The sequence below is a fragment of the Camelus bactrianus genome, chromosome 23 (genome assembly GCF_048773025.1).
Source record: "Camelus bactrianus isolate YW-2024 breed Bactrian camel chromosome 23, ASM4877302v1, whole genome shotgun sequence".
NCBI lineage: Eukaryota > Metazoa > Chordata > Mammalia > Artiodactyla > Camelidae > Camelus > Camelus bactrianus.
The window spans coordinates 41,628,360-41,772,538 of record NC_133561.1 but is presented as its reverse complement, the minus strand read 5'-3'; the positions used below and the strand labels follow the sequence as shown (position 1 = coordinate 41,772,538).

At 38.0% G+C, this 144,179-nt stretch overlaps 2 protein-coding genes and 2 long non-coding RNA genes across 5 annotated transcripts; 1 reads left to right on the top strand and 3 right to left on the bottom strand.

The window, feature by feature from the left end:
• Positions 1–45,722: 45,722 nt before the first annotated feature.
• LOC141574799 (uncharacterized) lies at positions 45,723–56,575 on the bottom strand. The gene is made up of 3 exons (XR_012501946.1): positions 54,161–56,575; positions 46,590–46,742; positions 45,723–45,832 (listed from the first exon to the last, which is right to left on the bottom strand). It is a non-coding gene; the product is annotated as an uncharacterized LOC141574799 (long non-coding RNA).
• A 7-nt stretch (positions 56,576–56,582) lies between these two features.
• Positions 56,583–105,010, top strand: LOC141574798 (uncharacterized). The gene is made up of 3 exons (XR_012501945.1): positions 56,583–57,473; positions 94,060–94,196; positions 101,613–105,010. It is a non-coding gene; the product is annotated as an uncharacterized LOC141574798 (long non-coding RNA).
• LOC141574726 (N-acetylated-alpha-linked acidic dipeptidase 2-like) lies at positions 58,739–77,244 on the bottom strand. The gene is made up of 9 exons (XM_074351446.1): positions 77,140–77,244; positions 75,774–75,839; positions 74,901–74,964; positions 73,468–73,535; positions 69,910–70,017; positions 67,930–68,044; positions 67,487–67,549; positions 65,181–65,265; positions 58,739–62,271 (listed from the first exon to the last, which is right to left on the bottom strand). The coding sequence occupies exons 1-5, from the start codon at positions 77,242–77,244 to the stop codon at positions 69,976–69,978; spliced, it is 345 nt and encodes a 114-aa protein (XP_074207547.1). The 3' UTR covers positions 58,739–62,271; positions 65,181–65,265; positions 67,487–67,549; positions 67,930–68,044; positions 69,910–69,975.
• LOC141574797 (uncharacterized) lies at positions 77,140–80,170 on the bottom strand. 2 transcript variants are annotated; one of them, XR_012501944.1, is made up of 3 exons: positions 79,291–80,094; positions 77,327–77,442; positions 77,140–77,221 (listed from the first exon to the last, which is right to left on the bottom strand). XR_012501944.1 is itself a non-coding variant. In XM_074352078.1 (2 exons), exons 1-2 carry the CDS (start codon positions 79,930–79,932, stop codon positions 77,804–77,806), a joined length of 651 nt encoding a protein of 216 aa, XP_074208179.1. In that variant the 5' UTR covers positions 79,933–80,170; the 3' UTR covers positions 77,449–77,803. The 2 variants fall into 2 exon arrangements, 1 of the variants encoding a protein (XP_074208179.1); XM_074352078.1 differs by lacking the exons at positions 77,140–77,221; positions 77,327–77,442 and adding an exon at positions 77,449–77,812 and having other exon boundaries at positions 79,291–80,170.
• Positions 105,011–144,179: the final 39,169 nt, after the last annotated feature.

Below are 144,179 nucleotides of genomic sequence, written 5' to 3'. Positions count from 1 at the left end.
CCAGTTTTCAGGGTAGCAGTGCAACCTACACTCACTCACTCCCATCTACACAGCAAGATAAATATCCACTCACCCAGTGCGTGGTCCACGACACTTGCCAAACAGTGATCTCTTATTTCCAAAGACAGAATGAGGCCTCAGAATACATGGAAGGGGGAGAAGTCAAATTAGAGAATGGAAATCAGTGCAGGACCTGATCTCTGTTAATGCACAAGCAAAGGTGAATCCCTGTTTTACTTTGAAGCACACTCTCAAGCGGACAGAATGCATGGGATTGAAAGCGATGTGCTGAGTGTTAGAAGAGTGCACAGCAGATGCTTGGCTGACAGAACTCAAAGAAATCAGCACAAAACATCGCTACAATTGATTCTGAGACCAAGATTGGTGCTGCCATATTTGGGCTCACAGTGGCTGCGAACAATGAGGGATAGGGCAATGGATGATGACACATGCTGAACCTCAGGGATCTGGAGTGTGTTGTGGATTGTGGTTCTCCCTATCCAGAATGGAAGCTGACTTGGGACACCAATGAGAAAGCTATAAACCTGGTGCATGAGGTTGAGTTTCTCGAAATGTCCCATGGCCACATACACTGCATCTGTAAGCCCAGGGACCAATTTGGTATTTTACCAATACAGCACATGTGGGGCTCAATCAGAGATGTCATGCATATGGTCTGAGTGATCCAGGGGGCCTTGTGGTTGAAATCATTTTCCAAAGGCTTAGGATCTGCTACATACATAGCGTGGACTGAGATTACGTTTGGTATGAGGCAGATTATGAGGGACAGTTCTGTGGTTGCATTCGTGGTCCCAAGCCACAAGGATGAGAAAACAAAGAACAGTGGACTAGGTACACAGCATGAGTAGATGAAGCATTTCCTTCATCATTATCTCCCAAATGCAGATGCTACATTTTGAATGGCACTGAAAGTTTATGGCACCGAGGACACCTAGCTGGGGCTGCCCAAAAATGGCAGCAGGCCCTGATGCATGACATCTTTATATATGTTTCCACAGATTTTTCTGTAGACAGAGAAGCTCTGGAAAGAACTCGTTACATTGGGAAATTCCCATGGAAATAGAAAGGACAAGCTCACTATCATGATGCTGTTTTTGAAACACACACACAAAAAATGACATTAAAGAGCCTGCAAAGCTCAAAACCTTTACATGCTTCATTTCCACAGGAGGAAGGGTCCTGTGCACTTTCAGAACAGTGATATAAGAGTAGTAAAAATGACATTATACTAAACGACAAGAGTATGTTGTGTTCATCACAACAAAGGCATCACCGGCAATTAGAGGTATACATGACAACACACACAGGAAAACGACATGGCATCAATGTGTAGGAAAAATTGTCCTCACACAAATATCATGGAATTGCGTACATCCAATGGTATAAAATTTTCACTTAACAAAACCCTATAAGTCTGCATTAGATACCTGAAAGTACTTGACCAGTAAAGATAAAGAAGTATAGTCAAAGAAACAGGAAGTACTATTTTAAGTACAAAAGAGTTTGAAGGCCCAAAATATAAGCTTTCAAACAACTAGATGGCAAAACGCTACCAGAGAATGTATTGAAAACTGAGGTGAGGAAAACACTGTAGAACAACAGTGTCTCAGAATCACAAAAGACAGAATACCAGAAAAGGGGAAGAGAACCTCTAAAGATGAGCGAAAGAATATCAGAAAACTCAATGGATGAGATAATACCAGGGCTAAAGTCATTCCCAAGCAGAATAGATAATGCAGAGGGACTCTTGAATGACTGTGATGACAGAGGAATAGAAATCCCTCGATTAGAAGATGACATAGAAAAGCAAGTGAAAATCAATGCAATCATCGCTGTTGAATCACAGGGTAATACAAAGCATGAAAGATTATGATTCATAAGTGTCCCAGATGAATTAGCAAGAGATAAAGAAGAAAAGTCTGAAATATATTTGCAGAAAAATCAGACAGAAACTTCCTTAAAGCCAAGAAGCAGTCATCTATACGAATTCAGGAAGTACAAGTGTCCAAAGGAGGTGGAATTAAAATAGACCTACAAGAAGCTGTATTATTCAAAGCAACAAAGTTCATGGTCAACCAAGTGATTCTTAATGCACGTAGAGGAAAGCAACTTAGTCACAACAGAATCTCCAGAGGGTTTTCAGCTGATATCTCGACACAAATAGTACAGGAGATGTAATAGTGCCAGGACATATACCAAATCTTGAATGAGTAAAAGCTGCAATCTAGGGTAGCCTATGCCACAAGACTACCATTTCTAATAATGGCAGAACTAGAGAATTTCACAGACCGACAATACTTAAAAGATTACAGCAGTTCGAAACTAATATTAAAAAAAGGATTGAGAATTCTAAACAGAATAGAAAAGTAGCAAGACGAAATGGATATAAGAATACCATTATTGGAAATGCAATTAGAGCAATGAGTTTCAAAGAATAAACAAGAAGAAGGCAAGGAGGACATCAAAATCCTAAAGATGGGAGAGGGAAGCAGGAAAACATAGGTGATTTTCAGCACTATACTAAGTTAATCAGCATATATGACTCTCTGAATCAAACGGAGAGATGCATGGCCTAATGAGTTTGCAAAACAAAGAATAAGCAAACAAACAATTGAACAAAGAAACAAACATCAAAAGAGTACGCTTGGCAGACATCTATCCAAAGGAACCATGATAAATTAAATAAAAATACTCAAAGTAATGTCAAGGATCATTCAGTACGCATTGACAAAGTTTCGAGGCATGCAAGTACTCAAAAGACTTGTATTCAGAAAACAGATGCGTGCATTAATATTCATAAATTTTGATTCATAATAGCACATTGTCTCCTAACCCAAATCTCTATTTTGATTAAAATGGATTCCTAGTCCGTGGTATAGATTTAGAAGTCTTTCAACATGATGAATGAATGGCATATTCTACCCTACATACAGAAGAAATGGCATAAGCCTAAAACAAAGGAAAGTAGCTCTGCAGAACTGTACTAAGAGCAAAAGAGTCAGTCAGTAAAGTGCACAATGGGATTGGTTTCATTTCTAGGAATTTCAGCCCCGATGGAACAAATGGATACATGTTCTTAGAGTGTGGGTGTTTCAGCAGAAAAGCAACAAACGGATATGTATTCTGGGTGAATGGATATTACACAAACATAAGATTCCTTTAGTGGGTCTTTTTGTACTGTTAACAGTTAGAAAGTTTAAAGACGTATGAAACCATAAACTAAAAATGGACACACTTCCCTCCGTTTGTACTGTGTATAGGGATGAGAACAAAAGGAAAGAAGGAAGAAAAAAAGGACCATGGGATGCTACCGGAGAGATTCACATTTACCTTAGGAACCTCTCATCTGATGCAGCCCCTCCCAAACACTGACAAGATGTAGCAACCATTCGGGATGGCAGGTACTGTTTGGATTCCAGGTGGAATTTTGGTGTGTACAGTGCAGCTTGTTGTGGCTGGTGGGCCCAAGGTAACTGGGCAGAGTTCCGTGGGTGGATCGGTGTGATGGAAGGGCTGCCACCCTCTGTGGAGCTTGTCTTAGGTCTTTAGTTCGGGAAGCTGGGTAAGTTCGAGATACTGCTTCTGCCCAAATACCTGAGTTCACGGGTCAGTTTCCAGAAACTGAAAGGGCTGACAGTGGAACATCTGCCAGTCATCAGCATACTGGTTACGTTCCGAGGATCTTTCAGACTTGCCCAGTCATGTAGAAGTCTAATTTATGGGAGATTTAAAGAGAAGCTGGAAGAAAACCTGGCTACATTGATTGAGGAGATATGAGAACACATTGATGAGAGTTGTCCTGCTACAACTGAGGACACAGGCATGGATACTTCTGTAGAGAATACCAGGCTCAAAAGACATTCATGAGACATATTGAGCCTCGTTGATACTGGCAGAAATTATGGAGTATCAACATGCACTTGAGGAAGTTACTCAGTTCTCTGCTCCAAGAATGGATCCAAGATTCTTGACGTCTAAAGAGAAGAGATGGCAGAGATGATAAAATCGCTCATGTTGGTGGAATAATTTCTGAGAATCCCCATGTCCCAAGGGGCATTTACAAACCATTCAGACCAAAATGCACCAAGCCCAGGTAAGCCTTTTCACAGGCTTGGGCCTTGCTATCAAGCACTTGCTCTTCCCTCCCCTCCACTCAGGCATCCATTTTAAAGGATCAGAACCTGAGCTGCAATGAAGCCAGTAGGAGAAGAGCAAGCCCCTCCTAGAATCAGAGTTCCTACAACTTCACACTCTGTGAACAACTGTGAAATCTTCAAAGGTCAAATACTCTCAACTAAAATAGCTAGGATTTGAATATTTAGCTAACACAAAGAAATGATGACCTTCCCCTAGATTCAGCAAATGCTCTGGTTATGTCTTTTTGGGGTGAAGGGAGTGTGGTAAGTGAGGAGAATCTTTGACTGAACTTGAATAGGTATTATGCCTCAGTATTTCAAGACAGTATAGGTAAATATTATGTCAGTTATTGAACTGAACTGTAAAAGTCGCCAAGGACATTAAAGGACATAATTTATGTGTACCGTCTTTTCCCTTCATTCAAGCACCGGGTGCACTATATCATGGGATGCAGACAATGTTATGTTAAATTACTTTACCAACATGATCAGACGATTAATCTTTGTCATCACTGATAAAAGAACACCTGATTCTCGATAGCCTCGCATAGCTACAGCAGGATTCTCATAGATATAATGCCTCTAGGTGCTTTTGAAATGAAGCCAAAATGTACATATTTTATTTGGTTTTTCTTGTGTTTTCCTCTAGAAGAATGATACCCCTTGAAATGAAAACATTGGCCAATATGTGCCATTGGGAAGAAACGGCAACACATTCACAATGGAATCCCAGGTTGGGGGTTATTTCTTGGTTCCAATAGTTAGTTCATCCTTTCTGTTAGTGTTGGAGGATTCAACATTAAAGGGTTGACATGCCCCGTCAAAATATTGGACTGCTATTTTATATTCTATCTGTCTATTTTTTCCTTAGAGCTGACAAAAGTAACAAAAATTGACAAGTCTTTCCTCTAGGCAGATTTAGTATGTTTTGAAAACTAACTTCATATTCATATAAATTTCAAACATGTAAATCAATTATTCTAACATTTTTAAAGACTGCAACTGAGTTATCAACACAATGTCAAAACTAATGTGTTCGGACAAACACTTCCACCATGGCTTTATAGAAAACAGAGCTAAGTAAACATCATATTTCTGCGAATTATATCTGGAAAGTGTTGATTTATCACTGCCCAGTTGGCAGGGAACAAGTGCATCATGTGCTCACTCGCTCCTATGTACACAGCAATTTAAACATCCACTCAACCAGCCCTTGGAAAAGGACATTGCTGAAGAGTGGTCTGTTAATTCCAAAGACAGGATGAGGCCTCAGAAACCTGGAAGGAGGAGAAGACAATGTAGAGAATGGAAACCACTACAGGATCTGACATCTGGTAATGAAGCAGCAAAGGTGAAACTCTGCTTTACTTGGATGCACACTCTCAAGCAGACAGCACACATGGGATTGAGGGTGATGAGTGGAGTGTTAGAAGAGTGCACAGCAGATGCTTGGCTGACAGGACTCAAAGAAATCAGCACCAAATATCCCCAGAATTTAATCTGAGACCAAGACCCGAGCTGCCAAATTTGTGCTGGCAGAGGCAGCAGAAAATGAGGGATAGGGCTACGGATGACGGCACACGCTTACTCTCAGGGATCTGGATTGCGTTGTGGGTTGTGGTAGGTCCTATCAAGGGAGCAAACTGACTTGTGACCCCAATGAGAAAGCAACCACACTAGCTTGCGAGTTTGAGTTTATCAATAAGTCCCATGGCCACATCCACTGCATCTGCAGGACCAGGGACCAATTTGGCATTTTGCCAAGAGAGCACATGTTGGGCTCAATCAGAGGTACTGTGCATCAGGTCTGGGGGAACCAGAGGCCTTGGGTTTGAAATCAGTATTAAAAGCATTAGGATCTGCTACATTCAATGTCTGGAGTGGGATTACATTTTGGTTTGAGGCAGAGGATGCAGAACAGCTGTTCTTCCCTTCGTGCACACATGACAAAAGGATGAGAGAACAACGAAGAGTGGTCAAATTCCGCAGTGTGAGAAGATGAAGAATTTCATTGAGCATTTTTCCAAATGCAGATGGTACATTTTCGATGGCACTGAAATTTTACTGAACCGAGAACACATACATCGGTCTGCAGGATCATTCCAGCAGGCCCTGTTGTATGACATCCATAGATAAGTTTCCACTGGTGTTTCTGTAGGCAGAGAAGCTCTGGGAAGATCTGGTAATATTGGGACATTCCCATGGCAATAGAAAGCACAAACTCACTGTCAGTTTCCTGTTTTGGAAACACTCCAAAATGACATACAGCAAAATGCAGAGCTGAAAATGTTTAGAAGCTTCATTTCCACAAGAGGAAGTATCCTGTGCACTACCAGAATTCTGAGATAAGCATAATAAAAATGAGGATATAATACTCGAAATATTATAGTGTGTTCACCACAACAAAGCAACACCAGCAATTACAGATATAACAGACAAAACACACAGCAACATGACTTGGCATCAAAGACTAGGAAAAATTGTCCTCACAGAAATATGGAATTGCGTACACCTAAGAGTCTATAATATTCAATTAACAAAGTCGTATAAGCCTACAAATAATACCTGATAGTACTTGAACAGTAGAGATAAAGAAGCATAGGAAAAGAAATAGGAAGTACAATTTTCTGATCCAAAGTGATTGAAGGCCCAAAAAATAAGCTTCCAAACAACTAGAATGCAAAACGCTATGAGAGCAAGTATTGAAAGAAGAGGTGAGGAAAACATGAAGTACAACATTGTCTCAGAATCACAAAAGGCAGTATACCTGGAAAGGGGAAGAGAAACTCTAAAAACGAGCCAAATAATATCAGAAAACCCAAGGATGAGACAACACCAGGGCTAAAGTCAGTACAAAGCAGACTTGATAATGCAGACGGACTCGTGAAAGACTGTGAACACAGGTGAACAGAAATTCCTCGATAAGAAGAAGACATAGAAAAAGAAGTGCAAAGCAATGCAAACATTGCTGTTGAAGCCTGGGGTAAGACAAAGAATGAAAGAGTATGATTCGTAAGAGTCCCAGATGGAAAAGCAAGATTAACACAAAAAAGCCTGAAAAGATAATTGTAGAAAAGTCAGACTGAAACTTGCTGAAAGACAAGAAAGAATCATCTATATGAATTCAGGAACTAAACAGCGTCCAAAGGAGGTGGAATCCCAATAGACTTACTTGAAGCTGTATAATTCAAATCAACAAAGTTCATGATCACCCCAGTGATTTAAAATGCATCTAGAGGAAAGTAATTTAGTCACAACAGAACCTCCAGAGGGGTTTCAGCTCATATCTCGGCAGAAAAATTGCAGAACAGGGAGGAGTGCAAGGACATAGGCCATATCCTGAATGAGAACAAGCTGTAATCATGGGTAGCCTATGCCAGATGACTGCCATTTCTAATAACGGCAGAGCTAGGGAAATTCACAGACCAGCAAAGCTTAAAAGAATTCAGCAGTTCAAAACTTATCCTAAAAGAAAGATTGAGAATTCTACCCTGAATAGAAAAGTAGCAAGATGAAATGGAAATAAGAAAAACCATTATTGGAAATGCAAGAAGAGCGTGAGTTACAAACAAGAAACAATAAGAAGGCAAGGAAGTCATCAAAGCCATAAGATGGGAGAGGGTAGCAGGAAATCATAGGTGATTTTAAGCACTATCTGAAGTGATTCATACATATGAATTTCTGATTGAAGCAAACGGAGTGATGCATGGCCTAATGTGTTTGCAAAACCAACAACAAGCAAACAAACAAACAATCAAACAAACAAACAGACACCAAAAGGGTACGGTTGGCTGACATATACCAAAGAAACCATGAGTATTCAAAACAACAGACTCAAAGTGATGTCAAGGATCATTCAGCACGCACCGAACCATTATCGCAGCTTAAATGTACTCAACAAACTTGTATTCAGAACACAGACGCGTGCCTTAATATTCATAAATATTGATTCAAAAGAGCATATCGTGACCTAACCCAAATGCCGATTTTGAATAAGATTTGGTCATAGTCCGTGATATAGATTTACAATTCTTCCAACAGCAAGAATGAATGCCATATTCTACCCTAAGTAGAGAAGAAACAGCATAAGCCTATAACAAAGAAAAGTAGCTCTGCAAAAGTGTACTAAGAGCAAACGAGCCAGATAGTAAAGTGCACATTGGGATTGGTTTCTTTTCTCGGAATTTCAGCCCCCATGAAGCAATTGGATCCGTTTACTGAGAGCGTGGGTGTTTCAGCAGAAAGCAACAGACGGATATGTATTCTGGGTGAATGGATATTACACAAACATGAGTTTCCTTTAGTGGGGTCTCTGTGTACTGTGAGATGTTAGAAAGATTCAAGACGTGTGAAACCATAAACTAAAAATGGACACATTTCCCTCCGTATGTACTGTATATACAGGTGTGAACCAAAGGAACGAGTGAAGATAACAGGACAGTGGCACGCTAGTGGATAGAATCACATTTAACTTAGGAACCCCTCGTTTCATGCAGCCCCTCCCCCAACACTGACAATATTCAGCAACATTTGGGGATGGCAGGTACCGGTTGGATTCTAGGTGGAAACTTGTTGTGTACCACGAGGCTTGTTTTGGCTGGTGGATCCAAGGTAACTGGGCAGAATTCTGTGGGTGGATCAGTGTGATGGAGGGGCTGCCGCCCTTTGTGGAGATTGGCTTAGGTCTTTTGTTCGGGACGCTGTGTAAGTTCGAGATAAAGTTGCTGCCCAAATACCTAAGTTCAAAGGTAAGTTTCCAGAACCTGAAAGGGCAGACAGTGGAAGATCTGCCTGTCATCAGCTTACTGGTGAGGCTCCGAGGTACTTTCAGACTTGCCCAGTCCTGTTGAAGTCGACTTTATGGGAGACATTAAGAGAAGCTGTCAGAAAAGGTGGCTGCACGGATTGAGGAGAGATGAAAACATATTGATGAGAGTTGTTCCGCTACAATGGAGAATACTGGCATAGAGACATCTCTAGAGAATACCAGGCTCGAAAATCATTCATGAGACCTACTGAACCTCTGTGATACTGGCAGAAACATTCAGAGTGTCAACGTGCACTTGAGAAAGTCACTCAATTCCCTGCTCCAAGTACGGCTCCAAGATATCTGACGTCTAAAAGAGAAGAGATGGCAGGGATGATAAAAGCGCTCATGTTCTTGGAAGAGGTCATGAGAATCCACACGTCCCAAGGGGCATTTACAAACCATTCAGACCAAAATGCACCAAGCCCAGCTAAGCCTTTTCCCAGGTTTGGGCCTTGCTATCAAGCACATGCTCTTCCCTTCCCACCACTCAGGCATCCATTTTAAAGGATCAGAACCTGAGCTGCAATGAAGACAGTAGGAGAAGAGCAAGCCCCTCCTAGAATCAGAATTCCTCCATCTTCACACTCTGTGAAGAACAGTGAAATCCTGAGCGGTCAAATAATATCGCCTAAAATAGTTGGGTATTGAATACTTAGCTCACACAAAGAAATGATGACCTTCCCCTAGATTCAGCAAATGCTGGGTTTATGTCTTGTCTGGGGTGAAGGGAGTGTGGTAAGTGAGAGGAATCTTTGACTGAACTTGAATATGTACTAAGCCTCAGTTTTTCAAGAAATTATAAGTAAATATTATGTCAGATAGTGACCTGATCTGTAAAAGTCGTGAAAGCCTTTAAAAACACAGGTTTGTGGACCGTCTTTCTCTTCAGCCAAGCACCGGGTGCACGATATATTGGGGGTGCAGACTTGGTTGTGTTAAATTGCTTTACCCAACATGATCGGATGATTAAGGCTTCTCATCACTGATAGAAGTACACCTGTTTTCAGTAGCCTAGCATAGCTGCAGCAGGGTTCTCATAGCTAAAATGCCTGTATGTGCCTTTGGAATCAAGCCTAAATATATATATTTTGTTTGGTTTTTCTTGTACTTTCCTAGAGAGGAATGTTACCCCTTGAAATGCCAACATTGGCCAGTATGTGTCATTGGCAATATAGGGCACCACATGCACAACGGAATCCCAGGTTCTCGGTTATTTCATGGTTTCAATAGGTACTTCATGGTTCCTGTTGGTATTGGAGGCTTCAACAGTAAAGGGTTGACATGTCTCCTTCAACATTTTGGACTGCGATTTTACTTTCTATCTGTCTACATTTTTTTTAGAGCTGACATAATGTTACAAAAATTGACAAGTCTTACTTCTAGGTAAATTTAGTATGTTTCAAACACTAACTTCATTTTCATATAAATCCCAAAACATGTAAATCAATTCTATTAACATTCTTAAAAACTGCAAATGTGTTATCAACACAATGTCAAAATTGGAGTCTTCGGACAATCACTCCAACCATGGCTTTATAGAAAACAGAGCTAAACAAACATCACATTTCTGTGAATTACATCTGGAAAGTGTTGATTTATCGATGCCTAGTTGGCAGAGAACCAGTGCACCCTGCGCTCACTCCCTCCCATGTACACAGCAATGTAAACTTCCACTCACCCAGCCCTTGGCACAGGACACATTCCGAAGAGTGGTCTGTTACTTCCAAAGTCAGGCTGAGGCCTCAGAAAATCTGGAAGCAGGAGAAGGCAAAGTAAAGAATGGAAATCTGTGCAGGATCTGACCTCTGCTGATGGAGCAGCAAAGGTGAAACTCTGTTTTACTTGGACGCACACTCTCAAGCGGACAGCACACATGCGACTGTAGGTAATGTGCTGAGTGTTAGAAGAGTGCACAGCAGATGCTTGGCTGACATAACTCATAGAAATCAGCACAAAATATCCCCACAATTGATTCTGAGACCAAGATCCGATCTGCCAAATTTGAGCTAGTAGAGGCAGCGGAAAATGAGTTATAGAGCTACAGATAATGGCACACGCTGAGTCTCAGGGATCTGGAGTGCATTGTGGGTTGTGGTGGGTTCTATCAAGAGAGCAAACCGACCTGTTACCCCAGTAAGAAAGCAACCACATTGGCGTGTGAGGTTGAGGTTTTCGATATGTGCCATGGCCACATCCACTGCATCTTGCAGGCCCATGATCAATTTGGCATTTTGCCAATAGAGCATGTGTGGGGCTCAACTAGAGAAGCCGTGATTCTGGTCTGAGGGATTCAGTGGCCCTTGGGTTTGAAATCAGTATCAAAAGCTTTAGGATCTGCTACAGTCATAACCAGGACAGGGATTACAGATTGGTTTGAGGAAGAGAATTCGGTACAGCTCTGTGGTTGCATTCGGGCACCCATGACCCAAGGATGAGGGATCAAGGGAGAGTGGTCAAAGTCCACAACGTGAGAAGTTGAAGCATTTCCTTCAGCATTATCTCCCAAAACAGATGCTATATTTTAGATGGTACTGACATGGTACTGCCCAGTGGACACAAAGATCGGTCTGCGGGATCATTCCTGCAGTCCCTGATGTATGACATCCATACATATGTTTCCACTGGTGTTTCGGTAGACAGAGAATCTCTGGGAAGAACTGGTAACATTGGGAAATTTCCATGGCAATAGAAAGCACAAGCACACTCTCAGCTTGCTGTTTTGTAAAGATTCCAAGATTACGTACAGAAGAATGCCGAGCTGAAAAGATTTAAGCTTCATTTCCAGAAGAGGAAGTGTACTCTGCACTTTCAGAATTGTGAGGTAAGTGCAATAAAACGAAGATTTTCTGATTGAAATAATATGGTGTGCTCATCACAAAAAAGGCAACACCAGCAATTAGAGAAATACCAGACAACACACAAAGGAACAGGACATGGCATCAATGCCTAGGGAAAATTGTCCTCACAGAAATATCATGGAACTTTGTACACCCAATGGTCTAAAATTTTCACTTAACAAAGCCCTATAAATCTATATTTGATACCTGATATTACTTGAAAAGTAGAGATAAAGAAGTATAGTAAAAGAAACAGGAAGTACAATTTTCAGTTCCAAAGAGCTTGAAGGCACAAAAAATAAGCTTTCAAACATCTAGACTGCAAAACGCTACCAGAGCAAGTATTGAAAACTGAGGTGAGGAAAACATGAAGTACAACAGTGTCTCAGAATCACAAAAGGCAGTATACCGGGAAAGGGGAAGAGAAACTCTAAAAACGAGCCAAATAATACCAGAAAACTCAAGGATGAGACAATACCAGGGCTAAAGTCAGTCCAAAGCAGACTTGATAATGCAGACGGACTCGTGAAAGCCTGTGAAGACAGGGGAACAGAAATACTTCGACCAGAAGAAGACATAGAAAAAGAAGTGCAAAGCAATGCAAACATTGCTGTTGAAGCCTGGGGTAAGACAAAGCATGAAAGAGTATGATTCGTAAGAGTCCCAGATGGAAAAGCAAGATTAACAAAAAAAAAGCCTGAAATGATAATTGTAGAAAAGTCAGACTGAAAATTGCTGAAATACAAGAAACAATGATCTATACGATTTCAAGAACTACACAGCATCCAAAGGAGGTGGAATCCCAATAGACATACTTGCAGCTGTTTAATTCAAATCAACAAAGTTCATGATCACCACAGTGATTTAAAATGCATCTGGAGGAAAGCAATTTAATCACAACAGAACCTCCAGAGGGGTTTCAGCTCATATCTCGGAAGAAATATTGCAGAACAGGGAGGAGTGCTAGGACATAGGTCATAACCTGAAAGAGAACAAGCTGTAATCATGGGTAGCCTATGCCACATGACTGCCATTTCTAATAACGGCAGAGCTAGGGAAATTCACAGACCAGCAAAGCTTAAAAGAATTCAGCAGTTCAAAACTTATCCTAAAAGAAAGATTGAGAATTCTACCCTGAATAGAAAAGTAGCAAGATGAAATGGAAATAAGAAAAACCATTATTGGAAATGCAAGAAGAGCGTGAGTTACAAACAAGAAACAAGAAGAAGGCAAGGAGGACATCAAAGCCATAAGATGGGAGAGGGTAGCAGGAAATCATAGGTGATTTTAAGCACTATCTGAAGTGATTCCCATATATGACTCTCTGATTGAAGCAAACGGAGTGATGCATGGACTAATGTGTTTGCAAAGCCAACAATAAGCAAACAAACAAACAATCAAACAAAAAAACAGACACCAAAAGGGTACGGTTGGCTGACATATACCAAAGAAACCATGAGTATTCAAAACAACAGACTCAAAGTGATGTCAAGGATCATTCAGCACGCACCGAACCATTATCGCAGCTTAAATGTACTCAACACACTTGTATTCAGAACACAGACGCGTGCCTCAATATTCATAAATATTGATTCAAAAGAGCATATCATGACCTAACCCAAATGCCGATTTTGAATAAGATTTGGTCATAGTCCGTGATATAGATTTACAATTCTTCCAAAAGCAAGAATGAATGCCATATTCTACCCTAAGTAGACAAGAAACAGCATAAGCCTATAACAAAGACAAGTAGCTCTGCAAAAGTGTACTAAGAGCAAACGAGCCAGATAGTAAAGTGCACATTGGGATTGGTTTCATTTCTCGGAATTTCAGCCCCATGAAGCAATTGGATCCGTTTACTGAGAGCGTGGGTGTTTCAGCAGAAAGCAACGGACGGATATGTATTCTGGGTGAATGGATATTACACAAACATGAGCTTCCTTTTGTGGAGTCTCTGTGTACTGTGAGATGTTAGAAAGATTCAAGACGTGTGAAACCATAAACTAAAAATGGACACATTTCCCTCCGTATATACTGTATATACAGATGTGACCAAAGGAACGAGTGAAGGTAAAAGGACAGTGGCACGCTAGTGGATAGAATCACATTTAACTTAGGAACCTCTCATTTGATGCAGCCCCTCCCTCAACACTGACAATATTCAGCAACCTTTGGGGATGGCAGGTACCGGTTGGATTCTAGGTGGAATCTTGTTGTGTACCACGAGGCTTGTTTTGGCTGGTGGATCCAAGGTAACTGGGCAGAATTCTGTGGGTGGATCAGTGTGATGGAGGGGCTGCCGCCCTTTGTGGAGATTGGCTTAGTTCTTTTGTTCGGGACGCTGTGTAAGTTCGAGATAAAGCTGCTGCCCAAATACCTAAGTTCAAAAGTAAGTTTCCAGAACCTGAAAGGGCAGACAGTGGAAGATCTGCCTGTCATCAGCTTACTGGTGAGGCTCCGAGGTACTTTCAGACTTGCCCAGTCCTGTTGAAGTCGACTTTATGGGAGACATTAAGAGAAGCTGTCAGAAAAGGTGGCTGCACGGATTGAGGAGAGATGCAAACATATTGATGAGAGTTGTTCCGCTACAATGGAGAATACTGGCATAGAGACATCTCTAGAGAATACCAGGCTCGAAAATCATTCATGAGACCTACTGAACCTCTGTGATACTGGCAGAAACATTCAGAGTGTCAACGTGCACTTGAGAAAGTCACTCAATTCCCTGCTCCAAGTACGGCTCCAAGATTTCTGACGTCTAAAAGAGAAGAGATGGCAGGGATGATAAAAGCGCTCATGTTCTTGGAAGAGGTCATGAGAATCCACACGTCCCAAGGGGCATTTACAAACCATTCAGACCAAAATGCACCAAGCCCAGGTAAGCCTTTTCCCAGGTTTGGGCCTTGCTATCAAGCACATGCTCTTCCCTTCCCTCCACTCAGGCATCCATTTTAAAGGATCAGAACCTGAGCTGCAATGAAGACAGTAGGAGAAGAGCAAGCCCCTCCTAGAATCAGAATTCCTCCATTTTCATTTTCTGTGAACAACAGTGAACTCCTGAAAGGTCAAATACTCTCGCCAAAAATAGTTGGGTATTGAATACTTAGCTCACACAAAGAAATGATGACCTTCCCCTAGATTCAGCAAATGCTGGGTTTATGTCTTGTCTGGGGTGAAGGGAGTGTGGTAAGTGAGAGGAATCTTTGACTGAACTTGAATATGTACTAGGCCTCAGTTTTTCAAGACAGTATAGGTAAATATTATGTCAGATAATGTCCTGAACATTAAAAGTCGTGAAAGCCTTTAAAGGCACAGTTTTGGTGGACCATCTTTCCCTTCATCCAAGCTCCGGGGGCACGATATATTGGGGGTGCAGACTTGGTTGTGTTAAATTGCTTTACCCAACATGATCGGATGATTAAGTGTTCTCATCACTGATAGAAGAACACCTGCTTTTTAGTAGCCTTGCATTGCTGCAGCAGGGTTCTCATAGCTAAAATGCCTGTATGTGCTTTTGGAATCAAGCCTAAATGTATATATTTTGTTTGGTTTTTCTTGTACTTTCCTAGAGAGGAATGTTACCCCTTGAAATGCCAACATTGGCCAGTATGTGTCATTGGCAATATAGGGCACCACATGAACAACGGAAACCCAGTATCACGGTTATTTCATGGTTTCAATAGGTACTTCATGGTTAATGTTGGTGTTGGAGGCTTCAACAGTAAAGAGTTGACATGTCACCTTCAAAATTTTGGACTGCGATTTTACTTTCTATCTGTCTACATTTTTCTTACAGCTGACATAATGTTACAAAAATTGACAAGTCTGACTTCTAGGTATATTTAATGCATTTCAAACACTAACATCATTTTCATATAAATCCCAAAACATGTAAATCAATTCTATTAACATTCTTAAAAACTACAACTGTGTTATCAACACAATGTCAAAATTGGAGTCTTCGGACAATCACTAAAACCATGGCTTTATAGAAAAGAGAGCTAAACAAACATCACATTTCTGTGAATTACATCTGGAAAGTGTTGATTTATCGATGACCAGTTGGCAGAGAACCAGTGCACCCTGCACTCACTCCCTCCCATTTACACAGCAATGTAAACTTCCACTCACCCAGCCCTTGGCACAGGACACTTTCCGAAGAGTGGTCTGTTACTTCCAAAGACAGGCTGAGGCCTCAGAAAATCTGGAAGCAGGAGTAGGTAAAGTAGAGAATGGAAATCTGTGCAGGATCTAACCTCTGCTGATGGAGCAGCAAAGGTGAAACTCTGTTTTACTTGGACGCACACTCTCAAGCGGACAGCACACATGGGACTGTAGGTAATGCGCTGAGTGTTAGAAGAGTGCACAGCAGATGCTTGGCTGACATAACTCATAGAAATCAGCACAAAATATCCCCACAATTGATTCTGAGACCAAGATACAATCTGCCAAACTTGAGCTAGCAGAGGCAGCGGAAAATTAGGAATAGTGCCACAGATAATGGCACACGCTGAGTCTCAGGGATCTGGAGTGCGTTGTGGGTTGTGGTGGGTTCTATCAAGAGAGCAAACCGACCTGTTACCCCAGTAAGAAATCAACCACATTGGCGTGTGTGGTTGAGGTTTTCGATATGTGACATGGCCACATCCACTTCATCTTGCAGGCCCAGGATCAATTTGGCATTTTGCCAATAGAGCACGTGTGGGGCTCAACTAGAGAAGCCGTGCATCTGGTCTGAGGGATTCAGTGGCCCTTTGGTTTGAAATCAGTATTCAAACTTTAGGATCTGCTACAGTCATAACCTGGACAGGGATTAAGGATTGGTTTGAGGAAGAGAATTCGGTACAGCTCTGTGGTTACATTCGTGAACCCATGCCCCCAGGATGAGGGATCAAGGGAGAGTGGTCAAAGTCCACAACGTGAGAAGTTGAAGCATTTCCTTCAGCATTATCTCCCAAATGCAGATGCTACATTTTGGATGGCACTGACATGCTACTGCCCAGAGGACACAAAGTTCGGTCTGCGGGATCATTCCAGCAGGCCCTGATGTATGACATCCATACATATGATTCCATTGGTGTTTCTGTAGACAGAGAAGCTCTGGGAAAAACTGGTATCATTGGGACATTCCCATGGCAATAGAAAGCACAAGCGCACTCTCAGTTTGCTGTGTTGGAAAGACTCGAATAAGACGTACAGCAGAATGCTGAGCTGAAATGCTTTAAGCTTCATTTCCAGAAGAGGAAGTGTACTCTGCATTTTCAGAATTGTGAGGCAAGTGCAATAAAATGAAGTTTTACTAATTGAAATAATATGGTGTGCTCATCACAACAAAGGCAACACCAGCAAATAGAGATGTACCAGACAACACACACAGGAAGAGGACATGGCATCAATTCCTAGGGAAAATTGTCCTCACAGAAATATCATGGAACTTTGTACACCAAATAGTCTAAAACTTTCACTTAAAAATCCGTATAAATCTATATTAGATACCTGATATTATTTGACCAGTAGAGATAAAGAATTATAGTAAAACAAACAGGAAGTACAATTTTCAGTTCCAAAGAGTTTGAAGGCCCAAAAAATAAGTTTTCAAACACCTAGACTGCAAAACGCTACCAGAGCAAGTTTTGAAATCTGAGGTGAGGAATACTGGTAGTACAACAGTGTCTCAGAATCACAAAAGACATTATACCGGGAAAGGGGAAGAGAAACTCTAAAAACGAGCCAAGTAATATCAGAAAACCCAAGGATGAGACAATACCAGGGCTAAAGTCAGTCCAAAGCAGACTTGATAATGCAGACGGACTCGTGAAAGACTGTGAAGGCAGGGGAACAGAAATCCCTCGATCAGAAGAAGACATAGAAAAAAAAGTGCAAAGCAATGCAAACATTGCTGTTGAAGCCTGGGGTAAGACAAAGCATGAAAGAGTATGATTCGTAAGAGTCCCAGATGGAAAACAAGATTAAAAAAAAAAAGCCTGAATAGATATTTGTAGAAAAGACAGACTGAAACTTGCTGAAAGACAAGAAAGAATCATCTATACGAATTCAGGAATGACACAGCGTCCAAAGGAGGTGGAATACAAATAGACCTACTTGCAGCTGTATAATTCAAATCAACAATGTTCATGATCACCACAGTGATTAAAAATGCATCTGGAGGAAAGCAATTTAGTCACAACAAAAACTCCAGAGGGATTTCAGCTCATATCTCGGCAGAAAAATTGCAGAACAGGGAGGAGTGCAAGGACATAGGACATATCCTGAATGAGAACAAGCTGTAATCATGGGTAGCCTATGCCACATGACTGCCATTTCTAATAACGGCAGAGCTAGGGAAATTCACAGACCAGCAAAGCTTAAAAGAATTCAGCAGTTCAAAACTTATCCTAAAAGAAAGATTGAGAATTCTACCCTGAATAGAAAATTAGCAACATGAAATTAAAAAAAGAAAAACCATTATTGGAAATGCAAGAAGAGTGTGAGTTACAAACAAGAAACAAGAAGAAGGCAAGGAGGACATCAAAGCCATAAGATGGGAGATGGTAGCAGGAAATCATAGGTGATTTTAAGCACTATCTGAAGTGATTCCCATATATGACTCTCTGATTGAAGCAAACGGAGTGATGCATGGCCTAATGTGTTTGCAAAACCAACAACAAGCAAACAAACAAACAATCAAACAAACAGACACCAAAAGGGTACGGTTGGTTGACATATACAAAAGAAACCATGAGTATTCAAAACAAAATACTCAAAGTGATGTGAAGGATCATTCAGCACGCACCGACCCAGTATTGCAGCTTAAATGTACTCAACACACTTGTATTCAGAACACAGATGCGTGCCTTAATATTCATAAATATTGATTCAAAAGAGCATATCGTGACCTAACCCAAATGCCGATTTTGAATAAGATTGGGTCATAGTCCGTGATATAGACTTACAATTCTTCCATCAGCAAGAATGAATGCCATATCCTACCCTAAGTAGAGAAGAAACGGCATAAGCCTATAACAAAGACAAGTAGCTCTGCAAAACTGTACTAAGAGCAAACGGGACAGACAGTAAAGTGCACATTGGGATTGGTTTAATTTCTCGGAATTTCAGCCCCCATGAAGCAATTGGATCCGTTTTCTGAGAGCGTGGGTGTTTCAGCAGAAAGCAACAGACGGATATGTATTCTGGGTGAATGGATATTACACAAACATGAGTTTCCTTTAGTGGGGTCTCTGTGTACTGTGAGCTGTTAGAAAGTTTCAAGACGTGTGAAACCATAAACTAAAAATGGACACATTTCCCTCCGTTTGTACTGTATATACAGATCTGAACCAAAGGAAAGAGGGAAGATAAAAGGACAGTGGCACCCTAGTGGATAGAATCACATTTACCTTAGGAACCTCTCGTTTGATGCAGCCCCTCCCCCAACAATGACAATATTCAGCAACCATTGGGGATGGCAGTTACCGGTTAAATTCTAGGTGGAATCTTGGTGTGTACAGCGAGGCTTGTTTTGGCTGGTGGATCCAAGGTAACTGGGCAGAATTCAGTGGGTGGATCAGTGTGATGGAGGGGCTGCCGCCATGTGGAGATTGGCTTAGGTCTTTTGTTCGGGACGCTGTGTAAGTTCGAGATAATGCTGCTGCCCAAAGACCTAATTTCACGGGTAAGTTTCCAGAACCTGAAAGGGCAGACAGTGGAAGATCTGCCTGTCATCAGCTTACTGGTGAGGCTCCGAGGTTCTTTAAGATTTGCATAGTCCTGTTGAAGTCGACGTTATGGGAGACACGAAGAGAAGCTGTCAGAAAAGCTGGCTGCACGGATTGAGGAGAGATGCGAACAAATTGATGAGAGTTGTTCCGCTACAATGGAGAATACCGGCATGGAGACTTCTCTATAGAATACCAGGCTCGAAAGACATTCATGAGACCTACTGAACCTCTGTGATTCTGGCAGAAACATTTGGAGTGTCAACGTGCACTTGAGAATGTCACTCAATTCTCTGATCCAAGAACGGCTCCAAGATTCCTGACGTCTAAAAGAGAAGAGATGGCAGAGATGATAAAAGCGCTCATGTTCTTGGAAGAGGTCATGAGAATCCACACGTCCCAAGGGGCATTTACAAACCATTCAGACCAAAATGCACCAAGCCCAGGTAAGCCTTTTCCCAGGTTTGGGCCTTGCTATCAAGCACATGCTGTTCCCTCCCCTCCACTCAGGCATCCATTTTAAAGGATCAGAACCTGAGCTGCAATGAAGCCAGTAGGAGAAGAGCAAGTCCCTCCTAGGATCAGAGTTCCTCCATCTTCACACTCTGTGAACAACAGTGAATTCTTGAAAGGTCAAATACTCTCGCCTAAAATATTTGGGAATTCAATACTTAGCTCACACAAAGAAATGATGACCTTCCCCTAGATTCAGCAAATGCTGGGTTTATGTCTTGTCTGGGGTGAAGGGAGTGTGGTAAGTGAGAGGAATCTTTGACTGAACTTAAATATGTACTAGGCCTCAGTTTTTCAAGATAGTATAGGTAAATATTATGTCAGATAATGACCTGAACTGTAAAAGTCGTGAAAGACTTTAAAGACACAGTTTTGGTGGACCGCCTTTCTCTTCAGCCAAGCACCGGGTGCACGATATATTGGGGGTGCAGACTTGGTTGTGTTAAATTGCTTTACCCAACATGATCGGATGATTAAGGGTTTTCATCACTGATTGAAGAACACCTGCTTTTCAGTAGCCTTGCATAGCTGCAGCAGGGTTCTCATAGCTAAAATGCCTGTATGTGCTTTTGGAATCAAGCCTAAATGTATATATTTTGTTTGGTTTTTCTTGTACTTTCCTAGAGAGGAATGTTACCCCTTGAAATGCCAACATTGGCCAGTATGTGTCATTGGCAATATAGGGCACCACATGAACAACGGAAACCCAGTATCACGGTTATTTCATGGTTTCAATAGGTACTTCATGGTTCCTGTTGGTGTTGGAGGCTTCAACAGTAAAGAGTTGATTTGTCCCCTTCAACATTTTGGACTGCGATTTTATTTTCTATCTGTCTAAATTTTTTTTAGGGCTGACGTAATGTTACAAAAATTGACAAGTCTGACTTCTAGGTAAATTTAGTACGTTCCAAACACTAACTTCATTTTCATATATATCCCAAAACATGTAAATCAATTCTATTAACCTTCATAAAAACTGCAACTCTGTTATCACCCAATGTCAAAATTGGGTCTTCGGACAATCCCTCCAACCATGGCTTTATAGAAAACAGAGCTAAACAAACATCACATTTCTGTGAATTACATCTGGAAAGTGTTGATTTATCGATGCCCAGTTGGCAGAGAACCAGTGCAACCTGCGCTCACTCCTTCCCATGTACACAGCAATGTAAACTTCCACTCCCGCAGCCCTTGGCACAGGACACTTCCCGAAGAGTGGTCTGTTACTTCCAAAGACAGGCTGAGGCCTCAGAAACTCTGGAAGCAGGAGAAGGCAAAGTAGAGAATGGAAATCTGTGCAGGATCTGACCTCTGCTGATGGAGCAGCAAAGTTGAAACTCTGTTTTACTTGGACGCACACTCTAAAGCAGACAGCACACATGGGACTGAAGGTAATGCGCTGAGTGTTAGAAGAGTGCACAGCAGATGCTTGGCTGACATAACTCATAGATCTCAGCACAAAATATCCCCACAATTGATTCTGAGCCCAAGATCCGATCTGCCAAATTTGAGCTAGCAGAGGCAGCGGAAAATGAGGTATAGAGCTACAGATACTGGCACACGCTGAGTCTCAGGGATCTGGAGTGTGTTGTGGGTTGTGGTGGGTTCTATCAAGAGAGCAAACCGACCTGTTACCCCAGTAAGAAAGCAACCACATTGGTGTGTGTGGTTGAGGTTTTCGATATGTGCCATGGCCACATCCACTGCATCTTGCAGGCCCAGGATCAATTTGGCATTTTGCCAATAGAGCACGTGTGGGGCTCAACTAGAGAAGCCGTGCATCTGGTCTGAGGGATTCAGTGGCCCATTGGTTTGAAATCAGTATTCAAAGTTTAGGATCTGCTACAGTCATAACCTGGACAGGGATTAAGAATTGGTTTGAGGAAGAGAATTCGGTACAACTCTGTGGTTACATTCGTGCACCCATGACCCCAGGATGAGGGATCAAGGGAGAGTGGTCAAAGTCCACAACGTGAGAAGTTAAAGCATTTTCTTCAGCATTATCTCCCAAATGCAAATGCTACATTTTGGATGGCACTGACATGCTACTGCCCAGAGGACACAAAGATCGGTCTGTGGGATCATTCCAGCAGTCCCTGATGTATGACATCCATACATATGTTTCCACTGGTGTTTCTGTAGACAGAGAAGCTCTGGGAAGAACTGGTATCATTGGGACATTCCCATGGCAATAGAAAGCACAAGTGCACTCTCAGTTTGCTGTTTTGGAAAGATTCCAAGATGACGTACAGCAGAATATCGAGCTGAAAAGCTTTAAGCTTCATTTCCAGAAGACGAAATGTACTCTGCACTTTCAGAATTGTGAGGTATGTGCAATAAAACGAAGTTTAACTGATAGAAATATTAAGGTGTGCTCATCACAACAAAGGCAACACCAGCAAATAAATATGTACCGGACAACACACACAGGAACAGGACATGGCATCAATGCCTAGGGAAAATTGTCCTCACAGAAATATCATGGAACTTTGTACACCCAATTGTCTAAAATTTTCACTTAACAAAGCCCTATAGATCTATATTAGATACCTGATATTACTTGACCAGTAGAGAAAAAGAAGTATAGTAAAAGAAACAGGAAGTACCATTTTCATTTCCAAAGAGTTTGAAGGCCCAAAAAATAAGCTTTCATACATCTAGACTGCAAAACGCTACCAGAGCATGTATTGAAAACTGAGGTGAGGAAAACATGAAGTACAACAGTGTCTCAGAATCACAAAAGGCAGTATACCGGGAAAGGAGAATAGATACACTAAAAACGAGCCAAATAATATCAGAAAACCCAAGGATGAGACAATACCAGGGCTAAAGCCAGTTCAAAGCAGACTTGTTAATGCAGACGGACTCGTGAAATACTGTGAAGACAGGGGAACAGAAATCCCTCGATCAGAAGAAGACATAGAAAAAGAAGTGCAAAGCAATGCAAACATTGCTGTTGAAGCCTGAGGTAAGACAAAGCATGAAAGAGTATGATTCGTAAGAGTCCCAGATGGAAAACCAAGATTAACAAAAAAAAGCCTGAAAAGATATTTGTAGAAAAGTCAGCACGAAACTTAATGAAAGACAAGAAAGTATCATCTGTATGAATTCAGGAATTACACAGCATCCAAAGGAGTTGGAATCCCAATAGACCTACTTGCACCTGTATAATTCAAATCAACATAGTTCATGACCACCCCAGTGATTTAAAATGCATCTAGAGGAAAGCAATTTAGTCACAACAGAAACTCCAGAGGGGTTTCAGCTCATATCTCGGCAGAAATATTGCAGAACAGGGAGGAGTGCAAGGACATAGGACATAACCTGAATGAGAACAAGCTGTAATCATGGGTAGCCTATGCCACATGACTGCCATTTCTAATAACGGCAGAGCTAGGGAAATTCACAGACCAGCAAAGCTTAAAAGAATTCAGCAGTTCAAAACTTATCCTAAAAGAAAGATTGAGAATTCTACCCTGAATAGAAAAGTAGCAAGATGAAATGGAAATAAGAAAAACCATTATTGGAAATGCAAGAAGAGCGTGAGTTACAAACAAGAAACAAGAAGAAGGCAAGGAGGACATCAAAGCCATAAATGGGAGAGGGTAGCAGGAAATCATATGTGAATTTAAGCACTATCTGAAGTGATTCCCATATATGACTCTCTGATTGAAGCAAACGGAGTGATGCATGGCCTAATGTGTTTGCAAAACCAACAACAAGCAAACAAACAAACAATCAAACAAACAAACAGACACCAAAAGGGTACGGTTGGCTGACATATACCAAAGAAACCATGAGTATTCAAAACAAAATACGCAAAGTGATGTGAAGGATCATTCAGCACGCACCGACCCAGTATCCCAGCTTAAATGTACCCAACACACTTGTATTCAGAACACAGACGCGTGCGTTAATATTCATAAATATTGATTCAAAAGAGCATATCGTGACCGAAACCAAACGACGATTTTGAATAAGATTTGGTCATAGTCCGTGATATAGAATTACAATTTTTCCAACAGCAAGAATGAATGCCATATTCTACCCTAAGTAGAGAAGAAACGGCATAAGCCTATAACAAAGACAAGTAGCTCTGCAAAACTGTACTAAGAGCAAACGAGACAGACAGTAAAGTGCACATTGGGATTGGTTTCATTTCTCGGAATTTCAGCCCCCATGAAGCAATTGGATCCGTTTTCTGAGAGCGTGGGTGTTTCAGCAGAAAGCAACAGACGGATATGTATTCTGGGTGAATGGATATTACACAAACATGGGTTTCCTTTAGTGGGGTCTCTGTGTACTGTGAGCTGTTAGAAAGTTTCAAGACGTGTGAAACCATAAACTAAAAATGGACACATTTCCCTCCGTTTGTACTGTATATACAGATCTGAACCAAAGGAAAGAGGGAAGATAAAAGGACAGTGGCACCCTAGTGGATAGAATCACATTTACCTTAGGAACCTCTCGTTTGATGCAGCCCCTCCCCCAACAATGACAATATTCAGCAACCATTGGGGATGGCAGTTACCGGTTAAATTCTAGGTGGAATCTTGGTGTGTACAGCGAGGCTTGTTTTGGCTGGTGGATCCAAGGTAACTGGGCAGAATTCAGTGGGTGGATCAGTGTGATGGAGGGGCTGCCGCCATGTGGAGATTGGCTTAGGTCTTTTGTTCGGGACGCTGTGTAAGTTCGAGATAATGCTGCTGCCCAAAGACCTAATTTCACGGGTAAGTTTCCAGAACCTGAAAGGGCAGACAGTGGAAGATCTGCCTGTCATCAGCTTACTGGTGAGGCTCCGAGGTTCTTTAAGATTTGCATAGTCCTGTTGAAGTCGACGTTATGGGAGACACGAAGAGAAGCTGTCAGAAAAGCTGGCTGCACGGATTGAGGAGAGATGCGAACAAATTGATGAGAGTTGTTCCGCTACAATGGAGAATACCGGCATGGAGACTTCTCTATAGAATACCAGGCTCGAAAGACATTCATGAGACCTACTGAACCTCTGTGATTCTGGCAGAAACATTTGGAGTGTCAACGTGCACTTGAGAATGTCACTCAATTCTCTGATCCAAGAACGGCTCCAAGATTCCTGACGTCTAAAAGAGAAGAGATGGCAGAGATGATAAAAGCGCTCATGTTCTTGGAAGAGGTCATGAGAATCCACACGTCCCAAGGGGCATTTACAAACCATTCAGACCAAAATGCACCAAGCCCAGGTAAGCCTTTTCCCAGGTTTGGGCCTTGCTATCAAGCACATGCTGTTCCCTCCCCTCCACTCAGGCATCCATTTTAAAGGATCAGAACCTGAGCTGCAATGAAGCCAGTAGGAGAAGAGCAAGTCCCTCCTAGGATCAGAGTTCCTCCATCTTCACACTCTGTGAACAACAGTGAATTCTTGAAAGGTCAAATACTCTCGCCTAAAATATTTGGGAATTCAATACTTAGCTCACACAAAGAAATGATGACCTTCCCCTAGATTCAGCAAATGCTGGGTTTATGTCTTGTCTGGGGTGAAGGGAGTGTGGTAAGTGAGAGGAATCTTTGACTGAACTTAAATATGTACTAGGCCTCAGTTTTTCAAGATAGTATAGGTAAATATTATGTCAGATAATGACCTGAACTGTAAAAGTCGTGAAAGACTTTAAAGACACAGTTTTGGTGGACCGCCTTTCTCTTCAGCCAAGCACCGGGTGCACGATATATTGGGGGTGCAGACTTGGTTGTGTTAAATTGCTTTACTCAACATGATCGGATGATTAAGGGTTTTCATCACTGATTGAAGAACACCTGCTTTTCAGTAGCCTTGCATAGCTGCAGCAGGGTTCTCATAGCTAAAATGCCTGTATGTGCTTTTGGAATCAAGCCTAAATGTATATATTTTGTTTGGTTTTTCTTGTACTTTCCTAGAGAGGAATGTTACCCCTTGAAATGCCAACATTGGCCAGTATGTGTCATTGGCAATATAGGGCACCACATGAACAACGGAAACCCAGTATCACGGTTATTTCATGGTTTCAATAGGTACTTCATGGTTCCTGTTGGTGTTGGAGGCTTCAACAGTAAAGAGTTGATTTGTCCCCTTCAACATTTTGGACTGCGATTTTATTTTCTATCTGTCTAAATTTTTTTTAGGGCTGACGTAATGTTACAAAAATTGACAAGTCTGACTTCTAGGTAAATTTAGTACGTTCCAAACACTAACTTCATTTTCATATATATCCCAAAACATGTAAATCAATTCTATTAACCTTCATAAAAACTGCAACTCTGTTATCACCCAATGTCAAAATTGGGTCTTCGGACAATCCCTCCAACCATGGCTTTATAGAAAACAGAGCTAAACAAACATCACATTTCTGTGAATTACATCTGGAAAGTGTTGATTTATCGATGCCCAGTTGGCAGAGAACCAGTGCAACCTGCGCTCACTCCTTCCCATGTACACAGCAATGTAAACTTCCACTCCCGCAGCCCTTGGCACAGGACACTTCCCGAAGAGTGGTCTGTTACTTCCAAAGACAGGCTGAGGCCTCAGAAACTCTGGAAGCAGGAGAAGGCAAAGTAGAGAATGGAAATCTGTGCAGGATCTGACCTCTGCTGATGGAGCAGCAAAGTTGAAACTCTGTTTTACTTGGACGCACACTCTAAAGCGGACAGCACACATGGGACTGAAGGTAATGCGCTGAGTGTTAGAAGAGTGCACAGCAGATGCTTGGCTGACATAACTCATAGATCTCAGCACAAAATATCCCCACAATTGATTCTGAGCCCAAGATCCGATCTGCCAAATTTGAGCTAGCAGAGGCAGCGGAAAATGAGGTATAGAGCTACAGATACTGGCACACGCTGAGTCTCAGGGATCTGGAGTGTGTTGTGGGTTGTGGTGGGTTCTATCAAGAGAGCAAACCGACCTGTTACCCCAGTAAGAAAGCAACCACATTGGTGTGTGTGGTTGAGGTTTTCGATATGTGCCATGGCCACATCCACTGCATCTTGCAGGCCCAGGATCAATTTGGCATTTTGCCAATAGAGCACGTGTGGGGCTCAACTAGAGAAGCCGTGCATCTGGTCTGAGGGATTCAGTGGCCCATTGGTTTGAAATCAGTATTCAAAGTTTAGGATCTGCTACAGTCATAACCTGGACAGGGATTAAGAATTGGTTTGAGGAAGAGAATTCGGTACAACTCTGTGGTTACATTCGTGCACCCATGACCCCAGGATGAGGGATCAAGGGAGAGTGGTCAAAGTCCACAACGTGAGAAGTTAAAGCATTTTCTTCAGCATTATCTCCCAAATGCAAATGCTACATTTTGGATGGCACTGACATGCTACTGCCCAGAGGACACAAAGATCGGTCTGTGGGATCATTCCAGCAGTCCCTGATGTATGACATCCATACATATGTTTCCACTGGTGTTTCTGTAGACAGAGAAGCTCTGGGAAGAACTGGTATCATTGGGACATTCCCATGGCAATAGAAAGCACAAGCGCACTCTCAGTTTGCTGTTTTGGAAAGATTCCAAGATGACGTACAGCAGAATATCGAGCTGAAAAGCTTTAAGCTTCATTTCCAGAAGACGAAATGTACTCTGCACTTTCAGAATTGTGAGGTATGTGCAATAAAACGAAGTTTAACTGATAGAAATATTAAGGTGTGCTCATCACAACAAAGGCAACACCAGCAAATAAATATGTACCGGACAACACACACAGGAACAGGACATGGCATCAATGCCTAGGGAAAATTGTCCTCACAGAAATATCATGGAACTTTGTACACCCAATTGTCTAAAATTTTCACTTAACAAAGCCCTATAAATCTATATTAGATACCTGATATTACTTGACCAGTAGAGAAAAAGAAGTATAGTAAAAGAAACAGGAAGTACCATTTTCATTTCCAAAGAGTTTGAAGGCCCAAAAAATAAGCTTTCATACATCTAGACTGCAAAACGCTACCAGAGCATGTATTGAAAACTGAGGTGAGGAAAACATGAAGTACAACAGTGTCTCAGAATCACAAAAGGCAGTATACCGGGAAAGGAGAATAGATACACTAAAAACGAGCCAAATAATATCAGAAAACCCAAGGATGAGACAATACCAGGGCTAAAGCCAGTTCAAAGCAGACTTGTTAATGCAGACGGACTCGTGAAATACTGTGAAGACAGGGGAACAGAAATCCCTCGATCAGAAGAAGACATAGAAAAAGAAGTGCAAAGCAATGCAAACATTGCTGTTGAAGCCTGAGGTAAGACAAAGCATGAAAGAGTATGATTCGTAAGAGTCCCAGATGGAAAACCAAGATTAACAAAAAAAAGCCTGAAAAGATATTTGTAGAAAAGTCAGCCCGAAACTTACTGAAAGACAAGAAAGTATCATCTGTATGAATTCTGGAACTACACAGCATCCAAAGGAGTTGGAATCCCAATAGACCTACTTGCACCTGTATAATTCAAATCAACAAAGTTCATGACCACCCCAGTGATTTAAAATGCATCTAGAGGAAAGCAATTTAGTCACAACAGAAACTCCAGAGGGGTTTCAGCTCATATCTCGGCAGAAATATTGCAGAACAGGGAGGAGTGCAAGGACATAGGACATAACCTGAATGAGAACAAGCTGTAATCATGGGTAGCCTATGCCACATGACTGCCATTTCTAATAACGGCAGAGCTAGGGAAATTCACAGACCAGCAAAGCTTAAAAGAATTCAGCAGTTCAAAACTTATCCTAAAAGAAAGATTGAGAATTCTACCCTGAATAGAAAAGTAGCAAGATGAAATGGAAATAAGAAAAACCATTATTGGAAATGCAAGAAGAGCGTGAGTTACAAACAAGAAACAAGAAGAAGGCAAGGAGGACATCAAAGCCATAAATGGGAGAGGGTAGCAGGAAATCATATGTGAATTTAAGCACTATCTGAAGTGATTCCCATATATGACTCTCTGATTGAAGCAAACGGAGTGATGCATGGCCTAATGTGTTTGCAAAACCAACAACAAGCAAACAAACAAACAATCAAACAAACAAACAGACACCAAAAGGGTACGGTTGGCTGACATATACCAAAGAAACCATGAGTATTCAAAACAAAATACGCAAAGTGATGTGAAGGATCATTCAGCACGCACCGACCCAGTATCCCAGCTTAAATGTACCCAACACACTTGTATTCAGAACACAGACGCGTGCGTTAATATTCATAAATATTGATTCAAAAGAGCATATCGTGACCGAAACCAAACGACGATTTTGAATAAGATTTGGTCATAGTCCGTGATATAGAATTACAATTTTTCCAACAGCAAGAATGAATGCCATATTCTACCCTAAGTAGAGAAGAAACGGCATAAGCCTATAACAAAGACAAGTAGCTCTGCAAAACTGTACTAAGAGCAAACGAGACAGACAGTAAAGTGCACATTGGGATTGGTTTCATTTCTCGGAATTTCAGCCCCCATGAAGCAATTGGATCCGTTTTCTGAGAGCGTGGGTGTTTCAGCAGAAAGCAACAGACGGATATGTATTCTGGGTGAATGGATATTACACAAACATGGGTTTCCTTTAGTGGGGTCTCTGTGTACTGTGAGCTGTTAGAAAGTTTCAAGACGTGTGAAACCATAAACTAAAAATGGACACATTTCCCTCCGTTTGTACTGTATATACAGATCTGAACCAAAGGAAAGAGGGAAGATAAAAGGACAGTGGCACCCTAGTGGATAGAATCACATTTACCTTAGGAACCTCTCGTTTGATGCAGCCCCTCCCCCAACAATGACAATATTCAGCAACCATTGGGGATGGCAGTTACCGGTTAAATTCTAGGTGGAATCTTGGTGTGTACAGCGAGGCTTGTTTTGGCTGGTGGATCCAAGGTAACTGGGCAGAATTCTGTGGGTGGATCAGTGTGATGGAGGGTCTGCCGCCCTTTGTGGAGATTGGTTTAGGGCTATTGTTCGGGACGCTGTGTAAGTTCGAGATAATGCTGTTGCCCAAAGACCTAAGTTCACGGGTAATTTTCAAGAACCTGAAAGGGGAGACAGTGGAAGATCTGCCTGTCATCAGCGTACTGGTGAGGCTCCGAGGTTCTTTCAGACTTGCCCAGTCCTTTTGAAGTCGACTTTATGGGAGACATGAAGAGAAGCTGTCAGAAAAGCTGGCTGCACGGATTGAGGAGAGATGCGAACAAATTGATGAGAGTTGTTCCGCTACAATGGAGAATACCGGCATAGAGACATCTCTAGAGAATACCAGGCTCGAAAGGCATTCATGAGACCTACTGAACTCTGTGATACTGGCAGAAACATTCGGAGTGTCAACGTGCAATTGAGGAAGTCACTCAATTCTCTGATCCAAGAACGGCTCCAAGATTCCTGACGTCTAAAAAAGAAGAGTTGGCAGAGATGATAAAAGCGCTCATGTTCTTGGAAGAGGTCATGAGAATCCACACGTCCCAAAGGGCATTTACAAACCATTCAGACCAAAATGCACCAAGCCCAGGTAAGCCTTTTCCCAGGTTTGGGCCTTGCTATCAAGTACATGCTGTTCCCTCCCCTCGACTCAGGCATCCATTTTAAAGGATCAGAACCTGTGTTGCAATGAAGCCAGTAGGAGAAGAGCAAGCCCCTCCTAGAATCAGAATTCCTCCATTTTCATTTTCTGTGAACAACAGTGAAATCCTGAAAGTTCAAATACTCTCGCCTAATATAGTTGGGTATTGAATACTTATCTCACACAAAGAAATGATGACCTTCCCCTAGATTCAGCAAATGCTGGGTTTATGTCTTTTGTGGGGTGAAGGGAGTGTGGTAATTGAGAGGAATCTTTGAACTTGAATATGTACTAGGCCTCAGTTTTTCAAGACAGTATAGGTAAACATTTTGTCAGATAGTGACCTGAACTGTAAAAGTTGTGAAAGCCTTTAAAACACAGATATGTTGGACCGTCTTTCTCTTCAGCCAAGCACCGGGTGCATGATATATTGGGGGTGCAGACTTGGTTGTGTTAAATTGCTTTACCCAACATGATCGGATGATTAAGTGTTCTCATCACTGATAGAAGAACACCTGTTTTCAGTAGCCTAGCATAGCTGCAGCAGGGTTCTCATAGCTAAAATGCCTGTATGTGCTTTTGGAATCAAGCCTAAATGTATATATTTTGTTTGGTTTATCTTGTACTTTCCTAGAGAAGAATGTTACCCCTTGAAATGCCAACATTGGCCAGTATGTGTCATTGGGAATATAGGGCACCACATGCACAACGGAAACCCAGGTTCTCGGTTATTTCATGGTTTCAATAGGTACTTCATGGTTCCTGTTGGTGTTGGAGGCTTCAACAGTAAAGAGTTGACATGTCCCCTTCAACATTTTGGACTGCGATTTTACTTTCTATCTGTCTACATTTTTCTTAGAGCTGACATAATGTTAAAAAATTGACAAGTCTGTCTTCTAGGTATATTTAGTACGTTTCAAACACTAACTTCATTTTCATATAAATCCCAAAACATGTAAATCAATCCTATTGACCTTCTTAAAAACTGCAACTGTGTTATCAACACAATTTCAAAATTGGTGTCTTCGGACAATCCCTCCAACCATGGCTTTATAGAAAGCAGAGCTAATCAAACATCACATTTCTGTGAATTACATCTGGAAAGTGTTGATTTATCGATGCCCAGTTGGCAGAAAACCAGTGCACCCTGCACTCACTCCCTCCCATGTACACAGCAATGTAAACTTCCACTCACCCAGCCCTTGGCACAGGACACTTTCCGAAGAGTGGTCTGTTACTTCCAATGACAGGCTGAGGCCTCAGAAAACCTGGAAGCAGTAGAAGGCAAAGTAGAGAATGGAAATCTGTGCAGGATCTGACCTCTGCTGTTGGAGCAGCAAAGGTGAAACTCTGTTTTAAGTGGACGCACACTCTTAAGCGGACAGCACACATGGGACTGTAGGTAATGCGCTGAGTGTTAGAAGAGTGCACAGCAGATGCTTGGCTGACATAACTCATAGGAATCAGCACAAAATATCCCCACAATTGATTCTGAGCCCAAGATCCGATCTGCCAAACTTGAGCTTGCAGAGGCAGCGGAAAATTAGGTATAGTGCTACAGATAATGGCACACGCTGAGTCTCAGGGATCTGGAGTGCGTTGTGGGTTGTGGTGGGTTCTATCAAGAGAGCAAAACGTCCTGTTACCCCAGTAAGAAAGCAACAACATTGGCGTGTGTGGTTGAGTTTTTCGATATGTTCCATGGCCACATCCACTGCATTTTGCTGGCCCAGGATCAATTTGGCATTTTGCCAATAGAGCACGTGTGGGTCTCAACTAGAGAAGCCGTGCATCTGGTCTGAGGCATTCAGTGGCCCTTGGGTTTGAAATCAGTATTAAATCTTTAGGATCTGCTAAAGTAAAGGGGAAACTGTGTTTTACTGGAATGCACACTCTAAAGTGGACAGGTCATTTGAGATTGAAGACAATGTGCTGAGGGTTAAAAGAGTGCATAGTAGACGTTTGGTTGACATATCTGAAAGCAATAATCACAAAATTTCTCTGCAATTCATTCCCAGACCAATACTCAACCTGTTAATTTTGAGCTAGTATTGCCTGTGGAATCTGTGTGTTAGTGTTGTGGCTGATGTCACAAATTTATTCCCAGGGGTTTGGAGATTGTTTTGGGCTGTGGTTGGTACTATCTAGAGAACAGATCTGCCTGGGTCCTCTCTTAATATTAAATCTGCTGGCATATGTGTTGTGGATTAGCTTAGTAACCCAGGGCCTTAGTCACAGTCTTTCCACATCCACGGTATAATTGCTCATTTTCTCCATAAAGGAGAAATCGTTCTCATTCAGAGCCATCTTCATCTAGTTTCTAGAATCTAGGGCAATTTTTTGTTGAAATCAGATTCTATAGCCCAAGGATTTGCAACTTTCATAGGCAGGATTGAAATTTCTTATTGTCCAAAGCAGAGGTTTTTGAAATGCCTCATGCTTGCCTTTGAGTTCCAATGCCTTATTGCAAGAGTTCTTGGAGCAGAGATCTGCTGAACAATAGGTGAATTTGAAGCCTTTCCATCAGCCCTGACTACCACATGCTAATGCAACAATATTTGTGGTGCTGACCCAGTACTACACTAAGGACCCAACTGTGGCACTGCACGCTTCAACAGGTTCTAATGTGTGACATCATTAGATTTGTTTCCACTTTTGTTTTTGTTTGCAGAGAACCTGAGGGAACCCATTATAAAATTTTGACTTTTCCGTGGCAATAGTAAGGATGAATGCACTTTCATGAGTGTGTATTGGAAACATTCCCTATACACATATCCAGTCGGCAGCCCAGAAACCATTTGGAAGCCTCTATTCCAGCAAAAATTACTAGTCCCAGCACTGTCAGAGCTATGATAAGCATTTAACCAAAATGACACTCTGCTAACTTTACTAAAATAGGTTGTATTCACCACAACAAAAACCACACTAGCAATCATAGATATAACAGGCAACAGACACAGAAGGAATGCATGGCATCATTACATACCAAAAACAATCCTCACAGCATTAATGCTAAATGTGCACAGAAATGATTTCACTTACAATAGCTGTTCAAGTCTATAATAGATAACTGATAATCCTTAACTCATAGCGATAGATAGATATAATAAAGTTAAAAGAACCATTCCAAATTTTCAAAAGACAGGAGTATCCTGAAAGAACATCCAATGTATTAGACCACCAAAATTTACTAGAACATGACTTGAAAAGGGAGGACATAAAAACACTGAAGGAAATCTTGAATCTATGAATACAAATGCAGGCTAGTATAAATGGAAAGAGAAACACTTTAGATGAGCCAAATAGAATCAGAAAACTCAACGGTGAGAATAGCTAAGCTAAAGACAGTCCAAATCAGACTAGATAATGCAGAGGAACAAATAAGTGACTTCGAAAGCAGGATAACCGCAATCACTCAGTCAGAACATGACTTAGAAAAGCAAGTGAAAACCAATGTAAGCAATGCAACTGAAACCTGGGATAAGAGAAAACATACCAGTCTATGACTCATAGGGATCCCACATGGAAAAGAAGAAAGACAAATGGTTTGAAAAGATATTTGAAGAAATCAGACTGAAATTTTCTTAAACCAAAGATAGAACCAGCTATCTCAACACAGGAAGCACAGAGGGTCCAAGCATAATGAACCCCAGTAGGCCTACAACAATATATATTCTAATTTAAATGGCCAAAGTTGATAATAAAGAAATGATTCTAAATGCACCAAAATAGAAACAAGTGCATTGCAAGAGAACTTTCTAATGTCTTCAGCTGATTTCTCAATAGATAGATTGGTAATTTTTTCTTCCCTCTTTCATTTTGTGTTGATCTCTATTCCAAGAACTGATGAAAGGCAGATTCCTTCAGTCTAAACAAGATGAGTTGGCAGAGATTCTAAAAGTGTTCAAGTTCTTGGAAGAGGTCATCAGAATCAACACATCTCAAGGGGCTTTTTCAGACAATACAAGAGACCATGCACCAAGCCCTGTTTATACTTTTCCCAGTAGTGGGCCAATGTATTAAGACTTGCTGTTCCTTCACACTAAACCAGCCATGCAGGTATACCCTCAGTCTGCTACTGCAGTTGAATTAGAGCCAGGTCCAATTTTACCAACACTGTAGGGAGAACCTGAGCCTGCTACTGCAAGAGACACAGCACTGTGTCCCATTTCACCAATCTTTCAAGGAGACCCTGAGCCTATTCCTGCAGGAGACTCAGAGCCAAATCACATTCCACCAGCTGTGTAGGAAGACCCCAAGCCTTCACTTGCAATGGATCCAGGAATGTGTCCAATTCCACTAGCCTTGTAGGGAGACCTTGAGCCTATTCCTGCAGGAGAACCAGATCTCTGTCATATTCCACCATCCCTCCAGGAAGATGCAGGGCCTCCTCCTGCAGGAGACTCAGGAATGGGTCCAATTTCACCAGTCCTGCAGGGAGACTCTGAGCCAATTCCTGCAGGAGACCCAGGACTGGGTCCAATTCCATCAACCATGCACTAAGACCTTGAAGTGGGTCCAATTCCACTAGCCTTGCTGGGTGACCCACAAGCCTGATCCTGCAGGAAAATTAGAGATAGGTCATATTCCAGAAGCCCTGCAGGAAGACTGAAAACCTGCTCCTGCAGGAGACCCAGGAATAGGTCCAAATCCACCAGCCTTGCTGGGAGAGCACAAACCTGATTCTGCAGGTGATACAGAGCAAGGTACAATTCCAACAGCCCTGCAGGGATATCCTGAGGCCACTTCAGCAGGAAACACATGACTGGGTCACATTCCAATACCCCAGAAGGGAGACTGTGAGCCTGCTACTCCAGGAAACCCAGGACTTCGTCCCATTCCACCAAACCTGCAGTCAAACACTGAGACTGCATCTGCAGAAAACACAGAGCGGGTCACATAACACCAGCCCTGTAGTGAGACTACAAACCTGCTCCTGGGGGAGACCAAGACCTTCACAGAGAACATGAGCCAGCTCCTGCAGAAGAACAAGAGTTGTGTGACATTCTACCAGCTCTGCAGGTAATCCCTAGGCTTGCTCCTGCAGGAGACAGACATCCCAGTCCAATTCCATCAGCCTTTCCAGGGAGAACCCCAGCTTCCTCCTGTAGAAGAGCCAGAACTAGATCTCATTCCACCAACCCTGCACGGAAACACTGAGCTTGCTTCTGCAGGATAACCACAGCCAAGTCATATTCCACAAATCCTGCAGGGAGACACTGAGTCTGCAATTTCAAGAGACCGAGGACTGGGACGAATTCCACCAGCTCTGCAGGGAATCCCTCACCTGCTCCCATAGGAGACTATGAGCCATCAGTTCTGGTGGGGTCCCTAAGACTGCATCTGCAAAAAATACTACAGAGTGGAGTCACATTCCACCAGCCCTGCAAAGAGAACAGAACCTGCTGCTGCAGGAGACACAGGACTAGGTCCCATTCCACCAACCTTGCAGGGATACCCTGAGCCTTGGAACAAGGAATGGGACAAATTCTGCTAACCTTCTAGGGAGACCATGAGCCTCTCCTGCAAGAGAACCAGAGATGGGTCATATTACAGTATTCTTCCAGGAAGACCCAAGGCCTGTTCCTGCAGGAAATGCAAGAACAGGCCCAATTCCTCCAGCCTGAAGGTAGAGTCCAAATCTGTTCTGGCAGGTGACCCAGAGATGGGTCCCATTCCATCAGCCCTGCAGGGAGACTCTGAGCCTACTTCTACAGGAGACCCAGGAATGGGTCCCATTAAACCAACCCTGAAGGGAGACACAGAACCTACACTTGCAGGAACCACAGAGCCAGGTCACATTCCATCAGCCCTGTAGTGACCCCTGAGCTGGGTCCAATTACACTATCCTTGCAAGGAGACCCTGTGCCTATTCCTGAAGCAGAACAAGTTATGGGGTCATGTTCAAACAGCCCTGCAGGAAGACCTGGAGCCTGCTTCTGCAGAAGACCCAGGAGAGGGTCTGATTCAACCATCCCAGCAGGGAGAAAACTAGCCTGCTCCTGCAAGTGACCAAGGTCTGAGTCATATTCCACTAGCCCTGTAGGAAGAACATAAGACTGCTGTTACAGGAAACTCAGAGCCATGTGCCATTCCAGCAACACTGCAAGGAGAGTCTGAGCCTGCCCCTGAAGGAAACAGAAACCCAGTCACATTCCACAAGCCCTGCAGGGATACCTGAGCCTGCACATGCAGGAGACCCAGGCCTGGGGCCAATTCTACCAGCCCCGTGGAAAGACCCTGAATCAGCTCTGGCAGGAGACTAAGAGCCATGTCACATTCCACCAGCCCTACAGGTAATTTATCAGCCTGCTCCTGCAGAAGACCCAGAGCCAGGTCACATTCCATGAGCAATGCAGGGAGACTTAGAACCTACACCTTCAAAAGACCCAAGAATTGGACCAATTCCAATGGCACTGCAGGGAGACCATGAGCCGTGTCCAATTCCACTAGCCCTGCAGGAAGGCCCCGAGCCTACTCCTGCAGGAGAACCTGAGATTGGTCATATTGCAACAGTTCTAAAATGACACAGAGCCTGCTCCTCCAGGAGACCCAGGACTATGTCCCATCCACAAGCCCTGCAGGGAAACCCTGAGACTGTTCCTTCAGGAGAACCACAACTGGCTCACATTTCACAAGCAATGCAGGGAGATTTAGAGCCTGCACCTTCAAGACACCCAAGAATTGGACCAATTCCAACAGCACTGCAGGGAGACCATTAGCCAGGTCCAATTCCACTAGCCCTGCATAGAGACCCCGAGTATGCTCCTGTAGGAGACCCAGCACTGGGTCTCATTCCACAAGGCTTGCAGGGAGAAACTCTGCCTGTTTCTGCAGGAGACCAACAGCTGAGTCACATTTCACCAGCCCTGAAAGAAGACTCCAATCCTGCACCTGCAAGGGACCAGGGACTGGAACAAAATTGACTAGCCCTGTAGAGGGACCCTGAGCCTGCTTCTGCAAGAGAATCAGAGATGGGTCATATTCCATCAACCCAGCAGGGACAGTCTGAGCCTGCTCCTGCAGGTGATACAGAGTAGGGTGAAATTGCAAAACCATGCAGGGACACAATGAATCTGCTGCTGCAGGAGAAAATGGATGGGGTCTCATTCCACAAGCCTTACAAGGAGACCCTGAGCCTGGTCTTGCATGAGATCCTGAGCTGGATCCTGCATGAGACACAGGACTGGGTCCCATTCTATCAACCCTGCAGGGGAACCCGAACCTGCACCTGCAAAAAACACAGAACCGTGTCACATCCCACCAGCTCTGCAGGGAGACTGTAAGACTAGCCCTACAGGAGACCTAGAGACAGGTTACTTTACCAGTCCTGCAGGGAGACCCTGAGCCTGATATTGTAGCTCCTCCTGCACCTACACACACACTTCTATGAGACCCAGAGCCAATTCAGTCATCACCACCCCTACGGGCTGAGATGCCTCTGCAAACACCAACACTGTCATCTAATTCTCAGAATCAACCCACTCCCAGACCCAAACTTTACTTCCCTTCTCCTGGCATCATTTTTGTTTGTTTTTTCTGTAATTTCCTTGTTTTCTTTCATGTCATTTAGAGTATCATCTATTTTTATGTTTTAAGTTTACAATAATAAAATTTAGATATTTTTCCATTTTAAATTGTGCAATTCAGGAGCATTAAGTGCATTCAAAATGCTGTGTAACCATCATCACTGTCTAGTTTCAGACTGTTTCTTTCCTCATAATAAAACCCTGTATCCAAAGCACACATTCCCTTTTCTCCCTCCCCCAGCCCCTGACAAGCCCTAATCCTATTTCTTTCTGTGTGTCTTTCCCTACCCAGGATGTTCCCTATCAATGAAATCATACAAAAGATGGCTGTTTGTGTCTGCTCTCATATTTTAACAAGGGACTGGTGTTTTTTTTTTTTTTTTTTTTACTTGAAGTAGCATTTTGGTTATTTGAAAGGGAAACCCAGGTGGATTAAACATGAGATGTACAAAATGAAAATTTTTAGTAACTATGTGCATAATCTCGAGATAGGCACTGCTATTCTATGTGTGAAACCAGAGCCAGAAGGGAGATGCTTAGCTCTTCCTGTGGCAAAACATAACCTACAAAATAAAAAATAATAATATTCAAAAGCCATGAAAGACAAACCACAACCTGGAAAAATCATTTTTCATAACCTAAAGTCAGAGAAAGGTTTCACATCCCTGTGGTCCAAAAACTTCTTGAAACACTGTGTTCTAAACAGAAACAGAACAAACACATGCAATTCCAACAAGAGGCAATGCAGGTGGCCAGTGTATATTAGAGGTGCTTGACCTCTCAAGTGAGGATGCACACAGATGTACACACTTTGGAGACAGCATTGGTCACCATCACACTGGCAGGACTTTAGCCTGGTGACAACCAGCTCTAGTGACAACATGAGGAGGCAGAGGCCACAGTAGATCCCCTGGAGGGAAGAGTGAGCAGACACTCCTCTCTGGGAGAACATTATGCAGGATGAATTACAGTTCCACAAGTTCACCACTTTCCGAGTAGTGCTGATGCTTAGTGTTGATCATACTAAAATTCTTGCACAATTTTTCAAAGACTTCTTTTCAAGGATTTTCATCACAGTTCTGGTTTAACTAGTAGGAGATTGGAAGCAACACTAATGTTCTTGGAGACGGGGTGGGATTCATCAGTTCTGGTTCACATGGAGGAATGATTGTTGTTCAGCTGGAAAAATGAGTGCTAGGTCTTTACCTGATGTCAAGGAAGCCCTCAGTTTGGATGCTTGTTAATCCATCATCTACATCCCAGATGCCATCTATGACCACATATGTGTCAAATCATCATAGATGTAAATGAATCTTGTGGTGTGTGAGAGACAGAGGCAGAGAGAATAAGAGAGATAGAGACTGAGAGATGTTCACCAAGCCATTCATGACGGTCACTTCTGGGGGTGGGATTTGCAAATCTCTGCACTTTTCCTTTAGGCAACATTTCAAGTGTTCATAATGTATCTATATTGCTTTACTAATTCTAAGGTATTTAAAGCATATGTTACTTGAGATTCATTCATATTGCATCCACTGCATAAAGTTTATTATTTTTATTTTAAAGTATTTGTTACAAGTACAATCAGCATTTATGAGAGTAAAATGATAAATTCTAAAGAATTAAGAATCAGATAAAGAACAAAACCTTTTGGTGACTCAGACACAGGCCAGCTAGTTGGCAGCAAATGGCAGGGTGGGACAGGCTTCTCTAGAAGGTTGTGTATGTTCTGAATCAGCATCCAATAGAGGCAAGGAAAAATTACAAGACATGTACGCTGGAAACTACAACAGCTTGTTGAGAATAATTAAGAAAGACATAGCCCTATTTTAAAATTTGAAGGAGCCAAAGTGACAGAGTAGACAGACTCACAGCTTGACCTCTCCCACAAATACACAAAGAATTACATCTACAAAAACATTGAATTGCACAGAAACCTCCTGAACTCTGGCAGAGTGTCTCTCATTTTGAAATACAGGAAGATTCTCACAAAATATGGTAAAGAATAAAAAGAAAAAGACAAATTCAGTGCAGGACTGATCCTGCAGGGAAAAAGTAGCATAGGAAGAAAGGCACCCTCACACTGGGACACAACCTCTCTAGCTGGGAGATCAGCTAGGAAAGAAGCAGAGCTTCCAAGATTTGGAGGAGACAGTGGCAACTGCATGGCAGGCAGAACTGGGGAATACTGACACAGAGGGTCCCTGTGATGACCAGCCCTAGACATGAACTAGCAGGGATGAGCCAGGACTGGCTACTGGAGTCAGTGAAGAGCCCAGGCAGAGGGCTGGGTCACACTGCAGAGAGGCAGCATCAGGAAACTAGAGGGCAGTGTGAGCTCTGGCTGTGTGTGTGTGTGTATATGTGGAACAGAACAGACTGAAACTCTCATAAAAAAGCACCAATGTTGGTATAATGGGGGAGGAATGACGCATGGCTGTGCCAAAGTCACTTTCTCCACTTGGCTCCATTGTTGGTGTGTTCTCATGAGAAGAGAAATGGGGCTTGGTCATAGCCAACACTGCTGCACAAAGGCAGAGCTGAATGTTGAATCCATATCCTGTGCCATTGTAACTTCACAGGCGGGACTGAGATTTGTTTACAGCCCCAGGCAGAGAGGGTGGATTTGCTCTCTCTGGTCACTTTGTGGATCCACACCTCTGGGACTTACAGGGAGTGAGTGGAGTTCTGACTCAAGAAGGGTGGCCAGTGAGGGTATTTACAACAGGGTGGTGTATGGTTCCATATGTGGATGCAGGATTGGGGTTTGAGCTGAACCTGTAGTGGACCACAAATTCATGTGTGTGAATACACACTTGCTAAGGCAGGTCCAAGGGACTGACACTGCTGGATCTGCACTGATGTTTCCTGGGGCTCAGAACCTGAGGGGCACCTGAGTAGTTGGCTGACATTCCCATAGCTAAAGCAGGGATAAAGCCAACATCAACAAATTGTACTTTGTAAGTCTGCATAACAAGTGACAGACAACACCACAGAGGGAACTCCCCAGTGGAAATCTCCTGCCTATTTTTCTTCACAACTGAAGTGCTCCCACCCTGCCTACTACACACCACAGCTCAGAAACGGGTCTAGAAGAAATACATAGAGCCAGAAAAATATAAGTAAATAAAGAAGCTGAGGAACCACTTTCAATTAAAAGAACAAGAGAAATCCCCTGAAAGAACAAACAGTAAAATAGACTGATAGTCTACTAGACTTCAAAAAGGGAATGATCAACACACTGAAAGAACTAAAAGAGACTATCAATAGAGACAGAAAACTTTGAAAAGAAAATTTAAACTATAAAGAAGAGTTAGTTAAAAATAGAAAATTCAACTACAGGCAATCAAAAACAGACTAGATAATGCAGAGGAATGAATAAATGACATAGGAGACAAGATAAAAGAAATAACCCAATACAGCAGACATAAAAGCCAATAAAAACCAATTAAAGCAAGATAATATAAAGTGCGCCAGCCTATGTATAATAGTGGGTCCCAGAAGGAGAAGAAAGAGAAAAGGGGATTGAAAAGATAGTTAAAGAAATCATGACTGAAAACTTTCCAAACCTTAAGAAGGAAAGAATTATCCAAGTACAAGAGGCACAGAGGGTCCCAAACAAGAAGAAACCAAACAGACCTACACCAAGACATATTATAATTAAAATGGTTAAAGTTAAAGATAAAGAAAATATTCTAAAGGCAGTGAGAGAGAAACAAAATGTTAGTTACAAGGGAGCCCTATAAGCATTCAGCAGATTTCTCTACATAAAAACTTCTGGCCAGAAGGGAGTGGCAAGATATATTCAAAGTCCTGCATGAGAAAAGGCTGCAAACTAGGATATTCTATCTAGAAAGACTCTCCTTTAGAACAGAAAGAGAGAGAAAGAATTTCACAGACAAGCAAAACTAAAAGAATTCAGCAGTACTAAATCTATGCTAAAAAAAAAATTGAAAGTTCTAATCTAAATAAAACATAAACAGGAAGCTATAGAAATTAGTAAACCATAATTGGAAATGCAATAAATACAGTGAATTGCAAGGGAAAACATGAAGATATAAATAAGTCAGTAAGTCAATAAAGAAAGCAAGAAAGAAAGAAACAATAGCAAAATCATAAAAGGCGTAAGAGGAGAACAAGAGAATATAGATTTTGTTCCCTTTTTTTTTCTTCTTTCTTTTTGTCTTCTTTCTTTTTAGGATGCACTTGAGCCTACATGACTATCAACTAAAACCAAACAGATGAAGTAAGGGGTTACCATACATGAAAGACAAGATAACCACAAATCAGAAGTATATAAAGAGTCATAAAACCCAAAAAGAAACCAAGCTTATAGAAAAGAAATTTATCATATGACAAAAATGAAAAAAAAATTAAAAGAAAGTAGCAAATAAGAAATACCAAATCAACTGGAAAACAAATTTCAAAATGGCAATAAAACCACATCTATAAAATAACTACTATAAATGTCCATGGACTAAGTGTTCCAATCAAAAGAAAAAGTGAAGGAGGAGGAAAGATGGTGGAGTAAAAAAGATGCTCAGAGCTCACCCTCTCCCACAAATTCACCAAGAGTGACATCCACAGACACACCCACCTCCCAGAACACCTGCTGAACTTTGACAGAATATTGCCTTCTTCAAAAGATAAAATTTTCCACAAATCTGGTAAGAGAAAAGAAGAAAAAGGAAAATAGTTCAGGACCATTCCAATGAGGAGGGAGCTGCAAAGGAGTAATAGCATTAATACACTGGGTCTACCCAACTCCAATGGCGAGTTCAGCAAGATGGAGAGGGAACATCTGCGGCTCGGATCTGTACAGAACAGCCTTTGACTGACAGAACTAAGTTAATTGGGCACAAAGAGTCCCAATGATCCCCAGCCCTAGACGTGAACCAGCAGGGGTGGGATGGGACAGGCTGTCTGAGTCGAGCAGAGGACTCGGGCTGACTGTACAGAGGAAACCTTGGGGGACTGCAATGTTCTGTGTGCCATGGCTGGGAGAGTATACAGATTAGAACAGCCTGGGTCCCCCATAAAATCCAGAAAAAAAAAAAGGCAAAGCAACACTGCTGGTCTGCCCTGGGGGGAAGGGGATCCGTAGCCTTTGTGTCCACAGACCCACAGTGCCATTATTGGAGACTTCTTGGGAGAAGAGTGTCAAGGCTCAGCCATAGCCACCATATTTTCTGGTTCATGGTTCCCAGGTGAAGGAGGGGTCAAAAGCCGAATCCCTAACTAGGGGCTCCGCAACCTCATAGGTAGGACTGAGATTTGTTTACAGTCCCAAGCAGAGGGGACCATTACACACCGATGCCTCTCTGAATTGGCTTTTCTAAGACAAATGGACAAGAAGCAGTGTTCTGGAACAGAGCAGGGGTGAGGGCTAGTGCAGCTGTTTTCTCTGAGTCCACCTATGAAGCATGGACCTAATGCGGCAGGGGAGCTACCTGCCAACTATCTTGCACAAGTGTGGTGCTGGGACCAGGCATCTGGTGGGGGTGCAGACCACCCACAAACTGATGCTGGAACACAGACCAGGAGCATGACTGGAGGGCCTCTGGAACCAGCAAGTGGAGTTTTCACAGCAGGATATGGGCAGGAGTGTGACAACCACAGGAAATAAAGGAGCTCCTGCTCAATAGCCAGGGCAGACTCAGGCCACCAGAACACCAGCCACACCACCAGCAAAAGGGCTAACAGGCAAAAGGCATGGAAGGAAGACTTGGCAACCACCCATAATTAAAAACAACCTTATGACAAAATTATTAAGAGTGCATATTCTTGGAGAAAGTCCAAGATAGTGGAGTAGAAGGATACTTGTATCTTATCCTCTCCAATAAATACACCAAGACTGACATTCACAGACACACCCATCCACTCAGAACTTCTGCTGAACTTTGATAAAACATTGCCATCTTCAAAAGACAAAATGTGCCACCAATCTGGTAGGAGAAAAGGAAAAAAGAAGGAAGAAATGCAAAATGGCTTGGGGTTGGTCCTTTGAAGAGGGAGCAGCAAAGGAGGGATAGTGCTGGTTGACTGGGTCTCCCCCTTTCCAACGGAGAGGTCAGCAGGATGGACAGGGAACCTCTGAGGCTCAGATGTGTACAGAACCGCCCTTGACTGACAGAATCAAGTTACATGGGCACAAAGTTTGTCAACAACCCCCAAACCTAGAAGTGAATCAGGGATGGGAAAGGACAGGCTGCTGGATCCAGGCAGACTCTGGTTGACTGTACAGAGGTAACCCTGGGGGACTACAGTGTGCTGTGGACAACTGCTTGGATTGTATACAGATCAGAACAGCCTGGGCCCCCCATAAAATAAGAAAAAAAAAATAAAGCAAAGCAACACTGCTGGCTTGCCTGAGGGAAGGGGAGTTTTGTCCTTTGTCTCTGCTGACCCACAGCAACATAACTGGTGATTTCTCAGAAGAAGAGAGATGAGGCTCAGCCACAGCCATCATACCCACCCAGGCAGAGGCAGGGTTGAAACCTGAATATGTACCTGGCAGTTCTGCAGCCTCATAGGTGGGACTGAGACTTGTTTACATCCCCAGACATATAGGAAGGTTCTGTCCTGGTGCGTCTATGAACTCGCACCTCTAAGACAAATGAACAAGGAGCAGAGTTCTGGCAAAGAGCAGGGACTAGGGCTGGAGTGGCCATTTGCCTCAAGCCCACCTACAGAGTGTGGAACAGATGTGGTGTGGGGAGTAGCACTGAACAGGGGAGCAACCAACCCAACTACTGTGCAGGACTGCTGCACCTGGACACGGCATTGGGAAGGGGCACACTCTGCCCACCTACCATGCAGGAGAGCAGCACCAAGATGCAGCATTGGGAGGAGATGTGACATGTCTACCTACAGGCACTGGGAGCAGCACAGACCAAGGGTGTGACCAGAGGGTCTCTGGAACCAATGAGCTGAGTTCATGAAACAAGGCAGGGGCAGGAGCAGTGACAACCACAAAACAAATAGGAGTCCCCATTCAATAGCCAGGGTAGGCTCTGGTAAACAGGTTAACGGCCACATCCGTAACCAAAGGGATAACAGACAAAAGGCACAGAAGTAAGACTTGGCAACCACACTTTTTTAAGAAAGACATCTTGATAAAATTATTAAGGGCACACAATCTCCACGGGAACATCCTCTCTTCTTTTTCTGTTCCATTTTCTTTTACTTTTTAAATGTTACTTCTTAAATAATTTTTATATTTCTATTTTTAATCCCTTTTAAAATTTTCTTTTAAAATACTAATATTATTATCTTTCAATTTGTCCAATTTCATTTTTATCTTTGTTTTGTTCTTCTGTTATGATGATACTCTGTTCTCAAATATTTTTCTTCCTTTAATGTTTTAAAAATTCATCCCAACTCAATTGTTATCTTGTTTCAATATGTTCTTCTGCTATTGATTATACTGCTTTAAAACTAATTTCTTTGTGCTTAGTTTTATTTCTGCATCCACTTTATATAAATAAATAAACCCCTAAAGGACGACAGTAGATAACTGATACTCCATAAGCCATAGTGCCAGAGAGATATAAGCAAGATGAAGAAGCAGAGCCACCTCTACCTAGAAAAGGTAGTTTCTACTCACCAGAGTGGAGGAGGGGACTGCACCCCATGCGGGGTCACACCCCATGGGAAAGCCTGGGGTCAGGATCGGAGGAGCAGGGTGCTGTGGACAGGATCTGTCACAGGGTTTCTGCAGGAGGGGAGGGTGAGGCATGTGAGCAGGCTGAGGACTGGCCATTTGAGTAAGTTCATGGGCTCTGGGGTGGAGGGGCTCCCCCAAGTGTCTGGACTTGACTCTGGGTGAGTTGGGCAGGTGGACAGTGGCTCAGTGTGAGTCCAAGTCCAGTGGAGGAGGTAGTGCGTTAGATCTAGAAGGACTCCTTCTGGGGTGGGAGGGCCCACAAGGGAGGCAGGAGGCCAAGTCCAGGTGACTGAGAACAGGGTGTGTCCTGCATAGGCCTGCAGGGCAGACGAAAACATCCAGTCTACAGAAGGTGGAAACACGGTCCATACAAGGGCTCAGCTCAGATGTCAGCCCCTCAGAGGAGCCTTCCCTGCCTGCACAGTCTACAGGGACAGCCTCCTCCACGCACATCTCCCCAGCAGACACCTTCTCCATTTCCTGCATAGCATTCAGGACCCGGGCCCCTGCTCCACGCCCAGCCATGGTTCCGCTGCCCTGAGGAAAAGCCCTCACAGGAGCCATCAAGCCCTGCAAGACCTGGGCCCCACCTCTCTGTCTCTTCTGCCACCACTGTCTCCACCTCGCCCTCTTCTCCTCCACTCCTGCACTCCTGACTTCCCCCAGCCCTGTGTGCTCTCCAGAGCACGTGTCCCTCCTAACATGCTGTGTGTGCTCACTGTGTCTCATCCACTGCATGCCTCCCACCCAGGTCAGTATCCAGTGCACAGTAGGGCTCAGTAAGTAGAGAATGAATGACTCTTACCATCACTGCTGGGAAGACTTTTGTCTTTGGCCTACAGTGATCACACACCCTTCACACATTCGCTGACGTCCTACTGTGTGTTGGGCGGGTTCCAGATACCGGGCACAGCAGGTAGTGAAGCAGGCAGGTCTCCATTCTCATGCAGCAGACAGCCTGGTGGGGGACACAGAGAAAATTAAGTAAAATATGCACAGTGTCCGGAGGTGATATGTTCCATGGAGAAAAATAAGGTCAGGGAGGAAAATTGAGCAGATTCCTGGAGGTGTTTAAGAAGCAGGCAGAGAGAGATCCTGGCTGAAAGAGCAGCCAGCGCAAAGGCCCTGAGGCCACAGTGGGATGCGCGTGGAGGGTCTTAGTTATCCGTGTGAGTTCTTAGTCCTGCCGTGAGTATGTATGTTGCTTTTATTTGTAAACAATTGATTTCACCTTTATAGCAAATTAACCTGCATCATCAATCTGCATAATTTAGCCAATTCTGTTTCAGGTGTTGTGGGCACAATGGCGGGCTAGTTACTTGGGTTGGTAAAGAATTACCAGCGTCTGAGAAGGGTTTAGGAAAGTTTAATAGGGACACTGCTATAGGCAACATCAGGCCACACAGGCAAGAGGTGCCTACACGAGGGCCAAGGTTGAGTTTGTGGGGTCGGTTATTGGGGGGGTGCTGTGCACACAAGGAGGAGGGGGCTGCATGATCAATTCTTGCACAGGTACCTGGTTGGTTGTGAGATCTGTCAGGGGCTTCTCTGAACAACAGTCTTTACCAGTTTAATAAGGGCAGGATGTGAGGCCTCTCTTCCTAGGGCAATGAGTTTTCATAGGGTAAACACACAGCAAGAGAAGATGTTTTATAGCTTGTGGAAATGCAGGTGTGCAAAGGGTCCTGCAGTGGGGAGTGGGAGGTAAGGTGTCACTGGGCTCTAGGTACACAGAGAGCCCAGGTGTGAGGGTGTATGACTCTAAAGAGTGCCAGCTGTTTTCACACCAGTGACTTTATGTGGAAACAGGAGACTCTAGGTTGTCAGCACGTGTCTACTCAGTGAGCTCCCTAAGTCTAGCTCTGTCAGGCACCATGTGAAATGAACATGAAGGTCCCCACCCTGAGGACCCCAATGAATTAACATCTTGACATCCTCAAGCCCCTTACCCTGCACCACCGCCCCACCTCATCTGGGTCTCAGTCTCTGACACTGACATCAGTGGCACCTTTGTTCCCTATATCCAGCTCCTCTGGACGTCTCTGTGATGAGATGTTCCATGTCAGCGAGCCCCAAACTGAGCTCTGCCTTTACCCCATGAATGCTTCATCCCTGTGAAGCCCCTTGAGAAGGAGCCACCACTAGCAGGATCCTTCAGCCCTGAGTCTCTGCCTTCCCCACCCCTCTGATTTCCCCCAGCCCATGATCCCCTCTGGAGGTCCCTATTATCCTCTCCCTCCCACTTCAGTCGGGCTGCACACCAAATCCCTCTTCACAATCTCCCACAAGACAGGTCCAGGTCCAATTGGGGACACTGAGTTGACACAGGTTGGTGTTGCTGGCAATGAAGAGCAGGATCCTGTAGCAGAGGAGAGGCAAGGGCTCCAAATCCACCAGAACACAGGCTAAAGTGGGGGCAAGACACCCATAAAGGGTGAGGCAGGCATCACACTGCAGCCCCGCCCTCTGTTCCCCCAGGGTGCCCTGTGTTTCCTGCTTTGGCCTGGGGGACTTCCCCCCTCACTCTCTGTTAGAGGGGTGCCCATTCATTCATTCACACCCTCATTCACCATGTACATGGGTCCTGCTCAGTGCCAGGCCTCAGCTGGATGACAGCTCATCCTTGGGGACACAGCTCAGATCTCACCTCCTCCATGAAGCACTTCTGGATTCCCACCCCTCCTGAAGTTCCTCTGGCCTCAGTTGGGACCACTAGGGCTGAGACCACACTCTGATTACTTCCCAAGTCTGTGATCTCTGTGAAAGCCCTGGGCTCAATGTGGAAAGAGACTCAGAAAAATGGGGCAAAAAGGGGCTAAGAAAAATGTTACTAGTTCTCTATTACAGAGAAGGGCACTGAGCAGAGAGAGGGCAGTGTCCAACCAAAGCCACAGAGGAGGGTCTCAGTGAGCCCTCCCATTGCCCTGTTACTAGTTCTCTGTTACAAATGAGGACACTGAGCCACAGAGAGGGAGCAGAGCCCTGCTATAGTCTTGACCCCACAGCCTGTGTCCTTTATGACTAGCTCCATGCTGCCAGCAGGGGTATGGGCCTGGAATGGAGGTTGAAAGCAGCCTGACCCCCAGGACCCCTTCATACACAAAGTCAGTCTCAGGAAACACCCCTCAATACCTACTATACACCCCTGGGATTGGGACCTGATTGCTGTTCCTGGAAGCTGGCTAGGCTTCCCTGTGAATTGGCCCAGGAGATGCTTGGGACAGACACAGGGCCCCTGAGGCTCCCTGTCCCCAGATGAGCAGCTCTGGTCCCCTTGACTGTCCTGGCAGAGGCCTGATGACATAAGGTGTTGGCTGGGTAGCCAGCTGTGGAGATGAGGAAATGGGAGCAACATGCAGGTATATGCAGAGGTCCAGGTATTCACTCAACAATCATTGATTCAGGCCTTGCAGTGTGGCTGGCCTGGGCCCAGGCCTGGGTGTCCAATAGTGAATACAGTCAACCCCTTGAGCCTTCTGGGAAAGCAGTGCTCAGAGAAACGGGCCCTCAGTGCCCCCATCCTGCTCCCCATGAACAATCACTCTGAGATGAGGCTGCAGCCATGGGTCCTAGTGGAGGGTGAAGGGAGGAAGGAAACCCAGAGTGGGCACTGACCATGAGCCTGGACACTGGAACCAGATGGCCTGGGCTCTGTAAACTGGGGTGGTCACCTCCCCTGTTCTCTCTGTGCCTCAGTTACTTCTTCTGCAGAAATGGTTGATTATGCCTGTCCCTGCCCCACAGATTTTCATGAGGAGTCAGTGATCTCTTATGCGTGTAGGACAGTGCCTGGCTATGGGTCAGGATTCTGCTCACCTCACAATAGTCTGTCCCACTTTAAAGATGAGAAAGCCAAGGCTAAGGGGGTTATGAGACCAGCCTGGGCTAGCCCCCTTCTCATGCTCTGCTGTCCAGGTCTCCTGCTTTTACATCATCCCTCTGCCCCCATATCCACCCAGCAAACTAGGTGCTAAGAATCTGAGCAAATCAGAGTATGAATGGAGGCACACCCTCTCCCCAACTTAGGCTCTTGGGGCGGTGGGCAGGATGGGGATATCGGGCTCCCCCAGACTGTCCAGGAGGCCCAGCATGGCTGTCACCTCATTTCCACTCAACACGGAGTAGGTGTGTGTCCACGGGCCAGAGGGCGATGGAGTAACCCAGGGTGGGTGGATGCTAGGTAGGTGTGGGAGGCACAGAGTGGCCCCTGGAAGACAGTGTCCAGGCAGCCAAGGTGTAGGGAATGAGGGTGCCCAGAAGGGGCAGAGGACAGAGTCCAGCCTGGACACCACCACCTGCTGGACCCTGATCTGGGGTGAGAATTGGGACAAGCCAGGGCCCCGCTAGGACTCCTCATCCAGCAAAGAGGTGAGGAAAAGTTAAGGAGACAATGGAGGCTGACCCCACCATGCTCCCTGTGTGAGGGCGCTGCTTCCAGGATATTGGAGTTTCCTTAGACCTTTGTGAAGTGGCTGCTGTTTCCAGCCCCATGTGGGCAGAAGGACTGAGGCAGGGAGGACAGAGTGACTCAGGACAGAACTAGGATTCAACCAAGAGTGTGTGCTGGGCCTCTCGCTGAGAGCAGCCTCTGGGCATCATGGACTCAGGAAGTGTCTTGTCCTCCCTCTTAAGGCTCCTGGCATGTTAGGCAGGAAAGGTCCCAGTGCCCATACCTGGTCCTCTCTGGGTGATGCTGACATGTGGGATCATGATGGTCCTGGGAAAGGAGAGAGAATGTAGGCTGGGCGTCAGGTCTGCATCAGACCCTAATGATGCCCCTAATGTTGTGTGACCTGGAAACTCCCTGACCTCTCTGTGCCTGGCTTTCCAGCTCTGACTCAGAGGACTGCTGTGCTTGGCACACAGTAGGACCTCAATCAGAGGAAAAAGCCAGCCCTTCCCCAGGAACCTCTCCTCTTACATGCCCAAAGCTAAGCCCATGTGCCACACATCACCAGAGCTGATACTTGACAAACAGGGCAAGTGAAATCTAGCAACCCCTCCCTCCTGCCTGAGGCCCTTCCCTCCTCAGTGAGTGGCTCAGAGCAGGCCTCTGCATCCCAGAAGCCTGAACTGAGCCTTGTGACCTGGAGGAGTCCCTGTTCCACACAACTTTTTTTCCAGGTGCTTCCAACAAGACACAAAAACACCTGGTCAGTCTCTTAGCTGCAAGGTCCTCCCTTTGCAAATTCCCCCATCATATCCGGGCTAGAAGATGTGAGTTCCAGGGCCCATGACCATACAAATGATGACTTCAGGGAAACATCCCTGCCCACACTGCACTCTTCAGAGCCCACCTTCTAAAAGAAGGGGTAGTGACCCACGGTTGTGCACAGTTTTATCAGAACACAGCCATCACCCACCCACCATTGGAAACATGTGAGAAGCAGAGATTCCCAAGTGCCTGGACCCCTGTCATCCAGAAAGCAGAGGTTAGGGTAACAGACAGAAGGGGAGAAAGTACTTTCATACTATGTATCTGATAAGGGGTTAACACCCAAAACATATAAATAACTCTTACAATTCAACAGCAAAATAACAAGCAATCTGATTTAAAAAGTGGGCAGAGGAACTGAATAGACATTTTTCCAAAGAAGGCACACATATGTCTAACAGGTACATGAAAAGGTGCTCAACATCACTCACCATCAGGGAAATGCAAATCAAAACCACAATGAGATATCCCCTCACACCTGTCAGGGTGGGTGTCATCAAAATACAAGAGATAACAAGTGATGGTGGTGGTGTGAAGAAAAGGGAAGCTTCTGCAATGTTGGTGGGAATGTAAATTGATGCCATCACTCTGGAAAAGAGTAAGAAGACTCCCCCAAAATTTAAAATTAGAACTTCCGTATGATCCAGCAAGTCCACTGCTGGGAATATATCCAAAGGAAATGAAATCACTATGTCAATGAGACAACTGCACCCTCACGTTCACTGTATCATTATTTACAATAACCAAGATACGTAAACAATCTGTGTCCATCAACAGATGAATGGATACAGAAAACGTGATGCATATATATGTATATATAATGGAATCTTATTCAGACATTAAAAAAATGAAATCCTGCCATTTGTGACAACTTGGATGGACCTTCAGGGTATTATGCTAAGTGAAATAAATAAGACAGAGAAAGACAAATACCTATGATCTCATTTATATGTGGAATCTACAAAATAAACCGAAACCCATAGAAACAGAGATCAGGTTGGTGGTTGCCAGAGGTGAATCAGGGGGTGATTGAAATTCGGGAAGATAATCAAAATGCAAATTTCCAGTTAGAAGATAAACAAGTCCTGGGGACATAATGTACTGCAAGGTGACTGTAGTTAACAACACTGCGCTGTGCATTTGATAGTTGTTAAGAGAGAACCTCTTAAAATTTCTGATCACAAGGAAAATAGTGTGTGACTATGGGTGATGACAGACGTCAAGTAAACTTAATGCAGTGATCATTTCACAATATGCACATGTAACAAGTCATTATGCTGCACACCTAAAGCCAACAAAGTTATGTGACAATTGTATCTCAGGAATATTTATCCCAGGAAGCGGGGGTGCGAGCCTGGATTACCTACTGCAGGAGCTGCCTTTGCCCTCCAACAGCAGAGGGTGGTAGTTGTGACAGGGACTGTAGGTCCCTCAAAGCCTAGAATGTTTACTGTCTGGACCTTCACAGGGAGAGTGTGCAGACCCTGCCCTGGAAGACGGTGGTCATGGCAGCAACAACGGCCTGCCTGTGTGCAGGCTCAGCCCAGACAGCTCCTGTGCTCTGCTGTCACCGCATTTACTTCCCTCCACACCCTCAGAGGGAGAGGCTTCAATGTTCCGATTTTACACATGAGAAAACTGAGGCTCATTTGCTTTGAATTATTGACCAATTGTTGGGGGAAGTTTTGAACTCCAGTGTTCTGATTTCAAAGCCACATCTCAGTCCTGATTTTTAGAAGGTGGATGTCCAGGCACTGGGGACCCTCCACCTTCCCCACTTGTAGTCTTACTCTGGGGCTGCCATCCCCGAGGCGTCTGGGTGAACACATTTAATCCGCTTACTCTGCACCAGCTGAGCCCTTGGCTGCCAGTCTGTTGTCGCTGCCTGACACCAGCTGAGTTTTACAAGTGAACAATCACCCCCTGCCAGCCCACCTGCCCTGCTATGTGGGGCAGACCCCTCCTAGCCTGGTCATTCTAAACCCTTAGCTCACACATTTGCACAACTGCATCGAAAGGGCCCTACTCCCTGTGTGGAGGTATCGACAAGGGGAAGGGAGGGGAGTTTTGGGTGGCCCCTTACTCTGAAGGTGACACATGACAGGGACATGTTCATGTCCATAATGGCACTCAATTTGAAGCTAAGAACATGGTCACAGCGAGGGGTAAAAGCTGAGAGGCTACAAGGCTGCTGAGAAAGGGGCTTGACTATTGAATTATAAATGTGTAATTTAATTTAAAAATTAGCCCCCTGGGTGATAAGAATTTGCCCCTAAGGCCAGAATTGGCCACCTGACCCCTGGGAACCCCTCAATTCCAGGATGTAATCATCTGAGCATGGAGGGGGCTTAAATTGGGGTGCTGTCCTCTCAGTCATGGTGCACCTGCCCACGTATGCACACATGAACTGCAGTTCTCACACATAAAGGCACCTCTCATGCCCTGCCAAGGAGGTCCAGGTCATAAGGAAGGGATGACAGACTGTGAGGTCACACGTGTGCCCCTGCAGTGGTGAATGTTGTATAGGGAAGAGCCACCCCCCACTCTCACCTCCAGGAGGGGTGCTGGAGGGAGCAGGACTCCTGAGCCCCTAGGCTTAGCAAGCATCCTGGCTGAGGGTGGGGAGGCTGTCCACTCTGAAGTCATAGGTCAGATGGTAGATTGGGGTCCCACCCCCACAGCTCACCAGTGAGACCGTCTAGTCTGTTTTCTCTGTAAACTGGAACCCAGTCACCCTCACCCTCAGAAGTGGGGGCAGCCTGTGTAAATTACAACACAAAGCCCTGGGCTGTTTCAGGTGCCCGGGGGTGTCCAGCCCCCCTAGGCCGGGCAGGTGGGAGAGGAGATGTATGAGTTAGCAGGTGTGAGAGCAGAGCTGAGACTTGGCTGAGTGCATGCACACTAATATCCAGGAACTGAGAGCTACCACTAGCAAATCTGTTCACTGAGGCCATGTGTACTCTCCCTTGTCATTTACAATCCCCTGTTTGAACAGAGGCCTCTGGAGTCTATTAGCCACATTGTTGCCTGTCACCACACCGTTGCAGTTCCAGGGTCTCCATTTAGCCAGCTTGAAGGAATAGTCAAACTTTTTCTTAAAACCAGTGACAGAAAACCAAAGTGGCTTAAAGAAGCAAACAGGGCAGGAGAGAATGACTTACCTAACTGAGACATCCACAGGGAGATAGCTTCAGGCAGGGCTGTACCTGGTGCTCAGTGACATCAGCAGAAGTCATCCTTCCCCACCTCTGGGCTCTGCCACTGGTGTCATCTTCACATGGCTCTGCCTTTATGAGAGCAAGATAGTCACCAACTGCCACAGGCTGATATCATCACCCCTCAACTCCCAACTGAAATAGAACTTCTCTGCTCCCAGGATTCCAGTAAGTAGGCCTGACCTCCGTGGAGCCTGATTGGGCTGGTGCCCAGCCCTGAGCCAATCACAGTGGCCAGGGAGGATGGAAAATGCTGATAGGCCAGATCAAGGCCATGTGACCATCCTCTCCAGGAAACCTGTGAGCTGTTCACCTGTTTTCAGGTTGGGAGAGTGTGATGTCTCCCAGAGGATCCTGCTACTAGTACAACCTGCATTTGGCACAATGAGCTGAAATGAGCCTGTCTGCTTGGTGACAAGTGACAGGTCACTTAGTGGTTCCCTGCTCCAGGGAGGGAGGCATGTCCAAAGAGTATTGGGGCTTCAGAGCCAGAATGTAGTAGAAAAGCCTCCCAGTCTCCCAAAAGGTGGGAAAGTGAGCAGTGACACTGGAAAGGCACTCCTCTCTGTGGCCCTTGGCTTTCTCCTTGTTACAGTGGAGAGTGCAGTGTTGCCCCTGACAGTCCACTTCCCTGCTGGGAGGCCTTTGCAACAGGTGGAGAGTGCTTGGAAAAGCCCACTTATTCTGAGGAACTGTTATTGCTCCTGGTGGCATTATTATTTTCATGTCACTTGTGAGGTGGGCCCTGAGGGGTCCCTGATCTGGGGGCACAGACACCCACAGAAACTTTGCCCAGTATTGCTGTTCATTCAACAATGACTTACCGAGCACCTACTGTGTGTCAGATTCCCAGGGTAGAGCAGTGGTGTTGACAGCGCAAGCCCCTGCCTCACCTCATCTCTGCATCCCAGGTGGGGTCACCAGAATGGGAGTTCAGGAAGCAGAGGACATGGCAGAAGCCTTGTGGGAACCCCTGGGTTTTTCTCTGTGCTGAGGGCACTAGCAGCACACCGATTGTGGGACTCAGTACCGGCAGGACCTAGCATTGATGGTTAAAGGAGAGAGGCATTTCTACAAGCACATCCTCACTAACCCCAGGCTCTGGAGGGCAGCTCCACTCTGCTCAACCTCAGGGGGCATCTTCCACCATCCTGATCACCCTCTGGTATTACTCCCCGCTCAGGTACACTTTTCCCTGTGGCAGCTACACTCAGAATATGTGTTTGTTTCTCTCCCATGTGGTTAAGTGGACTTCAGACACATGATAGTGATGGAGTGGCTAAGCCTCTGGGCAGATTGCTGGGTGACCGGCGGAAATTGCTGCACATGGTGAGCTCCCTTCTGCCAACCAATGGGCCAGGCCCCACCACTGTTCTGTCTGTTCTACCTTACTTAATCTGCACAGACATTCTGTGCAGGACATCCTGTTATCCCCCATCTCTGATGACTTTGGGTGGACAAAGCTTGGGTTTGAGAAAGTTGCCCAGGTCACATTGTTGACAAGTGGGGAGCTGGGGATTTGCACCCTGGTCCCAGGAGTCTGGATCATGGAAAGGCCTGGGTGGGGCAGCTTATTGCCAAGGGAAGTCCTGCCCAAGCCTCTCCCATGAGAGCCCACCCAACAGCACATCTAGCAGAGTCAGCATTTCCTGGACCAGATGGACAGAACCTCAAAACCTCTTTGCAAACAGATTGTTTCCATGTTCTTTTGCAAACACAGAAAGGCCACAGGCCAGGGAAGGATAAGGCCAAGAGTGTTTTCATTGGGGAGAGTGAAGGACAAGTGTGAAGACACACAGCACTCCCAGGAGCCTTCTCGGCAGAGCTTGCCCCTGGGTGAGCAGCTACCATGACTACCTATCATAACACTGTGAGGTTCATGCCTGTACAAGCCTGCCTGTGAGAAGAGCAAAGTGAAGCTCAGAGAGGTGTGGGGACACTCCAAAGACAAACAGATAAGGTGGGATCATCACCACCATGCTGTGCTGGGACAGGCAGTCACCTGTCACACTGCTCATGCATGGCCTGCTGGGAGTAGTGAAGGCCTGATAGGAGCACAGGAACACTGTGGTGTTGGTGATGTTTCTACTTGGGACAGCTGGTACCGGGGGCTCTAGCTGATTCTTCATTGTGCCTGCTTTGAGTGTCAGAATGTTGCAGCCTCATGTAGGGGAAGGGCTGTCTCCTTTCCACACCGGTGCACAAGGAAGAGCATGCACACACTGGCATCACCATAGACCACCGGCTGGATCAGGATCTGGAGCTCAGAGCAGAAACTGCCAACACCAGGAACTGGTGCAAGAGGAGGACCTGAGTGCCCCCTGAAACATTTCTAATTTTAAAAACATACTTAATTAGGGGGAAGTGATAAACAGTTGATCCCTTCAAAATATTGTTTTCCAAGGAACAATAGCACCTCAGCATTGTAAGAGGATTAACTCAGTCGTCAATAACCGTCACTGTAGGTATGAGAAAACAGTGTTAGGAGTTACAAAAGGGTCTCAAGATCATGCAGGTCAGAACTGAGAACCGTCCAAAGCATGTGCTGCATGATAGCCTCTCTAAGCTACCTGAGGCTTGGTCTGCTCCTGACACAGGGCAGATGGTTCTGAGAAAACCACACTCCTCAGGGGACCCCAGGGAATTGACAGAGTTGAGTTTGGGTTCCTGATCATCTTCTAAGTCTAGAATTTTGAGATTCTTCTGCACCTGTCCTTCCTCCAGAACAGAATCTGATTCAGGCGGGATTCCAAAGACTGAGGCATGTGCCAGTCAAGAGAGCAGGCATGGCTGGATGAGCGCATCGCCAGTGCCATCAACAAAGAGGCCAGGGCACTGAGATTTCCAGTGATTTAGCATCCTGGCTGGGAGGGGTCATGTGTTCTATAGTGAGTTCTGAGTATACTGCACCGCCCTCGAGGACCTGAAGGGGGAGCGCGAAGCCAGCGTGTCTTAGGTGGCGGTGCGCATGCGCAGTCCGCGTCAGCAGCCAGCATCTTCCCTGGGGGCGGAACTTGTTTTCCTCAGGACTGAGCGGGCGGCGCCATGGAGGCTCCAGGACAGCGCTGCCTGCGTGTCCGCGGGAGGAGGACGCTCCCCGCCCGCTGTCTGAATTTACGCCGGTTTCCCACTGCCTGCGCCCGCTTCCTGCCGGGGTGTGTGTGGACCTGACCGAGCTGGGGCCCCGGCCGGCTGGGCAGGAGGGGAAGGGTGCGCTGCCGGGCCCGCTTCGACTATTCTCCTCGCCCGCAGGGACCGGGTGAGTGTCCGCGTCCCTGGTCCTCACTGCCCGGGTCCCCGCTCCCCTGTGTGATCGGGGGTGTGTACACCGCGGGTCAGGAGCGGGGACGCAGGTGTAATCGGAAAGGGGCTGAGAAAGTACTGAAAGAGTTAAAGAGAAGTGTGTAAATCACATTATGTTAATTTTTATATTTTAAGTGTGTCAAAGTCAGAGTTTATCGTGCTTTTACTTTCTTGTCTTTAAAGGCATGCAATCATTTATTTTATACTTAAAATATGCTTCTCAGCTTATCTCGTTTTCAAGTCAAAATACTGCCATGGTTGACATTTTCTCATAATATAGTGACCATCTTCAACATGTGTGAATATAAACTCATCGAAAAAATCTTGCACCATTCCATGGTGAGTAGTCTTGTTAAAAATAATATCCAGGCCATTACTAAATTATTACAAAAATATAAATTTTTTGAATCACTTTTAGAAGTTCCACACACAGTGGTATTTTTAAAACACCAACCACTGCATAGTGCTTAAGACCATTTAAGATGAAATATATTCAAACCTAAAACTTTAGAATACTCAAAAGGCAGGATAATGGCTGTTTTTTCATTGCAAATACATTTTTTCTACGTAAGTGCAAAATACGAAGGTATTCAGCTAAATTTTGTATATCTTTATTCAAAAGGTGAAATTAGAATATAATCTCATTTTTTATTTTAAGGCTATATTTCCCATAAAAATTGGTATTTTTATCTGTAGGATCTTAATTGTCCATTCATTTGTTTTTTTCTTTTGGTTTATTTTCTTTAACAGAGAGTGCATTTTTGTGTCTTGTTAAGAGTTTTTAATTCTCCTAACTTATTCCAAGAGACTTTCTCACACTGATAGTAAATAAGAGGAGAGGCCTTATAGTAACTGTGCATCTTTTCATGTAGTCAGGATTTTTTTTTTTTTTGGATGACTTTTTTTTTACAACTTCCACTTGGTTCACAATATTCCCATTATGACAACTCAATAAAAAATTGTAATCTATTTACACCAAGATACTTATGTCAGCACAGTGCTTTTGCTGATATGATTTTACATTAGATTATAATATTTTATTTGATTTACATATATACTAACACATATTTTACATATGTACACACATATATGAATATCTCCTAAATGCCATTAATTTGCATGGGGTGGTAGCTGGTAACATGTGATCTTTCTGACCATTGGTTATTCTTATGTGTGTCTAACGTACTTCTTAGAACAGATACTAGAACATCACACCTCTCATTATACAGTATTTTAAAGGTTATATTTTATTTTACTTATTTTTAAACATTTTTTATTGAGTAATAGTCATTTTACAATGTTATGACAAATTCCAGTGTAGAGCACAATTTTTCAGTTATACATGAACGTACATACATTCATTGTCACTTTTTTTTTTGCTGTGAGTTACCACAAGATCTTGCATATATTTAAGATTCCACACATGAGTGATCTCATATGGTATTCCTCTTTCTTATGTTCTGCTCCACCTAGAATAATATTCTTCAGGAGCATCCATGTCTCTGCAAATGGCGTTATGTTGTCAGTTTTTGTGGCTAATACTATCCCATCATATAAATACCCCTCATCTTTATCCAGTCATCTGTTGATGGACATTTTAGGCTGTTTCCATGTCTTAGCTGTTGTAAATAGTGTAGAGAAATCAGCTGAAAACCTTATGGGGGATCCCTTGTAACTCACTCTTTGTTTTTCTCTCACTTCCTTTAGGATCATTTCTTTATCCTTGACTCTGGCTATCTTGATTAGGATATGCCTTGGTGTGGGTATGTTTGGGTTCTTCCCGTTTGGGACCCTCTGAGCCTCCTGTGCTTGGATATGATTCCTTCTTTAGGTCTGGGAAGTTTTCAGTCATGAGTCCTTCCCATACCTTTTCAATCCCCTTTGTTCTTTTTCCCCTTCTGGAACTCCTATTATGCATAGATTGGCACACTTTATATTACACCATAGGTCCCGTATATTGTTTTCATTGTTTTTTATTTGTTTATCTCTCAGCTGTTCTGATTGGGTGCTTCCTGTTGTCCTGTCTTCTAGATCACATATTTGTTCTTCTGTATTTTCTAGTCTGCTTTGCACAGCCTTTAGGTCAGCTCTCATCTCAGACAATGAGTTTACTAATTCTACTTGGTTCTTCTTTATAGTTTCTATTTCATTTTTGACATATTTTATATCCCTAAACACTATTTTTTTAGTTCCTTCAGTACTTTGATCACTCTTTTTTTGAAACCTTGATCTAGTAGGCCATCAATGTCTTTTTCCTTGATCATGCTTTCAGGGGATTTCTCTTGATCTTTTAATTGGGAGTGGTTTCTCTGCTTCTTCACATTGCTCCTATCTCTCTGGCACCGTGGCTTAAGGAGTATCAGTTACCTACTTAACCTGGAGATGGTGTGCCCTTAATGATTTGATCAAGAGGTCTTTGTATCTTCACCCTGCTTCGCGAACACAGCTTGCTGTTTCATAGGCCTTCTGTTGGCGCCCTCATCTGTGCTGCTCTCAGTGGCTGTTAGCTAGCAGATTGTGTCCCCTCCTAACACTAGGTCAGGAGCTGAGCTCTTACCCGGTGGGCGGGCAGGTCACTCCCCCTCCTGATGCCACAGTCAGATGCTGTGATCAGGGGGAGGCAGGTGGGCAGATCACACCCCGTCCCAGCACCGTGGTCAGGTGCTGTGTTCCTGCTAAGAAGGTGGGTGGCTGCCCACCTGCTCTCTCCTCGTGCTGGTCACTCTGCTGCTCTGTGCAGCTGCCTGCTCTGCCTCGGATAGGCGGTCTGTAGGTGGGCTCGGGGAAGACTGCGGAACAGCCCCACCTATGCTCTGTGCCAAATCTGAGCTCCTTGTTTCTCTTGGCAGCACAAGTTCTCTGAGGTGTCAGGGTAGAAAGATCCTCTCTGACTCGGGCTATAAACAAGTCTCAGTCCTGCCTAGGAGGTTGTGGAGCCCCCACGTGCAGATTCAGGCCTCAGCCCCGCCCCCACCCAGGCACTATGCACAGGAGGAGATGGTAGCTGTGGCTGAGCCCTGCCTCTCTTCTTGCGAGATGTGCCAGTAATGGCACAGGTCTGAGGAGACATAGGCTACAGCACCCCTCCCCCCAGGGCACATGCCTGTTTACAGTTTTGTTTACCTTCTGAGTTAAAATTTACCTGACAATGAAATGTATAAATTAGTCTTTTGAGGTTCATCCTTGTATCAGTAGTTGGTTCTTTTTTATTGTTGAGTAGTATTCCATTGTTTGAATATACTATCATTTGTTTTATCCATTCTCCTACTGATAAATACTTGCGCTTTGGATATCTTTTTTTGCAAGCAAACTTTTTTTTAAAAAATGCAAATATAATATACATGCTTAAATGTGAACACATCTTAAGTATACAGCTCAGTGATTTTTCACAAAGTAAACACATCTATGTAACCTTCATCCAGTCAAGAAACAGGACATTGCTGTTCCACTTTGGGTTTCTTCCCAGTTACTACGGCACCCCTTTGATGGACTCACCATCCTAAATTCAGCCACCATGGATTGGTTTTTTTGCTTTTGAAATTTTTGGTCCCGTACTTTCCACTCAACATTATGTAAGATTCATCCACTAGTGTTTTCTGTAAACTAGTATATTTTTTATTGCTTTAAAGTATACAACTTGTATGCATGTGCCACCACTTATGGTTATGTATTTATTGTTGACAAGTGTTTGGGTCATTTTCTATTTGGGGGTATAACAAATAGTGATCATGAGAATTTTCTGGATGTCCTTTGGTGCTCAGATGTAGAAGTTTCTGAAGGGTACACATATGGCTTACCCTTGGTAATAGGGTGTGGGTGTGTGTGTATGTGTATGTGTGTGTGTGTACATATACACACACACACACACATATATAACTTTCATTCAAAAAGCCTATTTCCAAAGTATTTGTAAGAATTTATATTCCCACTGGCCATGTGTAAGAGTCCCCATTGCTTGTTGCCCTCACCAATGCTTCATATCACTTAACAACTAACTATTCTAGTGGATGTCTAATGGTGTTCCAAGTGTGGTTTTAGTACGTATTTCCATTATTACTAAAGAGGTCAGCCCCTTTTCATATCTTATGTGGATTTTTGTGTGTGTGTGTGAAGCACCTGTTCAGTTATTTTGCATATTTTAATATTGAGGTTCTGCCTTTTTCTCCACTGGTTTTTGTTCTTTATATGCCCTAGATACAAGTCTTTTGTTGGATATAGGTATAGCAAATATATTTTCCCACTGTTTGGCTTAGCTTTTCACTTTCTTAATGGTATCTCTTGATAAAAATAATTCTTAATTTTACTGAAGTCCAACTTAAAACTCTTATGTTTCATGCTTTGTCTGGTTTAAGAACTCTTTGCCACTTCAAAGTCATTAAAATATCTCCTACACTATTTTCTAGATGCTTTATTTTGGTGGGGGATTAGGTTATTTATTTTAATGGAGGTACTGGGAGTTGAACCCAAGACCTTATGCATGCTAAGCACACATTCCACCTAAGCTTTACCCTCCCCCAGATGCTTTGCTTTATGTTTCAAATATATTAGATTTATAATCTATCTAAAGTTACTGTTCATGTATGGTACAGGGTTTAATTCAATGCTGTTCCATTGGTCTATATGTCTAACTTTAGGTAGTTATCACATAGACTTAATATTGTTTTATAAGTCCTTTAACATTGTTCTTTAATATCATCTTGGCTATTGTTGGCCCTTCACGCTTCTCTATGTATTTAGAATCAGCTTGTCAAGTTCTACAAAAAAACAGTAACAACAATTAACTGTTGGGGATTTTGATGTGCACATATAAATCTTTGAATCAGTTGAAGGGGAACTGACATCTTTAAAATGCTGAGCCCTCCAATCCATAAAGTTGGATTACCTCCCCTATATTTATTTTTATCACTGCTGTAACAAATTATCACAAATTTTGCAGCTTAAAGCAACACAAACTTATTATTTTATGGTTCTGTAGGTCAAGTCAGGAACAGGTATCATTTGGCTAAAAATAAAGATGTCAGCAGGGCTGTATGCCCTTCTGTAGGTCAAAGGAAGAATATATTTCCTTGTCTTTTCCAGCTTCTAGAGTTCACCCACATTTCTTTACCCATGGCCCTTCCTCTATCTTCAAAGCTAACAGCTTTACAGCTTTCTAATCCTTCTTCCAAAGTCATATCTTTCTGACCACAGCTGGGAAAGATTTTCAATTTTTAAGGACTCCTGTTGTTAGACTAGGCCCATGTAGATAATCCAGGCTAATCTCCCTGTCTCAGAGTCCTTAACCTGATACATCTGCAAAATCCCCTTTGCCATGTAAAATAACATATTCACAGATTTCAGGATTAGAGCATGGATATAGGTAGGGGTCAGTGTGGTGCACTATTCTGTTTATCAAACTGTTTAACATTTGACGCTTTCTGACAAACGTACAAGATAGAAGATCCTGATCATGTTTAGAATGCTTCCTCTGCAAAGTATTGGGCACTGAGTTTATTTGAAAGGACTGAAAATAATACCACAGGAATGGTTTCCTAATTCTACTGACATTTACTTACTTTATACTTAAATACCCAAAATGGTCAGCCAGGTGTGGGATCTTGGCAAATAAAATAAAAGTATAATTCAAGCTTTTATCACTGAATTTACTAGCTAATTCTGTTTTAGAAACAGACAGAAAATAAAACAATTTAGAGTAAGTCTGATTACTTATATATTAAGTGAAAATTAAGTTTTAAAAGCATGTCTGAATATGGGATAAAGTAAGCATCATAAAATGTAATGTTAATATTTAGTACCTGCAAATCTCAAACTCCCAATTTATAAACAAGTTCATACTGTATAGCACAAGGAACTATATCCAATACTGTTTTGTAGTAACTTATGGTGAAAAAGAGTATGAAAATTAATATATGTATGTTCATGTATGGCTGAAGCATTGTGCTGTACACCAGAAATTGACACATTGTAAACTGACTACATATATATATATTTGAAAGGGCTGAAAGGACTATATATACCAAGAAAAAAAATTAGATTGATAACCAACAAAAAAATCTGTCAGTAATATAATGCTAGAAACACAGACACAAAAGAAAATCTCAGGCATACATCTGTTTATAGAGTCCTAGAAAAAATAGTGCCTATGCAAGTCCCTGATAAACATGAGAAAATAGGAAAGGCAATATAAAAGTTCAAAATGCTTTGCTATGTAAGAGCTGCAAGGTGACTCAGACACAAACTTAAGTGGTCAAAATGTTTATATAATTAATGATAACTTAAAGTAATTGAGGACATCATTTTAAATGAGATAAAAATAGCTGCTCAATTTTCATATTACTAAGCAAGTCATTTCTGTTTATAGTAGGTTTATATTATTTTTATATGTATTTATATTTTATAAAGACATCAACTTAGATCCTGGCTGATAACTGACAGTGGAGCAACTGATTGATTTAAATGGGTATCATAGACTTATCAGATTTCATATGCTTTAAATATACATTAATTATTAGCTGTCAGGAAGAGTTCAATTTTCATTTATTCTAACATAGATGTATCACAGGCAGGTTACTCTGTATTTACAATGGAGAATCATGATAGATATAAAGATATCAAGCCTTATTGATCTTCATAGGGGTGCTTTTATAAGAAAAGGAGAATAAAATAAGAAAAATCTAAAATACTACTTTTTTATAGTGTTCTAACAGTTTTATTTTATTTTTATTTTTTTACTGAGTTATAGTCCGTTTACAATGTTGTGTCAATTTCTGGTGTACAGCACAATTTTTCAGTACTTTACGAATATATGTATATTTGTTTTCATATTTTTCCCCATGAGCTACTACAAAATTTTGAATATATTTCCCTGTGCTATACAGTATAAACTTGTTTATCTATTCTATATATACCTGTCAGTATTTACAAATCTTGAACTTCCAGTCTGTCCCTACTCACACCCTGTAAAATACTATTAAATCAACATATATTTATGAAGAACTATGAAAAATGGGAAACTATAATTTGTTTCTTTAAATTGGAGGAAAGAGAACTACTTTAACTGGAAAATAGTTAAAATCTGGCAAGTTTTATGATTTCATGTTCACCCCTGACAGCTTTTTTTCCTCCTTTCTCCTTCAATCTTTTTTGGACCTTCTAAAGAATTAAATTAAAAAAAAAGAAAAAAAAAGAAAGAAAGAAAGAATAAAAGAAAATTAAGAAACAGATTTGCATCTAAAATAACCTCCTAACTGGAAAGATTGTATACTTTGTGAAAAATTTACAGCTGCCGACTTATGATCTATGTCTCTGTCCACACTGCCTTACTTGTTAGGAAGGGTCTTAAAAAAAAAAAAAAAAGTAAAGAAAAATAGCAAATTATAATGGCTTTTACATTTTAAATTCTTTTCTATGTGTCTACAATCTGCTCTATCATGAGTTATTAAGATAAACATTATCAGCTATACTCTACTTTCCTATCATGCACATTGTGACTCTGAGAAGCACGCACACTCTAACTTACCATCTGCAGGTGGTGTACAGGTTAAAGCAGTTCTTTTGACAATATATGGTTTTGTAGTCTAGTTGTCTAACTACTACATAATGGAAAAGATGTAGAACTACTGGTACCACTGCCCTCGGTCTCTGTCATTTACCTTAAACATACCTGGAAAAGTAGATTCAAAAACTCATTGGCAAGAACATTTTTCACACTCCAGATATGATATTCCTCTAGAGTTAAGATGGCCATTCTGAAAGAGAAACAATATTTAAGAATATCTTAAATCTTCATCTTATATTATTTGAATAAAATCTGTTTTATTAAACTTGCAATGGTCATTTGTCTGAAAGAAAACTACTGATTTAACGTAGATGCTATGTGTTCATCTGAAAGTAGGCCAGCAAGAATAAGTTCAAAAGTAACCAAACTCTGAAGTAGTCACAACGTGGGCAATTTATCACCAAAAATCTTCTTCCTCCAGTAAGACCTGGGAAATAACTCACAGTATCTTCTGGTTCAAGGTGAAGTTTACTAACAGAACCCACAAAAGGTTCTGGTTAGAGAAAAAGGACTATTTACTAACTTTGAAAGCATCTTTCCAAACTCTCTGGATTATGCCCTTTGACCCTAACAATTTTCTAAGATCTTCTTTAAAACATCTGGCAATATTATTAGACTTCTTAAGAGATTTTAAAAAACTAAATATATATAATAAATGAGTATCTATATTAATATTTCCTCAAAATAAAATTTAACATTACTTTCACAAGTTGAATAAAGCAGTATTTTTTTTTTTTGGTCTCAAAGTGTACCAAAAATTACATTTATATACAGTAGACAATATTTTTGGCAGGCAAAAATATAACCAAATGCTTCTTACTTCATGTTTTGAACAATCACCTTAACAATCCTAGATGAATAATAATGTTCTTAGCTTTTATTACTTAATTATATTTTTATTATCTAATGATTTATTATTTAATGATATTTAATATTTATTATTAATGATATTCATGTATTCATTCAATATATAATGCCATTTATTATAAGAAAAGATTTTAAAGCACTATGATGGTAATTATTGGCTTTCATGATGCAACTTCCATAAAAGCATATTAATACCAATGTAATGGTACAAAATAATGGGTAATATTGTCACAGTCTAGTCACCAGTGAATATGGGTAATAGGTTTGGTTGAAAGGTCCAAATTCTATTCTAAATTTTTACCATTTCATTATTATGATTACACGGAGATGGAGCAGCTAAATGATCTTTTTTTTTAATGTTCAAAAGTACAGCCATAAGAAGAAACACGGTCTTACATAAAAATAGACAGCGATGATAACCTCCATACTTATCAAACACCCAGAAAAAAGGCAATGGAAATTGTATCTCTACATAAGGTATTTCCTAACAGAAACTTTCCTATGTTTCTGTTTTCATATATACCAAATAGAAATGGCTACCTTAGTTTTGGGCAGAAAAGTAAATGAAGACATTTATCTGAATTGCCAAACAAAGATCAAGCCCTGAAAAATTCATTTCTATTATTTATTTCTGTTGAGTGTCAGTTAATAAGACTATGATGATTTCTTCTGGATTTATGATTGAAAAAAAAAGTTACTTATTTTTCTAAGCCTGTATAAGACCACTATGGTCTACATCCTACCATCTGCTACTTGGTACATGTCAACATTTGAATAGAAAGGGTCAAATTAACTCATATGTGTCTCACATATATGGATTATCTTCAGTTTCACAGGGATACATAGACATTAAGGCAAACCTATTATAATATCTTTAATAAATGTTGTGAAACTAAAAAAAATTCAAGGCTTTGTTCTTTGTAAAGTACATGCTTGTTTCTGCTATTATACACTTATTCTGGCTGCTATTAAAAAACTTAGAACAGACCGTCACCAATATTATTGAAAAAAAAATTTTAAAACTATATACACCACCCAGATTGAGATAAAAAATAATTTCCATCATCCCAGATATCCTATGGTCCTTCCCAGTTAAATCACCCATCTCCAAAATCACTATTGTAACACTTATTAACATGAGTTGTCTCTGTTCTAGAACTTCATATAAATTGAATTGTACAATGTGTTCTTTTATTCTGTGGCTTCTTTTGCTCAATATAAGCTTTGTCTTACCATAATGTATTAAAATGGGAGAAGTAAAGATTATAAACTACAGATGGCAAGGGCTGTCTCTACTTAATTTTTATAAAATGCCTAGCTTATAAAATATAATGTTTTTATGTAAATAACACTTAATGGGGTTGTTTAAAGGTGGAATGGGCTTTCCTTAGGGACAACTTGGAGGAATTGTAACCACAGGTCCAAATAAGCATTTAGCAGGGATGATGTAGAAGAGATTCAAGTATGTATATGTAAGGTATGTGTAACAATTCAGAATATAATGTATTTTTAGAAAAGAATAAATTAGTCTCTGCTAGACTCACCTTTGTGGTGTCATGTGCATTCTATGTATCTTCTACAATGTTGGATACATCCACATGTAATTCCTTTAAAAACAGAAACCCAAATCAGAAGTTAGGATAGAGAGGGTATCATTTTTATTAGCCAGTAGCTGAAGTATAAAGTATTTTCGGTCAACTTTTTTTTTCTTTTTTTAATTACAGAAATAGATTGCTTGTTTGCCTTAAAAATTTATGACAATTTTCCAGTGGTTTCATTTTTTTAATATAATACATTCAGCTTATTAAATTTTCTAAGGCAAATTCTCTTCCCAATTTTGCATCTTTGGCTATGAATATTTTGAGTAGCATAATATAGAACCTAGAAGTAGTAAGAAATCTTTTTCTCAACCTGTTTTAAAAAATTCTTCACTCTATATTCCTGTTGGAAGTTTACATTCAAGAAGATGTATACAATCAGACTTTACCAGGGTATCATCGGTGCAGTTGTCCTTCCAGACCTCTAAATGTGCAACCACGTGTCTCTCAGTTCAACCCTAGAGAGAACTCCATCACCGTCAACATCAAATACCTTGAAGCAAACTAAAGAAAAGAAACTCTTATGGAGGGAAATTACTTTCATATTCTGAAGTATAATACATTTTATTACAAGCTGCCCTAGTAAAATTACTTAGTTCCTCAAACAATTACATTCTGGATTAAGTTCTTATTTGGAGGAGATTGTGTCATTAAAGTCCTTTGAACTTGTAGGAATTCCTGTACACTTCACAAGTCTGTCTCCTTATATCATTAGCCAGCTAAGAGAACTCTATCCTTCACCTAAATCTAAAGTTAAATTTCTTGCAAACTGAAAAAGAAGGGCCAAGTTTCTATACAATATCTCACAGATTTTGAGAAGGTAATTCAAGCTTTTAAATTAATTTCTAATATTTAAAACTGATCAATTCAGAGTTGATTCTTACAATGTTGAAAATATTCCATCTACATTAAGAATCAACAAAAAGCTGGTACAGTCAGCCCCCTGTATCCACTGGTTCTGCATTCACAGGTATAAATAATAGATCAAAAATTATATATATATATATATAAATTTTCCCAGAAAGTTCTCAAAAGCAAAACTTGAATTTGCTATTCACTGACAACTATTTACATATCATTTACATTGTATTTACAAATAATTACATTGTATTAGGTATTACAAGTAACCTAGAGATGATTGAAAGTATAAAGGAGGATGTGCATAGGTTATATGCAAATACTATGCCATTTTACATAAGGACTTGAGCATCCATGGATTTGGTATCTGAGGGGGTCTCAGAACCAATCCTCAGCATATAATGACAGATGACTGTATAAAGTTTTTGCCTCTCCAGTGTAATTAATGTGCACCCAATATTTTTGCCTAAGAACAATCTCAAATCTTCAATGAAGTTTATATACATCAAGCTAAAAATCCGAAATATCAGCACTTTGCTAATTAACATCAATATAAGCAAAATTGCTAGTTAGTCTAGTTGGTTAACTTCCACTAGTCCACTGGCAAAAAATAAATTAAAAAAAATTTAAGACAATAATTAACCTCAATTGAGAAACAAAGACTTCAGCCTCTTTAATACCAGAACTTTAATGTGAACAAATAATCTATCACAAAGCCAGGTTAGAGTAATGGTATACTATCAGGGAAGATAAAAGAAATCTAAATATTTAAGATTAAATAATTATCTACTTCACACACCCGTGTGTGTAATAATTATGTATTAATTATGCTATTAAATTAACTGAGTACATCACAGTACAACATTAATAAGAATATTGAACTAATAAGTATCATACACAAAATACGCAGTATTTGTTAAGCTGTATTTTAGAAATATGCAGAGATAATAACCCTAGTGAATATATAAGAATTAGGTTCCAATTAAATGTAAACTGCTGCATTTTCCTAACCAAATATGGTTAAAATTTATTAATGTAATATGCTTATAAATTACACTATAATATTTTAGCTAGGTTTAAAAGATAAATTTAGTATTTAATAAAATTGTTTTATCATAAATTTAATTTTGCTAATATCAATATAAACAGTGCTAGAAAATAAGTTGGAATTCAAGTTAAGCAAGACAAATTTTCTATATAGACTACCAGAAAATATATTCTATATGCTTAACATTTTCAAATACATCATGAATGATGTAGTTCATTTATCATGAATTGTACATTCATCTGGAAAATCAACCATTATTAATAACAAAGATCTTAAATTACTCCACAGTAAAAAAGAATAGATGATTGAACCTTTACACTGACCTCAGTAAAACCTCAGGAAGAGATTGCTATTTGCCAAAGGGATGAAAATTCAAGCCTTAATCAGATGATTTTTTACATGAATGGATGCTAATTTTTTTCTCTGTATACCTTCCAAATTTTGTGATGTTTAACACACTTACATTTCTGTCTTTCAGCCAGAGGTCCTCTGCAACAAGCTGATAACCCACAGGATATCTCCTTAAAATCTATGTGGCTGTCATGATTTTCACCAAAAGCATTAAATAAACCTGTAAAATAGGAACACAGAATAAATCACAGCCAACAAACTTCCTGTTTATAATGACATGCTTATGAAAGGAGGCATGACTCGCATAAACTGACTTAGTTTTTAAAAGTTATCAGTAGTTTCCACTGTCTTAGGAAGTTTTTTTTTTTCCCCCTGGAATAATTATAACCAAAATTTAACTTCCTAGAAGAAAATACTATCATTTAGTGTTTGGTTTTGTCTGCCTACCTGTCTCTATCTTATATTAATTCCAAAAGTCAAAAGTGATTGTAGAATGTAAAAAATAAAAATATATTTTAAAAATTTAACTGGAAAAAAGTCAGAGACCACAATTATCCTAATTCGGAAAGACTAAGAAGAAAAAAGAAAAAAGAAGAAGAAAAGTTGAACTCTATCAAAGATATACTGTGTTGTTATTAACAAGCTTCATACAACTCCTTCATGAAGCAAAGAAAACTAACACACTATATTATAAGAGAAAGAAATTCTGTACTGCCGTCTTCATTGTACCACTTAATCTGTATAAATAAATATATTAAATTTCAGAAATAAAGGGCAATTTATAATCTAATCTTGTGGTTTTTAAACTTTTCATAAAAAATAAATGGAATCATTTTGTTTTCAAATGAAATGATTTCTCAATCTCTAATTCTAAAAAGGTAAAAATTAACTGCACTGCTGAAGTGGAAGCCCTGTCTGTTCTAGCTCCCCTAACAAATATTACTAAAACACACTAGAAACCTGAAGAATACAGACTGTCTATTTCAAGAATCTAATTCTGTGCCCTCAAAGAGCAGAAAATTGAAGATAAGAAGTAGTTAAATGACTTGCTAAAAGTAAGAAATTTTTTTAAAAAGGTCTGAATCAGAAGCAGAACCCAAGCTTTCAGATTTCAAATACAGTTTTTGTGATTATCAGCCACAACTACTCCTTGTAAACCTCATTTAATATATATATATATATATATATATAGTAGTGAAAAGTTTAGAGCTAAGTGGGGACCTTAGAGATGGTCTAGTCCAGTGGTTTCTTAATTTTTTAAGGGTGGGGGAAGGATACAGCAGTGGAACCTTCTTCTATATAAAAGAAATACAATAGACACTACTCAGCTGAGGAAGAGGTGAGGTCACGTGTGGAAGCTAGAGCTTTGCCTATTTAGTGTCCACCACCCTGACCTTGCACCAGATGCTGAGGCACCACACTGGAGCACAGTTTCATAATTATTGTCTTGGTCAAACTGATTTTATATATGAGAATATTCAGGTGCAGAAAGGTAAACCGACTTACACAAGGCTCCAAAGGTGGAAAAAGGCTCACGTGTTTACCAAAGAACATTTGTAGAAAATAGAAGGATTCCCACCTTCTCTCAGAGATGGACAAATTGGTGGTGAAGCCAATGGGCCAAATGTCTCTAAATCAAATCATCCAGTTCGGGATTGAGCCCTCAGCAACCAACAGCATTTCTCCAGATAAATGATGTCTGATTCCTCCACTGACAATCAAATCAAAAAAGATTATAAAATCTCACTCTTCTCTTCTGGACAATTAATTAGTTCATCCTGATAATGTAACTTCTAAAGATACATTTTAATTTCCCAGTTAAACTGTTAAAAAACTACCTAAAACAAAAACTCTGAAAGACAAATATATTGTATCTAATACAAGTGGCATGCAAATTAAATTCAAATTAACATAAAAGAGGCTTTAAAATTGGAAAAAAATTTGCAATTTCCCATTAAGCAGGCTGTTTAATTCCAACATGTAAAATAATAAACTAAGATATTTATTTTTTGCTTCCCACACTTTTATCTGTATTCACTTTGGTGATTTTAATCTCTATTTTGGATTTGAAAATTCTTCATCATAGTCTCTCCTGGCTACACAGGTAACACACTAATAGCAGAATCTATGTTTGATTTATCCTGTCATTATGGTAACCACTTACACATTTAATACTTATTAAATAAATGTACAAAGGGGATAAACCTAAGCTTCTCCTTCTTGGTCCTAAAATTCTTACTACCCCTCCTATAAAGGCAGGAGCCTCCTCTGTAGGACAGAGTGTAAATGTATCTCCTGAGAAGGATTCCCCAACAAGGGCTGTCTTTAGAGCGTGCTTTTAGATAAGATGTTTTTATGGGACATTTCAATAAAAGGATCAAGGACCTAAGCTTCCCAGTATGGTGGGAGTTGTGATGGGCATGGGAGGATGCTCACTTGGGAGGATGAGATGTTAAAGACACTAACAGTGAAAAGGACAGGGCAAGATGAAGGGCGATTGGGAAACAGGACCACAGAGATGTGACATCTACTTCCCACTGTCATCTAAGTGATACCTACTTGAAAGAAACATTTCTACAGTTAAATTCTATAATAGGGGGTTACTTAAATGAAGCACACATATTCTCAATGAGTAGATCACCTAATTTTTAGAGATTCAGAGTGCATTAGCATTTTCAGAGTACTTTTTACATCAATAACTAGTATTTATTCCTGTGTGCTAAATAAGTATGTGGAATTATTTCCATTTTGCTTTTAGACTTACTACAGCTTAACCTATTCACTGCACTGACACAGAGTAATTTTTCTAATGAATAAAAATGATAATGTACAAACTTGTTAAAGATTCTTTAATTTCTCCATCACCAGATTTATGAACATTTAGACCTATGTGTCAGGCCCCGTTTCTTACCAGCTTTTTCACCAACACCTTACATTTAGGTTATATTGCATTACCCAGAGTTCAGGAAATGTTCTTTCACACATCCATGTCTTTATTAGGTCTTGTGTCCTCTGAGGAGAAACCTTCTCCCCACTTTCACATCCTTCCATTTTACAGCCTAACCACTAATCCTTCTGTGAACACCTTCTAATGCTTTCCAACCTCACCAGCTACCCCAGGGTCTTAGCTTCTCTCTTCCGCAACTCTCCTCCACTGTATATAGTATCCAATATTCAAGTGAAGTATGAGTCCTCATTTACAGGTCTGTGGCCTCTCTAGATTACAAAGTATTTGGATTCAGTAACCTTGTCCTTTTATCACTGTTGCTGCTAGAATTCATTTCATAGGACCTGATACATAGTAACCACACAGTAAATACTTGCTGAATGAATGAATGAATGAATAGCCAAGGCAATCTTCACAGCCAAGGCTTCCCCATCCCAGCTCAGTATTCTTTCTGCTACATCAAAGAGACTCTGCCCCATGAAACAACAGACCCTGCACATTTTAACAAATGTATACAATTATTAGGAACTATTATTAGAACAGAGACTAGCACTACTGTTCTCATAGTTATGTCACGTAAGAAGTGTATTAAAGCTCGTTCTGATTTGTTATTTATACAAATCAGCTATGTCTGTCACCAGTTTAAATATTAGTAATTTAGAAAACAAAAGTTATTGACTTATCTACTCATCAGAAAACATTATGACAGATCTATTTACATACCTCTTTTGTCAGTTTATATACCAACTGGAAAAGAAGAGGTGTACAGTCAACTCTGAGGGTATAATTGCCTGCAAAATAAATAAGAGAGTATTTTAACACCTCCAAATGGACTTCAAACCTGTATTTAATTCTAACTTTATTTTCTAATTATAAACAAGATATAACAGATTTCAAATTGAAGGCATCATTCCTGGAGAATTAAAAATAGGGTGGACCCTACAGATTATCATATTCAGTGAAGTATGTCAGACAGAGAAAGGCAAATATCAAATTATATCACTTATATGTGGAATGTAAACAAACAAAAAAATGATACAAATGAACTTATTTACAAACCAGAAATAGATTCACGACATAGAAAAGAAACTATGGTTACCCAAGGAGAAAGGGGGAAGGGAAGAGAGATGTTAGGAGTTCAGGATTAACAGATATACACTATTATATATGAAACAGATAAACAACAAGGACCTACTGTATAGCACAGGGAATTATATTCAGTATCTTATTATAACCTATAATGGAAAAGAATCTAAAAATGTATATGTATATGTATATGTATATGTATATGTATATGTATATGTATATGTATATGTATATAACTGTGTAACTTTGCTGTACACCTGAAACTAATATTATAAATCAAATGTACTTCAGTAAAAACAAATAAATAAGATTTTAGAATAGATAGATAGGTAGGTAGATAAATAGACAGACAGACAAACAGTCTGGCTAAAACTAAAACACAAGGTGGAAATAACTCTTCAGGAGCCAGAGAGGCTGCAGCACACACTCGGGATAGGAGACTGCAGAGGCGGACTCTGCTGCTAAGGCCACAGCTCCTGCAGTAACAGTAAGGGCCATTGCTCATTACGGCAGCAGTACCTAGGGGTCTTTGGCAAAGGAAGTGGTAAGGCCATAATGTTCATGTTTTTATTCATTCATTCAATTCAATATCAAGACTTTAGACTAGAGCATGTCAGTAACTAACATTTGTCCTGTGACACTTACCTAGAAATAACCATAATATGATGAAAGCCTACAGATGCACATGCCACATGTCAGGGTCAAAAGGAAGTCTGTAGTGGGTGCTTATTTCAGAGTTGGTCCAATACATACAGGAACTATTTCTGTATGAAATATTTTACCCCAACTTTTAAAAATAGCTCCACAGGAAGAATGTCAAAAGTACTAAAGGTTTAAGTAGTAATCCAAGATAGGCAAATGGTAAATATTCTAAAGAAATTAGGATCAATAGCTTAGTTATGAATCATATTGATTCATTTGAATCATAATAATGTTCTCTCTGGTAAAATGGAGAAATGGAGGTATTATTGAGGCATCTCATAGAAAGAGGATAATCCTAGTTTATGAGTTGGAGTTGATAGACTTAAATACTGGTATACTATTTAATGACAATCTGAAATAAAATTTACCTTCTGTGTATGAGTCTGCATTGATATATGCAACCTCTCTCTCCTGGAGTATTTTCACATTCTCCTGTAGTTGAAGCAAAGCAGTCACTTAACTCACAGCATTTACAATTGTGGAAATACAAGCAAAACAAACAAATTAATTCAGTAAAAGAGTGGTTTGCAGGTACCATTATAAATCAAACGCCTATGCCTTTGACCATAATTTTAAGAAAATGCTATTAACTGCTTAATAATATTAATGCAATTAAAACAAGAAAGAAAAATATTAGTGATGCTGTAGCCACTTTTCATAGCAACAGCACGGAGACGCAGAGGAAAACTGCCCCTGATCCCCTGCACCATAATATGAAGGGGGAAGGCTCGGAGATGCTCAGCCTCACCCTGGATCTACTGGAAGAGAACTGCTCAAAGTAAGGCCTGGAAATGTGTACTTTTAAAAGGTGTCCCTGGCAATCCTTACAGACATTAAAGTATGAGATCCCTTGACGTTGGGGATCCAAGTAACTTTACCATATTAAAAGTGAGGAAGTTGGAAATTTGATTTATCAAGAATTTTTTGAAAGAGAAGATATTGATGAAAAAGAAAAAGAAAGGAGGGGAGGATAGAGAAAAAACTAGAGGGAGAGAAGAGTGGCTATTAGGACAAAGACAAGACATTTCTCTCTCACACATACATGCACACACGCACACACATTCTAGAAAAATACAGCAGAAGAAAACTAATGCCATCACACACATGGGAATATGCAGAGAGAACTCTCTTCTTCTCTCTGTTTCTCTCTCTCTCTCTCTCTAGCTTGCTACCTTATAAGAGCAGTTACAGTAAAAATATTTAAAGCTGTGAGTGGCCATCCCACAAATGAGAATTCTCACCTCTGCACTTGGCCACACGGGATAGATGACAGCTGATTCTGCTGCAGAGTTTCCATTATGACAGAGCTACAGTAGAAATAAAAAAGATTCCTTAAATATATGTCAAGGTAAATGTGCTGCTGAATATGATCAAGAAGCTAGTAGAAAATGGGAAACAATATTCAAATTGTCTTTTAACTCACATGAATTTAAATTAATGTAAGGCATATTATCTTGTATCTTGGATTTATTTTATCTGTATTCTAAGCTGCTTAAATTATAGAAAGACACATGTATTTCTATATACATGTATTCACAAGAAATTACATATTTCTAAAAGTAAATGACCTTAATGAATAAGATCTGATTCATGTAAATAAGTGTATTATGAAATGCATGTTCATAACACCAACATAATAATAAGACTTTGCAATATACATGGAATCAAATGTGATACAAGTAACTGTGATTTTATTCCCATACTTATTTGATTCATATTATTATTTTAAAGTATGCAGAAATGAGTCAGAAGGAAAGCATTTTAAAAACCAGATACAATGATAAGAAAGATATGGCATTCTTCAAATCAATTCTATATAATTTGGACTCATAAATGATGAACAAAACAGAGGATAGTCACAGGAAAGTGCTTTTTGGTGCACCTGCCTTTAAAAAAAACACACAAGCCTACCATGAACATGTAAGAACTTAGAGTTACTGGACAGAGAGCCTAAGGGAAGAAGATGAGAGAAGGGGGCCTATGAAAGACACTTTAAAATAAAGCATTAAGAGCCAGTGACAAATGAAAATTAATCATAATTGAATTAAAAATAAATCCTTGAAATTTTAGAGTAATTCAATTTACAAAATCATTGTATTATACTTCCCAATCAGGCACTTTTGTAAATGGTAAAATATACCTATGGTTACAATTTAGTACGGAATCCATAAAGGAGAGACTATAATCAGAGAATACACATCTTAAAAGAGCATGTTGTTTTCCTAGATAGAAGAAATCCAAGGAAACTGTAAAAACTTGAAAATTAATGCCAAGGATCTATATCAGATTTTCAATAAGCTAATTCACTTGTCAGAAGCAGCTTCCTAGGTTTGACTATTTTCTGAGCTTACAGATTTTACTTACTTATCACAAAACAAATACAAATAGAAACTAAAATATTTTAAAAATAATGAAAAACTTGGTTTGTACTTAGTAATTAAGAGGTTGTTCTGTTTTACCAAACTGATGTAAAAGCAAAAGCAAACTCTATTTCTTAAATTTTCTTGAGTATTTATCCAAATTAAAACAATATCAGGTAATGGAACACATCTGTGATTACCCTGAGATACATGTTGACCAAGAAGATACGTTTTCTGTCTTAGTTACCTCAGCCCATTTGTGGAACCCAGAAGTCCAAATTTTTCTGCATCCCAGCTGGCAAAAATGGTAGTTCTTCTCGGTCTCCAGCCTGTAATCATTGTTAACATACATGGTTAGGTACATCTGCCTAAAAACAAAGGAAAATTCACTCAAGTCACTTTCTGTCATCACTTGCCAAGGAAACATTATTTACCTCTACTAATCAGTTTCCCAAAATTCTGGACAACTTCTTATAAATCAGCAGTTCCACTGGTTAGGTCAGTACCTCCAAATACCCAGAAGTCCTGATGATCTCCCAGAATAACACACCTGTTTGGAAAGGAAGGCATTCAAAAGAATGACAACTTAGAATGTATTATAAAGAGCAGTAATTTATGTTTTTAAATTAAACTTCCTCCTGCTTGAGTTTCCTCCATAGAAAACCATCAAGGTAGTGTCTCCTTTTAGAATTTACCTTTTGTCCCCACATTTAATTATATCACATCAACCAGGAAAAAAATATTAAGAGTAGATTAAAATTTATCTTCTCTTACTCCTGTAATCTTTGTAAAAACAAAATGTTTTAAGACATTTTAAAAAATTCACCAACTCAACAAGTTTCACAGATCCTCAGGTAGTTCTGATTACATCGTAAATGCTTGTGATTTTCTTGATGTTATGAACATGCATTTTAACCTTCCTAGAATTTCACAAAGGGAACAAATTACTTCACATAGAGCATTATGTCTAACAGGTTCCTTCCAATGTTTTATTCTAAGTCTCAGAAGTACAGAAAACTGTTTAATAGGATGATAAATTCCCATATGCCCACAATCTAAATTCAATCATTGTTAATACTGTTGAACTATTTGCAAGCGAGTTGCGCAAATCATGACAGCTCTCTCCTATGTATTTAAGAATGCACCTTACAGTGAGATTAAAAAAAAAAATCAGTATTTTATATTTTTCCTCCCTCATAGCTCTATTGTTGGTATTTATTTAAACTTCAAAATCATTATTCAACGTGAAAAAGAATCTTGTTCTTAGCAATTTAAAAAAAAATTGTGTATTTGTCCATTTAGAGCTCAAATCAATTAAAGGATATAAGCCCCAGATGCTTTTTTTGATATTTTGACCAGGGAAAATTTCTGTTTCTGACTTTTCTCTTAAACTGTTACTGAAGCTACATACTCTGTTTTCCTTGTGTCTGTATGTGTCTGTTTATAAATCACATTTTTCATTGTGTACCTCTAGAGGGTATTAATACATGAGATAATAAAGTCTATGTTAAAGGAACTCAGTTCTAATTGAGTTAAATAAACACTTTTTAAAAAATTCTTATAAAATAAAACTAAACTTCTAATATCTTAAGAGTTTTGAAATTTTAAAACAAGCTTCTTACAGAACTTATACAATACTTGCAGAATCCAAATTCACATTGCTAAGGCAAATCATTAACCAACAAGGCTCATTTAACCATTTTAGTTTAATAAAAACAGCTATCTCCTCTCTGATTCATCAGTGTGAAGTTTCCCTTTCCCTCTACATTTCAAGCCAGTCAAACTAAAGTTCTGATCATGCCATGCTGTTCCCCAACCCTGCACAAGCTGTCCTCTGCAGCTGGCATTTACTGCCTGTCTTGATTCTGTGGAAATCTTAGTTTGTGTAAAATTAAGCTCAATGAGCACACTGTCCGTGGTCATGCCTCCTTAACACCAGTGCTGTCCGGGGTTAGTAACAGTAACGACTATGCTGGTAAGCGCATGGGGCCATGTAGCAGTTAAGCGTTCACCACTGTGACCATCTAACCCACCCCCACAGAAGTGACCAGTGAACTTCGCTCCTTCCCCTCTTCTCTCCTACTCCTTCCCTTAAGTTAACCTAGGGTTTTGCATGCATAGCGTTTTGACAGTTATCTGAAACACTGTTTTAAACCCTCAGTTGAAAAGGGAAGACAAAATGTTACACCTGGCCCAGAGAAGGAGAGGGCTGGGGAGTGGCCCAGAGGAAGCCGAACGGGACGCGCGGCCTCGGATCACAACACAGCCCCGTTCCTTCCCGAGTTTCGCAGCCGGGAAAGCAAAGGCCTGGGGCCCGGACCGCCTCGGGGCCTTCGGGGGAGGCCGAGGGAGGGACGGAGACCCGCGCAGGGCTGGGGAGGGACCCGCAGGGACTCACCGTCTGTGCAGCGGCTCCTGACCCACGGTGGACGGGCGGCGGTGGCGGTTGAGGCTGCGGTGCCGGCTGAGGCGGCGGCGGTGGCGGCGGCGGTACCGGCTGAGGGGGCTGAGGCGGCGGCGGTACAGGCTGAGGCGGCGGCGGTTGCGGTGCCTGCTGAGGGGGCTGAGGCGGCGGCGGCGGCGGTACCGGCTGAGGCGGCGGCGGCTGCGGTGCTGGCTGAAGCGGCGGCAGTACCGGCTGAGGCGGCGGCGGCGGGGGTTGAGGCTGCGGTGCCGGCTGAGGCGGCGGCGGTACCGGCTGAGGGGGCTGAGGCGGCGGCGGCTGCGGTGCTGGCTGAAGCGGCGGCGGTACCGGCTGAGGCGGCGGCGGCGGGGGTTGAGGCTGCGGTGCCGGCTGAGGCGGCGGCGGTACCGGCTGAGGCGGCGGCGGTTGCGGTGCCGGTTGAGGGGGCTGAGGCGGCGGCGGCTGCGGTGCTGGCTGAGGAGGCTGAAGCCGCGGCGGTACCGGCTGAAGCGGCGGCGGCTGCGGTGCCGGCTGAGGCGACGGCGGCTGCGGTGCCGGCTGAGGGGACTGAGGCGGCGGCCGCTGGAAGGACTTGAGGGACTCGAAGGCCTTCGCCAGCTTTTCCAGGGTCGCCATGGCGGCCTCCCGCCCCGCGGGGACAGCCCACGGAGTCGCCAGGCCTACTGGCGGCTCCGGTCAGCAGCGTTGGCAGTTAACGGGGCTCGAGGCCGCCAGCAGGTGCGGACCCCAAGCGCGCGGCCATCTTGAAGCCCTCCCGACAGCCCCCGCGGCCCTGCGTCCTGCCACGCTCCGCCGGTGGGGCGGGGCCGGGCCGCGGGATTGACAGCCGGAGGCAGCGGCCTCCGCCAATGGCTGCCGCGCCCGCCCCTTGGGCCCAAAGAGCCGCCACGGCTGCTGGAGTCACTTCTTCACGGCGAGGGGCGAGGGGTACTGCAGGGAGATCGGGAGGGCGGTTCGGGGGCGGGGTTGCGTGGCACGGCGAGGAGGGTGGGGAGGGCGGGGTGACTTGAGATTGAGGGTCTCTCTCGGCGAGGGGCGTCCCCGGACGACGCCTAGCGGGTGGCGGGGAGGCGGGGCAGTGGGCTGGGAGCCCGAGACCCCAGCGGGGCGCTTGCCCACCACGCGGCGCGGGCGGAGGGCCGGCTCGCCGGACAGCCTGCTGTAATATGCTGACTGTTATATATTTGGCCTTACCCTTGTTAGTTGCCTCAAATCACTCCTTGTTCACCTTCATGATCATTACCATAGATATACTTCTTACAATCCTCGTACTTACTATGTTCCCTCATGCTACAGGGCCATACACATGGTATTCTCACTCTCAGAAATAATCTTTTACACATCAATGCCCTACTCCCCTCAAGAGATTTGCCTATCTAATTCCAATCACTCTCAGTGCTCAGCTAATTTGTGAATTCATAAAGCCCATTACATTAACATAATTTTTTAACACCATGTCATTCTCCTTTATCACATAATTAAAGTATACGTTATAATAAGATAAAAACTCTTCCATGCATGAAGGTAGTTATTAAACAATTAAGTTCACAGTATAAAGTTGTAAGTACATATACTGTATATTATGAAAAATGTTAAGGAATAACATACTATAGTTAAATGCATTCATAATTTTTCATAGAAATATGGGAATATTTATTCCAAGTTGGATCATCACTATATGTGTGTGTGTATATATGTATTTATCTCTCATCCTTCATTCACATTAAAAGTTCTGATAAAATATTGCCAACAATTGACTTTTATACCCCAAATTACCAATAAAGGAATAGGAAAGAAGGGAGAAAAGAAGAAAGGAAAGAAGGAAAGAGGAAGGAAGGAAAGAAGGAAATTGAGGGGTTTTAGAACTCTTGAGATTGAGACATATTAGATAAATACTCAGATGTGTACATTTATATATGATAATTATTTTCCTGAAATTATATAAAAACACATAAAGAAAACTGAAAGCTAAATATAAAATTATTTACAACCCAAATTTGAGGTTAATTTATATCTTCAATTGATATGCATTTTTTAAAATTTAATATTACACTGTTCCATTGCTATAATATAATCAAATTCATAAACAGAAAACTATATATGATATATACATCCTCTCACCATTTATAACATCTCTGAAAGCATTTTTGAAGTAGAATATTTTATGTTTAAAGTTTTTATCATTAGAAAGGCTTAGAATGTTTTCACACTACTAGATTTAATTTATTTCATCGTATAATTTTTTTCCAATACATGAGAAATAATATCTTATATGGTTTTGATTCATTCTTTAAGCAGTTTGTTAATTTTGTGTAATAAGTGAATTCATGGAATATTGTTATAGAGTTAGACATTTTTTGTTTGAAGATGTCATCTTTTGTAGTATAATAATAAGGCCATTATTGTAGGAATGTGAAGGAGTCAGACATTGCTTTTAGTAAAAACATCACTCAAAAGGGCATATTGGCAATAGCAGCATGTGGTTAAGATCATGTCAATTTTTTGTAAATCTTTAACAAATTCTGAAATCACTCTGGTTGCTTACAAATTTATAAAACACAATTACTTACAGGAAGAACAAGGCTCTAGTCACTGCATGACAAAGGAATGCTGCTTAATAAATAAGTGAGGAGAAGAATTAAGTTTAATTCAAGGAAAGCAGCATTCTTAAAATATTTTGAATTGATTTGAGAAACAGGGATTTTATGATTATTTATTTAGTAGAGTTTATATAGACATTTATGTGTGTGTGTGTATCCTTCATCTCTGTATCAATTCAAATAAGATTTTGCCAAAAAAATAAACTTTAGAGAAAAAAATACCAATCAAAAAGAAAGAAAAGAGGAGGGAAGGAAAGCAGGAAGGCAACTTAACATCAAAAAATTTCATCATTATTTAGAGTAAAGATCTATATCAACTAAACATGTGTATTGTGACCTCCACATTCCACTAAAACTTATGCCATTTACCTATAAATATAAGCTTTTATTTGCTTCTACAATAATTAATACATAAATTTAATGAAACTGCAGCTCAAAAGAAGGAAATAACATTAGAAATTCAGTCATCCAGTGCAGTTGCTAAAGTATGGGTATGACCTGACTCTTAGCAATCAGAGAACAACCAAGAAAATGTGCCAAACGGTTGGATACCCAGATCTGTTCCCAGGGCAGGGAATAGGCATAGCAACATAAGTAAAAGAATATACCATGTTTAAAGCTTAATTATAATGCAAAATAGATATTTATCTATATCTATTTCAAAATGTTAAATTTAAAAGTGGACCAGAAAAAAATATAAACAAAATTACTTCTCTAGAGAAAACAAAGAATAGCCTTGTCTTCTTCTATTAAAGACTGACTAGCCACAATATATTATGGAAATAGCTATAAAGCTTTGAGGAAAATATTATAATTCTATAATTGTGTTACCACTAAGGTTGTTATGTTTGTAGTTAAGCCAAAGTAATACTAAGACATTCAAAGAATCAGAAGTAATGGTAACTATATATTTATCCTAAAAAAATAATAGTAAGTACTAAGAAAAGGATACATTTTTTAAAATGTAAGAAGTAAGACAAGATTATATAAATGCTATGTTAAAGGGTATTGAATCTACTGGTAGACAAAGTGAGGATCACGTCTATTTTGAAAATATTTCAAAATAAATGCCAATAAATAAAAATAATACTTAAAATGATATTTCAGTCTAACTTGTTTGATTTTGTAAATGCATGTTACTTTATATCAATTTGCATTATTGATTATTATATGGTTAATAACACAGATACAATTAAAAGAAAATGTATAAAAAAGTTGAGATAGCAAAAATAACTTTCTTTTCTAATATTTACAAATAAAAGATTTAACAGTGAATTTTTATCAATCATAAGTCTTTATATTTTCAAGTAAAATGTAAAATTATAATGGAGAAAAAAGTGATCAAAAATAATTCAAATAAAAATGTTAAGGAGAATAATCATTTATACCATTTGCCATCTACTTCTTCTTGGTACTGTAACCAATCACGAGCCACTGTAGCAGCTGACCTCCAACACTCCCTGAAAGTTCAAGGTGGAGATTAGGAATGGGGCACTTTGTGCTGTGGGAAAACTGACAAAATAGAGATTCAGATAGATGTTTTCAGGAGAAAATTTTATGAGCCCCAATTCTTGCATCTCCTTATATCTAGAAGAGCACTAAATTCATTAACAGTGATGTCTGCTCCTCATAACTGGCAAAAGAACTCAATGTGTGTTTGACTGCACATACTCCCCTTCACTAAAATTACATATATAATACTGAGTTTCCCCCTGCCTCTTCAGAAAAGTTCCTCAGAGCCACCTGAGGTGCTGTCTCCTAGATTATAGTCCTCATTTAGCCCCAAATAAAACTTAACCCACAACTCTTATGTTATACAATTTTATTTCAGTAAACAGCATGTATATTAAAATTGTTCAAAACATTGATGTCACAATTGATGAAAAGATACCTCTGCCTATATAATTTCGAATTGAAATAAAAAAAAAAAAAACTGGGCCACCGTGATAATGAATCTGTGTAAGGAGAGACATTTTCATCATGATGAATGGAAGATAAATCACTCTAAGCTTAAAACTATGCATCTGGACAAATTAGCAGTTGTTAGAATAATAACCAAATACACTTCTAGAAATAAAAAGGATGCCAAAAAATTTACACCCAGACATCTTCACAGAGAGAATTGCTGGAGGATGGACTTCAGCCCAGTCTGCTTGATGATCCACGAACTGGTCCAACACAGAGGGGAAGGAGAGGCCATAGAAAGAAGCAGAGCACTGCATTTTAGTGGGTGACAGGTCTTATCAGCAAGATAACTTACTTATGAGACTTGTCTTGAGCAGCCACAAGAGTCTCCTCGCAACCCCACCAGAATCTTAAAAGTTTATATAGAAGCCTTAAAATACTGTCCGGATAGTCTTGGCAACAAGCACATTACTGTCACAAGGCTAAGTACTTGGTAGGGCTTCTTCAGAGAAGGCAAGTGAAACACATTCCAGCAGTCATGTCCTCTTGATGATCCCTTCAAGACTGATCCATATCAGGTATAAGTAGTGGGGAAAAAGAAGAAAAGGAAAACAGAGTTAATGACTTCTTGGATATGTAAAACATTTTAAAATTTCTGTGCAAAGTTTATGATTACAATGTTGAGTATATTTTTAATGATTCCGTTCTGGAAGTCTCTATATCAAAGATTAAATTTAGTTAATTATGGGCTTGTGAGTAATATTTTTTCTGTCTCTAAATTTCATAACCTATATTATTCACTAAAGATTTTTGAGAATTTAATTACAAAGTTAAAGTCGTTTCAAATGCATAAATAAAGAGATATTAGAATGGTTATTTTAATAGAAAAATGCCAGTGTGAAGCATTAAAAACAATGTAACAGCATCAGTAAAGCTGAGTAATTATATTTCTTATGGTTTTCACAAATAAAAATTTACTTTGTTATTAATTATATTTAAAGTCTTTTAAAACCATAAGGGATTCTCAATATAGAATGTCTAATGTTCATAGAGCAAAATTGTGTGCATAATTTGATTCTAGGACAAAAACATTCATATATATAACATACACACACATAACTAATACCCAGGAATTACATGCAAAAAAAGTTTAATTATTTGTTACATTACAGTAAGATTTGATTATATTACTTTATTTGCATTTCTAAATTATGAAACATTTGATACATACAGGTTATGATTATAAAATATATATCCATTACTCTACCACCCAAACTGAGAAATAAAACATGACATTTCCAATATATTTACCCTTGCTCTTTTATGTTGCTTAAATCTAAAACTGATATAACTACTTTTTATAGTAATAGGTATTTCTTTCTGGTGTTTTTTTTTCCATATTTTATTTTCAATAATTTTTGTAGCATGTTTAAGTGTTCCTCTTGCAAATATCATAGAGATTCCCCCCAAATATCTGAGAATCTATGCATTTTAATGTCTTTTAATAGGAAAATTGACTCAATTTAGGCTTATCCATATGTATTATTGACTAATTTATTTATGACTGTCTATTTTGTTTTCCACATAAAACTTTGTTCATTTATTTTCATTTTTTTGTGTGACTTTCTTTTGTTTTTCCTTCAGATGTGTTTTTCAGGCATTAAACACCTCATTCTTTATATCACTGAAGATAACTTCATTTATTTCATACTTGTATAATATTTTGGCTATTTCTAGAATATAAAATTCAGGATGACTTTTCTACAAAACATAAATTTCAAGAAGCTGTCTTCTTTAATCCAGTTTTGCCAATATTATATAAAAAACAACCTGTTTGTTGTTTTTTCCTGATAGTTATTATTCTGTAGTTAAATTTTTTCTAATTATATATTTTTATGTATTTTCTACTTTATATCAAGAAACTAGTCATTTTAACTGGTTTTTATATTATAGGTACATTATGGTATTTTGCTCCATCTTTGGAAATTTGGTTCTGTTATTTAAAGGATTATCTAGTCCATATTTTGACTTTGTTCACTTTTCTTTTTGATAAAGCACCAAAGGCATGATCAACGAAAGGAATAATTTCAAAGCTGAACTTTTAAAAAAATTACAATTTGTTTTCTTTGCAAAATACATTGTCAAAAGGATGATAAGACATGCCACAGATTGGGAGGATGTATTTGCAAAAAATATATCTGATAAAAGACTATTAGCCAAAATATACAAAGAATTCTAAAAAGCTCAACAATAGAACATTAAACAACCTGATTTAAAAAATGAGCAATTTACCTGAGCAGACACCTCACCAAAGAAGATAACAGATAGTAAGCAAACATATGAAAATATGTTCAGCATTATATATCATTAGGAAACTACAAATTAAAACAAGAAGTTACTACTACATACCTATTAGACTAACCAAATCTAGAACACTGACAACACCAAACATCCTGCCAAGATGTAGAACAACATGAACTCTTATTTATTGCTGATGGAAATACAAAATGATTAAAACAGTTTGGAAGATAGTTTGGCAGTTTCTTACAAAACTAAATGTGCTCTTACCATAAAATCCTTCAAGTCAACTCTTTGCAGTTTACATAAAGGAGCTGAAAACTATGTCCACATGAAAACCTACACAAGGATATTTACATCAGGTTTGTTTGTAATTATCAAAACATGGAAGCAACAAAAATATCCTTCAGTAGGAGAATGGATAAACCATAGTACAATCAGACAATGGATTATTATTCAGTGCTGAAAAGAAATGAGCTATTAAGCCATAGAAAGATAATATAGATCCTTAAATGTATAATGATAAGTGAAAGAAGCCAATCTACAAAGGCTATGTATTATAAGGTTCCAACCTCATGATATTCTGGAAAAAACAATACTATGGAGATAATAAAAAGATGAAAAATTGCTAAGTGTTATAAGAAAGGGAAGATTGATTAGGTAAAGCACAGAGGATTTTTAGGGCAGTGAAACAATTGTGTGTGGTACTGTAATAGTGGATAAATACCATTGTACACTTGTCCAGACATATAGAGTATTCAACACCAAGAGTGAGTCCAAAGGTAATTATGAGTGATTATAATGTGCCAGTGTAGATAAATATATATTTATATATGCTGCTGGGTCTTATAGATCCCAGGACATGGGCTTCCTCTGGGAAGAATGATTGTGGCATCAGGGTCTTGGTCCTCTCATATATGTTGATATAGGGTAGACTGATAAAAAAGAATGTCGGGATATTGAGAAACTCAAAATTAAAGTGAGAGGATTTACAGTAATAAAAACAAACAAATCCCTTGAAACTTTGTAGATTAATTAGACAAAAAAGTTATAGAGAGGATTTTCTTATAGAGTTTCCAACTTTTGTCTAACAATTTGTACACCTCACAGAATATATATTTTTAAAGGTACATATAAAATTGACAAAAAGTAACTATGTAGTAAGTCAGAAAGGAAGTGTCCACAAATTTCATAAGGCTAAAGTTGTACTATTTTCACAAAAATAACTAAGATAAAATTTAAACAACAAAAGTGGATAATTGTCTGGCTAACTGAAATTTATGAACCTTCTTTTTGAAATTAACTAAAGCATGTACTTTATTATTAAAGCCCCTAATGTGCTTTTATTTTTATCCTATTTACCTCTCTTTCTTCACTATGGAGGTATCCTGAGATTTTAAAATGCATTCTCCTGCTTTTCTTTATAATTTCTTGAACACACATATATATCAATAAAATGATATCATTTAGTTTAAGTTGCCATTTATATTTATTAAATGTTATATTTTTGTTCAATTTCCCCTGAAACATTCACTTTACTACAATTTTTATATTTAGAATTATTAGTTTTTATAAAACTGAAATTTTTAGAATGCAACTTAGAAATTACTCCATTAATCCATTTTCCAAAAAGTGGATATTTGAGTTATTTACAATGTTTGATTACTATAAGCAATGATGTTATGAACATACTTGTATATTTATCTTGGTGAACACAGAACACATGCAGAAGGTTGAAGGTAACTTAGGAAAAAAATTGCTGGAGTTCGTGTGTGTACACCTTTAATTTATAAGGATATTATAATTTTCTGAAGTTAATGTAATAGAGGAGAACAAATCTGACTCTATATTAGATCTGTTCCTTTAGTTTTGACCACTGTGTCCTGTTTCCTAGGCTTAGTCTTGCTAGCTCTGCACTCACATAAAGATAAGAAGCTGCAGAATAGAGAATAACACTTGTTTGTTGGAGGTTTACAGGGACACCATGAACTGACCCACATGGACAGCTGCAAGAACAAAGAATTTCTACAGCAAGAAGTTTGCAACAACCAACCATACACCCTCCCTTGTTTTTGTTGTTTGTTTTTTGTTTTTTGTTTTTTGTTTTTGTTTTTGTTTTGTATAAAAGAAGCCTGTATTGTGACTGGATCTGGATGGTTCTCCAAGACATTAGTCGGCCATCCTCTCGGTCTGCCAGCTTTCCAAATAAAGTCGCTATTCCTTGCCCCAACACCACATCTCTTGTACTTAAAGTTTAAAGTTTAAACTTAAAGTTTCATATTTGTGTGTTTTTCTATCTTTTCTGCTAAGTGTTACTGGCTAATATTTATGGCTGGAATTTACACTCACCTAATTTTCTTCAAGAATAACTTGACTATTATTGGCTGTGTCTTTTTCCATATAAATTTTAGAGTAAGTTTGTTGAGTACCATTCAAACCTCTGCCAGAATTTAATCATAGAGATTAAATCTGGATCACTTTGGTAAGATTTTATATGGTTAAGATATTGGCTTTCCATATTCATGAAGAAGCTATATTTATCCAGTTACTTTTGTATCTTTAATGCATTTCCACACAGTCATAATTTTTTTTTTTCGGATGGCATGCAAGACTTTTATTTGGTGAATTTCTTTTCTTCATATTTTTCTGTGGTTAAAATTGTATCTGTTTATTGCATTTCTAACATTTTGTTTCTAGGCATAGAAATACACCTGATACTTAGTCTCTGAAAACTACTCTTTTTATACCTATCTTTTTGGTTTTTTTAACATAAACAGTTTAGATTATTTCATTCAGATTCTAGTAAATAATACACTTGATTCTGTTTCTTACTAAGGTCTTAAGTACCTCCCTTACAATGATGAATGGAAGAGGTCATAGAGGTTATTGTTAACTTGTTTCTAATTTTGAAGTTAATGTTTTTACCTTTTTTGTATTCATCACAATAGTTTACTTTGTTGTTTTTTTTTTTTAGGTATTCTTTGTCAGAATAAAGAAGTTCTTTCATTTCTTGTTTTCTAAGAGCTTTTTATTAGGACCAGTATTGGACTTTAATCACGTATTTTCTCTGCATCTTCTGAAATGATCAATTGCTTTTCCCCTTGTAGTTTTGTAATCTATTAATGTGCCATATTACATTAATTTATTGTATACAGGCAAATTAATTTGCATTGTTGGAATAATCCCATTTATTTTTACAGGTCAATTTTGCCTACAGATTTATATTTTTCTACTGTATTTACCTATTTTTGTTCTGTTATTTTGTGTGATAGTAAATATGAGACAGTTTACACTTTAAGAGTTAAATATGCAATGTTGAATGTCACTTTTTTCATAAGGCGTACATGAGCTCAAACTATTTAAATTTTGAGTTGTGAACAAGTCACATTTAGTCAACCTGAGGTGAAAGAGTCACGGTGAAAAAACGCCCACTATAAAAGTATGTAGAGTGAAAGCTAGGGCCTTGCTTCACCTAATCCACACAATTGGATATTTACATTCGCTTTTCTCACAGGAGGGTACATCCTTCTTTCAATTTTATATTTATATATAACGTCCTGAAAGAAGTATTTTCTTGTCAGAGATTTTACAGTTACTAATAATTTAATCTAGTTTTTAAAAGGTCCATGTCAAAGTGTACCAAATAACTGCTTCCAGAGATTTGAGGTGTGACTATAATCACTGAAAATACAGTTAATTTATGCCAGATGACTTTCTATTATTAATGTACATATGTACATGAAAAGGTTGTTTTAGTAAATTTAGTAACTTATACAAGGACTAACAATACAAAGGTCCCTAAACATTTAACTTTTCATTAGTAATATATTTATGTGTGATCATTGTTTGAGTCACATAATACTATTTATTGCTCATACATGATATACCAACATCATGAAAGACATAGCTCTAAGGACTAGAGGTGTATAATATAAAATAAGAGTGTGCTTTATTTTAAGGAGTTAACAATTGCATATTAATGGCTTTAAGTCTAGCACATATTTCTTTCTCTTAGTGGCCTTGAATTTTTATATTTATGTTGCCTATTTGTCATTTTTTGAGCCAACTCAGATGAAACACAAACACAACTCTAAAAAATTACCTAAACACGCTGACAGAACTTTTTTTTTAAATCAAGAATCAACTCCATCACTGTCTTCCATGTTTATGTAAACTGGTTAACTACACAGGGAGCTTACAGGGCCTTCCGAGGAGAATAATTTGCCTATACTTTGATGATCACTTAAGAAATTGTCATGGATACATTTGACAGAATAGAATCATTCATATTATTATATTTACACCATTGATGTTTTCACTGTTTCTGCCTTTGTTGCTTGGTTCTTAAATTATAGTTAAATAATGATGAAGCCTCTGTTTCCTTAAAACAGAGAACACATATTTATACTCTTGTAAATATTTTTAAATACAAGATCTAAAAAGAAAAACAGATCTGTTATTGCAATCACTATAAACCACAGATTCATTTGTGTCTGTCAGCTATGGGTCTGCAACAAAACATCCCAAAGCTTAGAGGCTTATAAAGCTAAGTATTCTTATGCACTGACTAATTGTTCATCTGGGGTTCTAACTCAAACTGCTGACCCACTGGGCCAGCTCTGCTGAGAACTCTGATGCCCTCACTTAGGTTTAGTTCCAGGACATGGGTTCAGTTCAGGTCTAATCTTAAGTGCCTTTGAATTGTTTGAGGCCAATCAGTCTACTCAGCATGTCCTCATGGTAGAGGTAGAGTACAAGACAGAAAGCCCAGTGCATAAGCACATTTCAAGCCTTGGCTTGCATCACATCATATCTGCTGATAGCCTACGGGCCAAAGCAAGTTACAAGTTCAAGCCCAAAAGTAGGAGAAGATAAATACTCCTCATGTGGAAATAGAATGCCAAAGGATATTCTAATACACACCATAAACTTCTCTGAATTCCACTCAAAAGTTCCCCACCGAAAATTAGAAGCTTAAGTTAATTATAATGGTTAGTAATTTAAGAAAAGACCCTTTTGAGAAAAAGGTCTCTATATTAACACTTTCTATATCACTAACATTTAACACAGTGCTGGTCACGTATTAGGCACTCTCTAAATGTTTACTGGCTAGCTGACTGGGTGACCTGGTGTAAGACATCAATATAATAATGTCCAACTAAAAGAAAGTTACATTACTGTACCAAGAACTGGATTGTCTTGCCCACACAGTTTTTAAAAAATATGCATATAAAATATAATATACACTATAATTCACTCAATTCACAATATGAAACACAACAATGAAGGTAATATTCCCACTGGATATTCCCCATTGACATTCTCTAATGTATTAACTCTCCTGGAAGGAGTTGCATTAATTATTAGATATTTAATTAGATTTTCACTAATGGTGTAAACACAATATGAAAATTCACTTTGATTTGCATTGTCATTTAGAATTACTAATCAACTGAGAGTTATGAACAATCATGGCAGGAGACTGAAACTTCAGCATTGAAGGGTTTTTAAAATATGCTTGGCATCATTAGATGAACATATAGTCTCAATTACAGAATGTGAAATTCCATTAAATTATCCCATATGAGCCAATGCCCAGAGGACCATTTCTGATCAGGGTAGAATAACTCATTTTTGAGGAACTTAGGATGGAAAATTTTATATTTTAATGAAAAGTCACATCATGAATACTCTTTATTCCTTCACTGTAAAAGGCAGGAACTGTTATTCCCCTTCACTAAGAATAACAGTAGCTTGAAATAATAAACAGATTTTGGATTTAAAAACTAGAAAAACTCTGTAATTTTTACTTATTTTGCCAGTGTTTTTCTTTAGAATTATTAATAGTAAAAATCACAAAGTCACTTGGGATCTATGTCCCACACCTTGTTTTTAGTATTGGCTAAACGAGCTAACCCTGCCAATAACACATACCTTTGCCCACAACAGGCATGTGTGTGTGTGCCCCCACATGCACAACACAATGTATCCACACATCCTCCTTACTACTATTTATTGTAGTATAAAATCTCCTAAGTTTAGGACCAAAGTCATTGTTTTGAACTCTATGTCTCTGATGAAAACACAGAAATGAATTCTTCACTGCCTCTCCTATGAAACAGTCATTGTCAAATACTTGCACTGCTCTGTAACTACTGACTACATGTCTTTCACTATCTTAATAAGACCACATACTCCCAACATCAGGCACTGTGGTTTGAACCTCAGTCTATATACCATGTACATAACAAGGCCTAGCCCAGATTTGTTAAAATCTGTTTTCTGCAATAGGGCCATAGGTTTGATTGGGATAGTATCTTGCAAGGTCTCCTTTGATTTTTGCTTAAAATGAGTTTCTAATTCCTCAGTTGTTTTAGTTATGATTAGGTTTGCAAATCCAAATGAATTTGGAACAAACCATAATCAACATTTGTATGACTGAATCATAGAAATATGTGCACAATTGGTAAAATATATACCAATTGGTGGTTGGTGTAAGTAGTCAGTTGTATTACAAAAAGCAATAATAAAATAAAGCAGGCACATGAAAAGTTCAGTAACTTATACAAAAAGTTTATTTATGATCTATATAATTTTTCTTACTTTATCTGGGTAATTTTCTTTTTTTATCTATCAAATGATAGGATTAAGAAAGATAATTTTGAAAGTTCTCTTCATTTCCAAGAAAAATATAGTAGAACTTTAAAAATCTATACATTAATGGCATTTGCATTTATTTATACACAGTTCCTATGTGTTTCTGGCCAGAAGTAGAAATTACCAGCTTAAATGTGTGTTGGTCTCCACTGTTCATTAGCTAAAATTGAAGTAAATAAGTATTAAATATCATAACTATTAAAAACTCAAAGCACTGAATTTCCTTCCAACTAATTTTATCAGAGCAGCAGTTACATAAAATTCAAATCTATATTTATAATTTTCTTGGTAGTACAAGAACTTCAGAATTTCATGTAATAGAATTTGTAAGCTATCCACCTCTTTGTCTGTATGTGTCGTGAACATTAAATTATTAATGTATTATCTTATAAGTCACAAGTAAGGATTTAGTTAACAGATGATTATTGAAGTTTTTATGTAAATTGTGCATACTGCACTGTAAAAATTTGAAATCTACAATCATAGACTATAGAACAAGCAGATATACACAAGACAAGTTAAGCCCACACTGTTTCAAGAGGCTTCTAATTTTAAAATATATTAAATATTTATTTTCACAGATTGATGTGTTTAGGCAAATCATTTTAAAATATGTTGTCACAATTACTTTGAAACAACAATAATTTTTATCATTATTGTAATTTTCAGTGTATATTCACATGTGATTCCAACAACTATGACACTGAGTTGCTGAAGTAAAATCAAACATTTTAGAAATAAAGAAATTAAAGGACAGGAAAATTAATTGACTTGCAGCAATTTTTTTATACTGTCATTTTGGCTAAGCTAGAATAGTTTACAAGAATCCCCTATCCTGTATGATAGTTTGTTAACTGGCCCAAATAAGAAATTCTTTTTACAAATTTTGGAAGGGGAAAATAAAGCAGCTCCTCTGAAATCTGTTAATTTAGAGGTACAAGTAACAAAGAGATACATGCGGATTGTAGCTAGTTCTTGCTGTCTTTGGCTCCACACCCACATCATCTTCCCAAATGAAAATCTTGCTGACCAAGAGCCACTGAGACCCAACAGATATGTGGAGACAGCAGCTTTCCATAATCTTTTGCACCAGGTCTCCTTTGCAGACCCACTTGGGCAGCACAAACTGCTTTACTTCAAAGGGTTTGTTATTGTCTTTTCCATGAGCCTCCAATTCTCCCTTTTAGAAATTTATGACCCCAGCAATACACACAATTTGGGGAAGTGCTATCACATATCTAACCCCTTTTCACATAATACTCATATTTGTTTTCATTTTCAGATTGAATCTGACTGAGACATAACTTCGATGAGATCACACTGCTATTAAACGTCAGTATTGAAAATCAAATATTTCATACTATTTCTCAACCTTGAAAGAAAGAGTATTTCCAAAAAAAAAAAAGAGGAGTTGTTAAGGTATGTATTTACTAAAAAAAGAATTTGGGAGCAAGGAATAAGAGGTTTCAAGAGAGATAGAAGTGAGAAAAAAGGAGATAATCTAGCAGGAGAGAATGATTCATGCTTAAGAATGTTTTCATGGTAGCCAATGCTAACTACCAGGTGGCTGATTATATCAGGAAATACTGGTATAATTGATAATATGGAAAACTTTCAAAGCTTCATGCCCTTAATTTTCATTGAAGATGAAAATGTCCTGATTTTGTATATAGGCTAAATGTCCTCATATATGTGTGTGTGTGGATTTAATCCAAATTTCAGTGGATTAAACAACAAAGATTTAGAATTTACTCTAGCAAAGTCTGTATCCAGATAAGAAGCAAGATGAACTGTCCCACAACCAGCAACTCAGTGATTCAGAATACAAGGAAAGTACCACCATCTTGAAGCAACATCATATGGAGCTTACTGCCTCCTGATGGGCATCTCAGAAAAAGAGGCACCTGCAGAGCCATTGCTGGTTTTTCCATGTTTTGTGCCAAAACTTATACATGTAAATTTGACTCATGGCCATTGGACAAAGCTAATCACATGACCTTAATGATCTTCAAGTGGATAAATAATGTAGTCTTGCTTGTGCACAGAAAGGATACTGATGAACACTGATAATATTCTTTCCATAAAGCTTAATATTTGAAATAATTGACTTTGGCATAGGGCTTTATGATATTGGTCATATTAGTTAAATTATCTTTTCCTCAATTTTCTCATTAATAAAATGGAAGGCAGTAATATTCCCCTATTAGAACAATTAGGGAATCAAATGCAGGCATATAACACTCAATAATATTAGACATTATCAAAATCATCATTATCATCATCATCATTCTCTATATCTCTAGTCTTTGACAACATGTACCACTGAGGCTGATAGATTTTGACAAAGAAAATAAAATATTAGAGCTGGAAAGAATTTTAGAAATTACCTACTCTGATCCTGTCCTTTCATTTATGAGAAAAGAGATGTCCATCAGTTAAGTGACCTACCTGGGCCCAAATCTCCTTAACAGCAAAATTGGAAACAGATGTCTAAGTCCAGTGTCCTTTGTTTTCAAGATAGGGAAATTAGAACTTTCTATCAAGCATAGACTGAAGATATCCAACTCTTTCGTACACTGCTAAATCTGTTCCATGTTACCTTTGTTCATTTTACTCCATCAATTAATTGACATTTTGTAATTAATTAAAATCTTCCCAAAGGTGTCAGCTTAATGATTTTATAAGCATGGCAGAAATATGTTGATATAGTAAAGCCCTTATTGCCTGAGCAAATGCATTTTCCAATTTCTAAGATCTAGTCACCCAAGGAAATTTTGCTTACTGTGCTAAAAATTAGGGATTTTCATGGCGGGAAATGAACAAGAAAAAATTAAAATTTAAACTGTTAATAGGTCAGTTTACTTAAAATATTTAATTATTGAAAGAAAGTAGTATTTGACTTATAATGATACAAATGATTTTTTATTCTCCCATTTCCACCAAAAAAGAAAAAAGATGCTATTAGAATTGTATGGTTCAATAAAACCTTACAGAACACAAAATCAAGAATATAACTAAGATTCTTGCCATTATGAACTTTCTTTGGGGAAGAAATTTGTACCATCTGGAAATATATGAATAAGACAGAAAAGGCCAGGTGACAAAAACACATTAAATTGCTTAATAAATGGGTAAAACTTAAAATGTTAAATGCCAAAATGTCAAAATTCCACTTCAAGTTTAGAAATGCTATTTTGAAAGACTTTCCAAAGCATTTTACCACTTTTTCTATGAAATCAAAAATTTCTTTTTAATCAATCACTTACAGATGCATAAGAACCTCATTCAGACTCACAAAAAGACCAACCAAGAAATATGTTTGCTATATCCATGGCATGCTGCAGACACAATTGAGAAAAAAAGAGAGAGTGATGACTCTGTGTGTGTGTGTGTGTGTGTGTGTGTGTGTGTATGTGTACGCATGTTTTGGGGGAGGGGCAGGAGGTTTGAAGGTGAAGTAGACAGGGAAAAAAGAGGCTTTGTTTATGGTGTTTTAAACTTAACAGATAATAAAAACACTGATGTAAATTTATTTAAATCTGCAATGTTTCATCATTACAAAGAATGGAAATCAAAATGCATTAAGGTTAAAGAAACCTAGAGGCTAAAAATAGAAAGATGTGTTGCATAAATGAACTGCATCTAAAAACTGTTATTCTCATTAATGTGTATTAAGAATCACAATTTCTGAATGACGGCCATTCTGACTGGTGTGAGGTGATACCTCATTGTAGTTTTGATTTGCATTTCTCTGATAATTAGTGATATTGAGCATTTTTTCATGTGCATATTGATCATTTGTATGTCTTCCTTCGAGAATTGCTTGTCTAGGTATTCTGCCCATTTTTGGATTGGGTTGCTTATTTTTTTCTTATTGAGTCATATGAGCTGCTTATATATCCTGGAGATCAAGCCTTTGTCGGTTTCACTTGCAAAAATTTTCTCCCATTCCATAGGTTTTCTTCTTGTTTTATTTTTGGTTTCCTTTGCTGTGCAGAAGCTTGTAAGTTTCATTAGGTCCCATTTGTTTATTCTTGCTTTTATTTCTTCTAGGAGAAAATTTTTTAAATGTATGTCAGATAATGTTTTGCCTATGTTTTCCTCTAGGAGGTTTATTGTATCTTGTCTTATGTTTAAGTCTTTAATCCATTTTGAGTTGATTTTTGTATATGGTGTAAGGGAGTGTTCTAGCTTCATTGTTTTACATGCTGCTGTCCAGTTTTCCCAACACCATTTGCTGAAGAGACTGTCTTTATTCCAATGTATATTCTTGCCTCCTTTCTCAAAGGTGAGTTGACCAAAAGTTTGTGGGTTCATTTCTGGGCTCTCTATTGTGTTCCATTGGTCTATATGTCTGTTTTGTTACCAATACCATGCTGTCTTGATGACTGTAGCTCTATAGTATTGTCTGAAGTCTGGGAGAGTTATTCCTCCAGCCTCTTTCTTTCTCTTCAGTAATGCTTTAAACAAAAACAAACAAACAAACAAAAACAAAGCATAAGTAAAGGACAGAAATAGACTCACAGACAGAGAATACAGACTTGTGGTTACCAGGGGGGTGGAGGGTGGGAAGGGATAGACTGGGATTTCAAAATTGTAGAATAGACAACACTGTATAGCACAGAGTAATATACACAAAATGTTATGATAACTCACAGAGAAAAAAATGTGACAATGAGTGTGTATATGTCCATGAATAACTGAAAAATTGTGCTGAACACTGGTAAAAATAAAAAATAAATAAATAAATAAAAGAATCACAATTTCAATTTATTTGTCAATTATTCCTGAGTTAAATGAAAAATAAAATTAAAAAGTCACAATACACTGTATTATATCTTACAGAACAGAATGGGTCTTTAAACAGAACAGCAATGAGTTGGGGGAAGTACACAAGGCAGAAGTCAGAAAGGCTAGTTAGGAAAGTACTGAAGTTGACCAGGAGAGAATGTAAAGGGTTATAAAAAGGTGGATTTATTCAAGAATTATTAAGGAGATAGAATTGATGGGCTTATGTACTATTTAAAAGTAGGACATGAAGTCGGCAAATATAGATTGACCTTCATTCAAGATTCTTGCTGGAGTAACTGAGTCAAAGGAGTGACTTACAGCAATAGAGAGTGGGGAAGAGATAAGAAGATAGGGAAATGCACCAAGTGTACTGAATTCAGTTTTAGATATGTTGGGTAGTCTGTGCCTGATTTTAGAAGACATATGCAATTTTGGTATATAAATGAGTACTAGTTTAAACCACAGCTTTTGATATTATTCCAAAACTGTATATAACGGACGATCCTTAAGAAGACCAGCATTTTAGGCATTATAGGGGATGGTAAATCCAACTTTTTTAGAGACATAATAAAGATGAAAGAGCCTGACAAGAATACTGGATTGGATAAAGAAAAGAAAAGGCTATGTATTAACCGATGAGGCCTGTATAATACCACAAACTAGATGGCTTAAGCAGCGATTTATTGATTAGGATGCTAAAAGTCTGAGATCTAGGTGTTAGTGGGGCTGATTCCTTCTAGGGTTTCTCCCCTAGTTTCTGGTGCTTTTCTGGCAGTCCTTAGCGTTCCTTGGTGTGAAGAAGCATTGCCCTGATCTCTACCTTCATTTCCACGAGGCATTCTCCCTGTGTCCATGTGTATCCATGCTCTAATATTCCCTTTTCACAGGGACTCCGTTCGTATTAGGTTACAGACCCACACTAGCCCACCATGATTTCATCTTCACTAATCACACCTTCAACAGCTCTATTCCATATAAGGTCACATTCTGAGGCAGCCAAGTTTTAGACTTCAGCATACAAATTATACAGGGACAGAGTTCATTCTATAACAAAATTCTAGCTCAGTGGTAGAGTGCATGCTTAGTATACACAGGATCCTGGGTTCAATCCCCAATATCTTCATTTAAATAAACAAACAAACAAATAATAAATAGATAGATAGATAGATAGATAGATAGATAGATAGATAGATAGATAGATAAATACCTCCCCATCAAAATAAAATTTAAAAAATATTACCACAAGGAAAGTCATTTTTACTAACCAGTTTCAATTGGTAGTAGAGGCTGATGTTGAAAATTATTTACTTAGTTTAAAAGATAAACTAGAGACAATAAATTTAAACTCATTTAAAAAGGCACTTGGATTTGAAGTGAAGGTCAAATATAAAGACACATTTAGAAGAGGGAGTTTGATCTTGAATTAAATATGAGAAAAAAAATAGATGTTCAATTTTTTATTTAATTTGGCCTACCTGAAATTTCTTTTGAGAAAGTAAACTGTGGAGATAGATCTGGGCTGCCTGGATCTATTTCTGGAAGTAACATGGTCTAGCAGAACGAGTAAGAGATTTGGAGTCACAAGATTCACTGTGTGGTTCTGAATCTAAAATCTAAAATGTGCAACTTTGAACATGTTTACTGACCTCTCGGACTCACTTCTCTTCAATTGTAGATAATAGCATTTCTGCACCAGAATGTTATGAAAATTAAATATTATTATGTTGTCTAAATGCACTTTTTATCAAAATATTATATGTGTATAATATTTTTTATATTGTCAGCATCATTTTATTCTGTCTTATGTTCCCTCATATTAAAATTATTTGTGGTAGCTATAAAGCTATTATAAACATTTAGAAAATGCAGAATTTGACTTCCTCTGATTGCCAGAGCATAGGAAGGATTGTTAGAATCATAACCATATTTCCAAAATACTACATCTTTTTGTCTTAAAATACGAAAGGAATGTATTACTATAAAAATGTGTTGTATTGTGGCAATGGCAGAAACAAATCTTAAGAAAACTTTATGAACATCACTCAAGACACAGAATGTGCAAACCAAATGGCAGCAAAAACAGAAACATTTTTGAATATAATAAAATAGTACAATTGCATTCTGGTGCATGGACATCAATCCACAGGAAATATTAATAGCTATTTTACTCACACTTATAATTCAATAAAATGTAATTTTATATCCTTTTTAATATCAGAAAACACTAATAAGATGGATTGATTAAATTAGATTTGAGTAATGAAAATATGTCATAGAGAAAATGGGAAACCACGTTGTTTCAATCACAAAAGCCCTCATTGTTTGCTTCCCCAAGCTAAAAGCAGATAGTGGCCTTTAAAGATTGATATGAAAATTTTGAAATTGTGAATTTTCTCATGTTAAAGTGTTCTATTTTTTCTACACAGGGAATTAAAATGTGTTAAATTTGTATTCTATTTACCTGTAACATCAGGTTTTCTGACAGACTATAACACTGCATAATTTGTCCAAAAGTTTAATTGAATTAAACTAAATATCTAAGGAGATATATTATATATATCTATAATACTATTATATATATAATACTAAAAAGTAGCTTATTTTGGGGGGTACACATTGTAAGAGGAGTAGTAATCTATCGTGTCATATTCCAGAGCATTCTGTGCCCACCATCCCCTCCAGCCATCCACAGGTAGTGTGATTGCCCTGATCACCTACTCCAATTACCCCGCAAGCATGCTGCATGTAAGAAGCATGACTTCAGTGTTTCACATACAAAAGGGAGACTTAAATCGTCTTAGTGCTGTGCTTAGACATTTACACTGAATCTGTCATTCTAGCCAGTGGCAGAATTCTCCAGTTGAGTATGCTACGGAGTTTCCTATTGAAACACTTATCTTCACCCAGCATCTTCATGATATGTATATGTTAGTGATCAAAATGCTCAAGTACACTTCTGCAAGAAAGTACATGTAATGAGGAACACATAAAAAAAGGAAGTACCCTCAAATAATTTGTCCTATTGATTGAGTATATTTACACCTTGTCTCTTTCCCAAAACAAGTGGAAACATTTCTTCTTCTACTTTCCCTTTGAATGCAAATTACTAAGGATTTATCTCCTGGAAAATGGGAAGAATGTATTACTCACCTCTACAGTAAAGTGTATATTATAATACACTATAGTATAATATAATATGTAGCATATATGTTGTAGCATGTATAACATAACATATTCTATATGTGGCATGTGTATGTGTGGTAAAGTTGTTCATGCTGGTTGTTGAAATACTTGTCATCTTCTCATTGTACTATGAGTGTCTGGGGGTCTGTAACACATCACAATTTTATCTATATTTTGTTCTCTTCTAAAGGAATTATCAGGACTAACACAGATCTTGATATGCATTAAGTCCGACCAACATTTACTCAATGAATAGCATCATCCAAATATATTTAAAATGAAATACAGCTACCTGTCCCATGCTCTAAGCACAAACTTAAAGGAACCAAAAATAATTATAACAATCACATAACATCCTGAAGGCCTTCAGTGTCGAGGACTGAGCAGTGTCTTAAGTTTCTTTAGAACACACTTCAACTCTTTCACAATAGATCAATTTTGCTTTTGGCATCTGAGAAATATTTTCTCCTCTGAATGAGCAGCTGACTTACTGAGAGCAAGTGACATTAGAGCAGAGGAAGGCAGGACACAAATGCCTACTCTTGATTCTGAAACTCACTTTTCTTTTCTGTGAGACAAGGTTTGAGAGTCATAAAACTACAGGTTTATAAGAGGATTTACACTGATTCTATATTAAAGGAGATGTGGGCCAGACTGCCAGTTATCTATCATTCAATGTCCACTGCTCCTTTCCTGGGTAGAAATGATACTTGTACTTATCTGGGAACATTTCCCAGCATGACTTGTAGCTGGATTTAGTGACTAAATTGTAGTCAGTCACATATAAAAGTAAGTGTCACTTGTTGTTTGAGTACAATTTTAAAGGGTTCCAATGCCCTTCTTCATCCTTCTTCTTTTCAGCTGCCCCAGATACATATGCACTGGCTTGAGGACCAGCATATTGAAGGAACTTGAAAATGGAAGACCACCTCCACCCTACTGCCCTCTTCAACAGAAAAGCAACGGGACTGGTTCCTGACATTGTGCCCTGTGGAGCTGTCATTACAGCTTAATCACTCCACTCACCAGAGAACTCGACATATCACATCACACGTCTTAAGACTATTTAGGATGATGGCACACAGTCCAAGCCAACTTTATGATTTCCTTTTTGGTGATCTCCTCCTGTTGAAAAGTAAAATGTCCTCCCAAAGGTTGTTTTCTGACGTTGGTTATTTTAAGTGTCCCCTATCAGATTGCCATTCTCCCCTCTCTTTTCTCATGTTCTCCTCTGAATGGATATCCATCCCTTTGTCATCATTTTGTCTAGTTTTCTGATATCCTAACCATTCTCTTAATTTCCAGTTCCACCTCCTGTATACAAGGAACATTATTCTGGAAGACACTTCCCTGAAACCTGAGTTTCAACAGAAACTTGGGGGCAAGTGTTCTGCCCATACAGTGAGAACAAGCAATTATAACCTTAAGAGAGTATGGGAATTCTGATGTCACTACTCCGTGATTCTTTATTTTCAGTCAATATATAACATGTACCTCTGATGATGGCTGTATGGTCAGGCAACTCAAGATGGCTTCTCTCTATACATCTCCTGCTTGACTGGTGCCTGCTTCACCTACACACAACTCATAAGACTGATCTTCTTTCATATTCACCCCAGGCCCCAGCTAATGACTGTTCTAGATTTAAATCAGAACTCACCACTATGCTTATCCAAGGGGTGGTGAGAGGCATGACCCTGTGCTGATTACCCTCATAACCAATGAGCCAACCTGACATCAACTCCCCTATGACTGGTAACCTCTTCTTCCCCACCAGGAGCAAAGACTGCCATCATGTCCTACCCTCCAGCTCCCACACATGGCAGGATGTTGCTCCAGGACTTTGCTTCAGATGTGTAAGATCACCCTAATCATTAAACTATTGATCATCTCTGTTGCTGACTCTGGGATCTTTCTCAGGTCTTGAAGCTGGGCAAGTACAGGGCTTGTAGACCTGCAGGGTGCAGTCCAGTGCTGACATAGCTAATTAATACCCTCACATAAAACACTTCATTTATATAAACATAATGTAACTAGTAGCCAAATTGGGTTCAAAAGAATGGAAATACATGGAGATCAGAAGCAACCTTAGCTCTAGGGTCCTCAGAAAGCCCAGATTCAGTGGGATATCATGGTACAGCACAAGGCTTGTGGGGAGAAATGAATAGCAGGCACAGCTTTGCCCATCTCTTATCTAATTCTCAATAGTTCCTTCTGCTATTGGACCAACCTGGGATGTGTCTATGTCCATTCAAATACTATCCCTTTCTGAAACTCTTATGAAAATTTCAGTGCACATCATGTTAATTATGATGTTTCACTCATGATGCCACTTAAACTTATCATCATCTTGCATTGTTTCAAAATATTGAATGTATGTAATTACTCTAATTATTTATGTTGCCTTATTTTAGTTGTGATGGTTATATATTTTTCCAGGTTTATTTTCTTCTCTTGTAAAACTGTCTGCTCAAGCAAAGTAGATCTACCCAATGTTTCACAATGATACCCTGTATATTTTGCCTTCCCAAAATGTTACTTTAAATATTCTATTTGAAGAGTTTTCTCTCTCTTCTCACTCTGTGTGAATAGTGTTCATCCTTCAAAAACCAGTCAATGCCAGTGACTTCAAAAGGGTCATTCCTCTCACAAAAGTGTATCTGACCTTGTGAGTATGCTTTTTCTCAGAAAAAAAATCATGAATTTGCATAATTTGTTTGGCAGTTTCTATATGCAGGTATATCTTATTTTATTGTGCTTCACTTAACTGTACTTTGCAGATACTGAGTTTTCTCTTTACAAATTGAAAGTTTGTGGCAACCTGGTCTCTGGCAAGTCTATCACTGCCATTTTTCCACATTGTATCTCTCTGTCACACTTTGGTAATTTTCCCAGTATTTCAAACTTTTTCATTATTATTATATTTGTTATGGTGACCTGTGATCTTTGATGTTACTATGGTAATTGTTTCAGAGTGCCATGAACCCCACTCACATGAGATGAAAACCAGATTCACAGATGCTGTGTGTGTTCTGACTGCTCCATTGACTTGACTGTTCCCCCATCTCTCTTTCTTTCCTTGGGCCTCACTATTCCCTGAGACACAATAATATTTAAATTAGATGAGTTGATAACCCTACAATGGCCTCTAAGTGTTCAAGTGAAAGAGGAATCAATCAATATTTTGCTATCAATTATTATTTATTGTTATTTTAAGAAATTGCCAGACATCTCAAATTTCAGCAACTGCTAGCCTGATCTGTCAGCATCGAGGCAAGACCCTTCACAAGTAAAAAAATTATGACTCACTGAAGGCTCAGATGATGGCTAACAGTTTTTAAAGTATTTTTAATTGAGGTATGTGTATTGCTTTTTTAGATATAATAGTATTGCAAGCTAAATAGACTACAATGTAGTATAACATAAATTTTATATGCACTTGGAAACCAAAAACATTATGTGGCTCATTTTACTGTGATATGTGATTATTGTAGTTGTCTGGAATTGAACATGCAATATCTTTGAGATATGCCTGTATACCTCATTCTATCATGTATCTAATTATGTCCCTATGAATCTACTTTCATATCTACACATATATCACTTAGTTTGTAAATGCTAAGAAAGTTAATACAATTTGAGGTACCACTTCACACCTACCAGGATGGCTTTCATTAAAAAAAAAAAAAAGACAGGCAATAACAGAAAAGAATGTGAAGAAATTGGAAAATTCATACATTGCTTGGAGTCGGGGGAGATGTAAAATGGTGAAGCCAATTTGTAAGGCAGCTAGTTCTTCAAAAAGTTAAAGAAAGAATTATCATATGATCTAGCAACTCCACTGTCATGCCCAAGAAAATTTTAAAAATACATTCAAAAATTTGTACACAAATATTCACAGCATCAGTATTCATGATAGCCCCAAAATGGAAACAAGCCAAAGACTATCAACAAGTAATTGTGTAAATAAAATATGGTACATCCATAGAATACAATATTATTTGGCCATAAAAAGAATGTAATTCTGATTATGCTAAGTGAAAGGAGTCATACACAAAAAGCCACATATTGGATACAATTTATATGAAATGTTTAGAATAAGTAGGACGATAGAGACAGAAAGTAGGTCAGTGATGGTCAGGGGCAATAACCAACTGATATATGGTTGAATAGAGGACTGACTAAATTATAAATAATAAGATAAAGGGGTAATTTGAAACAATCCAATCCAATTTTCCTCTTTTTGTTTATTAATATTGTTGGCCTTCTTTTTTCTTTTAAATTTTTTAGTTTATTTCTTTCTTTTTTCTTTCTTTCTTTCTTTCTTTCTTTCTTTCTTTCTTTCTTTCTTTCTTTCTTTCTTTCTTTCTATCTTTCAATTGAAGTAAAGTCAGTTTACAAAGTTGTGTCAATTTCTGGTGCACAGCATAATGTTTCTGTCATATATGTATTCATACATATTCATATTATTCTTCATTATAGGTTACTACAAAATACTGAACATACTTCCCTGTGCTATACAGAAGAAAGTTGTTGCTTATATATTATATATATAATAGTACATATATCTACAAACTCCTAATTTATTCATTCCCACCTCCTTTCACCCTAGTAACCATAAGTTTTTTTCTATGTCTGTGAGTCTATTTCTGCTTTGTAAAAAGTTCATTTGTGTCTTTATTTTTAATTTGTTTTATATTCCACATATGAGTGATATCATATATAATTTTCTTTTTCTTTCTGGCTTACTTCACTTAGAATGATAACCTCCAGGTCCATCCATATTACTGCAAATGACATTCTTTTATTCTTTTTATGGCTGACTAGCATTCCATTGTATAAATATTCCACAGTTTCTTTATCCAGCCATCTGTCAATGGACACTTAGGCTGCTTCCATATCTTGGCTATTGTATATAGTGCTGCTATGAATATTGGGGTGCATGTATCTTTTTGAATTAGAGTTATCTCCAGATATATGCCCAGGAGTGGGATTGCTGAATCATATTGTAAGTTTATTTTTAGTTTCTGTTAAGGAATCTCCATATTGTTTTCCATAATAGCTGTACCAAACTATATTCTCACCAGCAGTGTGTGAAGGCTCCCTTTTCTCCACACTCTCTCTTCCGCTTATCATTCATGGACTTTTTAATGATTGCTTTTGGTAGTGTGGCCATTTTAACAATATTAATTTCTCCAATCCAAGACCATGGGATATCTTTCTATTTCTTTGAGTTATCTTTAATTTCCTTAATTAATGTTTTGTAGTCCTCCTGATACAAATCTTTCTCCTCCTTGGTCAGATTTATTCCTAAGAATTTTTTTTTAATTGGATGAGATTTTAAAAGAGATTGTTTCTTTACTTTCCTTTTCTGATATTTCATTGTTAGTGTGAAGAAATGCAACTGAATTGTCAATGTTAATCTTGTATCCTGCTATCTTGCCAAATTTTTTTTATCAGATTTATTAGTTTTTGTGTGGAGCCTTTAAGGTTTTCTATATATAGTATCATGTAATCCACATTTAGTGACAATTTTACTTCTTCTCTTTGAATTTAGATTCCTTTTATTTCTTTTTCTTGTCTGATTGCTGTGGCCAGGACTTCCACTACTCTGTTGAATAGAAGTGATGAGAATGGGCATCTTTGTCTTGTTCCAGATTTTAGAGGGAAGGTTTTCACCTTTTCACTGTTGAGTATTATGCTGGCTGTGGGTTTGTTATAAATAGCTTTCATTATGTTGAGATATGTTCCTTCTATGCCCACTTAGGTAAGAATTTTTATCATAAATGAGTTTTGAATTTTATCAAATGCTTTGTCTGCATCTATTGAGATGATCATGTGATTTTTGTCCTTTCTTTTGTTGATGTGGTGTATCACATTGTTTGATTTGTGTATATTGAACCATCCCTGGGATGAATCCAAATTGATCATTGTGTATGATCTTTTTTATGTGTTGTTGGAGTGAGGGATTTTTCATCTATGTTTATCAATGATATTGGCCTATAATTTTCTTTTTTGGTAGTATATTTACCTGGTTTTGATATTGGGGTTATGGTGACTTTGTAGAATGAGTTTGGTAGTATTTCCTCCTCTTCAATCTTTTGGAAGAGTTTGAGAAGGATCAATATGTGTTCTTCTCTGTATGTTTGGTAGAATTGCCCAGTGAAACCAAATGTAAATTTTCTTTGCATTCGTCATAGGATGTGTTAAAGCCTATAGGACTACCATTCTAAAGCAAATAGATATACTAATGGGCTAACATAATTAAAAAACAGGGTAACCACAAATCAAAAGCAGGGTACACAGACCCACGGTTGATGCCAAACCCATCCCCAATGTGCACCAAATCTCCACTCATTTGTCTTAGAGGCACAGGTCCACAAATGCACCAGGAGAGCAAATCAACCACCTCTGCCTGGGACTAGAATGACAGTCTTGCCTGTGATGTTGCAGGGCCCCTGGGTAACGGTTCATGTTTCAGCCCCTCCTCTGCCCAGAAGACAAGCACAAGCAGTTGTACCCCTCCAGAGCAAGCTGAGAAGATGGCTGTGACTGAACCCCACCTCTCTTCTCACAAGAATGCTCATCAACATTGATGCAGAGCAATACCCTGTGCACTAGTGGAGATGGCAGCTATGAAGGTTGCAATGCACCCCTCATCCCACATGCAATGCTGCTTTCTATGGAGGGACCCAGATTGATTTGCATTCTCTTCTAGCCACAGCCCACACCACACTCCAGGCTCCTGAGGCTGCCTGTGTGCAGTCAACCCCAGTCCCCTCCCCAGGCTCATCCATGGAAGCCTGAGTTCCAGCAGCTCAGCCCAGCCTGTCCCCACTGGCATGCATCTTAGGCTAGGGTTCACAGTGACTCTCACTGCTGGTTTCTCTTAGTTCTTTCTGCTAAGCTGCTGTTGCTGCCTCCTCTAAACCTCTGAAGCTCCTGTTCTGTCCCTGTGGATCTCTTTGCTGGAGAGGGAGCTTCCCAGGGTGAGGGCACTTTTCTTTCTATGCTGCTCTCTCTCTGTGAAGCATATCATGCACCAATTTCCTTTTTCTTTCTTTTTTTCCTCTACCTGGTTTTGTGGGGCTTTCCTTGTATTTCCAAAGTAAGAGAAATTATGTCAAATTTCAAGAGTTATTCTGTGTGAATTGTTCTGTATTTGTATATAATTTTTGGTGTGTTCATGGGGCAGGGTGAGCTATGTGTCCTTCTACTCTGTCATCTTGGGAATCCCTTTTCTGGTCTTCAAACTGCCATACATTTTCTTAACAAATAACACCAACTGTAAATGCATAGCAGTTATATGACTGTCCACTGCTGTGCTTCCCTAAAGAGTCATAAAGAATGTGAATGGATCTACACTTAAAAGTGCAAGTATTCAATCTTTGATCTCAATTTTTCAAAGGCATTCCTTGCAGTTGCAGTCAGTGCTTGGCTGTGTGGCTGAATTGCATGAATTCAGTCAGTGAGTTTATTGATGTTCAACAGCAGGAACTTGTAAATACAGACAGTTGAAATTGCCAGTTTACTGATGAACCCTTGCATGGGTAAGCAGTTGAAAGTCTCCTGCAGTCAGCCTTGCTGAGCAATCCCTGGTAAATTGGTAGAATTTCTTAACTTTTTTCTCCCAGTTTTCTGCCCTAAAGAAGTCAAATACAATTCCTTGGTTTGACCCATTTTAATTATTCACAAGAAGTACGATGCACAAAATTTTGCAAATGATAACTCAAGATTAATATAAAATAAAGAGAAATAAAATATGAGGTCAAGCTATGGCCAAAGGTGCTATTTTAAATACCAACATCTAAAATTTAATATGGAAATATCCTATCTTTTGTTTCTAAAGTTATTAAATGGAAATAATTCACCTTATCCCACAGGAAAACCGCATAGCATTCAGATATGAAGACACGAATATATCTGAGTCCTTTTTAAGACTCAAATAAGCTGAATCGTCTATAGAAGCAAGTACTGATATTGCCAAGTACTGCACTTCTTTTCATTAAAGCCTTTTCAAAATTAGCTCATGACAGGTAGCTGAAGTATATTTTAAGTTAGTGTGTTACTTTTTCTTTCTACTTTGTTAGTAGAGATTTCATATCCTTTCACTCATATCAATTTTTATTTAACATGCAAAAGAATTGCAGGGAAATGAGCAAACTGCATAAATGATGGTTATTTACTGAAATGGCCAAACTCCCTTAGCCAAGCACTTCCCTTTAGCATAGTTTAATTTAGTATAGTTTAATTTTGTACTGAGAAACAAAGCTGACCTTATGCTTGTGTTTTGGAATTTGCATTTACACAAGTTTAGTAAAACAGTATTATTCTATTTGTATTATATTATCACAACCTTTCAAAAGTGTATCTCAAAAAAGTAACTATTTTTATTATTAAGAGATGTCCCAACAAGATGTCATAAAAATGACATCTAGAACAGACTGTGAAATAAATGTTTTAAGGAACAATTAGGCCCTTTGTCCCATTCAGTTTCTTGCTGATTAATTTTAACTACCATTAATTGAATTTATCTTCAGCATGCTGAGTAAAAAAATCTAAAAATCAAATGTTTTGTATAGAAAATATTTTTTCTATTTCTCCTGTTACAATGGTGAAATAAAGAGACATTACATCCTGAGTTTTTGCTGGTGATTATCAGTTATAGGAAAGTACATAAATCATAAAAACAAATAGTAGTAAATATTTGTTTAATCAGTCTATGTTTAATTAAATTGTGTTGTCCAGATGTAATAAAAAGTCAATAGTTTAAAATCCTGTTTCTTCTTTCATTATTTATGTGTTCACAGAAAGTTTATTTAATCTTCCTAAACCTTGATGTTTTCACGTTGGGAAAAAAAAAAAAAGCTAAACTAAATTCTGGGGATAACAGAACCAGTGTTGGAGAATTAAGGAAATAATTTATTTTAGGGCCTGACATGTAACAGTTTGACTACAAATCCTTCCTTCCTTCCCTCCTTTTTCTCTTTCACTCCCTCTCATCTTCCTCTCTCCCTCTCTTCCCTAATTTCTTCTTATTCTGTCCTGATTTTAATAATCAGATTTGCTAGCTAGCAGGACCATTTTACTACCTCTGTATATCTAGTCATCCACAATTATAGCCATCTTATTCTACATTATATTAGTGTGATAAGCACACATATAGATTACTTTTATCAAATATGTAACTTAATATAGTTTTGATTTTAAGTTAATTAGCTATTTAATTCAGATTGTCCATCATTTCTTAGAAGTCACTGAGTATTCGTTCCAACACTTAAATGAGATATGTAACCAATGGAATTTTTTCAACAGAATTGTGAAATTGAATTTTAGCAGTGACATGCAATAGTTTTGTGGATATTTATTGATAGAAGTTTGTAAGATCTCTTCTGTAATGTATACAGTGTGTATATTTTTTCCACCTGTCAAAGAACTCCAGGCTTTGAAATGTGAGGTTCTAATGGATCATGTGTTAAACTGCATTGGTTGCTTGATCCTTATAAAAGCATGTTTAGTCATTGATATTTTTGGTAGTGGTTTTACCAAAAGAATCTGACAAATTTAATTGTGATAGTTAAGAAATAATTGATAGATTATGTGTTATCACATAACATAGAATGAATAATTGAATGCAAAAAATTCAGCATGACTACTTCTACTCTATTGAAGTGTTCATATTGACAACTACCTTCTCCTTACACTATAGTTGCATTTAGTTAAATGTCTTGAAAAACATTATTTGGAAAACTCATGGTTCTTGGGTGCCAGAACCTTTAATGTGCAATTCATTTTCACAATTTATGATTCTAAGAGAGTTGCTCCAAGCCAAGATGAGGGAATCCGTTAATCAAAATTCGCAGAAAGCTACAGAAAGGACTGCTTCCAGGTAGTTTTCTTTTTTCAAAGACACGCAGGCATTGTGTGAACAAGACACTTCTGTTGTTTTTGTTTTTGAGTTAAGATTTTATTGCTGAATTCTGATCAAAATAATTTATACATTCTAAACTTGCACTGAATGAAGGGAAAATCTGCACAAGATGGATTGGTTAGATGGAACTTTGTATTCTCTTTTGAGAAGTGTGTGTCCCTATACTTTTGCATATAGATCAAGAACAATACTTCAAGGCATTCTCACCAACAGCAAGCAGATCTCCAATTTAGAGTGTCTTGTCTTGCTTTTAATTTGTATTTAGAGTGTACCTTATTCTAATTGGGAAGTTGTAGTCTCACTTCTGTAAGTGGAACAGTGAAGCTGTTTATGTCTGAACTTGTTACATGTTGGTATTATTGTGTCTGTTGGGGACTGGGAAATAAGTAAGCTTAATAAATTGATTCAATTTTGAGTGTGTTTGAATTTAATGAAACTTAAATTGTACTGATTGATTCTCAACACTTTAATTACAGGTTAATTTCAGATCACTGAATTGTTTTACTTACATCAGGGCATCACAGATAGGATAGAATATGTTGTAATATTTTGGGGGGGGTACTGTTATTTTGGTTTTCACACTATTTAAAAGTTTTACCTCCATCTCCACCAAGGACAAAGGGACAAGAGTACAGTTTTTTAGAAAATGATACATTTGTAGACCATCTGCTCTTTGCATAGAACTGCATGAGCATTTGATTATAAAAAGGAATTATGCAACTCTTTTTAGTGTGCAGATTAAAGACAAGTCAGGAGAGAAAATGTTAATGCAGACAATGAGAGGGCAAAAGCAATATGATTTGTTAATTACTACAGGAATGTAAAATAAAGGTGGAAAGGTACATCAGTGAAGGTTAACCTAAATCTTGAATTGTGAAACAAGCTATAACCGTGTAATTAAGCTGAACTATTTACAATTGTTCAAATGCTTTGAAATTTTTAATCTCAAATCCTTTGCTCAGAATGTTCTTCCCTGTGTCCTATTAGCTTGTTATTTATTTTGAAGATTTTTCAGAATTGCTCCATATTATCCTTCTGTAACTCTCCTCGGAACTATCCTCAGTAGAATTAAATGTTTTCTCCATTGTGCTCCATTAGTAGCTAGTACATATCTTTATCATATAACTATTCAGATACATGTATGTCTCTTCAGCTTGACCTTAATCCCCTAGAAGTCAAAGCTTTGTTCTATTTTTTCTGTATCTCCATTTCCTAGTGCATGCTCCAAGATTTTATTCCTCTACTCAAACCTTACTATTGAATCTATACTGGAAGTATCTTCTCTAGACACTCTTTGGGGAACCTGTTTTTATGACTTGTAATTGCAGCCCAAGACACCTCTCATTGTACCTCTAACTTCAATCTGATCACCTCCTCTGAAGTTTGACCTATACTCAGCTTTCCACCTGACATCTCTGCTTTAGTGACAGAAAAGGTGTCTCTAACACATTTTTCAAACTCATCTCACTCCTTCCATAAACTATGTCCCCTGTTTTGCTGCTTAAGCTCAGATTTTAGGGGTCATCCTTGATACTTCTGCATTCCTTAGTCCTCACATAAAAAATATCACCAATTCCTGATAATTATATTTCCAAAATACACCTTCTTGATCTTCAGCATCATGGCCACCACCCAGCATCTTCTAATATCTTTCTCTCCTTTTATTCACTGAATTTCAGTTGCACTGGACTCTGGTGTACTGAAGACTGTGACTTTTACCCATCTCAGTACTTAAATGTGATGATATTCTATCAGAAAAACATGAATTTGAATTCTTGGGCATGGCTATTTCCTTCTCTTCACTCAGCTCTCATATTGACTTACTTCTTTAAGGACAATACTGGGCTGCATATTCTATACAAGTATCTGCTACCCAGATTGTTTCCTTACAGAGCATTTGTCTCTTTCTTAGTAATTAAAATCTCATTATTTTGTATTCATGTCTGCCTTTATTATATAATATTCATTTCCCCATTCTAATTTAAAAACCACGAAGATAGTAATCATCTCACCATTATGTACCAAACATGTAGAACAAAGCCAAGCACATAAGAACACCATAAATATTTGTTAAAAAGATGAATATATAGATTGAGAAATAATCAAGAGAAACACCATAATCAGAAGGATAGAGGATGCAATAATGCAAGCTTCGTGGAGACAAGCATATTTTGTTTTAATCATTATATCCCTTTGTCTAAGGATATTCTGATGTGTTATATGTATTCAATATTTGTTGAATAAATGTAAGAATTTAGAAAGTAATGCTTAAAGCAGTTTTGAGTGACAACATCAATGTCAGGGTATAGATTCAAGAAAAATAAAATTAAATTCTTCCACATATATGAGACACTTCAGTTTTTACAAAATTTCTGCTAACTATATTCACTGCCTTATCAATCAGTAAATAAAAGGGTTAACAGCAGTTTTTTGGATCACTGTATAAGATAATGTAATCAAGATAATGAAGAAGCAGAAATAACTTAAAATCAAGGAACACAGTAATAAACGGGCTAATTATCAAAATGACATTCATGGAGAAGAAAAAATAACAAAAAGCACTCATTTTAAATTTTGATCTGTAAGTAACAAAGGCAAAAACAAGAATTTCAAAAAAATTAAGTATACATTTAATGGTATAAAACTTCTATAAAAATTGGTTTTCTCTCACTTCATACAATAGTTATCCAACTGCAAAACTGTACAATAACAGATTTCACATTTATTTCTTCTTAAAGTCAATGCGTTAGGCTAATTTCTCCTATCCCATTACTTTTTCTTTTCACTCTCTCCAGGAGACAATGGAAAAGACTTCTAAATAACTACAGCATTTGGCCAGTTCACAATGGAGGAAATAATGAACAGCATAAGGAGCTAAAAATCATCTATAGTTTGAGTTTTAACTTTCAGATGATAAACAACCCTCAACCTATTTTAGATTCTATTTTAGAAAGAATGAGAGGAGTAAATATGATATAACTAAATGTCCATCCAAATAAATTTCAGAAATACACATAAATAGATTTTTTAAAAAGTTAACATAAAAGCATAATTTAAATTACAACTTAAAAAAGGCTTAAATTTAATCCTAATTAAGCTGCACATATCTTTGTATAATGTTCAGTGTGAGGATCTCATTAAATAAGTGTTTTCTTTAAAGTCTTCTCAAAAAATAAGGGCATTATATTGCTTTTCATATGCTTAATGATATCTGTTTTGTAGTGTACTCAGATAGACACTAAAAAAATTCCTTTTATGGGCCCCAAGATCCCTGACATCACAAGGAAATGATTCATTTACAACTTGGGTAACAGGTGAGTTTTTTAAGCAGTGATTTGGGGCTATTGTTAATAACAAGGTAAATGAAAGCTTCTTTATAAAACTAAAATTGTATAATAATAATAAATAATACCATTTAGTAAATGGTAAATGTATTATGTAAATTGTTTCATGGAATCCCACACTGGGTACCTGGGCCTATTGTTTCCCTTTGAATAACAGATTCTTCCCTAAATCATTTGAAATCTGTTCCCTGTAAATTTTAAATAGGATAACATTATTTTGCTATAATACAGTAGTTTAAATTTAAGCACAACCATTCTGTTTCAATTATAGAAGTGTCATTGGGATTTAATTACACAATTTGAAAGACTGAGAGCAAAAACTACCTGTGTGCTCCTTATCTGGGAAGGAAGGCCTATCTCCTCCAGACCAGGGTTTCTGGACTTTGACATTATTGCCATTTTGGACAGGATTGTGCTTATGTGTGTGTCTGTGGTAGGGGGGGAGTGAGGAGGGATGCTGACTTGTACATTTTATGATATTTAGCAGCATCTTAGATGAGATTGCAATAGCAATGCACTCCTAGAATGACAATCAAAAATCTTTCCAGATCTTACCAAATGTCCCAGGGAAGAATTACTCCACGTGGAGACCTACTGCTTAAAAAAATAAATAAATAAATAAAAAACTCTGAGCAACCCACCTAGCCACTTAAAAGCATAATCCTTCAGCCTCTCTTCCTTGGAAACCTGGTGGAATCAGTGCCGCAGCTGTCACCCATTCCCTACGAAAATCACTGCCTTTGTCTGAAGTAGTAAAGCTGAGAAAATGCACTCAAGAACTCACTACCAAGCAGTGAGCAACCTCCTCTCTACAAACGTCATGGACTCAACTCAGGAGCCCTTTATCCTTTGCCCTCTTCCTCCACCCTCTAAGGTAGATGGAGGTAGTAACCAGATGTGCTTTATTCAATCTATGGTTTCTGCCAATAGCCACATTAGAGAAATGAAGCTGCTCTTGTTGGTTCAAAAACGGACCCCATATATACAGTGCAAAGAGAGACGGAAGAAAGAGGCAAACCACTCCAGACTGGTATGTGGCAGGTTTAATAAGCATGGGAAGTTACATATGAGGTTTGTCTTGGGTGGCTGTGAGACAAATAGACTTCTGAACCTACTCACCAGAATCTTAAAAGTTTATTTGGAGGCCTTTACTGGATTCAGTCACATGTACTTTCCAGATGGTCTCCATCATACATTGCTCTCTCAAGGCTGTGTCCTTGAAAACAGCTCCAGCTGTGGGAAAGGTGGTCAGAAGGTACATGGAAATGGCAGGGGAGGGGTTGAGGAGCTCTGATTGGTGGGTCCAGCTCATGAGTCAGCTGAAGTCATATCCTCTCATTGATGACCTCCAATAGCTCTTTGTTTCATTTTTGAAGCTCAAAGATCAATCTTTACCTAAGCCTTTATTAAGGACCTGTATGTGTTAATAAGCCAGGCCTGTTGACATTTTATATCTATTTAAAAGACCACGGTGATGTGTCCTTCCATGAACTGTGATCACATGTAACCATAGGTCCACAGTTTCTGCTCTGGAGAAAATAATAAATAGGAACAGTGCAGAATCCCACCTTTAGATGAGCAGCTACCTTCAGATGTGGCTGACGGAGGACAAGGTCTATAAGCAGGCTAGTCCACTCTCATCCATCCTCTCTAAGAAAGAAGCAACAACAGCTCAGGGTCTCTAGAATTTCTAGACAGGTGAAGAAAGCCACATTCTGGCAGGGGGCATGAATAGTGAACTTAATATCTAGATATCACTTGATATTTAATTTGTCAGGGAAAATTTATTGAAATAATTTTGTCCAATTCCTGTTGGTCAGTGTTGTATCAGTTATTTTGTGTTGAATGAAAGAAACACCTGGAAACTTAACATCTTAAAAAGATAACCATTACTTCTTTCAGGTTCTCTGGGTCAAAGCAAGTCATAGACAAGCCCAGATTCACAGAACTGAGATGCAGATTCCATCTCTTGAATAGGAGGTGCTATAAAATATGTTAGTCATTTGTTTTGTAATTTTTCTTAGATGTTCTGAATTTCATTAATTTTGCAGTTAAAACAATTAAATGAGGTGTTTTTCAAAGTAAGAAAATATCCTTAATTTTGGCAGGAGCTATGAAATTTATAATATAGATTTGCACAATGTTTATAAATGATTCTATTTGAAGAGCAGGCATAGACAATTGTATTTTATAAAGTGCCAAGCCCAGGAAAAAGGTACTGCTTCTAGGAAAATTGACTGCAAGCCTTTTTTCTACTTAATTCTTTTTCTTCCTTTGTTCTTTCCACTCAAATTCTTGATACTTGGATGTCCTCAGTTGGTAGAACAGAAGTAGTATTTTTTTAAATAACATTGAATAAATATTTTACTATATCCTCTTACACAGTTTCCTGTAATATTAATCTATAGGTTTATCTACTTTTAGGGGAAATTATGATTCCTTTAATGTGCCCAGGATCTTTTAAAGGGTATTTTTGGTTCATATTCAGATAACAGATGCTCTGAGGCTATGTAAACTACATAACTTTCTCTCTCCCATGACAACAATTATAAGCACTTTGCTTACGGCAAATTTCCATAGATTTTAATATATAAAAATTCTAAATTATATCATTTTATATTTGGTGTCTGTGTATTTGCAAACATACTATTCACATGGAGATTTTGCTTATAAGCTTAAAAATGACAAAAATATTTGTATAAAATTATAGATTTAGGAGTCGTATAAAGTTTGCTATTCTATGATCATATATATATTACATATTTTTCTCTTAAAAAGATAAGATATATTCACAAATGTACTATAAGACTGTAGATCTAAGAATAAAGGCTTATGCCACAAAGAAACAAAGCACAGTATGAAAAAGGACATGAAGAAGGGACATAAGAAAGTTTGAAGCCATTAAGTAAGAAAGGACAATAGAAAAGAGGATGAGGAGGAGAATGATATAGAGTAGTTTAAAAAAATTACAAAAAAGCAATGTATATGATTTCTTTCCTCTTTTTCATAATTTTATGTGCTTTTACTGTTTTCAGAGTAAGCCACACAGTAAAAGAAACCCAGATTCTACTGCTGAATACTCAAGCATGCTATGAAAAAACCATGGTTAAAACTGTGTGGGACAGCAGAATAATTCGGTGGACCTGAGCTCAGATCTAGTCCTACCCCGACATTTGCCATCTGAAATGAGCTGGGGAAGCCTCCCCGAAACTCATTTTCTTCAACAGGCAATTGAACATGATAATAGTTCCCTGTTAGTGTCAATGTAAATTTTGAATTTTTTTTTAACACAATCATTTTTTGAGGTGAGTGGGGGCCAAGGTAATTTGGTCTGTTTTTTTGTTTGTATAATGGAGGTCCGGGATTGAACGTAGGACCTCGTGCATGCTAGGCATGCACTCTACCACTGAACTCTAACCTCCTCCTCAAATCTGAATTCTTGAAAAATTAAAATATGTGCAGAACAGTGTAATAGTCCAATAAATGGTAGATATTTTACAAATATACACCAATATATTTTTGAGGAACCACTTTCTATTCTGTTTCTGTTATACAAGAAATTTTTATATTTGTAGTAATTAAAATATATGCAGATACTTGAGAAGTCAACCACTCAACTTTTGCTCAACCTTTAAGCAAACACGTCTAGACTGTTTAAAACTTCAGGGATGTCAAAAAATTTCAGTTGCATCTTGCTGATATTTATGTTTTTTGACAAAATCAATGGTTTAAAAAATGTTAGTGTAAAGTTGATTCACCAATACTTAAATACTTAAAAAGTGCTTTTTTCCTCTTGTTCATCTGGACTGGAACTCAAAGCTTTCACAATTCAGTTCTCACATTGATTCCTTTGGACATCTTTCAGTACATGGTGTGCTATCTCTGTGTCTAGACAACTTTTTCATAAGACAAAAGATGTTGGAGTAGTGTGTGTGTGTGTGTAAATTTTTTAAGAAATTATCTAATAGATAATATCACTGCCTTAGAGAAAATGCTCCACTGAAGATCAATTGAAATTAGAAGAATACCTAAGACTATTTCATGGCCAAATTGAGCCCATATTATTCCTTCACATCCACCCCATAAAACTTGTCATGGTTTTCTTCAATCCCACTAACTTTTTCTCATCTTTTTCTCTCTTTCTCTCTCTCTCTCCCTCTTCCTTCCTTCCCTTTCTTCTTCAATTCTTTGGAAACCTCAAGCCACTATCCTCTTTGGAAATTAAGCCTGACATTCTCTTCTCCCAATAACCTGTTGTGGCTGAGTGTCCATTTGTCACACCCCAGCTTGAAATGTAACTCCCTAAGAGAAGACATTCAGAACACTAGCTCTAAAATAGCCATGAAAACATCCTCACTCTATACCTCTGCCCCTTATTTCTTCTTTACATTTTTATGTTTTGCATTCTGAAATTACTTTACTTATTTTTTTTTTCATTTACAGTGTCTCTCTCCCAGTTAGAATGTAAGTTCTTGGAATGCAAAAATTCCACAGCCCTTTAGTATAGAGAAAATGTGTGATGAATACATAGTATATATATTTGAATGACTAACCTTTTGAATCAATAGATATATGAATATATTAATAAGGGCTGGAGAGGGGACAGGGAGACACACTTTGACTTACTCCATTTATAATTATTTCCTAAAGAATGGGTGAGTGGTTTATCTCCTGGAACACATGTAAGTCAGTGTTACACTCCTATGTGTGTGTGGGGAGGAAGTTTATTATGACATCACTGAGTGGCTCACTCGAATCTCCTTTTATCCTGAAAATGTTTAGATATATCTGCTGTGCTACACACAGAAAAAGTGATAGAGAAAGCTGCCCACCACTTGGTTTATTCCCTTCCAAGTCCATTATATTTTTCAATTTAAATATGAGAGATAATCAATACACTGGGTGCATTCCAGATGTGTTTTTAAGACAGTAAACTGTAAATGTGATATGACCTGCGGTTGAAAAAAGAAAACTGTGTGCAGAGTCATCAATGAATTTCAGTGCCATCACTGAGCAGAAGTAGCAAGAAGGATTTTGAAAGCAGGGAATGCAGCTTGTTCCTAGGGGCATTCTAAGTTTTAGGCAGTTTCTGCTTTTTTTCTCTTCCAAAAATATTAAATGATCTTATCAATGTTATTCATCTTTCTTACAGTAATTTTATTTTACATATTTACCATGGCTGATTCTAGTAGAACCTGAGTTAACCTATCACAAGGAAATCATTCTGAACAGAGACACAGTAAATTATCACAATTTATGGGTTAAAGCAGTTTATGAAAAAAACTGTCTTACTCAGGAAACAACTTAAAGTAAAATTGGATTTATTCTCTTCTGGAAGCAGAAAGTGTTTGTTTATTTAGTTATCTGCTTAGACATCAGGCATATAATGAAATTATAGATAGATATGCACGTATATGTTTATAAAGTCCTGCTCTTCTTTTCTTCAAAATTCCTAGACTTTCTATGAAGTCTTTTCTATTAGCTTCATTACATTCACCCTTTTATTCATTTATCTATAAGTAAAGTTGTATTATAAAATTACCAAATGCCAGGCACTAATCTATAGTAGTGAATTCACAGGTCCCTAGCCTCACAGAGATTACACTGTATTGGAAATTATTAGCTGGCATTTAAGAGCACTCCTGATACTCCAGCAGTCTTAGTTCTTTGGTGGGCATTATGTTAATATCATTTCTTATTCAAAGGACAAGGAGGTGAAGTCTCAGAGCATGCAAATCACTTCTTCAAGATCATCAAGCTAGTAAGCATTAAATATTAGATTTAACTCCATCCAGTTTGCCCATGCCCACGAGTCCAGCTGCCATGCTATTTCACCTTTTTAACACATGTTCTTCTAATACGTATTATATATGCTACTCACATGTTTCCTTGCATTTTTAAGTAAATTTAATATTTTAATGGTGAAAATAGAAAACAACACAGAAATTTGGAAAATGGAGAAAATATTCATATTGATAACATTTTATAACAACTATTCTCTAAATATTCTCATGTTTCAATCTGTTAACACTTGGAATCATAGTTCATGAGCAATTTCACCTCCTGTCTTTTCCATTTTATTATAATGTTTCTATTATGTTACATGCAATTCACATACAGTTTATTATAATATTTCAACAATGCTACACAGAGTTCATAATCATTATTTTTAGAGGCCACTTAAATATATATTGAGTTGATATAGCATAATATAATTAATACTCTCATTGGTAGCTATTTTACTTCACTGGAGAGAAGAACCCCATGATTTTATCACATAAAAAAGTCTTTAGAACTTCAGTTCAAGTTAAATTGAACATGTGCAATTGTTTGACAACTTTATGATAGGTAGCCTTCCAGGTACTGATATGTCTCCAAAAATGCACTTCAACAAATATTTCTTGTAGCCTAACATTCACCACTCACTGTGATAGGTCTTAAGGATGTTTAATTGGTGGGAAACAGTCTCTAAACTGAAGAAGCTTCTAAATCAGTCACAGGTGACTGAAATCCAAAACAGTATTAGCTAGAACATATAAAAATGCAGCAAGTCTAGTAATGTGGTGTTGATGAAAATGGATGTGATAGAAAGGGCTTTGGAAAAGGTAATATTTACACAGAAATCTGAAAGGGTGGTAGAAATTGGTTGCTTAGGATTAGACTGCTTAGGCTGCTATAACAAGATACCACAGACTGGGTGGATTAAACAACAGGCACACTTATTTCCATACCATTCTGGAGGCTGGCAGTCTGATATCTAGTTGCCAACAGGTTGGTCTCTGGGAGACCTCTCTTTCTGCCTTGTAGATGATGATCTGCTCTCTGTGTATTCATATGTCCCCTTTTTAGTATGTACATGGAGAGAGAACCGGTATCTTTTCCTCTTTTGATAAAGACAGAAGTCCTGCGGGATTAGGGTCCTACCCTAATGACTTAATTTAACTAATTACCTCATAATTGTCCTATGTATGGCCACAATCACATTGGGGGTTAGGACATCATATGACATCATATGAATTTTAGAAAGACACAATTCAGTCCACAACAGATAAGCAGAAGGGTGGAAATGAGAAATGAGTTAAATCCTGAGAAAGGGAAGGGATAGATGGATAGATAGGTAGGTAAAGTTCATCAGTAATACATTTAGAAAATTGTTTTAAAAACTTATGATAGGGAGAGAAGAAACTAGTAAAATAACTGCATACTATCTTAGAGGAGATTAAATTGAAATTTCCAGCAAAATTAACAATCACAGTTTGAACAGGTCGCTTAAAACAAGACAGGAAATCAATTATTTAATAGCATTTTTAGTTTATATATTTGCTTCTAGTTAGGGTCAAGTATGAATAATTAACTTACTTGATTACAAAATCATTCTGAATAATCTGCTCATATTTTTAAAGATAATATGAAAACTATAATCATAAAATGTGAGAGAAGAAAATATATAGAGAGATGAAAGAAGGTTGTTAACAAGAAATATGTACCTCCAACAGAGGTCTCTAAAGAAACTAAACTAAAACTTTGTCAGGGCAGGAAACAGGAATAAGATTATAGACTCAGATTCTTCTTTTGACCAATATTTGGACAAACTTGATCAGATTGATAAAGATGAAAAGATGACACCTGCCTTAAACTTATTATCTAATAATGATGTACAAATGTTTTCAAAGGCTGTCTGTATTTCAATATATGAAATCTCTTTCTGTATTATGGGAATTGGAGTTCAAAAAATCTTCCTTTGTGGACTCAAAATATATGTTAATATGACAGCTAAATTTTTTACATATTTTTAGAAAATGAAAATGATTTATTAAATACAATTTTAATAATTTGATTTATAAAAGAGCTGGAGGTGGCAACCCAAAATAATTAATCTATTGTGAATTATGAAAATATTAATCAGCTTAATGTAAACATCTGTGGTTCACAGAAATGGTCAGTGTCATTTCTCCTTTCTGCCTCACCTAACTCCATTTAATGACTGGGACTCGCATGTCTTTGTCATTACATAGGGAATAGAATATGTGCCAAAACATACAGCTCAGGGTTTAAAAGTTAAATTGCATGAATATTTATGAATACACTGTCTAGTATACAAAAATTCTAAAATACCTCAATGATTGAGATTTAGCATTCAACTTGACAGAGTGAGAAAATGTTCGCTTTAAATTTAAAACAAAATGACTACCATTTCTTAATCTGTTAGACTGTACTAACAGCTTTACCTCCCCTATTTAATTTAACTGTTCAAAACAATTTTATTTAAAAAATACTGAAGAATGTATGGGAATGCAAATTGATATTAAGTTATAAAGCCAGAATTTGAAATCAAGTATATCTGATTCAAGATGCCATGCTCATTTTTCTCATCTGCAAAATTGAAAAAATATATACCATGTCCTCCTTAACTCACATTATATTGAGGTTCAAATGTAAGAGTGAGAATATTGTAATTTGTGACATCAAAATAGTTGTACAATTATTTATTCAGCTATGGGTGATGGTTGCTAGTACAAGCTAATAACAACATAAAACTCATATATATGTGGATAGTTGAGTTAGAATGAAGTTCTTCAGTGGATTAACAGGAATTACTGAAAACTTGTTTTGTGGTTGTTAAGTTCATCAAATCATTGAATAAGTAATGTTTGAAAAGTCCTTTAAATCACATAACGAAGGTAGATGTTTGATCCAATTCCAAATCAATATCCCTTCCTTCTTTAAAAATATATGTCAAATTTCCAGCTCAATTTACAAATTTTTTCCAAATCTTTCAAACCTCTATGTCATTCTTCTCTGGTGTTTCTATATGAAAAGCTTCCTGGATGTCTGTTTTATATTGTTCTAGTACTTATCCAAATATTCATTTTTAATTAACATTTCCTATCTCTATTTCCTAAGGCTGTTATATAACTGTGTCTATGATACCAGAGAGATCACGGACTTTGCTTCTGTAAGTCACAAAACCCTTCAACAAATTATCCTGCAATTAGCAATGCACAATGAAGAAGTAAGTTCTTAATATTTGCTTGTGGTTGACAAGTATTATGACAATGCAATTTTCTGAAAAGGTTACCAGCTCACTGGGAGTGTTTAACAACCTGGGGCCTGACATAATATACCATATTGCATTTATATCTAACATCATGAGGCCCACTATAATATAAATGATGAAACTAAGCAAATAGCTAAACTGGTAGAGACTTTATGCATGGATTAATGTCTTTGAAAAATGTTTATTAGTGTATTTGTACCTCCAGTATATCTGAAAAATGTAGGTAATAATCTACCATCTGGAACAGCACTGAATATATATATGTTTGTGTGTGTATATAAATATATATATGTATATGTGTATATATATGTATGTGTATATATATATATATGTGTATATGAATACATTTACTTAATTTCACATCCACACACCCACAAGCAAACATACAAAATATCCATTATATATATTTGTAAACTTATATAGAGGACTTCCTTTTTTATGTGTGAACTATGCACGTGGTATCTTATTTTTAAAACACATTATGCGTATAAGAAAGACTGCATTACACATATCCATATGTAGGAACCTACGCGATTGTTGATCTTTTTTTTTTATAGGACTATTACTCCATGATCTCTTATTTCTAAATCCAGAACTCTCTTCCCTACTGTCCTATGAAGGGGAAAGTGGCATGTGTGTTGAAGAGCAGAAGTAGATGAGAGGCCTTTGTAAATCAAAGAATGAAAACTCATCATTTTGTCCTTAGATATGTGACATACAATTTAACCACATTCATCAAAGGAAAAACATTCAGGAAAAACTTTAAGTCCCCTAGTTCCATTTGTTAAAGGTGATATAAGTTGATCTTTTTTATTGCTTTATGCTTTTTTTTTTTTGAAAAATGAATTTTCCTCATGGAAGAAGTTTGCCCTGTCTTGGAAAACAGCTTGCCATCAAACATGTTCACAAGATATTTGCAAGCTTGATGCATTAAAGGGAAGAATTTTTGTATACAAGTCTTTGCAAATTTTCTTGGATGAAATGCAAGAAGGGTTTGATTTGTATGAGATTCTACCTGATGGCAAACAGGGCAGAGATATCTCATGGTTCCCAGGAGGCTTACACCCAACAGCATGAAAACTTGGAAGTCTGCCTGTATTATCTTATGTGATGACTGCAGAGCTCAATCGCATTTAAGATTTAATATCATTGGAAAGATGCCTCCAGCAGCCACTGAATAATATGGAGTAAAAATGTCTTAATCACCAAAAGATTGCTGCCTTGTGAAGTAAATTACTCTAGTTACATTAACAAGTTAACTAGGTACAAGGTGAGAATATAAAATCTTAGAACTAAACTCTGGTTCATATATATTCAAAAGGTAGCAGGATAAAAGCAATGTATAGACTAAGAAGAAGCAGGGAGAAATTTGTGATGTTTGGACACCAAAGATGTCTGAAATTTATGAGAAAGAAGTATCAACCTAGTGTAAAAAGCCGGGTCTCCTTTGGCTCTAATACTAAGTTTGTCATTTCTAAGTAGTGTGATCTTGGACAAGTAGCTTAAATTCTTAATATCTGTTTTCTTGATTGTAAAATTGGATTAATAATGAAACCTAGCTCATGGAATTATCAGGGAGGCTTTAAAGGATAAAATACATTAAATTATTAGAACATCTAGACTTTTATACTATAGTTTTATGTTATTATCATTATCAAAGTCATTAAAATTAGGAATTAAAAGTGATCATTTTCTTTACTTTTCTATATGTAACTTCTATTGTTACCACAATTTCTTTATTTCTTAATGCCTACATTCAGTTCAAGCTCTAAAGAGAAAACACTGAAATTTTTCTATTATGTTAAAGGGTTAGTAACACATTCTTTAGAATGGAACAAAGTCTCTTATTCTTTATCCTAAAATGACCCACTAAAATAGTAACCTGTAAGTTACAGAGAATTTGGTAAATCTAAAAGCTCACCTTGCTATTTATTTTAACAACATTAAATTAAGATGAATGCAAAGATTCTTTAATCTGGAAATAAAGATGAGAGATGCATCAGTACATATTTGGTGATTGAAGCCAAAAAATTAGTAATTTTGGACATTAGGAAATTTAAATCCTAGGACATTATTTAAGAATGTACAACTGCTAGACAGGCACTAAAACACAAACACTGGAGTGGAGGCTACCAATTGTAAACCTACTATTCATAAACACTAAGGACTTCTCTCACAATACTTTGATATTTTTTCCCCAAAGTGTGACCAAGGATAGAGCATTTATCGAGATTTAATTGTGATAAGTATCAGGATTATGTGTTTGTCTGAAATCCATCAATGAAACATAATGAAATAGCCTATAACCACGGATTTAATATTTCCCCTGATATTTGATTGTGAATATGGGGGGTGGAGAATAAAGTTTAATAAAATTTCAATCACATAGATGCAATAGCATTCAATCTCAATATCCCAAACAAGTGGTTCAAAACAGAATGTCATATATCAAATCACTGATATGCTCATCCAGGACAATGACATTAGCATTTGTCATCTTGTCACTTGTAAAAACCCTGAAGACCTCAAGAGGCAGAAATATCCATTTTCCTGCCCCCAAAGGCCAGTCTCAGATAGGTTGATGTAAATTCTCATGTATTTAGAATCAATTGGAGTCTTTCAATAAAACTAAAATTATATAGCAGTTTTAAAAAGAATTTTACTCTCAGAGGAAACACAGCAGTAATGAGAGAGAGAAAAAAAAAAAAACCCTTGCATTTACTTGGCATTAGTTTTGGCTATTTAGATTCTGCTTTCAAAGGATGTCCGCGATAATTATTTTTCTTTATTTTCCTTCGGATTGGCCCTTCATTTGACAATGACTGTGTAAGCTCTATGTTTTGAATATGCGCCTGATTGACGACAGCAAAAGAGGAAGAAATGGTCACTTAACTTGAAACTCCACAGGAAAACAGGACACTCATATAAAGATGATTTTAAGAGCTGAATATATGTTATTCTGTTTGAAAATCATTGTACTGAGAGAATTTTAATAATAATATTGTAATTAATGTGTGATGAGAAGGAAGTCTGCATTTATGGTACTTGTACAATATTCACTTTGATTTCATGTCTTTTAAAAATATATTTTCTACAGTAACATATCTGGTTCATTGACAGTCATTTATACTACTCATTAGATGATAATACATGAATGAAATTGTAGTTAAATGCATAAAATATCACTACATGAGGCAAAAATTCTAAAACAAACGCATTAAAGCTGCCTGCCATTCTGTCTGATGCTCCAGTTGATCGCTGATATTTAGGTTACCATGACAACATGAAATTTGTGTACTACTTAGCATTTAAGAATTTATTTTAATTTTTATCCTTATTTGATTTTTAATATATTAATTTCTCACATATTTCTGTTATATATCAAAATAATAAAACATTTGAGCACCTTAAAATGTTCTAATAAGTTATGATAAATATTATTGTAATAAATTATATAGTTACTCTTTATGAAGTTACAATAAATTATATAATTAATAAAAATATATAGGTATATAGTTTTCTGACAAATTATTAAAATACTATAATAAAGGACACAAAAAATTATGGCAAATGCTTTTCCCTTATGGAATACTTCTTTATTCCTAATAATACAAATAATTCTAAGAATTAACAGCAGCCCTGATATTTAATAATTTACTCCATACACACATATGCAGACACACATACACTCACACACTAACACAAAAATTCTTACACTGGCCAATGTTAAGGGCTCCTTCTTAAGAAGACAGTGTCATATCTAACTCTTGTTTTGTTGTTTTGGTGGTTGAAACTCTCACAGTAGGGACTTTGCTTTATTGGTAACCCTCTTTTCCCAAAATGCCATCACAAGGAAATGTCTGATTCAACTGTGGCTAAAGAGTTTATGAGTGATTTGTTCACAACTTATTTCTATTTTTCATTTTGTGAATATCAATGGAAGTCAGCAGGTATGATACTTAAAAATCTAAAAAGCATTAAGTGCACCACCACATAGTAGGTCCAGAAATGTTCCCATGTGTGTTTATCAGCTTTACTTATACAAAAACCTACAGCAAAACTCCAAAGAAGGACTCCATCTTTTCACCTCCTGCTCCTGGGAAGGCGGTGGGGATATTCAGCCTGAGGGGCCAATCATATTAAAATAAAAGGTAAAGAAATGGAGCATAATCTATACAAGGCCAAAAATAATATAGACTTGTTTAGAACTATTACCTATTAAAGGACGTGTGAAAAGCAAGAACAACTACAAATACACAAACACACTTCGATCCCAACAGCCTGTCTTTCCTTCCTACTTCTGTGTTAAAAACCACAAATAAACTTAATAAGGTTATCAGTGTTTTCAGATGACACCTTAAACTCAGGAAATGACCAATATTCAGCCCAATTGGCTTAGTTTGCCAGGGATTGTCTTCAAAGAGAACATAAGAGAAAATACTTGGTGTTTCAGGGAACATTATTTCTTCCTGATGAAAAGGGAGAGTAGTAAGAAAGATCTCCTCTACACACTCCTTCCTTGCTGCTTTCAGATGTTGTTAACTGAGGATGTGATACTGAAACCCCAGCACCATCTGATGAATGGAGGAGTAGCCTGAATATTCAGCAGAATGCTTGAAAAGGATTCCATCATTCCATCACTGGAGCACCCTTTGTGAGATTCTCTTTTTCTAGAATCTCTATTAAAGGAAAGCATACATGTGCCTACAGTAGAAGCCAAAATTATTCAGATTTTCTGCAACTTGAAGACAACACATCCTCACTGAATCAGATGCCCATTTGGAAATCAGATTCAGGACTACACATATTTGTTGATTTTCTCCATTCTCTTATTCCACTAGGAAGCAGTTTTGGTTAATTTGTGAAACCAGAAGGAATTTGAAGCCATAGGAAATATATAAATTATGATGGCTATAGTATCTGCTTGCCCTCATTTTGTCCACTTGTAATTTTATCTGGTACCCTTCTTTTCTCTATTTCACTTACTTTTACTGCTTCATTTTCATGTGCTTTATCCTATCAATTAACATCAATTCATATTACCATATTTGGTTGGGCAAGATAAGAAATATTACCCATGCTAATCCAAATAGCATAACATTCAACTATCAGTGAGTACACATGTATAGCATATAATTTTGTGTCTTATGTTTATCTTTGCAATTATGCTCTGTTTACCATGATATTAAAATTACTTTGATGCCTTCTACTGGTGCCAATTGAGGACAGAAAGAGGACAAAGATAGAAAACATTCAGGAAAAAGTCAGAGCATACCACAAAAATGCAACAAATTAGAAAGCTAGAAGGTTAATAGTAACTACTTAATCCAGTTCCATTCATAAGAAAACTAAGATGAGAGACACAAAGCAGTATCAATCCCTTGTGGTGGTATAGTCAAGAAATGAATCCAGGTTCCTATTTACTGACATGGTCCTCTCTTAATTTCATTACATGGCATGTTTTCAAATGGAGCATCTTGGATGTCACATGATTTGCCCTGTTGATAAGCCAAGGCAAGTTAGCCTTACCTATGTAAAATATTAAATGAAGGATGGATGCAGAAATGAGCTAACAAAAGAATGAAGCTAAAAGAACAATTTAATTTAATTCAAAACAGTACAGATAGATTTTCTTTTTAATCCTCTCTTCTCCCAATTCCCTGTTTGAATATTTCTTCTGGGCATTATCTTATTTAATTATAATTATTTGTTGATGTCTTCTTGCATCTGTATGTATATTTTTTAACTCTGGTCTTTCTATTCGTATAGGCCAGGCATTTTTTCTAGAATCTAGGAAGATTGTGTAAGTAAACTGACAAATTGCCTCTTCTCATGTATCTTTCACTCTAATGTGAGAAATAAATAATAATAAATAAATATATAACCTAACATTGGGTATTTTCCATGTGCCAGACACTGTTTTAAGCCCCTTAGATAAAGTAACATTATCACTATCAAGGCACTAATATTAGCCTCATTTTTAGGGTTATGGAAACCAGAGCACAGAGTGGTAAGGTAAAATTGCTCAAGGTCACATAACTACTAAGAAGTAAAACCCAGAAAATATGGCTCCAAAAAGTCTGTACTCCTAACCACTATGCTATGACAGTTCTCCATGGAAGAAGAGTTCTGAAAATAAATTAGAGTGTAACTTGTTAAGAGAAAATAGAATTAATGTGTGAAAGGTGATAGAGTTTTTATTTAAGGAAGTAGATGCATGCACCCCAATGTTCATAGCAGCAATATATACAACAGCCAAGACATGGAAGCAACCTAAATGTCCATTGATAGATGACTGGATAAAGAAGTTGTGGTATATTTATACAATTGAATGCTACTCAGTCATTAAAAAAAAAAAAGAATAAAATAATACCATTTGCAGCAACATGGATGGATATGGAGATTGTCATTCTAAGTAAAGTAAGCCAGAAAGAGAAAGAAAAATACCATATGATATTACTCATATGAGGAATCTAAAAAAAAAAAAGAAAAGAAAAGAAAAGAAAAAGGAAAAGAAAAAGGAAAAAGAGGGCACTAATGGACTCATCTACAATATAGAAACAGATTCTCAGACATAGTAAACAATCTTAAGATTACTGGGGGAAATGGGTTAGGAAGGGATAAATTTGGAAGTTTGAGATTTGCAAATGTTAACAACTATATATAAAAATAGATTAAAAACATATTTCTTTTATATAGCACAAGGAACTATATTCAATATTTTGCAATTACATTTAATGGAAAAGAATATGAAAATGAATAAAGGTATGTACATATGCATGACTGGGACATGATGCTGTACACCAGAAACTGATACATTGTAACTGACTATACTTCAATTAAAAAAATGAAATAAAATAAAAAAAAAATGGGAGAGCCTCAATGAGAAGATAAGGGAGTTAGCCAAGTAACTAGATGAGAAGGAACTTCAAAGGGGTCTGCAAAGGTAAAGCCTTACTGTGGGATGTGCTTCCTGTGTTCAGGGCATAATCAAGAAAACACCTTGGATGATCTGCAGATGGCGGATGAGTCAACAGAGCGAGAAAAGACCAGATCATGTCAGACTTTTGATTGCAGTATGTTTTTTTATGAATAATGAAAATATTTTGAGGAACTCTGAGCAACTATGTAGCACATTCAGATGAAAAGGATTAGTTAGCCTGGGAAATACCATATAGGCACTAAAAGTGAAAGAAGAAGAATCAATAAATATTTGAGCTTTAACAGCAGAGGTGGTGAATGGTGGTCAGTATTTTTTTTTTTTTTTTTTACATTTGTATCACAATTTCCTGGACACTGGATATGAGGGGTGGAAATAGCCTAGAGTTAAGTCTGACTTCAAGTTTTTTGACCTTAGCCCACAGGCAAATGACAGTGCCAGGTACTGTAGTCGGGAAGCCTAGGAGAGAAGCAGAATTGAGGGTAGGGTAAACATGCAATTTGTGAATCTGTAACTTTGAGAAACCTGTTTTTCCTACATTGTTTTGTGTGGTAGCCTCTGGTACTTAGCAGAGACCAAATTTTACATTTTATTTAATCTACTGAAGTTAAACTTAAATTTAAAGCTGCTACTCAACTCACTGAAAAATTTTCCTTGTATTTGGATCAACACGTTGTGACTGTACTTTCTGAACTGCAAATTTTATAAAATTCAAATACAGATCAAGTAATTGATGAAAATCTAGTATCTGAATTGGGATCTTTTAAGTGTAAAATACATGCTAGTTTTCAAAAATTTGAGGTGAGTACTCCATAAAATATATTGTCTTCCATTCGTTGGAGACATTGAGATTGGAGATACATATTTTGAAAGCATCAGTAAAAACACAGTGTTGAAGATTTGGAACTTAATCATTTGATTAAAGGGTGTGGTTAGCAAGGAGTAACATCTTCCCATGGGTTGACAATGTGATCATGGTGAGCACCTGGCTTCTTCAGAGGAGGTCTGGTTTGTTTATTTGTGTTCAGGGGTTGGAGGATGGGTGGGAAAGGAAGGGAGAGGAAGGAGAGCTTTTATCCTCTTTGTTTTCATACAATCTTAGAAAAATAGCTAGATGCTTAGATTTCAGTCCTTTTCACCCACCATTTTCAGTACATCTAGACCAATTTTGGCAAGATAAAACTAACCCTCAAATCATTTAGCTAATTTTCAAAAATTTTCCCAGAAAATTAGTGATTAATTAAGATTAGGATTTAAATACATTTCAATGTATAATTCAGCAATGATGCCATTATCCTCAGGGTGACCAGATGCCCAGGTTTTCACAAGCCTGCTCTAGTTAGAAGCTTCTTGTTTGATTTAATTATCAACAGTGTTCCTTTTCACCCTAAACTGTTTCCTGATTCAGATGATATATTATATATTCACCCATATTATTCTACTGTTTTTCTTTAGTCTGATGAATCAAGGGTTTTTTGTTAGTTTAGTTCACCTGGTTTTCTGTTTTTGCCTTTATTTTGTTTTTTGGTTTTGTGCTTTACTTTGTTTAATTTCATATTTTTATTTTATATTTCCTAATACCTGTCTTATTGTTTTCTGTTCATCTCCACCACATTACTTTATATCAGGTCAGCATCAATTCTTACTTGGATCATGCAATCAGACTCTTAACTAGTGTTCCTGCCTCCTCATCTCATTACTCTAATCCTATCAACACTGCAGGACTGATCTTTCTAAACTACTATAAAGGAAGTAAATGTGAAGGATTCAGAATGGCAGAAAAGGAAGAGATTGACAAAAGAAAGACAGAATTGGAGGTGAGACCAGCCTCACAATGTGCTGACATTTAAATATGACCTTGATAAAGAGACAGACATTTCCCCATGGGGGTAAAAAATGAAAAGAAAAGGCAGAGACTCTGATAAGAAGTAAAGAAGGTAAAACCAGGAGAAGGTTGTAGATCTCCCTGACATAGGACCGTTCAGTTTATGCTTTCCTGCTACAAAGCTCTTAAACATTTTTTTAATCTCTTCTCAGAAAACATTTTTTGCAGAATAATGTTTATTTTTTACATAAATGCATACTGAATGCACTATAAAATGTGATAATTCAACAATATGATTCCAAACAAAGACACACACAAAAATGAAAAGAGGTTTCTAGTGACAAATTGTCTAGCTTGTACAATGTCACATTGGGCATCTTTGAGTCACCTGCCATGTTTTGATAGACGCCAAGCAATTTACATTCCCCTACCTATGCCAATCAAGACAAGTAAAAATGTAGCATTTTCTGCAACTCCTCTATCTGTTTTGCATATGCAATATTTCCAAGTATTTTAAAATCCTCTCTAATATAGACTTTATCTTTTCCTAAGCAAGTTTTCTGTGTTGTAACAGTATTTAAGGGCTGCTTGTTTGTTTGCCAGAATAAGTGGCACACTAAAAGCCTGGAAACATAAACAAAGAATAATGTAACTTTCTAAGAATGATCCCTTTGCTGCTTTTATCTACCAACCACAAGTCATTTATTCTTTTTTTAGTGAGGCCAGCACACATTCAGTAGAATACATGTTATGGAAATAATTTTCTAATTAATAATTTGGTGTTTTAAATAATTACTTTTAGGACCAGAGATTCTTAGCATGTTAAAATGCTAAATGTAGCCACTTCTTCCAAAAATACACACCAGGCTCATGGCATCATTGAGGTCACTTTCACTAGGGCATGAGTGTAATGAGGTAGGCAGAGTAATTGGGAATTGGGAAATCAGAACAAGAATTTTAATTCTGCTAAGAAGATCGCCAGAATAGGGACTTTCTTTTATTTACTGCTGTGTTCTAGCATCTAGACCAAAGCCTGACTTTCATTAGCACTAAATAAACACTGATGAATGAACTCAAGGATACAAGCACAGCAGTTCTTCAGTTTTCTCATCTGATGTTAAAGGGTCATATCAAAGAATTCTGATGTTTCTGTTGCAACCTATATTCTATAGTTTAGCTAACAAAACAATGTTAAGTGTTATTTTTGTTGCCTATTATTTTCCCTATATCATTCTTCCTTCCTTCCTTTCCTTTCCTTCCTTTTATTCTCTTTGCTTATTTCTCTTTTGTCCTCTCCATCTTTGTCTTTTTTCTTTTTTTTTCTTTCTTATTAACACCTTAAAGATAGTGGCACTGAATCTTTTCAAGTTTAAATAGCATGAGTGATCTTTGCTTAGAAGCAGATAATATGTAGTGGTCCAGAAAAAAGAAAACAAGGAGCCCTTCTCTGCCTTTCAGAGAATGCACAGAACATAGGAAACACTTCTTTTCACATAGAAAAGGAAAAGCTGTCAGCCCTGAGACACAGGGAGTTGCTGAGATACAGGTAGAAATGACTGATTATTAACTCAATTTTGGCCTATCTCTCCTCCCTGGAGAACAGGGGATGAGGCTGAAAGTTCCAAACTTCTGATAATGGCTTGTTCTTTCTCGTGACCAGCTCTGATGCTGAAGCTATCCAAAAGCCCACCAAGAATTTACCCATTTGAACAAAAGATATTCTCATCATCCAGGAAGTTACAAGAGATTTAGAAGCTCTGTGTCAGAAATTGGCAGCAAAGACCAAATATATATCCTATATTTCACATATATTCATATATTCAAGATAAGGAAATATATTTAATAATTAAAATAATATGCCTTAAATGAGCATTTTACCTATATTGTAATATCAATTGCTATTATCACTCACTTGGAAAGTACTATTTTAATCCTTAGTTTTACAGATAAGGAAACTAAAGCATAAAGGCTTTAAGTTACTTGATTATATCTAGAACATACCTGAGCCAGAATTCCAATCCACACAGTTTACTCTAGAGTTTACTAGTTTAAACATTTGTACATTTATGTAGTGATAGCTGCAATTGTTTGGGTAAAATAATTATGAAATATTTTAAATAAGACTCTTTAGATAAGTGGCTTTTCATGGTTCTACTGCACATCATCATAAAGTGATGTCTGAGTTTACCATATTGAATGGAAACTAATAATATTGTTTTTTAAAGTCATAAGTAGAAGGCTTGCCTGAAGTGTTAATAAATTCCTGAAAGTGCTATAACACTTGAGTAAAGAAATTGTTTTGATCTATGTGCTATATTTATTACTTTATAAGAAAGAACAATTCTGAGAATATCAGAGAGTGACTATTTAACTTGGATATACCACAAAAACATAAGTGAGTTTGTAGATTGAAACAAATTTATGTCTGGGAGACTCATTAAAATAATTTGTTATCTATTCCTCTTAATGAATTATATGAATAGCAGTAATTACATATCCTATAGTACTACCATCAATGACAGTTCTTTTTTTCTATAAAGTAATTTAAGATAAAACAGCTGATCAAAATGTTCATATAGATGCAAAATATTTTTAATGTATTAATGTCCATATGCATAAAATAGAAACTCTCACATGGTATAATGTAAAGAGTAAAACAAATTGAAATCGGATGTTTTTCCCCCCACAAGGTTAGTCTCCTACATTTCTAATGAAATCATCAAGACATATAAAATAATTAAAATTTTCTATCAGCAAAATAGATTAAAATTTACTCACAGATTTGACATTTGAAAAATTATTCCCAGACAAAAACAAATAAAGCCAGCTTCAAAAATTTGCCAAGCAAAAAATCTGTAAAGCAGAATTGAACACATAGGGATCAAAGAATGACCACATTCATGGCCTCCAGTATCACACTAGATGAGAAAGCTTATTATTCTTATTCAGATTTTTAAGAAAATTCTCACTTCTGTAGGAATCCTGTTGGGGAAAAAAAAATTCATCCATTCAGGACACAAATCTCTTTGGAATTGTTAGTCTAGCCCAGTCTTTCATATGCTTATTTGGCTGTGCAAGGCACTATGGGATCATTTTCATGAGTTTTTGATAATGCAGGCCACTGGGCTATTAATCCCAGCTTGTGGACGTTGTTCTAGATACATTCAATGACATTGTCTTCAGAAAAAGAAATTTTTACAGCAGGATGAATTTACCCACCTTGGCTACATCAGTATGCAGCAACTTCCTTCCTGTTCATCAGCCATTAGCCTCATCTGAGGGCTGGACAAATCAAACACCCTCAGGATGGCAGAGAAGAAAGATGAGAAGAACTGGGTCTTTGTTGATGTCACTGCATGTCAACAAATACAGTTTCATGATGTCCTGCCTCTAAATGTCTTGTATTCAAACAATATACATACAGTTAAATGCAAATTGTTTTGGAGTCTTCTGTTATTTGAAATCTAACAATATGTACTTGTCTGTTGTGCTTGATTCTCTAGAAAATTTCCTGATGGACTTTCTTGCCTTACAACATTGTTTCTGGGATGTAGAAGGTTTGTATCTAACACTTGAATTTTATAAACTATGGCCTAAGGCTTAAAATCTGTACCTTAATATATTCTAACTTTTATTTTCAAACAGCAAAATTTGCAGTACTGAGATATGCTCCTCTGATTTTTGTACCTTCTTTATTTATTAAATACTTAGTGAAAGGAGCAAAACAAGCTGAATTAGTGATTTTCATGCTACATGTTGCAACATCAAGTAAAATATTCACTTGCAGCTTAGACTAATCATGAAAAAAAATCCAAGTTTCTTGGATAAAATGTAATCCTTGCCATTCAATGGTCAGAGATAAATTTATTATGGTTATTTATGTTGTTATGTTTTATTTTATCTAAACAATCTTTCAATCCCCCAAATGTGAGTTCTTTTGCTTGTGTTTTTTCTGCAATCTGACACCTATAGGTGAGAGAGAAAAGCCCTACACCCATTTCTTTCTTTATACACATTCTCTGAAAGCATTCTCAAATATATATCATGCCTCTAAAGAAAAGCATAATACATCCTCTGAAATTATCCTGGTTCCCTCACCAGACACATCTTCAGCATCATGTTGATGGGCCTTTTCAGAGTGTCAGCATCTGTGATTTTATGCTTGCACTGTAGGGAAAACTGAATATGTAGTTAGATGATGCAACCAACCTATATACTTTAGCTTGACCATGATAATTTCAGTTAGACTTCATCAAATTATAAGCACTTGGTTTTGCTCATCTAAAGCTAAAGAATAACAAAGAAATACAACATTGAATATCTTTGTAGGACAATTTTTTTTTCAGGAAAATATATGTGCTGCTTCTTCTTTTTTGCCTTTTTCAGCAGAGCCTCTTAATACTCCACAAACAATATGAACAAATGAAACCAATGGATTTGTCAATATTTGAAATGTTGTCATAAGGAGAAGCAAAGAACTTAGACATATTGGGAAAATCTTTAAAAACATGAGGAAAACAGATTAAATGGAGACACACATCTTGAATAATCCTTTATAATAAGAAAAAAAAAGACTCTAGAGGGAATGCATGGAACTATTGTGTATTCATTTTAAAGGTTCTATTTGTTGGTTCTTTGCTTAAGGCTCACTCCCTAGAATTCTAACTAGAGCACTCAGTTTTTTTTCTTGTGAAAGGGCATTCCCATTCCACTCTCTCCTTGAGTTTGATGGGAATGATTAATCTTAAGCTCCGTGAAGGACTCCTATTCTCCTAGCCACAGAATTCAGTTCTGAGATGACCACAAGACCTAATCCAGGTCATGTGACATTGAGAACACTTAGCTAAGGCAGTAAGGAAAGAAGCTTTGTCTAACTCCTTGAGAACAACAGAATATTGGACTGGTTGGAGTAGCATAAGGATTTTAGGAACTCCTATATATATTTTACTCATCAGATGAGCTGTCCTAATGGTGAAAGTGGCTCACAAAGGAGAAAAATGCCCAAAACATCACAGAATACACAGAAATAAAGCAAAATTTCTGAGGATGTGTGAATGTGGAAATTAACATTCAAAAGAATCCAGGGCTCTTTTAAGCTTTTCTGCTCTGTGATCTAAACAGTTACCTTTTTATTTAAATGAGTATATATACATTTACAAATATTTCATATATTAAATATATTATGTATATAGTTATATTTAACTATAAAACTCAAATTTTTCAAAGACCAAGTTCAAAATTGAGACTACCAATAAGCCTTAGAAGTAAGTGAAACAATACTGAATTCAGATTTCTAATCACTTAATAATGAAGAAATAACATTGCAATATCATTTATTCTAAAAATTGTACATATTATAGCATACATATATTTTTATTTATTTTAAAATTTTGTTTATATATATATAAACAATCAAATATTTCAAGAAGGCAATTTTGCTGAGCGTTTAATATGTCCCAAACATTGTTCTAAATATTTTCACATATTGAATCATGTAATCTTTAAAACAACACCATGAATTATATTTCTGTATTATCTTGATATTATAGGAAAACACATCCAAGATAGTGGGCATCAGCATCCAGGAAATTAACGTTTATTTATTATATAAATAATAGGTTGATTGTGAAAAGAGATTGTAGGAGGTAAAGTATAAATCCAGTGTATCACAGGTTAAGATTTAAGTTTTACCCATTAGGTTAGAATAGCTCTATTTTTGTTTTTCCTCTCACTATTGCAGACTTGTAGTACAAGAATTAAGTACATATTTCCCCATTCTACTTTATACATGCTTTCAATATCCCCAGTTCCCCCAACAGAGATATTCTAATGCTTTGGGCATGAAAAATTGAATATATGTGTCTACACACATATGTTGAATATATATGTATGCTTTTATGTATAATGTATTTTTCTTGCATATCTTCATTGTTTACATGCATAAATGTGATTGAGAAATGATAATACAATGACATTTTATTTTTTTTCTTGTTTATGCTCAACTTCATGTTTTAAGTTCCATCAAAATGCTCTGAGGGCCTCTAGTTTATACATATTTGTTTTGCTACCTATTATGGCATCGTATGTATTACACATATCCTACATTTACATTGTTATTTTTAGTAATCAGTAACAAGGATGGTTCCAATTGTTTGCTTCCACATAGAATGCTGTAATAAATATCTTGAAAATATACACTAAAGGACATATCATGTACAGAGGCCCCTCTTTGCTTATTAGTGAGCTTTGTCCTCTTCGCATTTGGTCTCTACTGTTTTTTATTATGTTGATATAAACTTGTATAGTGTAGATGTGAAATATTTTTCAGATACTAATATTGCAAATACCTTCATATCTCTATTATCTCAGCTTATTTTTCAGTTGTGCCTTTGATTGAACAACAATATTAAATTTACCAATACTGAACCAGAATTTTTAATTTTTGGCCTTGTATATGTGCTTTCAAATGCTTTATTAAAATCCCTTACTGAACACAATGGTGAATATAGTTTCCTTGGTTTTATTCTATTACCTTTACAATTTTACTATTCCCATATAGTTCTTTGTGTATATTGATATGTAGAGATCCAAAGTTATAATCTTCTCCATGATTCAGTTTTTCCAATACCTTCCTTTAAACAAGCTGCACTTTGTCCAACTTTTGTGATAATTTTATCACAGAATAGATTCATTCATATGTGTTTTATTTCTATTTTAAAAATTTCCATTTTATTCCAAGAAGCTGATTTGTTTACTGTGATGTTTATACTACATTGTTTTGTTTCTTAAAAATATGACATCTTCTTGGGTAGGAAAAGTCTTCCAGGTTCTTTTTTTTTTTTTTAATGATTGAACTATTATTAAATAGATGCTCTTGTGTATGTATGCTGAGTATTTACTAAAAATAATTTGTCAGGAATTATAATTTAAACTTCACTGAAGTTATGATGGTTTGGGTAGTGATAGTGGGTGATCTGGTCTTATTGTCAATCTTAAGAAAATATGGAATGAGCAAATGCAAATTACAATATATAAAATAGATAAGCAATAAGGATTTACTGTATAACATGGGGAATTATACCTAATATCTTGTAATAACATATACTGGAATAAAATCTGCAAAAATACTGAATCACTATGCTGCATACCTGAAACTAATAACAAAAAAACCCATATAAAATTTTCTAGTACATTTAACTTTTACAGAAAGCTATATATCATTTACAATCTTAAAATAGCTACCCTCTGTTCATTGCATTAATAGGATAATATTCTTTAAGTACTTTTATGTATCTATTTAAATATAAACAAATATAAAGCACTTCCTGAAGTTGGTGTCCCAATAGGGTAGAATAGATTTGGACTACCCCATAGAGCCTTATTCCTACAGATATCTTTTATTATTATTTGGCATGGCAGCCCCCTGTAAACCCAAATTCAACAGCTGCTTTTTATTTGATATGAGTCAGCATGTAAAGTGGAAATGTTTACCCCAGGACACATGTTAAAGACCATCAGCCATAATTGTTTAGTACCACAACTACTTGAGCCAATAACAACACCTGGAGCAAATGGGAAGATGACCAAAAGACTTTAAAGGAAAAATTGGAAAATAGGACATCCATAGGGGGTTTTAAATAGCTCTGATATATTCCTGAGAATGTGGAAGGTCATGTATAGTGCAGTTTTTAAGCCAAGGAGGAACTAAGAAGATCTTAATATGTCACTTCTGGCTGATATTGAAACTTCAAAGTGAGAGATGAAGCATAGTGTAAACTGAAGGAGCATTAAAGATGTGTCTAACATGCACATAAAACCCCTCAGCAATATCCAGGAGACTTATTGGAACATTGCATTTAAGTAAAATATGTGCACTTATTAGGTGACCGCTAAGCTAATAAAAGAGGTAGTTCTGGTGACAAGTGATATTGAACACAGACTTTACAGATTTGTTCAGGAAATGTACCAAAAAAAAAAAAAAGCAGTAAGAAAAAAATCTTATTTCCACAATTGCCACATTATATTACTTTAAATGTTCAGTTTAAAAAAAAAAAAAACAAATTTATGAGATATGCAAAGAATCACAAAACTATGCTACACAATAGGGAAAAAAGAGTAAAGAAACTTTCCCTGAAAAAACTTAGATGTGGGATACACTTTACAAAGACTTTATATCAACTTCTACAAATATCTCCCAAAAACCAAATTAAATCATGTTTAATGAACTAAAGGAAAACATGAGAGTTATGCCTTGCCAAATATAAAAATGTTTCCATATACTTACAGATGACATGTGAGTGGATACAGAAATTACAAAGTATTTCACGCACACTCAAACACAATTAGAAGTAACAAATGAGTTTAGCAAGATCGTTGGATATCAAATCAGTATAAAATATTAGTTGTAATTCTATACAATAGCAGTGGACAAATTCCATACATTTATGATCTTGCATATAAAAGAATAAAATGTTTAAAATCTATTTATCAAAAGAACTATAAGACTTGTACACTGAAAACTGTAAAACCTCTTTTAAAGAAATTAAGATAAACTTACATAAGTGGAAAGGAATCTTGTATTCATACATTGGCAAACAATATTTTGGGGAGATCAGTAGTTCCCAGTCTGATTTAGATTCAGTGAATTCCCTATTGAAATTCTACCTAACTTTTTCACAGAAATTGATAAGCTGACTGTAAAATTTATATGGAAATTCAAGGCTCCAGGATACCACAAAAATGGAAAAGAAAAACAAAGGTAGAAGACTCACATTTCCCAATTTCAAAACTTTCTATAAATTACATTATTCAAGGTGGTGTGGCACTGTCAGAAGGATAGAGATCAAGTTAACATAACCCACCTCTTGATAAACAATGTTGGAGGGATTACAATTCAAATGATATTAAAAGAAAAACATAGTTACTAACAACTTGTGAGCCATGAAAGTATAGTGCAGAATCAAATATATTGAACAAAATACAAAACACTTAAAGGAGGGTATTAATTCTGAAAATGATCTGTTCCATAATTTGGAAAATATTTGGGAAATTGTTTTGAATACTCAGAAGAATGTTATTGATTGAGTGACATGGGGACCAATTTGAAAAGCTTTCCCTGAATTCACAGGACAAGAAAAAATATGCAAGTATCTATAGAAGCTGTAAACTGGTGATTCTAAAATGCAGATTACTGGTGATTACTGATAGAACAGAACAAAAAGGGAAGAAGTGGTAGCCAAAATTGTAGTGTGGATATGTTTTCTAGACAAATAAAAATGTTTAAAAATCATTGCATGTGTAATGAAATGCTCACTATGGTACATGTAATATAATTCTTAAGACTCCTACATGTAAACACTGAGGAGAGAGGAAGGAAATTCATCCCATAAAATATATAACAGAAAAGTCAAAGATAAAGGTTAGCTTCATACTAAAAATAGCAAATAAACAAAGTAATATTCCTCACATTTTCTTTTGAAACACAAAATGATAGAAGAAACAATAAACTCACAGAATCATCCATAGATTAATATTGAAAATAAAAGCTCATGATCAGATATTCCTTTTCAAGATAAAATCCACTTAAAGTAAACAGGACTCAAGAAGAATTTAAACCTGTTTACTTTGTCTAAAAAAAAAAATCTATTTTAACCAATTGATAGAAAAAGGAAAATTAATACTCTTAAATAGAAAGATTGAATAAATGTCTAACAATGAACAATGCTTAGTGATAATTCAGAGATGATATAAATAATTGTTAACTTTATTACAACTGTAATAGCAAATTATAATTAATAAGATAATATCTATAGCATATTGGACCTTTAAAACTAAAATTGATTGTGATTATTATGTATTTATTTCTTACATGGTTGTAACAAACACATACACCCCCTTTTTTTGGATATCTATTCTTCTACTTTGTGGAAATTTCTACCAAAATGTGTCATTTACCATTCCCAAAATTAGGCACATTGAGGTTGTTTCAAACATCTTCTCAAATTCTCACAAGATATATGAGTCTTTGGAATATGGACTGGTTTATTGACTCATTTCTAATGAATATAATGTGTCAGAAGTTACATTGTATAACTTCTGACCCTAAGAAAAAGGAAATGCAACTTCCTTCCACCTGAATCTCTTGTTCTGGAACTTTTGAGCTGACACATTAAAATCCTGATTACCCTAAGCTTCATACTGAGGTCAGGTTATGAGACCACATGGAGTAAAGAAAAGATGCCATAGGATTCCTGTCTATTCTGTCCCTAAGCTTTCCAACTCCCTCTAACTTCAACCTGCAGACATATGAGTGAGAGAGACTTCAGATTATTTCAGAACCCTGCCTCTGAGATGCCCTGGCAGATGTCAAGTGAAGCAGACAAGGCTTCCCCACCATTCCCTGTCTGAAGCACTGACACACAGAACCAACAAGCAAAATGAATTTTCACAACAAAAGTTTTGATAATTTGTCAAGAAGCAGTCACTGCAAAACACAGAGTCCAACATTTCAGTTAGAATGTATCTTCCACAGATTGCAATTGGTTTAAGGATGATTATGAGGTTTAAGCTATGCAAGACAGAATTGGGATTGCTTTCTTGCCTGATTGCTTGATTAATTTGATTTATCTTGATTGATTCTTTTTTCTGGGTGGTAGAAGTAGACATATGTGGAGTTTTCAAAGGGGAATTTGGAAAGGAGGATATCTCTGCATGTGAGGTCCTGAAAAATAAGTTCTTTGTTAAACTGGAACTCTGAGCAGCATTCATAATGATGAAGAGAGGGTATCTCAGAAAGAAGTCAGAAATGAGGTGCAGAAAATGATACAGTTTGCTAGTTACATATTTGAGGCCTGGAATCCATTCTTACCTGAAATGAGCATTTTTCCCCTCGGTTGTCCTGCTCCCGATTCTCAGGAGTGTACTCTCTTTTAGTACCTTTTTACTTTACTAATAAAAACCTTGCTTATATCACACTTTCTGTCTCCCATTAATTTTTTTTTTCAGTTCACTAAGAACCATAATAATTCGTATTTCCCTTATCACAGTATCTATCCTTCTCAATGTATGGACTGATAAGTAATTTTTTATGGCTTAAACTAGTTTGAATCAATGTCACTTTAAACCAAACGGTTACTGAATAATACAGTAGTAAAACATGTTTTATTGTCCTCTTACAAATCTGATTCTCACAGATTTCTTCCAAACAGTATTCACTTTCTATCAGTGTTGTTCCTCAGTAATTCTCCAAAGGGACATAATACCCTCTGAGAGCTGCCCTACATCAAAGAAAATAAAAAAGTCAGTTTAATTTATTTGGTTATAATACAAAATTGGGAACACTTTTTTCTAAGGAAGTTGCTTTTTAAAAAATTTGGATCTGTTAGAATTGTGATTTATTACAAGTCAAAAAAAACCCGGAAAATGTGAAAATTTTGAGCAATTGACAATGGATATTTGAAAATAGATAATTGAAAAGAGATATTTGACAGTATCTCATTTCCATACTCATAAAGGGAGACAAGAAGGGTTGCAGATGATCTTTCTCATCTATTGATATTATGCTGTCTATCAGATCCTAATAACATATCTGATATATATAGTTTCAGATGCATTTAAAAGCTATTTTTAGGACATTCAAAAATTAATTCTTGTAAGATTATTAAAGGAATAAACTCAAAATGTTTTCTTCTTTAAAATATTAAAATACTGTTTGAGAATTAATATTTTAAGAGACTAGTTATATTCTCCATTTCAAACTTGGGGATTGTAAATAAATAGAAGCAAGTATGAAACTCAGTTTTAGAAAAAAAATATGGATAACCATACATTTTGTTCTACCATTTTCTTTTCTTTCTTGTTTTAAACCTGAAGCTGCCAATCATGTTTTTCCATAGGACATATATTCTTCTGATTTTATTCCTTTCAAAGTCTAGTTTTTCCCTTAGGGAAAAATGTTTATATTTTAAAATAGGATCTGGAATTTCTCAACAGAGTCAAGAAACCATTCTGTATGAGTCAAGGTTACAAATGGTGTCTTTTTCCCTGCACTGCTCCCATCCAATCAATCTACATGAAACACTGATGCATGGCAAATTCCAGAATAAAAAAATATAGTGTCAAAAGGAATAAAGCATGACAACAAGAGTGATACAAGATTCACTTTTCTGATTGTGTGCACATTCTCCATTTCCCCATTGTATTGTCATTAAGTTCTCACACTATGTAACAGTGCAGAATGGCCAAAAGTTGGTGAACTATCCTTTCCATCAGAAAGCATACATGCATAAACAAACAAACAAACAAGTACAATTGTAAAACACAAACCCCAAA

What these genes read in the sequence shown, in the direction of transcription:
- LOC141574726 (XM_074351446.1), bottom strand. Translation starts at nt 77,244, where the DNA reads ATGTATGTTAACAATGATTACAGGCTGGAGACCGAGAAGAACTACCAT. An exon ending in CCGTGTGGCCAAGTGCAGAG is followed by an intron (nt 74,965 to 75,773) that starts GTGAGAATTCTC and finishes CTTCAACTACAG; the next exon opens with GAGAATGTGAAAATACTCCA. An exon ending in TATATAAACTGACAAAAGAG is followed by an intron (nt 70,018 to 73,467) that starts GTATGTAAATAG and finishes CCTATTTTACAG; the next exon opens with GTTTATTTAATGCTTTTGGT.
- LOC141574797 (XM_074352078.1), bottom strand. Translation starts at nt 79,932, where the DNA reads ATGGCGACCCTGGAAAAGCTGGCGAAGGCCTTCGAGTCCCTCAAGTCC.